The sequence below is a fragment of the Cygnus atratus genome, chromosome 1 (genome assembly GCF_013377495.2).
Source record: "Cygnus atratus isolate AKBS03 ecotype Queensland, Australia chromosome 1, CAtr_DNAZoo_HiC_assembly, whole genome shotgun sequence".
Lineage (NCBI taxonomy): Eukaryota > Metazoa > Chordata > Aves > Anseriformes > Anatidae > Cygnus > Cygnus atratus.
The window spans coordinates 201,137,001-201,278,512 of NC_066362.1; the positions used below are offsets into that span (position 1 = coordinate 201,137,001).

Consider the following 141,512-nt stretch of genomic DNA (forward strand, 5'->3'; position numbering starts at 1 on the left):
GACATCTTAGTCCTGCTCCCCTCCCGCACCGCCATCACCCCACGCCACCAACATGGCGCCCGCCACCGCCCCCCTCCTCCTCCTCCATGCGGCTGCGCGGCGCGGGGCCTGCCGGGAAAGCGAGTCCCGCTCTCCCCCTCTCCCTATAGGCGCGGACGGCGAGGGTGACTACAACTCCCAGAAGACTCCGCTGCGGGCTGGCGTCGGCCAATGGGGGAGATGGGTGATGTCATCGCCCGGGCATTGTGCTCCGCTGGCACCGCCTCCCTCTGCCGGGAGGGGAGGGGGGGGGGGCCTGAGGGGGGGGGGGTCCCGCTCCTGCAGCCCCGGCACCGGGGGCGGCCTCGCTCCGAGCCCCTCGGAGGGGTCCTCCCGCACCGAGCCCTTGAGGGGGGGATTGCCTCGCTGCGTGCATAACGGGGAGAAAAAAAAAAAAAAAAAAAAGAAAAAAGGGGGGGGGTCTGCCCCGGGGGTAGCTGCGTGCCCAGCCCAGGGAGCCGCGGGGCACCGGAGGGGGGGTCCCGGGGGGGGGCTCAGCGCCCTGTGGGGTGCTCGCAGCCCGGCCCCCAGCCCCGGGGGGGGAGCATAGCACCGGGGGGTGCCCGGCACCGACCCCCGGGGGGCTGCACCTCGTCCCCCCCCTCCCCAAAACCCACCGCCGGGGAGCAGCGCCCGGCTCCCGCCTGGTTTTGTGGTCGTGGAGGGGGAGGAAAAATCCCGAACCAGGTGAGTTTCTGCGCTTGTTTTATTCTGTTTTATTCTCTTCTATTCTGTTTTATTCCCTTCTCTTCTCTTCTATTTTATTCTCTTCTATTCTGTTTTATTCTCTTCTATTTTATTTTAATTATTCTCTTCCATTTTAATGACTCTATTTCAATTATTCTCTTCTATTTTATTTCATTTGCCCTTTTTTATTCCCACCCCAATACATTTACCCGCACGGCGCGTTTCCCAACGTGGGGCTGTGCTGTGAGGGCTCTCCCGGGTTACTGCTATTAGAAAAAATCCGATTTTTTTTTTGGGGGGGGGGGGGGGGAGGGAAATAAGCCTAATTAGAGCACTGATTAGCGGGCCTCTCCCCGGCCCTTTGGGGGCGATGCGGGATGGTGCGTGCCGGGTACCGGGGTGCTGGGGGGACCCTGCCCTGTTTGCATCCCATGCGGTGCAGCGGCGAAAAATAGATAGGGTGGGCTTTTCTTCGCTGTCCTTCCGTGCTGCTGAGACGGGGAAAAAATAAAAGCCCTTCAAAAAGTCGCATCAGGTTTATTATTAATTATTATTATTATTAAGGATGGGGTTTGTGGTCGCTGGTGTGCGGTGCCTTGGGGTTTCTCCTGTTTGTCCCCCTCATTCCCAAGTCCTTGCCCGTGAGGGGGGCTCTGGTTGAGCCGTGCACCCGTCTGCGAGCAGCTTTTTGGTTTTTTTTTTCTCCGAGCCGTGTCGGGAGTGCGGATTTTCAAAGCTGTCAGCTGGACAGCCTGATGTTTTATTTCAACTCCCAAACTGTCGAATGAGGGATTTTTTTCCCCCCCTCCGTTTAGAAACGCGATAAGGGCAGACGTTTTAAACTTCTGAAAAACTTTGTGCCCCAGCAGATCTCTGTCGTGGTGCGACTTTACTCGCTCCTTGCTCTCTGCGGGATCTTTGCGTGACCGCTGCTGCGATATTGGTGCAAGATCCGAGGCATTTTCCCTAGCATGACATCAGGGTGCTTTCCCCTCCCGTATTTCTGCAGCCCCTTGCGGAGCACAGACCTCTGCCTTCGTGCTGGTGGCTGGAAAAGGGGCGAGGGCAGAAGGGTGCTGCTCCTCGCAGATCCCTCAGCATCTTTGCATGCCCTTTAAACTTAATCCTCCCCAAAGCCCTCCTTGGAGCCCGTCCCGAGGGCAGGAAGAGAGTGTACAGCTGAGCGGGTATTTAATATTTTATTTTTTTCCTTCTTTCTCCTGCGCATTTGTTTCTGCCCTTCCCTCGTGTAGCTGGCACTGGGCGTCCTCTGGCAGACTGTCCCCGAATCGCAGCGCTGGGGACCGGTGTCAAGAGCGCAGCGGGGACAATGAGCCTCCCTGTTTGGGTCCAGCACCCGCTTGTAAACACTCTGGGCTTGGGGTGCCCATGTGCAGCGCTTCGTAGCCTCCCTTCTTGCAGTGAGCTCCTGAGGGACACACGCAGCATCCCTACCTCCTCCTGGCATCCCTTTCATCGCTTTATTTTCCTTCCTCTCTGGTACCGACTCAAAGGGGAAGAACACCAGTGCATGCAGGCGGTGCCTTTGTTTAGCCATTTAAAAAAAAAATGTATTTATTTCCTGGAATAGCATTTCCCCCTTTATTTTGTAAGGGAGGGAACCGGCAATCTAATCCAGGGTTTCCCTTCCTGGCTGTAAAAGGAGAAGTTTTATAGCAGCAATTTTTGGTAGCTGTGAAGTGAAGGCACTGGAAATGAAGTGATAATTTGCCTGGGAATTGTGCTGGGAAATAGTGATGCAGACGGTGTGGAGAAGGAACAGGATGTCTGTGGCCAGGGATTTTTGTAGTTTAAAAGCAATGACATTTTTGTGATGTCGCCATTTCATTCTGCTTTCATCTTTGTATACCTGTGTGTTATTACATGTGTGTATTGCTATTTATGCTTGTCTCATCACTACTCCAATTATTAGGTCTCTTGAATTTAGAACGACTTCTAGCAGCGTTGTTTTGTGTGCTAGCATTTTCAAGCTATATGATACTACAGCAATAAGTGGATTAAAGATGTACTCCAGAAATCTACACTATTAATAAGATGAAAATTTGCTTTGCAGCAACAGAAATTGAGGGGAAAAAAAAATGGACCAAAGCTGCAAATCGCTCAGGAGATGAGTGATTCCAGTGACAGCACAAAGACGAGCGAAGTGGCTCTTCCTCCTGAGTAATTTGTGTCCTGATCCTGCAAGGAGCTAACTGCAATGTTTGCATTCACTGTGATTCAAGAAGCCCCCAAGATGCCAATTGCTGGAAGCAGAGGGACTCTCCCAGCAAGGCAGCGCTAAAAATTTCCTCTGTTTTCTTCTTCCCCCCTTAATTTCTTATTTGTGTCCAGCATCTGAAAAGGGGTTCAGGGCTAGATGTTCTCTTGGCCATGCACTATGCAGCTTTTATTTGTTCGGTTTTAGTTTATTTCTGGATCAAACTGCATTTGGTGTCATTGGCTGGTGTGTTGGTAAAAGGCAGAATTGGCTTTATCATTAACATCATCCACAGCCCAGAGCTGCTACAAAGAGGTGCAAGCCTCCCTGGAAGCTGTGGTGTCTCCCAGCCTTATGTATGGAGGAGTCAAAGGCTGGGAAGAAGGGAGGAACTTGGGAAGACCCAGAGCTGCAGCAGATTTGCTGTCTTTTAAGTCTTTTTTTTTAAGTCTTTGCTACAGAACAATGGGAGGCTGTGGATTTTCTAGCCTGGAGTCAGGGCCTGGTGAGGAAGTTGGAGTTCCTGGAGAAGCAGCGGATGGGTGAGGAGGGCCCTGTGCAGGGGCTGAGCAGTTGCTTCACCAGCAATTTTTTTTTTCCTCCTTTTCTTATTTTTACACAAAATATAGCCGAGCAAGAAATTGTTATAGCTGGGAATTAGATAAATTCATTTTCTAATTAAAAAAAAAAAGTCTTTTTTTTTTTTTTTAGGGCAGGACCAACAGTGTGAGTGCAAGCCTTGCTGTCAGCAAGTACAAAGACAGGAGTGAGAAAATGTGTGGTAGGGGCTAGTTTGTGCATTTTGCCAAACAACCGCCCAGGCAATAGGAAAGTTTGAGATTCATCATAATAGTGGGACCAGCATGGCAGAAGCACACCGGGTGGGCGTACCTAGCAGTGACGAGGCTGTTTAAACCAGAAGGCTTGCATGGATGCTTGCAGAACTTCAGGGCAGGAGACTTAGTAGGCAATAAAATCATCTTTTGTATTACAGGTGGGTTTCCAATGCTGAAAACATCCACCCGTTTGGACAGAGCTTGGGGCAGAGATGCTCAGCACCAGCCCAGCTCTGGCTGGAGGACGGATTACATGACCTCAGGCAGTGCTTTGATTTACTCTTCAGTTCCTGTGATTTCATTTTGCAGCAAGTCATTTAGCTTCCTGCCCCCCCATTGATTCTGTCAATAACTGACTAAATCCTCATTTTATTTTTAATGGCTCTCTTACAGCGTGAGACAACTGTCCTGTCCTGTTTGCGATGCAATCCTGATACCTTTTGGTCAGCTTCTGCTTAAATCACGAATTTCAATTGAGGGAGTTGGGTCAAACATTTCTTAGGTGCTAATATGTTGAATTAATTAGGGCAGAACAGGGATGAACACGTCCCTTGTCAATATTTAAACAGAACGAAGACCCCGTGAAAGTATGTCACTGTTATAGTAGTTTCATAACTCATCTGTGCTATTTAATGTTGGTCCTGAATATAGGGCAAAAGCAAGGTATTAGTGAGATGTGTGTTGTAGTGTTATCTGACTTCGCCCTGCATAGACAAAAATCATTGGAGAGCTTTGTTGCATTGAGCTCTAGATAGATACAAAGGCTGCAAACAGCTTGAGAGTTAATTGCTGTTTGTCATCCTGCCTCGCCCGGAGTTACTGCTCTCCCACTTCTCTCTGTGCAGAGGTGCACCGTTCCCTGATGTACTTCAGGCAAAATTTAAACCACCTGTTTAAACTAACCTAGCTATTACTTTCCAGAGATAATTAGGGAATAGGTGTACAAACAGAGGAAGAAACCTTCAGTAAGATTTTTGTATTGCTCAAGCTGTATGGAATTTCACTGAAATTTGCTACTGTCCAATTCAAGATCTGTGAATATCCTACTTACTTTCTTTCCCTTTAGAAGAAATACTTCCTTTTTAAGGCACTGCTGAAGTAAAAGTTAACTGTAACCTTTAAGTATCTGAATGGTGTTTTCTTTTAGACCTTGAAAAGAGAGAAGAGGAAGGAGAGGGAAAGCTGTGCTGGCATGAAAAAAGATGAGCTTGCACATGGTTTCCCAAAAGATTGTATCCTGCAGGGTGAGTTTAGCAAAGGAAGGAAAAAAAAAAGATGTTAGAGATGCCAAAGTGTACAGAAGCCAAACAGTGCCTGGGTAACTCAGGCCTGCTAGAGATGCTTTCCACGAAGAGAAGAACACGATGCAGGGCCCCAGCAGCCTGACCCACGGCTGCCCTGGGCTGCTCCTCATCTGCAACGAAGTCACAGAAACCGAAATTGTGCTTTTTGATTGTGCATTCAGCGAAAAGTCAGTTACTCGAAGGGCAGCGTGTGTGCATTTAAAGTGGGAATATTTCCTGATACAAATCCATCCTGTTATTCTCACAAGAGAATCATCATCAACCCCAGTCCTGCAGGATGGTGCTGAGCTTTGGCACTGGTTTGTTGGGATGTGAGAGCCTGTACGTGATCGGTCCATGTGCTTTTGGGTATTTTTGGCTGATCCCCGTGCACCCATGGAAGGAGTAGGTGGGATTGCCCCCCTATCTGGCTGTGGAAGGACGCAGCCCCTTCCCGGAGCAGCCAGCTGGTTGTAAGCGCTGCCTCCAATGGGCAGGCCCTACTGAGATAGCACTGGCTCAAAGGGGACTGTTGACATGCTTGTGCCCATCTGCTTTGCGGTGGAGGATTTTCCTTTGCCTGAGCCTCCCCTTGCCACCCGCTCCAGTGCAGCCACCCTCCTGCTGCATTTCTACGTAGTGATGCTCAGCAATAGCCCTGAGGAGCTTGGATACCCCCCGACTACAAATGAACCTGGGGAATGCCGTGAATGGGCAGAAACAGAGACTCTCAGCTGCAGAAGATGTGACGCCAATAGGGAACGGGTTGCTAAAGATGTTGGGTGGAAAGAAGGATGTGTGTCTGATTAGCAAACCGGTCCCCCTACGCTCTGCCCTGTGGTGAGTGAATTGCAAGGCACAGGAACTTTTCGAGCCCTCCTGTCTTTCTAGCAATCGCTCTTCTGCTCCAAATAACTATTCACCCGTAGATACAAAAGTGATGGGAACTGCGGTAGAAGCTGAGATCCATCCGTGTTAAGGATTTAGGCCAATGCCTTCATTTTGGAGGTGAATGCTGGCGTTCAGATTTACACTCAAAGAGCAAGTGAAAGGGTTTGCTGAGATCAGAAAAGAAGTCATGTTTCTAGACACCCAGATCTTGGTTTTGCTGTGTTGCAGAGAATGCTTTCAGTAATAAAAAGCTGACATGAAAAATAATCATTAGCACTTCTCTGTGATTTAAATTTCATTGCCTGAACTCAGAGTAATGGAAAATAGATCAGTCAAAGCTTTTTATCTAACAAGTTTATAAAGGGAGCCAGCTTCATTTCTAATTAGTGAGAAGTTCTCTGTGGGGCCATCTTCTGTGCTTCCAGGGTCTAATGCGTGGTGTACTCGTGACACTTGTGGATGCAGCACTGAGGATATTTATTTCAAATAACATCCTTTCTTAAAAACACAGTAAGACAAACTTGTATATAAACTTATTTCTTGGACAACCTGATTTCCTGTTAGTAGCCTCAAGATATCCAGTAAGGGGTCTCCACGCTGCAGAGCTCTTTGCTTATTTTCCTGTTGCTTTCCGATGACAAAGGGAGTCTTTACCTTCTCTAACTCAGGAGCTTCAGGATTTATTACAATGGCTGCTAAACCTGATTGACAGAGAGAAGAAGAGACTACCACTTGAAGAAAATAATCCTTTTGTTTGTTCTTGCTCTATAGCTATTAATTCAAATACCTGAAAAATAAATGGAGGGTTGAAAAAGCTTTCCTGGCTTATTTAGAATCTCGAGAGAAATCAGATTATTCCATTCGGAGATGAATAAAATATTTGGATGTGAGAATCAGGTAGCCTCTGTCCTTCATCCTGAAATTGCTGTGGGGATATTGGGTAATTTTTGTGCATCGAGAAGGAGATTAAGAGAAACAACAGGCATTTTATTCTTGCATCTTCCCTGACGTCCGTGGTGCATCATGTCCTGTGGAGAAAAGGTATTAGCTTCGATAAACCTGAGGTAATGAGTTTAATTAAAACCCCAGCAAAGACTGAAGTGATCTGTAGCTTTCGCAAGGGAGCAGGGGCAGGCCTGCGATTTACAAACATCTCTGGGCTCCCAAGGACGCTGGGGGAAGGCTGTTCCCAGCGTTTGGTTTCACGTAGGACTGGTCAGCCCATGGTACTGCTGAGTTTTGTAGGCTGAAAGTTCAACCTGTGTGATGATGGCTTTGGGCTCCATTCCTCTTCCCTGAAATCCCTCTGGTTCTGTGGCATGACTACAGAAAAGAGATTTCACTAGAAAGGGGTCATTTTAACACAGCTTGTAGCTAATTCCATGTCCTCTATCTAAAATCTGCTCGAGTGAAGCCAGTGTCTGTGCCATCCTCAGTTCCACCAGCCCTGCGGCAGCAGCAGCCTCCAGATTCTCCCCGTACTGTAGCCAACAAGATCATGGCATCCTCTAATTTCTTACATATGCATCTGATAATACACAAACCCCACTGGAAATACTCGCTCTTGAGAACATTATGTAGTTATGGGGCAATTCTTGCACAACATTGGGTATATATGGGATAAATCCTGCAGAGGCTGTATCCGTGTTACATGTACCAGAAGCCTGAAACATCAGAAGTGAAGCTGATGCCTGATTTCTCTATTGCATTTGTCCTTGTTCTGAACAATTTGTTCCTTCTAAAAAGGGAACTGTGCCCGTTTTCTTCCAGCCAGCAGTACTCGCGTTTCAAAAATACGGTAGTAGCATTTTACTCAGAGAGATGGACATGTGTGTGCGCACACGTTGAAACCCCCAAATAAAGCCAGATTTCTGTTAACTCTTTAATTTCAGCAGCCGAATGGGAACTCTGGAATTGAGGTCTTAATATTCAGGCTAACGGATTTGTGCTCGACCTACTTACAAGGGAGAACCGTGAGTGCGTGGCTTGGTTGGAAACTGCTCCGTGGTATCTGTAGGAATGAGGTTTCTTCTTGTGCTCTTGGGTGCTGCCATGTGCTGACCATCCTTTGTATGGATATAGCATGTATCTGGTGCAGGATCAAGCTGTGCCTTTTTACAGTCAGTAACCCCACGTCTGGTCTCTTCTATTTCCCCCCAAAACTGGAAAACAAATGCAGGTATATCAATACGGTGATCTTTAGGTAATTCTTGATGTTTCCATTAGGTTTGTAAACCTCAAAGACTAATTTTGTTAATGTATAGAGTTGTCCTATATTAGGAAATCTTTTTCTTCTCATTTAATGTTTCTTATTTCTTCTCTTTATGTGTGTATATATATATATATACACATATATATATATTTTAAGTAGCAATTCTGTTATCACAGTCCTGCAGAAAAATGGTGTCTTGGTGCATTGGCACTTGGCTGCACAGGTAGTCAGTCCCCACGTGGCACCAGAAAGCAGTGACAAAAGTGTCTTTGAATGCACAGCCTCTGACAAGTGTCTGCTGGGATGTTCTTCCCCCTGCCCTATTGCATCGTAGCCATGCCTGAACTTTCTGCTGCAGCCATGAATAAAGCCTGGGGAGTTTTTAAAGCTCCTCACTGAGTTGCTGCACTGCCAGAGACATCTGTGCTTCCACCATTAATCATTTTGCCATATGCATCATAAACCTACAGTCTTTTGTCAGTGGCCATCCCATTTATATCAGCGTTGTCTCTAACCTGTTGTGCCTCTAGATCAAGAAACTACCTGCTTAAAGCTAATCTTAATGTTAATATTATGATTTGGGTTTGGACTCGATGATCTCTCGAGATCCCTTCCAACCCCTATGATTCTGTGATTTTCTTTTTCCAGGTTAATTTTCTTGGGACAGTGCCCCCAAACTGATTCACTTTGCAGCCATACAGATGCTTAGCTGGTATTTAATTTCAAAAAGAAAAGAAAAAAGAAAATTTCAAAAAAAAAAAGTTTTTAAAACAAATCCCCTCTAGTTAGAAACTCAGAACTGAAGAAATTCAAAATTAATTGAGTATTGACTTGTTCAAGTAAACAACCAAGGAATACATTCACTGTGGGCTGAGGCTAATTCTGTTAGGGTAAAGGAGGCTGATTGTGAAATAAATATTAAATAACGTGTCTCATTAAGTTGTGCAGCTTTACAAAAGCTGTCGCCACGGGGAGGAAAAACCTGGCGTGAATTATTGTTTGTTTACTTCAGCTGTCAGTCATCGCGGCGGTGAGCGTGCTGCATCAGTTCGTAGAGTAGCCGTCAGTAACCAGGGCATCCCGCTTCAATGTCAAACGCCTTGCAGAAAAATGTGTGAAACTGCATACAAAATTCTTTCCATCGCGTTAACACATCTTTCACAATATTCCTTATTTTTGCTTGATGACATCAGTTCTGGGAGATGCCAGAATGCCGTAAATACCTCCTGTGCGATGCTGGGTGATGCTTCGTTAATGAGTGTACTTAAGTCTGTGTCTGGTAGTCTGGAGGGATTGTCCATGCCTGGTTCTGCCTCTGATGCAGGGTTTGAGTCATTCATTTCTTTTTGGCGGTTCCTGTGTTTTATTTATTGCTCAGATTTTATTACCAGTGGTAAAGTCTTTGAAATAGGGCTTTTTTTTTTTCCTGTTAGTCCCCATTTCATACTGTGAGAATATAGAATTACCTGCATCTTGTGGGTGCTACAGTAGTAAAGGTAACCAGTGCTGCACCTGGGTGTGCATGGGGAATAGCATTAGTGATTTAGGGAACGCAGTCTCTTTAGTTTCACTGCGAGGAAATCTGTATATAATTTGCATCTTTCTCTAGAAGGAGTTTGAAAGCAAGATGGTTGAATTCTGCATCTAACTGCTTTACGGTTAGAGGCAAGGCACTCCCAAACTTTGTCTCTTGGTTGCCTCCATCTGTAAAATGGAGATAACCTCAGAGGGATGCCTTGAATATTCATCAGTGATTTATTGTTTGCTGCCGATGAAAAGTGTTACAGGCAACGTTAATGAAGTTTATAGCTCAGCCTCTCTGCTGCGCATTGATCAGTATTTCAGACATCCGCAGTCTCCACACTGAGCACTAGCAAATTCTTAACTGGACTCAGTCTGTAGATGACAATAATAACTCCGATTTATGCCAGGCTTTTCCTTTGGAAGAACTCCAAAGAATTTTATAAGCTGTCATGCAAGCCATGGTGTAACTATTGCCTTTGCAGCCACCAGCTCTCGGCGAGGTGCTGCGTGATGGGTATTGTAATGCAGTTGGAAGCCATGTGTGAGAGGAGAGCAAAAGAGGAATAATGCTGCATGCAGGGGGGGTGGCACAGGCAGGCAAATAAGGAGACAAACTAGTACTACCCGAATTGTGAATTGTAGCTTTGAAGTGATCCGTGATTCCTAGAGCTCAAGTGACTGTCGTGCAAAACGAGGCATTTTTGTTGCAGTCCCACTGTGCTGTGGTTTGGGTTCAATCCCATTCAAGCAGAAGGAGCACTGTTTGCTCTCAGGGGGCTCCTTCTTGCAGAGCACGTGCTTTTCTGGGGATCTTCATTCAAATACTGCGGTACAACAGTGTGATTTCAGGGATTCCTCAGCCTGGATGACTGCACATATCATGTCCTCTTATGGAGGCAGAAGGCATAGTCGCTATTGCTGTTTGTTCATCTAAAAGAGTTGAAAGCCAAACCCAAGCAATTTACACTCCAACTGAAGTTCCCATTAACCCTAAATCCTTTTACGAGGTGTGAGTCCCTTTGCAAAGATGTTGGCTAAGGGCGTGTTAAGTTCAGTTGGGTCTGTTCCCTGGAGCTTTGCCTTCTCCCCTGAGTTGGAGACACCTAGGATGGGTTGTCTGAAGTTAAATGTTGTTGTTGTAGGTGCCAAACACTGTCACTGGAAAGAGATTTGGAAGTGCTCTGAGATGCTTGTCTTATTCACAGATTAGATAAAGAGTCCAGACCTTTTGTAAGACTAATGTGGATATTTCAGTAAGCTCCTCAAAGGTAGGTAAGAAGAAACAGTGCCACAGTGTAATCTTCCAGGCTGGTATCACATGTTACTGCTTTTAAAGACTTGACACAAGGTTCAAGCTGTCAAATGATTTATTAACAAGAGATTCATCAGCTTTTGTGGATGCTGTGTGAGAACACTTTTCAGAGAGGTTTTGAGCACTTCACAAAGTGCTGAAGCTTCAAGGGCTCAGAACCACTGAAAACCAAGCCAGAGAGGTTCAGAAAGTAGCTGATGCAAATCAGTAGTGATGTCTGGAAGAAGCTACGACGGGAATACGTGGGGAAGAAATGTGTGGCTGCTGTGTGTGCTCTTGTTGGACAGGGATGAGTGTCCTGAGCAACCAGGCAGCTGCAGCCAAACAGAAATGGCAAGGGTAAGGGACTGTGCACCTTTGCTACAGTGCAGACGCTAGTTTGGCCTCATCCTAGCTGCCTGTTGGTCAAAAAACGTAAGGAAATTGGATTCTTTTTATAATTTTTGCTGAAACAGTCTTTCCTTCAGAGAATTCTGAGCCTGCTGGCCAGCCAGGCTAGGTGATTGCTAAAGCCTGCTTTCCTTACAACATGGAGTTAAATGTGCATAACACTTCTAAGGAAAGGGGAACTTGTTGAATTCAGGTGCTTGTTTGGCAATGTTCATCCAAAACTCACCTTGTTATGGAGAAGAGCTTGCATTGTATCTTTAGGCTTGGTCCGGGCAAAACAGTATTTCTGTTTGGAGTACCATTACCCCTGGGCTAATGGAGACCACATTAGTCGATAGAGCAGAGCTTGAGGCTTGGCTTCCTGCCTGTGCCTGCCAGTTATATGCTTACACTGATCTTTACAATAAAAACAAAACACAATAATTATAGCCTGTTGGCTGAGTTTATATTTTTGGTATATTGTGTTGCTGGGACTCTGAAAGCCTCTGAGTCATGGATTCTGGTCTTTCTAGATATTTAAAACCCGATAAATTCTATATTTTGCTAAACCCCACACCCCATTGAATATATGTAGTGATGGCAGTCAATGACTGCATTAATGTTTAATCCAGTACATTTTTCAGCTTTAGGATCTCATTCATCCATATTGCTGCAATTGATCCCTCCTAGAAATACTGTGGTAATTAGAGGAGAGGCTGATTTGCAAGCATTACTGTGACATGTATAACCAACCTGTCTTATTTTGATCCTTTCATTACCTCTGCTTATGAGTTTAATTGTGTATCATCTTGAGTAGGACCTGCTGTTTGTGCTAGGAATGAAGGAGGAGCGTGAACTTTTCATTTGCATGTTAATGGCACTTTGTCTGGAAAGGTGTTATGGGGATTCAAGCAGTGCTGTGCAGAAAAAGATAACGTGTCCAGTATGGAATCAACTTTGATGGCTAGTAGTTCAGATATTGCTAATAATTAGGGCCTTTTTCTTTTGATATTTCAAATGCACCTTTATAATAGACAAGGCAATTGGCATGATTTAGGAAGAGAATTATTACGGAGAACACCTTCCCATAATCAGCATCTATCTCCTCCTAGGAAGGAAGAGCTTGTAATTTGCATGCCCTTTGAAAAGTGAGGATGTATTAATTGGGTCTTAATATGTGATGTGCCACAGAGGGACATATTGGAAAATGTTATACACTATACAAATGTTATACACTAGCTGGATTTCTCATGTGTAAGATATGCATGTTGCTGGAAATGTTGGTTATTCTCAGTAACAGCAGTGAAGTGCCGATGTACAGGCTATCTTGTGAAGTTAGTTTGGCTTTGAGGGCTTTGTCTAAGACGTTTTACCCTCAAACTTATGATTTTAAAAAGGAACATCTTGTATTTTATCCTAAGCTTGAAATGGTTCCCAGTGTTGCATACCTCAGTGTGTGGCTGGGGTCATTTTTCTTTTTAAAAGGGACAAACTCCTAATGGTCGTTTTGACCATAGCTGGCAAAGCCACGGTACTACCCACCACTCTCCTGCTTTCACGTGGGAAGGACTCGCTCCGAACAGTTACAGAAATCCCTGTAAATATCAAAAATGCATGTTATGATGCTTCTTCAAATCCCTCCTAACTCCCTGCTTTCCTGACGTCACTTCATCTGTTACTTTTTTCTCATCTTGCCTGTGTGTAGTGATAGCCCTGAGGTGGAAAATAATGCTTACCGAGGGATTTTTGCCTAGTATGGAGTACAGTGAGGTCATCAGCCTGGCTTGAGTGTTATCCGCACACAGTTTAGAAGTTACTCTTAAGGATGAAGAAATGGGAAAAATGCACATACTGTTTGTGCACAACTTGTTCTTTCTTTGAAGTCTAAAGGATGTACGCGTGGGCACATATGCGTGGTGGAAAGCGTGCTTGTACGCTCCTCACAGGAGTTAAATGTTGAGTGAATTTTTTGAGTCGTAACTCAGACTTTCCAGACTTTCCTCTTTCAACATGGTAGCCCCCACCAAATTATAATATATTATTTCAAAGCAGAACTCATTTTTATGTTGTTGGAATCTGTACAACCTTCTGTAGAGCCTGGTATATATAAAGCTCGTATCATGCACACCAAAATAGAGCCAAGCAGCAAACACCAGGAGCAAGAAGGAGAAGCTGAGTGCGTGAGGTAGGGAAGCCACACATGTGGGATCTGTAGCACTGCTCTCGTTTTCTTAAACAGCGAAGCTGATGTTTGAGTGACTTTCATGTTTGACTTGCTGGTTGTTGAAATACACGATGAATGAATAATTTAACCTCAGTGCAATATTATATTTTTAATCGTGGCTTCATACACATTCATTACAGCATACAACACTCATTTAGGGCAGATCTGGATTGTCCTAAAAATGCATTTATGGTAAGAGTGAAGAAGATGTTCATAGCTGTGCTTGGGCTTTATTTTGCTGCCTTTGGGGCAAACACAAGACGACACAGACCTACTCCAAAGAGCATGAGCTGTCTTCACTGACTGTTTAATAAATATACAAACAGTGCTTTCTGTGATCTTCATTATCTGCAACTCCTGCAGTCCTACCTGGGAAGCCTCCCTCTGTGCTTACCCAATTTCATGGAGGGGGAAGAGAAGCTGTTAGTTGCCAAGAGAAGAAACTTGAACCAATTTAAGTGAGAACCTGGAGCTGCCAGCCTTCACCCCATGCAGGGTGTGAGACCACTGCAGAGCAGCAGAAACAGAGCCAGCAACCAAGGCAGTGGATTAGTGAGCACGCAGTGAAAACCCGGATTTCTTCACTGGAGATGAAGTTCTTCACTCCAAAGGCTACAAAAAGACTTTTTTTTTCTTTTTTTTCTTTTTGATGCGGAGCATTTGTTTTTGCCACAAGCCAGCCTACATCTTGATGACAAAATGGTGCTTAAACCTGTCTGCTTGTGTTGCGCCACAAACGGGATACTTGACACTTAATGCCTAAATTTCCACGATTGCCTTGGGCTGTTTTGTGCTTTTGACAGCAAACCGAAAGCCTATTTGGAATTTACAAGAGCGTGGTTTATTACAGATGCACGGCTCAGTTGTGGGAAGTGGCGACTCCTGTTCGGATTGGCATTGAGATTTCTACTCTAACCCGTTTTATGCTCAGTTGAATTCAGATTCCTGGATCTGATGCGCAGTTTCACCAGAATACACATGGCCTTTGTAATTTTAAAAATGGAGTGTTTTCTGACTTTTGGCAGAGGTGACCCTAAGGCTCTTGACCTTGTCTCTGCAGGTATCTGGTTGTGTCTGTTGGGGATTAGGGACACGTTTTACTACTTTGTCCTTGCCACTGTCCCCTCCTGGCTGCATTTCTCCTGCTTTGGCCATGCTGCACCAGGTGCTGATGCACCTCTCCATAGAGGTGCCAGCCAAGCTTGCGGTGCTCCAGCAGCCTCTGTGAGGCATCTTTATCCAAGATCCTGTCTTTACACCCTGAAACTTTTTTTTTTTTATAACTATAACCAAAACTGCCTTACAGTTTCTTTCCACCACTTTTTTTTTTCCCCTTGTAAACTTAGAGTTAAAACATGTTTCTTTTAACCATAATTTCTAGCAATTCTGGGTACTGCCAGCTAAGCAAATACCCCAGACTTGATGAACACAATTTTCAATCTCTGTTACTGCTTACTTTTGCTTTTTATCATGCCTGTATCCAGTTCTTCAAGCTGACTACATTTCAGTTGTTCTGCAGGTGACTGTTGCAGAGACTCCGAAGTGTTTGTGCGAAAAGGGAGCTACAGTGCACATTAGTGGTAAAGACGTCAGTCATTAAAATAGTTGGCATTTAGGGTCATCCCTTGGAGAGAAGCTAGAAAAAGGAAAAGCAGAGGAGTTTGAAAAGGTGTTTCAAAGCTGGAATTTGCTTGTTTTTCTAGAATTGTCTCACCACAATAAATTTGTGCAATCTTTGCAAACTGTCTGATAATCGAGAGAGAGAAGTTGGGGAAAATAACACTGACTTTGTAAATCTGCTTTCAAAGTTAAGTTTTAAGGTGATACTTCTGGAAAAGTCCCTTAAACAGAGCTTTGTGGAGCAGGTGAATTTGGTCTTACAGTGCCACTTCAGGGCAATGCTTCCAGAGCAGTTCTTTCTCTTGCTTCAGGGATGCTGTATCAGACGTGAAAGCTGTCCACAGCTCATGGCAGCTTGTTCTGCAGCACGAGCTGGCACTTGTGCATGGCCTGACACTGCGTGGGAGCGGGCTGGGGACAGCAAGGCTGCCCTTCTGTTTCGCGGAATTAAATGGCAAATTGAAACGTTAAGAGGGAAAACTGTGTTTTGTTAAATGAAAATGCCTTATGTTCAGCTTTGAGTTACAAATATTGTTATTGAGTAGACAGCCCGTTCTGTTAAGGAACAAATGGTGGCAGTCCAAATAATTCCGTATCAAGTTAGGGAACTGCAAAGAAGGAATCAATGTGAGATGTTACATACCCATACAAAGGCACAAGCACAGTCTGTCTGTCTCATGCCATTTCCTCTGACAAGCCATATCCTAAAGAAAAATGTCAAAGTATATATGTATTTAAGTAGCTGATAATGGCAGCCTTTTTTCTGTGACTTACTTAAACACGCTTTTCTTTCAGGATTGCGTGTCAAGACCTTGAGCTCCTAAGTGTAAATAGTTGGCATTAGCCTCAGGACAAAGTCTCCTAGCCAGGATTAAAAACATTTGCTCTGCAACATCCTTAAAGGACTAAAATTGTGTGATGTCCCAGTGTCAGCCCCCGCCAACGCAGCAACTTACAGACAACTCTTTTCACTTGCTTTTGGTTTTCTTTGTTTTCCTTTTTTCTTCTCAGCCTACCTTTAATTCCCCTTTGGCCTGTGTTTTGTTCTTTGCCAGTCCCTCCCAGCATCCACCCCCTCACACAGCAGTTCAGGAAAGCTCTGCACCCCAAATGGCCGGAGGGCAGCAGCCCTCTGTGGTGGTTTCACACCACAGGGCAGCTGAGCACCAGCACACCGCTCTCCCACTCCACATCCCCAAAGGAAGAGGGGGAGAAAACACAATAGAAAAGGGCTCCATGGCTGAGATGAGGACAGGGAGATTGCTCACCAGTTACTGTCACAGGCAAAACAAACTCAGCATAAGGTAGATTAATAAAATTTAGTGCCTATTACTAACAGACTAGGGCAGTGAGAACTAAAAGCAAACTACGAACACCTTCCTCCCATCCACCCTCTTCCACCTCCTCCCCCTGAGTGGTGCAGGGGAACAGGGAATGGGGGCTGCGGTCAGTCCCTGACGCTTCATCTCCGCCGCTCCTTCACGGTCACTCTCTGCCCCTGCTCCACGTGGGGTCCCTCCCACGGGATGCCGTCCTTCCCGAACTGAGCCTGCGGGGGCTGCGCACAGGCCGCAGCTCTTCAAGAACTGCTCCCACATGGCTCCGTACCACGGGGTCCATCCCCCAGGAGCAAACGGCTCCAGCACGGGTCCCCCACGGGCGGCAGCTCCCCCCAGACCCCCTGCTCCTGCGTGGGCTCCTCTCCACGGGCTGCAGCTCCCTGGCCTAGAAAGCCCTGTTGTCTGTGCTTTTGGCTTATTTTCTGGCTGAAAGAGCTGAGTCTCCTTGTTGTGTGTTGTGGCTGTAATTCCAATAACTCCAGCAACCTCAAAATTGCAGCACTGTGGTGTGGGTAAGGGTTAATGTGTGAGTCTTTTGTGACACAATTCAGTGTTTCTGAGCTGAAAAGTTATTGTGGAAATCTGTTTATCCCATCCTGGATGCAAAGTGAGCTTTTTTTTTGTACGTTCATGCTGCAGGGTTTGATCTGCAGCCCTGCAAGCACAGCCTGTCTTTGGTCAGGGAGAAGGAAAATGAGGAAACTCCTTCCTTTTGCCACATATATAAAAGACGAAGGATCCAAACTAGTTACCCTTCTAGACCCCATTGCCTTGAGCTAATTTGCTAGGGCACCCCTGATCACAGCTCAGCACAACCCGGTGTGGTTTGTTGTAGCGGTGAAGGATCCACAGGGCAAACAACCCCCCGATGCCCATCGCTTCGCTTGAATGTGGCCCTCAGTGTATGTACGCAGTGAGTTTGAGTGCGATGCTGCAGTTTTGTACCCCAGCTGCTTTTCGGAGAGTTTAAGCGCAGGCGATTGAGGTTTTCATTAGAGAATGGACTGCTTTCCAGTGTGCAGTTGTGCAACTTTTGCAATCCTGGCGGATGGGGGTGGGAAATGTGGCAGAAAAAAGCCTAACCCACAGAGGAGCATCGCTTCCAGCAGCTTATAACAAACATGATTCCTTAGGGTCCTGTTATTCCTTCCAGACAAAAGAGCCAGAGCCTGGGAGTGCAGAGGAAGGCTTGCAGGAGGGGAAGGGCTGCAAATAAAACCAGCAGAAGAAGCCGTGGTGGTGAAATCGGTGACGTAAAGCTCCTGTGTGGGCATCCTGCGCTTCCCAGGCTTGTAGCGTGCAGCCCAAGAACAAAAGGCAGCGAGCACGGCTGGTAGGAGCCGGCTCTCTGGGGGCCTGCTCCTGAAGTTACAGCCAAATTAGCTCCTGCCTCTATTCAGCAAATCTGCTCTGATGAAATGTGTGCATTGCTGGTGGTGGAGGGTTCACTGAATGTCTCGAGTTCGCGAGCAATTATTAGGAAAACATTCCCTTCAAGCCATGAAAAAAGGCATTTCTGTTGTCTCCTCTCCTCCAAAACACACAAGTTGGAGAGTCGGGGATTTTCTTTTGCCATGACAACCAATGAAACTGCAGAGCCATGTGATTTCTCTATCCTTCCTATGATTAAATCTTTTTTTTTTTTTTTTAAGGGCCATGTTGCCAGCAGAGTTGGGAAATATCAGGTGTTATTTGTTTTTCTCATGTAGATTAGGCAGGATTTAATTTGCACGTTTGCTTGGGAGCCTGAGTGAGCCAGGGGTTATTGATATTTCCATGATTCATGTTAAGAACAGTGTCTTAGTTCAGAACTACCATTTTGTACTGAAGCATCATTTTTTTTGCTCTTTCCTGACACTCTGGTATTCTTAACAGTGTCCTGGCTGCTGCAGGACAAAAACCACCATGGGACCTAAGAATGCTGATGAACAATGGTGAGGTTCAGAGACCTAAGCCTCGGGGATGCTGGTTTATGTGTGTTACAAACAGATCGGAGAGAGAATTCATGACCCAATAAATCTCTTCCCATTCTTATGCCAGGGAAAGGTTTTTGAAAATATAAAAAGTGAATGGACACGCACAGCATTCGGTGCCTAGTCCTGCTGCCACTGAAATCCATGCAAGGTTTGGACCTTGGATCCACTGGCTCCAGTTCTGAGCACTTCACGTGAACCTAAAGCCTAGGGCTGCTGTTACTGCCAGCAGGCTCGAGTGCCAGCATTTATCCTCTCTTTTAAAAATTGCTATCTTCTGCTCAGAACTTTCCCCAGGGTGCCAAATATAGATTCAACACTAAAAAAAAAAAAAAAAGAGAAAAGAAAACTGAGAGCAGCTCTGTTGCTAAGGAATAAAAATAAGTGGTCACAAATACAGAGCTGACATGCCATCCAGCTTCTCCACGACCACGAACCTGTGTGCGTGCGACTTCTGTAGCTGGGTGACAGCAAGCACTTCCCAGGCTGCATGCGTTGTGTGGGCATCGGTGCCTAAGGAGGGCTGGCTACTGTTTGCTCTAGGTAAACAAAAGGAAATAATTTCCTACTTCCTAATAGTAGCCCTGAAGAGGTCAAAAGTCAGCCGCTGCCAGATCAGGATTAGTAAAGGACAAGTTCTGAATTTTTATGTGTAGCCCAGCAATGTCTATATTGGAAAAGCCCTGAGAGATTATGTGTGTGATAGGAATATATTTCTGAGCAAAGGGTGTGCGTGTGCCGTTCTTTGGAAGATCTTGGGCTGTGTCATAGGGCTGTTGTATGTGGACAGCATCAGAAGGGTGAATATCGGTGCTGCAGAAGCTGCAGTTGCTCCTTCTTGTTCTCTACAAATGCAAATCTCTATCAGCAAATCTCTGCAATAATTTATTAACCTGGGTGGCTGGAGACATGGAGAAGCTGAGCTGGGAGCAGAGGTGAGCAGAGGTGAAGACGTGATTTATGCAGGCTAGAGACCGCTGTGACCAGCGCTGTAATCTAATGTGTGCATGCACATCATGCATATGCGAAGCTTTTTTTTTGTGGGCCTCAAGGTACCACTTGCTGCACCAGCTCTAAATAATAAATCTAAAGGACCGTGCCTCTGGAACACTCCCCCCCCCGTCATCCGCCCACAGATTTCAGGCCTTTAGGTAAGCTATTTGAGTAATGTCTCTGCAGAGGTAGGAGACCTTGAGCAGAAACCTTCCACCAAGAGCTGTTTTTTTGCTTTTGAGGATTTCTTTTAGTGTCAATTTTAACCCACACGGACTCCTGAATTGTAGCCAACCACCCTAGATGGAAAACTGTACTTTGGCAGTGGTTTAGGACATGTGAAAAGTACTTTAACCAACCTTAAGGGGAATTGAAAGTTGGCCACGTGTTAGCACGTGAGCTAAAATTTTGCCAGAACATGAGTACAGAATTGTAGTCTAGGCTGGAAAAGACCTTCAACATGATAAAGTCCATGCCTTACTCTGTGGAGAAACCTATGGTATCCTAATAAAGGCCTTACCCAGGAGCCATCATGGTGAGAAATTGCCATTACAGACATATTAGTGATGATAAAAATACTTTTCTATAGAAATGAAATTCTGGGAGGTGCCTGTATGGCCAGCACGTGCAGAGTTGGGATGGTTTTGTGGCATCAGTCCTGTTTTGTTCCCCCTGTTTCAGCAGGGAGCTGCTCCACTAAAAACGAAACTGTATTCCTGCAAGTAAATTTGGGGCAGGCTTTGTTGTTAATCTGCAACAAACCATGAAATGATGAATAGATGCAATAGTTCATAACCTGCCATTACTTCAGGCATTGGAACAGGCTGCCCAGAGAAGTGGTGGAGTCCCCATCTCTGGAGGTATTTAAGAAGACGTGTGGACATGGTGCTAAGGGACATAGTTTAGTGATGGGACTCAATATGGCAGGTTGATGGTTGGACTTGATGATCCTGAAGGTTTTTTCCAACCTAAATGACTCTGATTCTATGACTTCCCATGTGGGAAGCATGTTTTACCTGCATTGCTATGCATACACATGCAGGATTGCACTTCTTCTAGCCGAGCTTTTTGGGTTTTCACAAAAGGTGCAGTTTTGCACTTTGCTTCAGGCTATGTGGGCTAGCAGGAACTGCTGCCTGTCCTTTGTCCCAGGCTCCTGCTGCCTCCCCTGCATCTGGGGCCCTGCAGTCATCTACATCCGAGGTCTGAGCCAACTAAAATCTAATTCTGCTCTCCCATCCCCAAATTCTTTCCCATCTGGAGTGGGTCCCAGCTGGCAGGGCTGGGAATAGCTGGGGACCTTCCCTTGGAGGCAGCAGGGCTTAGATCAACTTAAACCAGTCATGAAGCTACACCCAAGTCTCTCTGTTATTTCCCCTTTCTTCCCCCTCTGAACAATTTGTTTTCATGAAACATCTGCTGCTCTGGCAGATTCCTGCAGTTAAAAATGTTCTGGAGCCTTTTCTTGCAGAAGTGCAGCTGCCTGCATATTCCCTGTCAGCTCAGCTGAAGGTTTGCTGTCAAATGACAACATTTTTTAGAGGGGAAAACACTTGTACTGGTGGCGTGGTTTTGTTATGAGGCAGAAATGTATGTGTGTGCCCTTCTGCGTCTTCCAACGCATAAGCATATATGATGCTACAGGTAAAAGGTACTTTCTGTATGGAAATAATAGGATTTGATGAATTGTCTCTGTTAGCTGATGCTATGGCATTTCCTCTGCCATCTTCACAGGGGTCTGTAGCTCTTAACTCTGTTTTATGGTACTCCTTCATCACTTCATTTTCAAAAAGTATTAATTTCTGGAAGAGAATTCTTCCTTTAAAATGCATAACAAAGGCAGAATTCCTTAAAGACAAACTCACTGCTGCAAGTTGCCACCTTTCCCATTATGGTTACACAGATGCGTAATGCACAGAGTGGCTGGCTTGTGACGAGTGTGTGGCTGAGAAAGAAGCCTCTGCTTGAAACAACATCACTGCTTCGTATCCTCATGCAAGTGTTTGTTAAACACAAAACAAAATAAAACTTCTTTAACAACCCTGCTCTGCAGTAATAGGCTGTACTCTCGAATTGCTCTTTGCTGGGCAATGGCACTCAGGAGGTTTCTCTTAGCACTGTACAGATGCTGAGGGCTGGGACAAACGAGACAGAAACGAACACAGCCGGTTTATTTTTAAGTGCCTTTTGACTTGTCTGCTCTTACACCTCATCTGAGACTCTTGCATCTTCAAGGTAAAGCACTGCAAAGTGGCAAATGCTACTGCTTTCTGAAATCCCTTTTGTAATTGCCTTGTTCTCTCCTACCTCTGGGTACATGGAAGTGCTGGGCAGATAAATGGCCTGCCTGAGGCCATGTGCCAAGGCAGCAGCAGAGCAGCACATAGCCCTGGGGATGCTAGCCTCTCCCTTTGTTCTCAAGGAGATGCTGCCTCATAAAATCCATATGCAGATGACCCACTTAAAGCAACTTACCTGCACGCTGCTAATAATTGCCCTAATAATTTTGTGTTTCTTCCTGGAAAAAAACTTCTTCAATTGTCTTGGGAAGACTTCGTTACTGTGTTTCAGACTGTGATTTAAAACATATGAGAGGTGCTATTTAGGGGTTGAGATCCTCATTGAAACATTGTCTGTCCAAATAAGAAGGATGTGATTCCTTCCTTAAGAAGGATGTGATTCCTTCCTTCCTTCCTTCCTTAAGAAGGATGTGATTCCTTCCTTCCTTCCTTCCTTCCTTCCTTCCTTCCTTAAGAAGGATGTGATTCCTTCCTTCCTTCCTTCCTTCCTTTCATCCATCCATCAGTTTCTACAGTACATGCACCTTACAGCTGCAGTGTCTTGTTTTTTGCAGTCTTGGCTTTGATTCTTACTGTTTTAAGAGAACTAGCACAAGTGCATGTACCTGTAGTGGAAGGGCATGCATCTTCTCTTTGGAAATTTGGTGAAACAGGAGGCAGACTGAACCTGGCAGAGATGATTAACAGGTACTGTGTCTGTTCCTCAGGAGGTGTATCTGATTGAATATTAATAAGATCAACTTAATGGAGGAAGTATGATGTCAAGAATGATTTTCATCTTGCTTATCAATTTTTCCCTTTACTGCTGGTATTGCTGATTTATTGTTATATTTTGGAAATGTTGCTTGTAAGTCTGATATATCTGCCCCAAGCCACCAATCCAGAAGCCTATATATATATATATTTGTGGATACTGTTGTCCATTTTGAACAAGCAGCAAACTTTCATCTTAATATATCAGTTAGCTTTTTGGTTGCTTCAAATAGGCAAAGATCCTTTACCATTCACCCACATTAATTATTGCCTCATCATAAGTCTGAATTTCTCTTTTTGTTACCAAAGCCTTTTAGTGATGCCACATCACCAAAATGGGTGGTGAGGCACCCAGAGAAGCTGTGGATGCTCCATCCCTGGAGGTGTTCAAGGCCAGGCTGGATGGGGCTTTGAGCAGCCTGGTTTAGTGGGAGGTGTCCCTGCCCATAGCAGGAGGTTAGAACTGGATGGGCTTTAAGGTCCCTTCCAACCCAAACCATTCTGTGATTCTGTGATCTTGCTGTGAGTGTTGCTGAACTGTTGCTTCATTCCCATTAGCAGAGGTTTGGTGGAGCTCACTCTCAGTAGAGATAAAGGTCCTGTTGCCACCCTGAGGTGGACATCTCTGTGGCACGTAGTTGTCAGTCTGGTCCACAGACACATCGCCTTGGGGGCCTAGTCACTGTGTAAGCAGTGTAAATACTTTATTTCTACCCATTTTTGGTTGTGGTGACATGCCTGAAAGTTTTGCAGCACCTTGTGTTCCTCATTGCTCAGCGATTATTTTGTGTGAGCAGTGACTTGGTGTTGAAGCAGGTGAGGAGTGTTCTCACAACATCATCCTGGGCCTGCAGCCCCTATGTCCGACCACCCTGTCATCTCCATTTCTCACCATAGGTGCTTGTACTGTTGGAAGACCCTTGTTTGCCATAAGTACGTGATTTGCTGTCTGTGCCGTTACTTGGGCTCAAGTTGTGAAGCCCTCAAACATGGGTGGAGAGTCCTTGCAGACAGATCTTGACAGTCTAGAGGGCTGGGCAATCACTAGCTGCATGAAGTTTGACAAGAGCAAGTGCTGGATTCTGCACCTGGGAAGGGGCAATGCTGACTGTACGTACAGAGTAGGGTATGAGAGGCTGGAGAGCAGCCCCATAGAAAGGGAGCTGGGGGTTCTGGTTGCCAGCAAGTTGAACGTGAGCCAGCAGTGTGCCCTGACAGCCAAAAGGGCCAGCTGTACCGTGGGGTGCCTCAGGCACAGCATTGCTAGGTGGTCAAGGGAGGGATTGTCCTCCTTGAGGCTGTGCTGTTGTGTCTTCACCTTAAGTACTGTGTGCAGTTTTCAGTGCCACAGTATAAAAAGGACATAAAACTGTTAGAGAGTGTCCAAAGTAGGGCTACAAAGATGGGGAAGGGTCTAGAGGGGAAGACTTATGAGGAGCGGCTGAGGTCCCTTGGTTTGCTCAGCCCAGAGCAGGGCAGACTGAGGGGAGGCCTCATGGCGGCCTGCGGCTCCCTCACGAGGGGGGCGGAGGGACAGGCGCTGAGCTCTGCTCTCTGGAGACAGCGACAGGACCCGAGGGAACGACATGGAGCTGGGACAGGGGGGGGTCAGGATGGGTGTTAGGGAAAGGTTCTGCACCGAGAGGGTGGTTGGGCACTGGGACAGGCTCCCCAAGGCAGTGGTCATGGCACCGAGCCTGCTGGAGTTCAAGAAGTGTTTGGACAATGCTCTGAGACATATGGCTTTATTTTTGATTGATCCAGTGGAGCCAGGGGTGGGACTCGATGATCCTTGTGGGTCCCTTCCAACTCAGGATATTCTATGATTCTGTGATTCTATGTTCAGTACTTATTTCCAAAGTAGTTTCACCTCCTCTGTATACAAAGCCTTTTTTTTTTTTTCTACTAATGACAAAACCAAATGTGAGTTGAGCTTCTGAATGCCTTTTTTCTGTTTTTGCCTCAGTCTTTACTAGTGGGACCACCTTCCGGCAGACCAGGAGAAAGTCTAGAGTAAGGACTATGTACCCTTAGTGGAAGAGGATCAAGGCAGGGAATATAGTAAGCAAAGTGGACATACAGAAGTCCATGGATCCTGATGGGATGCACCCAAGAGTGCTCAGGGAGCTGGCAGATGTCATTGCAAGGCTACTCAATAATCTTTGGTTGATTGTGGTGACTTGGAGAAGTGCCTGAGGACAGGAGAAATAGAAACATCATTTCTACCTTCAGGAAAGGCAAGAATGAGGAGCCAAGAAACTACAGGCTGGTCAGCCTCACCTTGATCCTTGGGAAAGTGATGGAGCACTAATGCTAGAAACCATTTCCAAGCACATGTGGCACATGTAGGACAAGAAAATTATCAGTATTAGTCAACATGGATTCACCAGGTGGAAGTCATGCTTGATCAACTTGATAAGTTTCTGTGATGAAATAACTGGCCTGGTAGGTGATGGGGGAGCAGTGGATATTGTCTGCATAGACTTCAGTAGGGTCTTTGAAATTGTGCCCCATTAGATCCTCATAGACAAGCTGTTGATGTATGGGCTGGATGGGCAGACAGCTTGGGGGATTGAAAACTGGCTGGATGGCCAAGCCTAGAGGGTAGCATCAGTGGGGCAAAGTCTAGTTTGAGGCCTGTGACAAGTGGAGTATCTAAGGGGTCGGTACTGGATCTAGTTCTGTTCAACATCCTCATTAATGATCTGGATGATGGGGCAAAGTGTGCCCTGAAAAAGTTTGCAAATGACACAAAACTGGGATGAGTGGCTGACAGAGGGTTGTGCTACCTCCCAGAGGAACCTTGACAGGCTGGGGAAATGGGCTGCATTAGGCAAAGCATTGCCAGTAGGTCTATGGAAGACCTGAAACTGTGGGATGCCATTGTGCTGGCCCAGCGTGTCCTCACCAGTAACATGGCATGAAATAGCACAGCATGGAACAGCACTGCACAGGAGCTCAGTGCCACGTGGACCCCACAGCCCAGGCCACAGGGTGCCTGGGTGCCACAGGGTGCACAGCCCTGCGGACACTGATCTCAGCCACATGAAAGCAAGATTAGATGACTTTTAATTCCTTGTTACTTCTGCTAAGTTTGATGAAGTGATGTAAATGCCAGTAAATCACAAGTTGACTTGAGCAGAAAGCAAGAGGTGGAAATAACTCCCCTTTTTTTAACTAAAAAACATTCTTACAAAACAAAACCTTATTAGCATTTTTTTGGAAAAATAAAAATCATACCATGGTCTTTGACACAAACAAAACCCAGTGATCAACAGCAGTAAGATACATCATTATAGCTAAAACTCAAGAAAGTTTTCTTGGACAAGCCTTTATAACACAAAACATCTATTGTACACATTCATATTTCACGGTACATTTATGAGACTTATGTCATTGGTTAATGACATACGGTTATGCTACTTCCGCATTTGTAACCTCATTTGAGTCGTGATGTTCTGGTAAATATCCAAATCCTATATTTATGATAGCTTTTCCCTTATCTTATCAAAAATGGTGGTGTCAAGCAGTCTAATCTAGCAAATGTTTATCAGAACCCTGTCACCCAGTGCCAAGATATCTCCACGTACAACCGCGACACCACTGAAACCATGCCAACCCCACAAACTAACACATCATTAGACTTCTTTGCATTTTACCCAGTTGACACACACAAACTTTTCTTCTGCATCAAAGATGAATCATTCCTCCTTTGGCATTGCCACATGTAGCTGGTGTTGCTGCGTCTCCCTTTGGTTCACCTGTGGTGAGGGGCATCTGCTTAAAATACAGCTCCCAGTTGCAGCAAGCTGGACATACAAAACTTTTCTGGCTTTTCCATGCGAGGCACATTCCAGTTAATGCTTGGCTGTAGTTTAAAAAAAAAAATCATTTTGTATTTTTTTTGCCTTTGGGAAAAGGCTGTTGTTTTTGAGTGGATAAAGCAGCATTTTTGGCTGTATTTCTGGCAGTACAGTTTTCCACACTTGGAAGTCAGCTTGTCTGCTGTGCTGGTTGATTCTTTAACCTCTTCCATGCAAAAATGTGTTGCTGTGCAGTATACAGCTTGGTATCTGGAATGGTGGATGTGCACGTCAGCATTTTTTTTTTCAGTCCTAAAGAAATGGATTTTCTGTTTGTTATTTTTCAGGTAATGTGCTTGTGAGATTTTTCCTAAGTAATGCAGAAATTAGATAGTTCATCTATCTATGTGAGTAACATCATCATTGGTTAACAGTTCAGTCCTCAAATATATTTGATGGAATGTAACTTAGTGTGTGGTATCTTGCACCTCCGTGGCCATTCCCAGTGCTGAAGAGCGTTAGAAATGGGTTTGTGGGAATGAATGATATTGGTGCTGGATTTACCTGCTGGTAAATGGAGAAGCTTATGGAGAAGGAACATGACCTGACTGAAGTAGTTCAGTGAGCTGCAAGTTTTACCTGGTGGCAAAAGAGGTAAGGGGAAAGCCTGTGTGCTCTGTGCAGTCATTGATGCAAGCCCCTCAGCTTTAGCTTTTCTATTATGTATAGAAACATCTCTGTGAGACACAAGAACTAGCCACTTATCTCACTTTGTTTCTGCAAAAGAAATATCCTGAGCAAAGGCTTAAGGGCAGGAATCTCTCCAAATAATTTTTTTGGGTAGGGCTGAGGTTTTCACAATGCACTGCTTTTTCCAGCTGGAAACCTTGGATGCAATTTGCCGATTTTTTTTTCCCAATATTTGTCTAGACTTCTGGATGACTAGCAGATGTCAGCCAATGCTGATGAGGGTGCAGCATGTGGGGCAGCCCCACCATGTCCCTGCACTGCTTTTATGGTAGCTCAGTGCCTCCTGTAAGGGCGAGATGGACTTATTGACCCTGAATTTGTCAGTGGTGGTGTGAGCGCACTGTAAGCCCCACGCACCCTGGAGGTGTTGGGTGTAGTAGGTGGCTCATGGACTAAATTCATCTGTGTTTCTGCATGGGAAATCGCACTTAAAAGTACAGCATTTCTGCATTTGAAACCTCCTCCCTTCCTGCGAGGGACTAGCCTCGATGAGGAGACACCTTTAGGGTTGCCAGCGTGCAGGCAGCTGCATGCTGCTCCCCTGCTCCCCTGGAACAGAAAGTGTGATGGGAGGAGATTAGAAATGCCAGACCGTGCAGCCCTATGTGTAAGCGATAAATCTTTTTCTGTTTTGGAAAAACAGCCCTGGAGTTTTAATATCCTACCTAAATGAGAGCATGGATCCCACCTGCCCCGGCTTTGCCTCTACAGAGAGAGCACAGAGTAGGGCTGTGCTGATCCAGGTTTTAATGGGGATGAAGTCTCTCTTAATTCTTCCTGTTTGGGTGGAAAAAAATTAAACCTTGTGGAAAGAAGGAGTGAGGAAGTTGGGCAGGGGGGTGGGAGGAAATCCAGGCTGCTGCTTCTCAGAGGGGCATGAGCTGGGCTCATGCTTGGCAGGCACATGCTGCTTGGGTTGGCAGGTGCTCTGGAAATGAAAATACTTTATCCTGCCTTATGTAATACAGTAGCATGTCCAGAGCTGAGTCCCCTGCAATTTTCTGGCCTGCAAGGAATAATTTTCTGCTTGAAATCTTAGCCTTAGTGATGAATTTTCTGGGTCATACGGCATGTGCCTTCAACGTAATATCTGTATACAAAACAGCTACTGTTTGAACTTCAGTTGTTTAGGTAAATTTATTTTTGTTTATAGCTGTTGGATGATGAAGAGCAGAAAATCTTTCTTCTTTGAGTTGTGTAAATACATCAAAACCCACCCTGACCTACCAGATAGATACAGCAGGTGGAAGAGGCTGCAGATTCTCCTCTGCGTCTAATCGAAGTAGCTGGTAAATGTGTGTTGTGAGGATGTGAGGTGGGGTAAGGCTGGGGTGCATATTAGTGCGGTGCCTGGCTTAATTTAGTGCCTCAGTTTCACTCTTTATCCCTAAACGGGGAGAAGCCCTTGCAGTGTGGATTGAACCCTAGGCTGTGGATAGCCGTGCATGACCAAACACCCAAACACCGTGCGTGGATCTGCATCAGCTGGCTGCACTAAGCCTGCTCGGATTTGGAGACAGGGGTCCCCTGACCACTGCTGAACATACCCATGTCTCTGACACTCCTTGAGGCTGCAGGAACTGAAAATCCATGAGTGGAACTGGTAGGGAGAGATGACGATGCCATGCTCTGCAATGTGCTCCCTGCTCTGGTTGTCACCTGGCCCCACAGAGCTGGAACCGCGGCTCCGCGGACTCACCAGCCTCTGCAACTCAGAAGGGACTGAAATGTTGTGGGGATAAAGAAACAAGAAGTTATTTCTGTTTTGCTTTTCTAAAACAAAGGTGTTGAAACATTCTCTAAGACATAAAAGATTTTTGACTTCAGATGAAGGCTGTTCGTGTTTCCTGAGGGTGCATTATCTGGTGATCTTCAGGGAGAGGTTGCAGGCAGGGGTTGGCACACCTTGTGGCTGACCAAGACAGGCTTGCTCTTTTGAAGTCTCCCACTTCACTTTTGGCTCCACGAGCCAAAACAGCTGAGGCAAAACCATCGTCCTAGAGCCTGCTCTTGTCAAGCCTAGAGGTGGAAATTCTTCCTCAAGCAAAGGAGTTGAGAGAAAAGTGCCAGGGATTTCTTCACTAACTGAAAACCTCATTCATACTTGTGTTTTGTGCAGGGACTACAAAGACTCGCCAGTAAAAAGCTGGTGAGGGACAGGCAGGGTAGGAGTTTCATCCATTTGAAGGAGAACTTGATCACTCTAAAGCCATTAGCGTCTCCCAGATGGTTTTTAAACCTCAGCCTCATATTTTTGCCGCTTATTTGTTCCTCAGAGAGATTGAGCATGGCACGGTCAAAGCCAGTCAGAGATGAGGAACCCCCTGTGCCCGTCCAAGGTAATGGGTGAAAAATCACTGCGAAAAGAAGATAAATAGTTCAGATGGTAGAGAGGGCAATGGTGAACACTGTGAAGCAAACTGAAGTGGATCAGGGAGAACTAATAGGTGAATAGAACAAATGCAGGGAGAGGACGTCATGTTGGGGAATAAACTAAACCATGCCTGAAAATCGTATTCTGTAAAGCATGTCTTCACTGCAGATAAGCTCCTTGCCTTGTGGCACGTGGTGATCAGAAGCAGACGGGGGTGTATCACCCTCCTCCATCATCTGTGCTTTCACATTTAGAGGCAGTGAAGAGCCCATAGCAAGGTAAAGCAGAGGGCCAGGTCCTGCTGACCACACTTACAGGAGAGTTTCTATAACTGAGGCTCTGGGTGAAGGGGGAAGGACTGCTGGATCCCACCGGTGCTCACTGCACAGGGTAGGCAGCCCATGGCTTCTGCACGTCCTTTTCTGTGTGTCTCCCTGTGAGCTTGCTTGTGGGAGCTTGCAGAGGGGGAAGAAGGGGTGAAAGCACCCATCCCTTCTGTGTGCTTTCGTTACGGATAGATCTCAACAGCCTTCTGGTTGAATTAGGATTAAATATTGAAAAATATTTACCAGGAGCATCGTCTTGCCCAGTACAATCAGCTGAGCCTGGAAAGTGTCCTGCCATTCCTAGGCTGCAGAGCCGTGGGCGGACCACCTCGCCTGGTGGTCACCCAGCTTCGAGTCACCCATCTTGGCCACTTGTTCCTGCCCCACAAAATCCACGTGAGGGGCCGAGTGCTGAAACGGAGCAGAGCAGTGACCCTGGTTAAACAAAACCCTGCAAAACTCTTTCATTTTGAGATCTGTGCCTGACCTGCGAGTGGTGGGAGCAGCACATGGCAGGCACAAGCAGCTGGGGCTTGGCTGGGGTGCGAAATGTACAAACTGCCCCCGGGAAAAGCAGCTGTGAAACTTGGTTTTCTGTCCTGCCGCAAGCTAGGGCATGTCTCTGTGCCATAGCTGGCCCAGTTTCTGATGAGAGTGGTGGTTTAAACAAATGTTTTGGTGGTGAAGGGTTGCTGAGGCATGGGTGGGCATCCTGTTCCCTGCCCTTGCTGCAGGGTTTTGTCTGTGCCAAAGGGTGGGACAGGCAGCTGTGGCCCCAGCGCCCTAAAGCAATGTCCTGATGCAAGGCAGAGCCCTGTGCCTAGAAGCACAAAAAAACAGAGAAGAAAAAAGGGAGAAAAAAGAAAAGAAAAGGAAGAAAAGAATATCCTTTTAAAAAAAAAAAAGAAGTGATGTATGATGTATTGCCGAGACCTGCGTTCCCGGCAGGAGAGCGGAGAGCGGGCAGAGGTTGAGACACATCTTCCCCGGGGAGCGGGAGGGCTGCGGGAGGCTGAGTCAGCAGGAGAGGTCACTTGGCCGAAAGGCTGAGTTGCGAAGGAGGCGATTTCGTAACGGTAACTGATGCAATGCCTTTCTGTTCGGCGCTGCCTGCCTGGTGGCTGCGGGTGTGGGCACACACGAGGGAGGAACAGGAGTTTTTGTGGATGGGGGTGATAGGGCAGCGATGGTCAGCTTCAGCTGCCCGCTCGCCCTCCAAATTACCCCTCCTTTACTTTCCCCCATCCCCTCCCGTGCCCCCACTTCCACTGAACCCTTTTTATGTCGCTTTAGCTCTGGCATTTAATCTCATCATTGCACCGTTTGCTTTATGTCCCTGGCTTCTCTTTCAGTGCCAGTTTGGGGTCATTATCACATATGATTAGTCTTGGAGCCTAATGAAGGGGATCAGACATAACTCTAGGGTATGTCTGAGCCATTTAGTGTTTCTGAGCTCAAAGATCTGCAGAGGAAGTTTATTTTTAAGCTTCCCGAGAAGATAAATTTGAATGTTGGATTGTTTAGGGTACAAGTAATATAAATGAAATTGCTCCAGGGAAGCAATGCCCTCCGGGATTTGAAGAATCCCAGGGATAATTATCTAGTGCTGAGCAAGTCTCGTTAGTCTTGAAATAGCTTTTAGTAGATGATCACATTTTTCTTCATGTTAGCTTGTCTGAAAGCTTGAAGCCGTGCATTAACATTTATCCTTGATTATGAGTATCATCAGCATGTTCTTAAGACTGTCTTTATCGTCCAGGGAAAGCCAGGCACGGAAGTCCAAAGCTATTACACAGCATAACAGTCCCAGAAAACAGACCAGAGCATTTTTAAAGCCTGCTCTTTTAAGGTCCTGCGAGGTTGGAGCATCCTCAGGGCTGCTCCAGCTGCTGCTGTGTGGTGGCAGCGTGCAGGTGACCGTAGCTCCAGCTCAGCGGTGAGGCATCCCTGTAGTGACTCAGCTGCATCCCTCCTGACCTCCTGCTAACGTGGTGCAGGTCATTAGTCACTGATTGGTGAGGTTAGCCTTTTTTAAGGCTCCTGGAGAGGTCAGGGGTCACATAGACACCAAGCAGCTGCATCAGTGTTACGCTTCTGTTGCCTTCAGGTCTATCAGGCGGTGCTTGGAGAGCTGTTTCGGTGTGCTCTGTTGGGTTGAGCCAACTCTGTGAGCAATCTGGGGCTTGGCTGAGGATGGCAGTTCCCTAATACTTTTTTTCCCCCTGTTTTTGCTTTTTCCTTACCACCCTCCATCTTCTGTGCTTCCCAGCTTTGGCTCTGTCTCCTCATCCATAATCTGTATGTGCAGGTAGGTTAGGTACCGTACTCAGACATCCCAACTGATGGCTTGTGGATCTGTCTCTTTACTCTCCTATGCCATTACTCCAGACCAGTCCTGAGGACAGGTCTTTGACACCAGCTATAATATCTGTATTTATTTTGACACAGCTGGGACACTGCCCTTCTGCTCCCCTGTCATAGAATCAGAATCATGGAATCATCTCAGTTGCAAACGACCTTCAAGATCATCAAGTCCAACCGTCCACCTGACCTACCGAGTCCCATCACAAAACCGCATACATCCCGTAGTACCATGGGCTTTTCTGGCTGCCCCAAATCTCTGACTGAATCTCTTCCGCCTGTCTCGATGGTTACAACCCCCTCCTCTGGCCACAGTGCCTGGAGCACCCTTGGGTGCTCTGGAGACGGAGGTGCATCCCTCGCTCCTTGCCCAGCTGCAGCAAGTTGCATGGGTCTGCTTGGTCCTTCCTGTGCTTTATGGACTGAAGGAAGCCTGGCGGGTCTTCCTCCATATAGGCAATGCTGCCTGTGTCCTGACACATTGCCAAAAAGCCAGTCCGTGCATCCTGGCAAGGGGGTTGCACAGGGATGTGTGTGTGCTGGGTTCCCCTGAGCCTCCTCTGTTTTCTCTTCCCGTTTGATATTTTTGCACCAAGCTATCCTCACAAAATATATAAAAAAAATTATCATCATAATTGCAATATTATTGGTAGTATGTATTATTTCTTCTTCTTTTTTAAGTCCTGTGTTAATATACTTCAGCCAAACTGTTACCCCCCGCTCCCTACTAATATTGTAGCAAATGAACTTTTCTTTACAGCCAACACCGCTGCTTTTATTTTTAACCAATTGCCCTGTTTGTTCTGCCCCTGTGCCCTCCCCAGTCCCTGCTCTGCTGAAAAGCAGCATCGATGACTCGCGGGACGGCATGAAAGCCAAAAACTGGCCGCAGCCGTGCAGCGGCTGACGTTGCTGGCCCAGGTGGACTCTGCCTGCGTGTTGCCACTGGGGCGGGGTGGGAAGGGCTCTTGTCCCTTATCTGGGGAGCCACACGCATGCTAGGGAGACCTTTGTGCTGATAGTTGGAGGAATAAAGTTCAATGGGAATGAAAGGGCATTTCCCTAGTGGGAGGGAGTCAAAAATCAGAGCCGACCTGCGGCAGAGTTGGACGTTCAGCGTGGGGGACGCAGCTTTGGCCACCGCCTTGGTTCACACTGTCTCATGTCCTCTCTCTCTTGCAGCTGCGTAAATGAGTATGGAAGATTATGATTTCCTCTTCAAAATTGTTTTAATCGGCAACGCCGGTGTGGGGAAGACCTGCTTGGTCCGACGCTTCACGCAGGTAAGGTCGGGCACCTGCCAGATGTGGGGCATCGCGTGGGAGCATGGAGCTCTCCACCAGCACCCCCACTCCACAGGCTTTTATTATCCATGCTTGCAGCGTCCATATCACCCGTGGTGATGTACCAGCGTGAGCACTGCATCAGTAACTAGTGCTGTGTGTGCCTTTGCTGGGGTTCTGGTTTATAAGGACCTCCTGTTGCATTTCCTATGGACCGTCTCATCCCACCCCTCCAGGGTGGACCAGCCTGCTGCTGTACTAAGCTCTCTCTCATGTTGTCCATTAGTAGATGATTAAATAATCTGGGTCCTGGGCTGTCAGCCCAGGGTCTTCTGTTAAACATCAGACCAGGGATTGCACCTGAAGAGTTACCAGGGGCATTTAATAATGGTTTGAAGCACTGGAGTGTGATTCTGGCAGCAAAATGAGATGTTGCATTGCCTGGGAAAAATCAGTGCTCCCTGCATTTGTGGCTTTACGTACACCGGCTCCTGAAAAGCTTGCAGTAACAGTGGGGGCCAGCTGAGCCCCTGTCTGCCTGATTAGGGAAAATGAATCAAATGCAAAGGTTTGAGGACTGTTTTCCCTTCTTCTGTGTAACAGAACAGCAGGAAGAAGACTAGGCGTCTGTGATTTGGACTCAGAGAAGAGTTTGCATGGTGTACTCTAAAGTGCAAGTTATGTTTCTTTTGTTGCTGTTGTTGCAGTCCCTACTGGGAATCATCAGTTCAAGTTTTAAAACTGTAGCGATGTTAAACATGCTCTCTGCCTGTACCAGCTGCTGGCAATGAAGCTGGTTAGTCCCAAAGGGTTAACCACGATGTCTGCAGCCGCCACTGCTGCCTGCACTTTGGCAGCGCTGCTGCTGCTATAGGGGATGGATGTGCCCCAAAAACAACACGGCCTTGCAGGCTGGGACACCAGAAATCAGAAAGCTCTGCTTGTTTTCGTTCAGTTGGCTGTTGCTCCTTTCTCGAAATCGAGCACTGCCAGTCACGGGCTGTGCTCTGGGAGCAGGATCTGGCCACTCAGGAGCTGCTGGGGATGCCCTGGGAATCCCTTTCCTCACTGTGGCAGGACCTTTCCTCATCTCTTTCAAGGTGATGGAGAATTGGGTCAGAGGGACCCAGCCTGCCCTTCCCCTGCCTTTTCTGAGTGCACAGAAGCAGGAGAGTTTTTCCCCTCTCCTTTTTCCCTTTATACATCCTCCTTTTCTCCTCCTGTTTGTTTTCCCACCTTTCAAGTCAGCTGCTTGCAACAGCATTAGCGGTTGAATTACAGTTACCTTTGCACTGGAGAAATGCGGTGTTTTGGTTAGCTCCCCATAACAAGGAGGTGGCAGTGGATTTTGTGCCTTCTTCTGATGGATGCTGTGGAGATGGGTCAGTGTGCAGAGCCTGCCCTGGAGTCTGTCCCCCCTGCTTTGAGTGGTGGAGGAAGCAGGCACATCTTTCAGTGTAATTCCTTTCAGTGTTCTTCTAAGTGTCCAGAGAATTGAGCAAGGGCGGAGTAGGGATGGGAAAGAGTAAGGATGGGCACTCAGAAGGAAGTTTGCCTTGCTACACAACTTGTTCAACAAAACTGTGTTTTCTTTCAGGGGCTTTTCCCACCAGGCCAAGGTGCCACAATTGGAGTTGACTTTATGATTAAAACCGTGGAGATAAACGGTGAAAAAGTAAAGGTAGGAACCTGATGGTTTTCAATATAAACTCGTATGGTGGCACCGTAGTTTGGGTTTCTTGCTGCAGCATGCCTGCTGCTGGAAGGTCCAGGGCTGCCTGTCATGTCTTCGAAAATGCACCATCAGCAGCATGGAAAGGGGAGATGCCCCATGCCTGGAGGTGTTCAAGGCCAGGTTGGATGTGGCTTTGAGCAACCTGCTGTGGTGGGAGGTGTCCCTGCCCATGGCAGGGGGTTGGAATTAGGTGATCTTTAAAGTCCCTTCCAACCCAAACCATTCTATGATTCTGAGATCTTGCAAAGCTCTGTTCTTCCTTAGAAGGCACTGAGATGGTGCCTGGCAGGGGCTGAGGAAGCACAAAGAAGCATTTCAATGCAGCTTCCATTTACTGCTCTGCTGGTAAGATGAAATCTGTTGAGTTCCCCCTCGGATGTGCCTGATAAAGGTTTTCTCCTGTGAGCTCCTGAGATGGCTGGCTCCTGGGCTGGTGCGGTTCTGAAGAACGAAGGCTTGTTTCCCACTTCTGTTGAGTTACAGACCTGAGAGAAGTGGAGATGTTTACGATACTGGTGCTTTGGTCAAAAGGTTGAACTAAGAAGGGCAGTGTCTCGCTATTGACTCTTCCAGCTTCCAAGATAGGGTGATTGCAACCAAATCATCACCGGGAAACTCCTTGTCCCTTGCTACCTCCTGAACCTGGCTTGGGTATTGCTTGGCAGGGAGCTAGTTTGTCTGGGCCAAAACACACCAGGGCCCAGGTTAATGCCTTAATGGGATCCATGGTTCAGTTCCAGTGCTCAGAGACGTTGGCTGGCACCACTTAAGTCATTAGCAGAGCTTTCACCAGAGCTATTGTGGCATTTGAAAGTTGGGAGAAGAGAATGAACCTCCAATGTCAAGGTGTCCAGGGTCCCTGACACCTGGAATTACTTTTCCTGCATTAAGCCTGTGGGTATTGAAGTGAAAAACAACATTTTTTTCCTTGATGCCTTTATCTTATCTAGTGATGAGCAGGTGGGAGAGTGGCAGCAGTGTGACGGTGGCTGGGTGGATTGAGACTCATTTTTAAGCACGTGCAAGTGACGGGATGGAAACAGTGGACTTGTGCAGATTTTCAGCCCTGTATTTTTTTCCACCCATGTTTCAGTGCAGAGGCTTTTTGAGTAGAAAATTGGATGGAAATCAGACTTTAAAAGCGTATCAAGAGGCTGTCACCCTGCTGCACGAGGAGCTGTACATTTGCTATGGCAAGTGATGGTCCTTGACCAAAAGGCCTTGCAGCCTGAGCAGGTGGAGGACAGGAGATGTAGATACCTTCATCAGATACGGACTGAGTTAACCTTTGACATGCTGCTGTGGGACAGAGCAGCAGGCAGGAAAGTGCTGAGCATCACACATAGCTCCCGTGCTGTCAGTGCATAGTTTGGTGGAACTCCACTGAAGGTGGAGATCATTTTTCGGTTACATACCTGGTGTAATCCCACTGTATTGAGACTCTCTTAGAGGGAAAAAGGCGATCTTGGAGGAAGGTTTTCCCATCCTCTTCAGACACCTGTCCTTTCCTTGCTCCCATGACTCGATCCTGTTTATCACCAGCTTGGACTGAGGATGCAGACTCCTTAAGAGAAGGTTGTGAGCACCATTTGGGGTGTTCAAAGCCCACTCCCACCACCCACCAGAGGAGTAAGTTGGAGTCACCAGAGCTCAGCCACAATGACAGCAGTGTGGGAAGAAGCTTAGTAGGACACATTTTGGTGTTTGAACACGTCGTACAGAGTCTGAAAGGCAAAATGATTCCTTTCTGCCTCTTGCATCAGTGCAGGCGGGGACTGAGCTTGTAGCTGAAACTTTCTGAGCAAGCAGCGCCAGTGAGAGTAAACATTTAATAAGCGGGAAAAGCAGGGATGACTCAGAGCTGAGAGGGGAAAAAATGACATCTCAGTCAAACGAGGCACCAGCTCATGGAGCAGAGCCAAGCTGTGACTGCTTCAGTGCCGGGCAGCATCTCCTGCATGGCATTGGGATCCAGGGTCGGAGCAGAGCCATTCACCAAGAAGGTTTTAAGACTTAAAAATATATATATATATATGTGCGTGTGTGTGTGTGTGAATTTCTGGGAAAAATACTTTCCAGCTTTAGAATTGCATTTGAAAGTCAGAGGAGAGAGCCTTGCTAGCATGAGAGTTGTGTGCAAGCCATTTCAGATGTGAGTGGCTACTAAGGCTCGCTGACAGATAAACTGAGACAGCCTTTTGCATTTTTTAAATATGTCTGATCATTTCTAGCAAAACCAAAAATACGTGCAATGTGTGTACTGAGAGGCTACACAAATTTGATAGTAATTATAGTGCCAGTCAAAGATAAGCATCTTCAGTGCTACAAACACAAGGCTCTGCTGCATGCACCTGTGATCTTACTGCACTCGGTGGAAGTGTCCATATGCTCAGAGCTAAACGTGCGTGCAGGTGTCGGGGGAGAGGAAAGCATGGCTCCCAGAAAATTAACATCCAGGTGACTGTTTTTTGCAGGGAGAGTCACAGGCCTGGCCAGCTACAAACCCTCTCCCCCTTTTGATTTTAAAGTCCGTTACATTAAAGCGGTGGAAAAGCATGGTCACACCAAGTCTTAATCTGTCAGAGATCTTTTCAATAAATGCAATGCGTTTATTAACTAGAGTTAACCACCAGACCAACCGGTAGATATTTTTCCTGGGAAATAGCTGCACAACAACAGCAACAAAATTATCTGTGTTTTTTCTGTCTGCTGGAGCTTGTAGGCTGGTTTGTTTTAAACAGAACTCGTTTGTTATCTGAATTTTGAGTGCAAGTAATGTCACCCCTGGTTTTGTGTGGCCCCTAACTGCAGGTGCCGTATTCAGCTATTTAAACACAGCTATGCTGAGAAATTAAACTCAAAGGTGCCAGGAGCTGTGAGCCAGCAGCAAATTCCCTTCTCTGCAAAAATGTACCTTTTCAGAATCATATCCCACATCCGAAGGCTGCTAACGGGGGCTCTTGTTTCAAGCTCACATATTTACGATGAGTAGGTGACATAGTTTGACATTGGAACTGGGCAAGTACAAGGCTTGCTCTATTATGGGCTGCTGTATGTACGGAAAAAATCTCAAATACTTTTAACTTTTTCTTCCCAAAGTACACAGGATTCTGGCTAGAAATCAGCCTTTCGCATACTAAGTTCCAGGGAGGGGTGCTTAAAAAATAAAATCTGAAGCAGAGAAATGCTCTTTTATGCTGAAATGTTTTCATTTTGGATGCTTTTCTTTGCCTGCGTTTTGAAAAGTTGTGGTTTTGATGAGCCACCAAAAGCTGTCAGATGGTTGTTACAAAAACGGTACGGGTTTGTTTCATATTGGGAAATGAATGTTGTTTTTTCTGGACCCAGGGAGTTTGCCAAACAGCAGTTAAGCTCATGACCTCTTAGCTATAGTTAGGGACATGCCAGTCACTTCTACACATCAGGAAGGAAGGCGGCGAGCAGCTGGGCGGGATGTCTGAAGTTTTGTAGAGGAAACGTGTCGGAGTCCTTGGATGAGCCTTCAGCTGCAAACCCAAGCTTTGTCCACTCCCGTGGTTTCCACCCTTCAGTGCACCATCTCGGGATAAATAACTAACTTTGGGAGCTACAGGAGTGGCTTCCTTATTCCTTCTGGGACAAACCTTGCTGTGGGTTGGACTGCAGGGCAAGGAGGAGAGAGGAGACCTTCTGCCTCCGGTGCCTGCGCTGTAATTCCAGGCCAGCAGCTCCGGCCGAGGGAGATGCTGCAAGGCCCATGAACACTGACGGACCTGCAGCTTGCCGGGGAAGTCAGCAGCAATGCCAGCTGACTTTGTGCCTTGCATTTCAATCTGCAAAGGCAGAAATGGAAACAAACAAGCAAAAAAGCTTGGGGGATGGAAAGCCAAAGGGGAGAAGAGCTAAGTGCTTTCACAGCAGTGGTTGTACCCTGGAGGTATTTAGGTCAAAACAGTGCTTCTACCAAGTAAAAAAAACTAAAAATGATTATTTTTTTCTCCTCTCCCTGCTCCCCTTGTTGTGCCAAAAGCTGCAGATCTGGGACACGGCAGGACAGGAGCGGTTCCGGTCCATAACGCAGAGTTACTACCGCAGTGCCAACGCCTTGATACTCACCTACGACATCACCTGCGAAGAGTCCTTCCGATGCCTCCCCGAGTGGCTGCGAGAAATCGAGCAGTACGCCAGCAATAAGGTCATCACCGTGTTAGTGGGTAAGTCAGGGGCCTCCCTAGCAGGGTGGTGCTGCAATGGTGGGCACTTGGTGGCAGATGGAGGTGTTGGAGGGAGGAAGAAGCGCTATCTGCGTGACGTGGAGGTGCTGGAGGCTCAAATTGGTGCAAATAAAACAGCTGTAACCATGTGTGGGTGCAGGGTGCAGCTGGTGCCTTAAACCCACCTACTTGGACCATTCCTCCTGCAGACTTCCCCAACATGCTGGTGGAGATGTTCAGGACACCCTAGCTGCTTCTCAAAGTCTGGTCCCGTCTCAAGCCTTAAGGCTGTTGCGTGTGGAGGTGGATACTTCCCTCGGGTCGGTCCCATAGGGGTCTGAAGCACTGATTGTGGCAGAGCTAAGAATGCAGGCTTATCCCTTGTGACTCCCAGCTCAGATCTCCACAAATATATGAGGATCTGCTCAAGCTGGTGATGCTTGTGTGTTGATGCACCCCATAGCTGAGGACAGATGGAGTCTTGGCTTAAGTGGGACAAGATGTGGGAACCAGACCAGGATGCAATGGCTCTGTGGATCTTAGCATTCATGGGTAAGACAGAGCTGGAAAACTGGTTATTTTTGCCTGGATTTTAGGAAACCTAAAAATAAATACTGAATGCCATGTTAATCTAGCAGCTTCAACTCAAGCTAAAACAGACCCCAGGCCATCTGTCTGCTATTTGCAAGGTGAAGGTTATTTCGCTTACCCATGCTTCTGCGTACTCTGCTTTCAGTATCTGATAGTCAGGACTTGGCTTTTAAAGGCCCAAGAATATACAAAGAATAACAGAAGAATAACTTGGGGAAAGCTGGAAAGTTTCATATTGCAGTGTCATCATTTCCTTTAATAGTTTGCTGTTTAAAAGAAAAATCTAGAGGATGATAAAATATGTTTAAGGTGTCTTTAAAGGTCTTTTGAGCTTTACATGCCCCAATGGTATTGCAAGTGAGTCTTGGGATTTAAGGAGCTGCCATACAGGAAACTCACTACACTCCAGAAGAAGAGTATGGCACATGTACAAATGGCTCAGAAATAATAAATGACTAACAAATGTACATATGATTTTTTAGGGAACATTAAGTTAATTATCAGCATCTACAGCATAAAATGTAAATAACTTCCACAGCACACGCTTTAAACATGGTAACACCCATAAAGTGCTTACGTTGAGTGAGAATTTGTTTAGAAAGAGTAACCACAGTGTATACAGTCTGTCCAAGAAATTGCTTCCTCAAGAAAGAAGGGGAATATTGGATGAAAGAAGGGCAATGGGAGATGGCTTGCTAGCGCAGTCTTCTCCTGCTGGTTCTCACACCAGCTCCAGACACAAGGCCAGGGGAGGTTTCCTCCCGAACCTGGCGAGTCCCTGGACACAGCCCCTTGTTATCACAGGCCCTGCTCTGTTACCTTCTTTGTAAGATTAATTTATGGCAAAGACATCATGTTTGAAGTGAAGTGGTCTGTAATAGGCTGTAATCATATCAGATGGTTGCTGGAGGCATTAATCAACTCCCTGCTAAAATGAGCTCTCTGAAGGAGGGGGCTGGTTCCTTGCCCCACCTCGCTCTGTGAGTGCCCCCGAGCCTGTCTGTGCTCCAGCCTCAGCAGCCAAATCAGTCACAGGGATATTTAATTAAGATAGGAAAGCAGCCTTCTGCACCAGACTGCCTTTAAAGCTTGTAACGACATGAGAAATATCACACTTAGTGTCTCACGTGCTATAATTGACGTTTTAAGTGCTCCTCAGAGCCAGAGCAGGAGAATTTTCAATAGATATTAAAATGGAAATTCTTTAATGTCAGTTGATAGCAGCAAACAGATGCACTAGTACTAAATTAAAGCTGATGGACTTGGATGTTCACAGGGCGTGTTCCATTAAGTGAGCTGATATTAAATGAACCCGGCCTGTGTATCAGGGAATCCATTATTTGGAGGGGAGAGCAAGCACTAAGAGTTTCATGTCGAAAGCCCTATCTATGCATACGTACAGCACCAAACTCTTCTTCATCCCGTATCAACTTCTGTTTCTTTTGTTTTGGAAGTCAAATTAATTCCCTCTCTACAATCTTCCCTCAATGCAGGTAATAAGATTGATTTAGCCGATAAGAGGGAAGTCTCCCAGCAAAGAGCCGCAGAGTTCTCCGAAGCACAGGACATGTACTATCTGGAAACCTCAGCGAAAGAATCGGATAATGTGGAAAAACTCTTCCTGGACTTAGCCTGCCGGCTGATCAGTGAAGCACGGCAGAACACCCTTGTGAACAATGTCTCATCCCCCTTACCAGGAGAGGGGAAAAGTATCAGCTATTTGACTTGCTGTAATTTTAATTAAAGAGCTGGCGTGTGATTCTCCATCCGCCATGGGCCCACAGGATTTTTTGCCGGGATTTATCTCCTCGGAGGGAATTCCTGCCACTTTGACCCATCTGACTTCCCCTGAGTCAGGTTGCAGACCTAGAAGAAGCATGGCAGGCTGACAGCTCCAGATGCATGGCAACGTAGCAGAATATAACATGGTTTAAATTTAATTTTTTCTTGCAGTTTCTGGAGCGGGAAAGGAAAAAGGAGAGTTGGACAAGTGGTTCGTGTAATGCAGAACATGAGCATTTCCTTCTGCAGGTGATGAGATCAACCTCTCTTGGAGAAGACACTGAAGAGTTCAAGATCTCTCTTACAGAACAATGTGTTTGGTCCTTTGTAAAAGAAAAAAACCAACACAGCACAAAAGTACTGAACTTGGACTACACTGGCAATCATCTAGACTGCCAGCCAAGTGAATTCTTAGGATGTGTACATAGTGTCTGCCCACGTGTCTTCATGGAGGACTGGTGTTTAAAATAATGTTACGTCTCTCATCTATAGGCACTTTCATGAACATGAAATTAAAAAAAAAAAAAAAAAGAGAAGTTATATCTCAACATTTTCAGACAAGGATTTGAGAAGACATGGCTACAGCTCCGTTGCTTCCTTTGGTGCTAGCAGTTCAGCAAATATTCCGTAGACCAAGCGTAGTCTTACTACATTGCTGTCCTCTGAATGTGTAACTTAGACTGATTAGGAAAAGAACGCTAATGAGCACTGTTCATTAAAATCCCATTACCTCTTTTTCTAGGCTTGAACATAGTGAGAAAGGACTGTGCTTCTTTGATATCCAGCACAGGATGAAAGGACTTCCCAGAAATAAAATAAATAAATAAATAAGAAAATGAACTGTCCCTCCTCTAATTAGTATTGTCCTAAAGTGAAAAATTAGCCTTGGGAAATGTTATTGGTGGAATTGAAAAAATGCACCAGGCACGACCAAAATCTTTTGTGTGCACTGATTGTGCATAAGGGTTCAAAGAGAGCACAGTTTTAAGTGGGAGCCTGCAATATGTCTGGGATAAAAATAAAGCTTGTAGATACAGTTCCTGTTGAAAGGCAGGCATACAATTTTGTAGAGGTTTTTCTTTTTCTTTTTTTTTTTTTTTCTTTTTTCTAACGTGAAGTGGAAATAGCAGCAGGTTGCAGGTGGCATCATTTTGTGTCTGACCCATCCAGCGATCACCTTATGGAACTGTTCTCTGAGGAGCTCTTGAAGGTATCTTCTTGGCCTCTCTCCTCTCTGCTCGAGTAGCTTTCACATGCAGCGCTGTAGAGTCATTTAATTTACTTGATGCTTTGTACTCTTAATCTCAGACTCCAGTGTATGTGTAACTGATAGGCAATGTCTTTCTACAAAACCCCTGAAGTGGAAGCATTATGGAATTTATTATTACACCTCTAGTGCCATATGCGAACAATGCATTGTAAATTTACACACTGACATTAAAGCAAAATTGAAAGATAGTGAATGCATTCATGGAAAATGATTTTTAGAAGTTTGAGTTCAGTTTAGCTGATCTGGATAAATCTCTCCTGGCAGTTACGTGGCTGTGATATGATGTAATTTAAAGTTAATCACCTTAATATCATTTGGTATTTACTGAAGATTATAACAGAACTTTTGTATTGACATAAAAGTTGCCAGTAAGTTCATCCTGAAAACAATAATAATAATAAAAAAGTAGCATTTTAAAATGCTTTTTCACATTTTCCTGAAAAGACTTCCTTGGGCTGTATCATGGTGTGCCTTTGATCTGTAATGGTGAGCTGACTCTACATGTCTTTGAGAGAGGAGGGACTGGTGTATCATATGTCATTTTTTAATATTTTCTTGCTATTTTTAGGTCACTTCTTTTGTGACTAGTGCTAAAAATGAAGATGTAGAAATTGTGGTACAAATCTTGCTTATCATTTAGGTAACACTTTGCAAAGTGCTGCTGTAAGCATTAGATGTTGGGGAAATGTCGTCTGATGCACTGGCCTGTCCTGGTCCTTTTTGGTCTCTGCTCATGATGTAACCTAGAGGATTTAGAAAGGTGTGGGATTTGGTGGCTTCTGCTGTTCTGGATTGTGTGGTACAGCCTGTGCTGGAGAGCGTTGTTGTCTTCCTTGAGCATTCCCCAAATTGCCAAATGCAGCCTGATGTGAGCTTGTGAAGACCACGAGACCCTGACACAGCTGGTTCTGCACAGCTTTGAGGTTGGTTAGAGCAAGATTTGGGGCGTTGCACATAGGGTAACACTTGAGTTAAAAATCAATATTACTCATATTTAATTTGTCAAAGCTCCTACTCTCCAGATTAAGATGATCTTGGGTAAAACACTAAATGTTCTGTGCTTCTGCTCACTATTTGTGAGGTACTTTCACGAGTATTTTGTGTTAGATGTTTGCAACGCAAGTCTGCTGGCACAAGCTGTGACTCCCTTCTGTTCTTATTTTGAGTTCCCCATTAGAGAGCAAGCGCTGGGAAAAAAAAAAAAAAAAAGTCCAAACTTTTCTTCAAGAGAGAGAGTTATGATGGAAAATGTGAAATTATGAACTCTATAGAAGAAGGGGACACTGGATGCCTCTTCCTACCTCTAATACTGAAATCTCAATTCGATCGACAGGTAAGTCGTTGGAGTATGCAGTTGGATACGTGTTTGAGCTGAATGCTAAGTGGCTTTGTGATCATTATTTAATGAAAACCACATGTCATGAATTGTCAGACAAGACACTTTGTTCTTTGCTGTAGAATGTGTGAAACAGCCGTTAACAGTCTGTGAGCCTGCTGGTGCTGTTTGTCTTTTTGGAAATAGCTGTATCGGTAACAGTGGGCTCCTGCTAGTCTACATTTAACGGTTAATGGCTATTGAATTCCTTCAGCATCAGTGATAATAGCAGCAGACTGAGATTGACGCAGCAGACAGTGATTTGAAAAGAGGGAAAGTTGGAATTCGTGATGCAGAAGCATTGTGGGTGCACACACGTGGGACAACAGGCTTGCCCGAGCTTTTGCTGACAAGAGATGCAATTACTTATGGTCAAACCCACAGGGTTTTGTATCAGCTGCTTTTCTGCTTGTCCTCCCTTTCCAGCGTGAAGAACTGTCCGTAAATCATGCTGAGATGTCGAGCTTACATAATTTCTGTAATCAGAGACTGAATTCACTTGGAAAACAGGTGAAATTCTCCACCAATTAAAATATGCCAAGCAAACCTGTGGGATGTGCTGCCCTTTGGGGGGCTATGGTGCCATCGTGGTCAGATGGGACTGGAGACGCAGTCCCAGAAAGCCTCTCCCAGCAGTGTGTACCGTGTGCAGCGCTTTGTGCCAAGGGAAAGATGGCTGTGTGGAGCTGAAGATGCAACATAAAGAGATGGTTATGTTCTCTCGGGATTTCCTCAATCCTATCCTCTTACAAAATGCATCTATGACAGCTTTTGATTGCTCTGGATTTTAATAATTGTGAATTTGGGTCTTACCTGAGACTCTCCTGTATTGTCACTGGCAGTATCAAAGTACCCCATTCCCTTACACGTGCTGCTCCTACCAACATCAACCAAGAAGACCTTTTTGAGTTTATTCAGTTAGAAAATGTGTTTCTAGAGGACACTTTGTATTCCCGGTGAGCAAGCATGGGAACTCTCCCAAATACTGATGTATGTTAGGGCTCACAGGAAAACCCATTGGAGCTAAAGGAAATGCTCTGGTCACTTCTAGTAGTGACAGCCCAATGAAAGCTGTTATATCAAAATGTTTTCTTCCTCAGATCTTTTATCAGCTTTATTTGTTTGAATGAACGTGGCTCTTGAAGCCACCTTCTCTTTGCTCATATCAACTGAGTCTGTCCTCTTGCTGCTGTGGGTAGTAATTGCTCTAGTTACTGTTCACAAAGGATCATCATTTTGAAGGACAGTCCTGTTTTCTGATGATAGTGAGTGGTGGGGAGCCACTTACTTGATTTCCCACAAGTGGCGAGTGCATCCTAAGGAAAGCAGCCCAAACTGGAACCCGTTGTGTCTTTGAAATGCGATCACCCCCTTGAATTGTACCTAAATGTCCCATAAAGGTTACAGATCTCCCATCTGCCTCTGTTTAGGATTTATCTTGGCTAGAAAAACAGACGACAGGGTAATCGCGCTGACTGAGATGCCAGACTCCCACATCAGCCTGCTGCCTTGCTCTGACTCGCCTCGCTCACCGCCGAGCTCAACTGACCCAAAGCCGCCTTTGCGCTATATCTAGCCCAGATAGGTGGCCGGCTGTCATCACCCGTGGATGCAATCGCACCCTTTCCCCTCATGTGAATGAGCTGTATCTTAAGGCAGAAGTGAAAACTATGCTATGGGAGTTAAGGGTGCAGTTGTGTTTTTTTTTTTTCTTTTTTCCCCCTACGAGTTGGGAGCCACAGATTCAGAGGGAATGTCATCTCCGTTACATGCTCCTCCGAGCACAGTCAACTGGGTAACTGGGGAAAGAAAACACACATATAGCTGAAACCGAGACAACAATGAGTAAATGCTGTCAGGGAAAGGTTGTTCTGGTTTTAAGAGTATAGCCAGGGTTAAGAGCTCAGTTCTCCCGGCTGTGGATAAACAGGAGCTGGCCGTGCTGTTCTCTGATGCTGTTTTCACATTAATATCTAGCTATTAGCACTTCCTGGATGTGATCACATTCTTTGAAGCCGTTCTCCTTTTCCAGCAAGTTCAGAAGATAATTTTAGCTCTGGTTAGTGCTATAATTAAATAATTGAGTCTCAAGCTGAAGCAGCAGATGCCACCTTTGCCAATGCTTTTTCCACTGCTTATCTTGGGACACCGCTCCCAAGGACATGCATGCTTGTGAGGGCACCACGGAGTTGTCCCTGCTGAGCATCTTCTGGAGTCCAGCCTTGGTGCCTAGGGACATGACATGGCCTGTGTGAGTCACACTTTTAGCTGTGCTAAATGGTTCTCCAGGGAAGATGGGTTGTTAGAAGTAGGGTTAGGGTGGTTGGGCACTGGGACAGGCTCCCCAGTCACGGCACCAAGCCTGCCCGAGTTCAAGAAGCATTTGGACGATGCTCTCAGACATAGGGCCTGATTTTTCGGTGGCGCTGTGTGGAGCCAGGGGTCGGACTCGATGATCCTTGAGGGTCCCTTCCAGCTTGGGATATTCTGTGATCCTATGATTCTAAGAAGATGCAGTTCACGTCAGCATCCATGGCTTGTCTTCTGGGCCACCCTGACTTTCTTACTGGGAAAGCATAAACCTAACTAATTCAACAAGCCTATTCTCAGCCAGGGCAGCCTGTTAGGAGTTTCCCTTTTTGTGGGACCAACAGGAGCGAAGAAACAGTGGCGGATGGTGCAGGCGAGTACATCGCGAACACACAGGCGGACGCTGCTCTCCGCCTGGGGAGGTGCTCTGGGATTGGGATGCTCCGCTTGGGGAGCACTCTGCTGTCACTCAGGCACTGGGTTACACTGCGGGCATGAGCTGTAGTAAATGCAGTGGCCACAGCATCCCCAGCAGCCGAGCCTTTATGGAGAGGGGAGTGAAGGAGCGGGGAACATTGTTTTGATGTTTTAATGGAGTGAGGATGAAATGTTTGGTTTGTGACGGGGAGGGCGGCGGTGATTTCAGGCACTGCTGTTGCCTCTGCTCTTGCAAGCTGTTTGGAAGAAAGCCTTAGCATGGGCCTCCACATAGCACTGAAGGAAAAAAAAAAAACAAACAACAACAACTTAAGCCAATGTTTTGGGGGAGAAAAGGCCATCTAATGAGGGGAGCGGGGAAACCCACTGCTTGGTGCTATGCTGGCTTTGAGCGACAAGTCTCTCACTGGATTTTAGAGGAATAGTTTAAAACGTGCCATGTTTTTTAGCAAGACAAGATGCACTGCAGATATGTCACAGCCATTTCACTCCCCACAGCTGTTTACAAAAGAAAAATAAATAAATAAACCCCCTGGGACTGGAGCAGCTGCAGTCACTCAGCTGTCAATATGGGACAAGCCTCTTTCTACTCCTCTTTTATTTCCACTTCACTCTGTTCTGCTGCACATATTTGGCTCTTCTGTGAATTTTCAGATTGAGTTTTTTTTGCCCAACTGCCTTTGATCTATACAGAAAGACTCACCCAGATCCCATCTGAATTCATTAATACATTGAGTAGGCATTTTAATTTTATGTTTACTGGCTTGTTACCCTTTGTAATGTTATCTAACTGACAAGTTCTCCGTACTCTGCCTTACGTTTAGTTTTTTTTCGTCTAAAATGTTTCCTCTTTCCTGAAAAGCTATGACAATTTTTAGAGAAGTTATAAAGGTGTTTTCATCTCCACAGAAGAGAAACTGAATTACTCTCAGCTTTGATAACTAACAAATCAATACTGAAGCACGTAATTCTTTTTACACCACGAACAAAGTACATTTCATACCATGATCTGTAGCTTTAATTGTAGTTTAGAAGCCTGCTTATGCACTAAAAGCGGCATTTTGTTTGCAACTTCCATGCCAGTGAAGTCACAGCATTAAAGGAATTTCCTGGACTGGAGCTTTTCCCACACATTCAGCTGTTTTGCAAAGACCTGCTGTATTTTCCCCAACAACTGTGAATTTAGCACAATGTACAGAATTCTAGCAAGAACCCCGGTTGCTTAAATGTCCTAAACACATGGCCAAAAGGATGAGGAGTGGACACGTTTCATGATGATCAAGCACAACCGTTTCAGTGGAGAAAATGCCCTGCATTTGGTCAGACCATTTATCTCGAGTTGCTGGGATAGTGCTGTCTTTGGAAAGGGTTTAGGTGTTAGCAAATCGCCAAACTGTGAACCATAGACTGTCAGAACCATTGGACCTGTCTGCTTGTGTTTGTTTTTTTTTTTTTGCTAAGTTCCTGTTTTCAAGTGTGGTACAGTGGGGTTGAGAAAGGAATGTATTTTGGATGACCAGGATGATGAATGTATGATGCTTCATGTTTATTTGAATGTCCTTTTTATACTTAGAAATTGCTTACATATGTATCTGTATGTAAATAAATGTTTAATCCTTTCCAGCTGGCGTTTAAAGTGTCTGATTTGCCTGATTGTGATGTTTGAGTTTTGTTTCCATTTGATCTGCAAAGCAAAGTTGCCTTTAACATGAGACAAACTGATTCCTTTAGGAGGATGTGATTTAATTCGGACCTACAGCTGAATGGCTGCTGAGGACTTTCTGCTTGGGTTCAGCGTAGCAAGAGCAGAGGCAGAGCTGTTGTCCATGGGAGCACTGTCCCTTTGCACTAGAGCAAAAGAAAAAAAAATAATATTGGCAACCAGAGACTTCATAGCCATGTTGGAAATGCCAAAGAAATGCGAATTGCAGTCACCAGAGGGTGGTATTTGACAGAGGGAGCATCCTCACTCCAGGGTATTGAAACCTGTAGCTGGTTAAACTCTTGTCCTAGCAGGATGCTGGGGTTGTGTGGATGAAGGTGATGTTTGGATGCTTGAGTTGGTTCATATTCTTTGTCCCACTGCCTTTTTTTTTTTTTTTTTTAATTCTAGTTCTCTTCAGCCTTCAACATGCTCTTCATGCCCACAGAAGACAGCTTCTTCTGCTGGACTTCCCCAGTGATCTGCCTTTCTGTGGGGTTGAGATCCAAAAAGGAGATTTTTTCTCCTGATTTAAGCCTTTTGGTCCATATATAAAGTTTGCACTCTGACATCCTGGAGATCAGATTTCCTCCCTTCTGCTTACACTTACAGTGAGAAATGAGCTGTGAAGCTTGAAGACACCATGTGTCTTTTATTGCCTCTTCCACCGACCTTGAAAGTCTTTCCTCGGTAAATGTCTGCCATGAGGGCTGGACCATCTGTTCTGCGTTTCCCCAGGAAGCAGGCAATCTGAGTCAGCACTAAAACAGGAAAAGGTATTTGCGGAGGGAAAGGTCCCTGCGTGCTTCTAAGCAGGAACTGGGCAAAGGGAGGGGAAGAAAACATCCTTGAAGCTCAGTTTGGGAACTGAGCATTTGCTGAACGAGGTGAGGGCTGGAGTGTGCTCCCTGTGGGGGTGATGGCTGGAGAAGCCCAGCCAGCTTCCGCCTGGGGAGAGTAAGAGACTAGCTGGGGTGTGGAGCAAGGCTGCCTGTGCAGGATGTGCAGCTGGCCCAGCCTGGCACTGCAGGGACGTAGGCGCTGCTCCCTGGGCTGGAGGGGCTGCTCTTCCTTGCAAGAACCATGTAACCTCTGGGATGTGCAACCTTCTTCTTGTTCAGTAGAACAGAAGAGAAAAGAATAGAAAAGATTAGATTGAAAGGTGCAGAAGCAAGGTCATTTTACAGAAGGAAGCTTGTGCCAGGCTTTGCTACGTGTAGATGGGGCTGGAAACACTGTAGGAGCACAAAGGCTTCCGACAAAAAGGGAACAACCTGCACAGGGGGAGAAATGCAAGCCCCACAGGCTGCAAGAGTGAGAACACCACAGCTGCCTGCCTCCATCCTCTCTCCTATACAAATCCTTCCTCTAGAGCACCTGGGGCACTCTGCCCAGATGCCAGTTCACTGACTGGCATCTGTCACACAACAGTACTTTTCGGTATTATTGGTGCAGTCCTCTTGCATAAAACAGAGGGCTCTGGCTGCCCTGCATGAATGTCAATGCTATCGTACAGACGGTCCCATCTAATTTAAAATCTAATCTCAGTTTATGTCTTTCTAAGGTTAAGGAATCAACCACAAACTTGGTGTTTTTTCAGGTGTTCTATTAATTACCTTCAGTGTTAAACATGCTGTGTTTTAGTTTTTTTTTTTTATTCCCCCCCCCCCATAATTGCATCATATCAGCTTGTATGAAACTACTTCTAAGTGTAGTACAGGGATAAATTTGCCACTGAATAAAAGCACTTACTTTGGATGAAACGTTTCAAGTCAAGGCACGGTCAGGTACACAATGTAGGAGTTCTGGCAGTGTTTTAGTGCTAGATGCATCAGGTCTGGCCTATCACTCAGATCAGATCAAACCCCCATGATAGGGTTTTTGTCCGGCTGGGTGTTTGTCCAGCTCATCACAAGGGAGTGCTTTAAGAGCCAGTGGCACCAGTCTCATCTTATGTGGGAGACTGGTTTCGAGCATGTGCTTTATTGGATAGGGCACCAATCCCTTAACAACCCTTCAACAGCTCCTTCCCTGTGCTCAGTGATGTCGATGTGGGTAATGCTGTCTTTCCCTTTATTTCTTCTACATAAGATATAAATTCAGACTCACCATTTCCAGATAGGCTACATTTCTTACTCCCTTTCTGCTTCCCCTTAACAGACTCATCGAGTAGGATTTTATTTGAACAGGTGTAACACCAGTAAATGCAGGCGCACACACAAATCCAGACTGGCTCGCATAGGCTCACCCTACAGCCTTGCTGCACGCCTGCAGCTCAGCCGGGCAACTCACGAACAGCACGTAACAACTACACAGCCTCTTCTGGTACTGGCGTGCCCCTTCAGCTGTGTCAGGCAGTCCTGCGCAGGGGTCTGTGTGTCAGAGCACATCACTGCTGCACTCTGCCCTCGGGGTTTAGGCTGGCGTCACTGGCACAGCACTTAACAAGTGACCCCACTCACAGGTACGATGTTCGTCATGCCTTTAGTCATCTCATCTAATTACCTTTAATTCTGCCCCCTTTTTTTTTTCCATCAATAACTGGATGTTTATTTTCTTCCATTTATGTTTAGGACCCACGGACTACAGAGATCTGGGCTTTGGCATTTAAGACCCTACCCAGCCCAGCCTCTTGCACTGCCACCTACTGTTGCAGCAGCCTCAAACAGCAGGAAGAAATTCTGGGCTGTGCTCGAGTATCTTGGACAGCAAGGAGAAAAAATGGTTTGCTGCCTAGGGTCTTTCAGTTATATCCAGAACTAGGCTTCAGGCTCTCTTACTACTGGACAAATCTGAACCTGTGCTTCAATTTCCTGAACTGTAAGGAGGGGGGAAAGGACACGGAGGGACAGGGACAACAACAACAGAAAGAAAACCACCACCACCAGCTATGGAAGAACTTTTTTGTAGTCTATTTACCTATAGACTCGCTGCGTAGTCATGAGAAACTGTTCTCTTCTCACAGCTTGCAGAAATGCTGCAGTCTCAGCACACCTGTGCTCTTGGGGCATAGCTCACCGATATCCTGCTCGACTGCAGAAGCAGCGTGTTCGATCTCAGATCGATCCCCAGAGTCATCCAGTAAGAACCTGGAAGGGACACAGACTCCAGGGGCTCTTCTTGTGAGGAAGAGACAATAGTGAAACATAAAATACTTCACCTATTTGTACTTGAAAAAGTGAGATTATTAAACGCTCACACACTTACATAAGTGTTTATTGCATGTTTTAATTTACAGTAAGATAAAGTAACAGCAGAATTCTCTCTTCCCCATCTCTATTGTACAAAGCTCTGCAAACAAGCAGATAATCTTAGGAAGACATACGCCAAAAAGTATATAAAAATTGTTTTTAAACAGCTCTTTTCTTCACGAGTCATTCTAAAAAAAAAAGTCTTAAAAATAATTTAAAATAACACAGCATAAAATAATCATTTTTTACTGTTTTGGCTTATGGAAAAAGGGGCTCTGTGCTTGGAAGAACAACTCAGGAGACCAGCCTGTTGCCCCTTCCAATATAACCCCTGAATAATTTGCATGTGAGAGGTGATTCTTTCCTTCTGAAGAGGAACAAGTTTCCAGGACTGAATCATTTAAAAACAAGGCCTTGGTGGTACCTGCAGACACAGGAGTTGCTAGAATCCCAGCTGTGTTCCCAGAGTTTAACCCCTCACTTCTGAAGCATGCATCTTTTTCACTGTTCTCTTTGCTTCCAGAAATCGGGTTCCTGCCCACGTGCTCACAGGTCACTTGCGAGTCAGTAGCCCAGCTAGCCGTTTTTAAGCCTAAAGATGCAGTAAGTTTCTGTCTTTTGTTTGCAGATGGAGGGATCCACTCCTCAAAGTCAGCAGGCAACTGGCTGTTCTGGAACAGCTGTGAAACAGAGCTATCACTTTCTTTCTCTTCCCTGTTACTCAGCTTTTCACGTTTCACTAACCTGCCAGTAAGCTGCTGTAACTGAGCGTTTTGAAAGGAAGCCCTAGATCGCTTGCATTTGGAACGGATTTTAGCAGGATTTTTAGGGGTGAATATAGTGACAAAAGAGCTTTGTTCCCCCAAAGGCCACAGTTTTTGGATAGGTTTTGCCACAGGAGTTGACTCTGAATAAGGAACAAAGCCTTGAGCACTAACTGAATTGCATTCTGAATCATAGAAGGGGTAAGCTACTGGTGTACTGTGTTTACGAAAAGCAAGAGGGGACCTATGTAGGGAAGGGGTCTGTTTTAAACTGTTACAGGGAACATCCACAGGAAAAAGCCCCAGTTCAGGAGTTGTGACCTTTCCTGTCAAAGTATCTTCCTGTATCAGAGAGTTACATGACTTATTTAAGAACTCTACAGTTTTTGCTACCTCACTTGTATCAAAGAGATCAGCAGAAGCATTGTAGCTGCCTTCAGGGCAGCTACTGTTCCATATCATCTCTCTCTTATTTATGCTTTTGAAAGTATTTCCTTGCAGTTCTGTCAATGTTTTTAATTCTCTTTCATACATCCTCCTTGTGTTGTTGGGAATTGCTGGATCAGAGTCCCACGTCCCTGTGAATATAAAATCTTTTCTTTGGTTTGCTACATAAGAAGAATTTTCTTTATTTCCACTACCAGCTAAACAGCTATCACGCGCAGACTGCACGCAGGTAGCTCTCTTGCTCCTTTGTAAACAGAAGGTTTCATGTTCAGCAGCACGCTGCAGATTGATAAAAGGACAAGCTGACTTTGAAACTTCAGTATTTGCTTCTTTGGGCTGTCTGTTTCTTTTGGAAGCAGAATACTCTGATGTAACTGGTAAGGACTGTGATGGAGTAAGTAGATGAGGGTTCGGTATAACGCAAGATGCTCCACATTCCTTGTCAGCTGAAGATAAAATGCTACAGAAAGACTCATGTTGTGACACCTCATCACTCACAGGATTTGAATTTGATTGATGCCAAGCAAATGATATGCTCTCCCAACTATCTTTCCCTGCTGGTTGCAAGAACGTCCCCGATATGCTCTCTTCAGGTAAACCACCACCTCCTGGGGCTTGCCTGGGATACGATTTGTTAAGATCTACACGCAACTTGCTGCTTTCAAGGGCGGTATGTTGGCCTGCATCAAGACGGGGTGACGTTACAAAACTCTCACTTTCTATTCTGGCTAAAAATTCCTTTAGGCTTTCTGAGAACGGGAGCTCCTCCCAAAGCATGGAGTCCGTCTGAGACACTCCAGTTACATGATTAGAAGTTGAGGTACGTCTGTCGTAAAAAAGGGAGCTTGGGGATTTTTCTTTGTAAGAATCGTTTCCAATATTAGTCTTTGGGTAAACGCTTTTTACTCCAAACTCTGAGGGATTTTTTAACAACCTGGAACTGTCTGGAAGTGAACACTTAGTCTCTGAAGAGCAAATTCTCTCTAATTTATCAGTTGCACAGATTCTGTCAGTCTGACTAGGCTGTGAATTTAATTCATCCTCCTCCTCTTTATTCTCTTCCCTCACTGAAGAGCTGCAAAACTGTGACTCCCAAAGAGTTTGATTGTTAAGGCTTACACTGCACGATTCTGCAGAGACAGGCCTCCCCTCTTCTTCATGCTGTTCACTCACCAGCTTTCCCACTTCCAGAGTGGGAAAGTCTTCCGCTGTTACCCAAGCAACAGATGAAGTCAGGCTGAAGGACTGCTGCCAGCACCCTAAAAAACTTTCTCCGCCACTAGACTGAACAAAACAGGAGCTTCTGTTCCAGCTAGACAAGCTGCTGAGCTCGCTGACAGGTTCACCTATTGGAGGTGACAATGAATCAGGTAAGTGTGAGCTGTTATTATGGTTCCCGAATTTCCTGGACTGCAGGAGCCGATGAAAGTAGCTGATAACAGTAAAGCCAGTAACAGCAGCATTTGGCAGGAAGATCTGGCAAGCTGTAAGGGTTTTTGTACCTCTGTTAATTCTGGAACAGTTTTGCAAGATGCTGCTGGCAAAAGAACACCCTCCATCCTCACTTGCACAACCCTGAGGGGGGAAAGGAAAAATTAGTATAATGCTTTGGTTTAAGACAGAAAAAAAACAATTAAGGCACGCCTTTTAAGTCAGGCTTAAATTTAGGTATCTCTTTTAGGTCAGAACCTGCAGCAAAGAGAAGACAAAGCAGTCTGTCACACAAAGCAGCACTCCCTGGGAAATAAGAACTGGCAAGGGCTATAAAGGGCATCACAGCAAGAGGCACTTTGCTTGCTGCAATTACGCAGAGTTTTGGAGCTGGAAAAACAACCAAGAATTCTAAGAAAGAACTTCACACAAATTTTCTTCCTCCCATTAGGGCACTGGGTGCTCCACAGCTTCCTCCAGTACAGTTCCGTGCAACTGGCGAGCTGCCTAATGGCAGTGCTTTTCTTTTGTCTAGGAGGCACTGGGCAGTACTTGAAGCGAAGCACTCTGGTACCAGATACCTGAGTCGGCAGCTGAGCTACCAAAGCCAGCATGTTATTTTCTATGCGATACCTCCATGAAATGGAAATAATTTACAACCTTTATCTTCTCAGATATATTTAGAGAGTAGTATTTCAAAGGAGTTTCAGCTGCAATTCCTTGTAACACCTGCTCCACTCTCCAAAGAAACAGCAGGTATAAAGTGATATTAAAAGCAGAGGGAGGATTTAATGTTTTGAGAAGCGGATAAACCTTCTTTTATCTCCCCCTGAAGGTCTGACAATGCCAGAGAAGACAAAAGCATATATAGCTGTCTTCAAATTCATCCACCCTTCTATTCCCTGAGTCCATGCAGGGTGCAAAGATTGAAATTGAAGACTGTTAGCCAAGGAAAATGCCTTTCTAGGTAAATTTTAAAATATATATGTATGTTTATACATCTCTCTCTGTATTTTTTTTAAAAAAGTATGTTGTGTTGATTCTAAATTTTATCTGGGAGAGTGCAACCGTATGCATAGCTGAACAAAATGATATAGAAACGTCTGTAGCCACAGGCTGAGCAAACGGTCTTTGCATACGTGTTCAGGCAGTGTGTGTGCATAAGCAGCAACAAGGCTGTTGATATACAGAAGGATTACTCATATTTGTAAAGGTATTAAACCTAGAGAGCTGGTGAATGGTTCTAGCTAAATAAAGTTAATCCACAAGGTTCTCCAATTTCCATTGCTTACGACACAACACAAGGAAAATCTCAGCTCAGATACAAGTTTTGTGGTACCTGTGGGTGAGGAAAAACACCTCAGCCAGGTAAGATTTAGTCCACAGACTTTAAAATATGAAAGACCCTCAAAAGCACCATTTTAAGAGAACTTTAAAGACAGTTCCCGTGGAAATATTACAAACAGCTAATATTTCAGAGCCTGTTAAGCACACAGGCAAACCACAGACGCATATGTTGAACAGCTGTACTTTATCACCATTTTTAAACACTCTTAAATCCAGAAATGTCAAAATGCTGCAAGGGGATGTGTGCATCTCCCTACATTTCAGAAACCAGAAGACTATGCAGCATGGGAAAGGTAAGGCAAGGCTTGCAAAGGCAGTCTGTTTCATGCTTGAACTGTATATGCTTTTTTTTTTGTTAATACAGATTCCAAGCTGTTACTGACATCCACAGGAGCTGGCATTGCTCAGCCTCTCTGAAAAGCAGCCCTGACAAGCTGTCAAGCTGACTAGTGCCATTCAAGATGGCTTTTGAATGTGACTCATTTAAAATAACACAGACGTCTGAGGAAGAGGAGCAGAATCATTCCCATATTCTAGCCCTAAATTTTATCCTCAGGATACTGACATTCTGAAAAAATGTCTTGATAAGTCTATGCCCCCAGCTGGCTACAAGCTAATGAAAAAACTCATTATAAGAGTGTAATATGGATTAAAAATTACCTTCACTCCAAATATAAATCTTTTTCCAATGAAACAGGTTTCAACTGCTTCAACTAACACTCCCGGAGATGCATCTCTGTTTGTTTCTCCTGACAGCTGATTAAAGTCTTCAATACACCTTGAGTAAAAACATACAGAAATAATGCATCGACGCAGGAAGATTTACATAGCAGTTCAGCTGTAGTGGAGGTAGATGATACTGTGGCAGCTTAAATTAAACAGAATGAAGAATTAAGAGAAGATACCGTGGTAGCTTAAACTAAACAATGAACACAGGAAACTGTGAACCTCTAAACTGAATTGTTTCGTTCACTCAATTTGTTACAGTGAAATAAGAGCAAACAATACTTTGTATAGGTTTAATATACATACAACATTTGGGTGTTCCTTGCGCGGCTCCAATTTTTGGATCAGCACAATGATTTACATGTTATAATGCTGCCATATACGCTGCTGTTAGTTACACATCCTTTCTGCCTGCATCTTTACAGCGATGGCAGCATCCATATTAAGCCATGCAAATAGTTTTGCTTTTCACAGTTCACAGTAGTACAGTGGTCTAGTGTAGAATGACTCCCATAAGAGCATTTTTAATGCTGTTAATATGGGATTTAAAAAGAGTTATCTTTGACCCGATGATAACACGAATCAGTGGAAAATAAAAACAGAGAGAAAGAAAAAGGGAACATATCTGATTATCTTATCATAGCAGTTTGACATATCAGAAAGTCTGAAGCTTTTTATGTGGGTGGTCAGACTCTAAGGACTAACAGCCTTTCTTAGAAATCCCTCAATGCTAAAGGAAAACCTGGTCCCATTAAAAAAAAGCTGTAAGACGCACACTTTTTTCTTAATCCTAACTGTAAGAACAGCCAAATGACAACAACAGAAAAACAACTAAAAATCCACACCCCCCCAAACCAAACAACCCAGGCAAATTAAAAATATGACAAAAAAACCTAACCCAACCAACCAAAAAAAAAACCAACCAAAAAAACCCAACCCAAACACCAAAACCAACCAACCAAACAAAAAAACCACCACAAACAGACACAGACACAGATTTCTAGGTTGGAAGAGACCTCAAGATCATCGAGTCCAACCTCCGACCTAACACTAAGTACTCCACTAAACCATATCACTAAGCTCTACATCTAAACGTCTTTTAAAGACCTCCAGGGATGGTGACTGAGCCACTTCCCTGGGCAGCCCATTCCAATGCCTAACAACCCTTTCGGTAAAGAAGCTCTTCCTAATAGCCAACCTAAACCTCCCCTGGCGCAACTTTCGCCCATTCCCCCTCGTCCTGTCACCAGGCACGTGGGAGAATAGACCAACCCCCACCTCGCTACAGCCTCCTTTAAGGTACCTATAGAGAGCGATAAGGTCGCCCCTGAGCCTCCTCTTCTCCAGGCTGAACAAGCCCAGCTCCCTCAGCCGCTCCTCATAAGACTTGTTCTCCAGACCCCTCACCAGCTTCGTTGCCCTTCTCTGGACTCTCTTGAGCACCTCCATGTCCTTCTTGCAGTGAGAGGCCTAAACTGAACACAGTACTCGAGGTGCGGCCTCACCAGAGCCGAGTACAGGGGCACAATCACTTCCCTAGACCTGCTGGCCACACTGCTTCTTATACAGGCCAGGATGCTGTTGGCCTTCTTGGCCACCTGAGCACACTGCTGGCTCATACTCAGCTGACTATCAACCAATACTCCCAGGTCCTTCTCTGCCAGGCAGCTTTCCAATCACTCATCTCGCAGCCTGTAGCGCTGCTTGGGGTTGTTGTGCCCCAGATGCAGGACCCGGCACTTGGCCTTGTTGAACTTCATACAGTTGACCTCAGCCCATCGGTCCAGCCTATCCAGATCCTCCTGCAGAGCCTTCCTACCCTCGAGCAGATCGACACACGCACCTAACTTGGTGTCATCTGCAAACTTACTGAGGGTGCACTCGATCCCCTCATCCAGATCATCGATAAAGATATTAAAGAGGACCGGCCCCAGTACCGAGCCCTGGGGGACTCCACTAGTAACCGGCCTCCAACTGGATTTGACTCCATTCACCACAACTCTCTGGGACCGGCCATCCAGCCAGTTTCTAACCCAGCGAAGCGTACGCCAGTCCAAGCCCCGAGCAGCCAGTTTCTTGAGGAGAATGTTGTGGGAAACGGTATCAAAAGCCTTACTGAGGTCAAGGTAGACCACATCCACAGCCTTTCCCTCATCCACTAAGCGTGTCACTTTGTCATAGAAGGAGATCAGGTTCGTCAAGCAGGACCTGCCTTTCATAAACCCATGCTGACTGGGCCTGATCGCCTGGTTGCCCTGTAGGTGCCGCGTGATGACCCTCAAGATAATCTGCTCCATGAGCTTCCCTGGCACTGAGGTCAAACTAACAGGCCTATAGTTCCCCGGGTCTGCCCTCCGGCCCTTCTTGTAGATGGGCGTCACGTTTGCTAGCCGCCAGTCAACTGGGACCTCCCCCGATAGCCAGGACTGCCGATAAATGATGGAAAGCGGCTTGGCCAGCTCCTCCGCCAGTTCTTTCAGTACCCTCGGGTGCATCCCATCCGGCCCCATCGACTTGCGCACATCCAAGCTTCTTAGCAGGTCGCCAACCATTTCCTCATGAATAGCAAAGGCCACATCCTGCTCCCCATCCCCTTCCGCCAGCTCAGGGCACTGGGTATCCAGAGAACAACCGGTATTGCCGCTAAAGACTGAGGCAAAGGCGGCATTAAGCACCTCAGCCTTTTCTTCATCCTTAGTAACTAGGTTTCCCCCCGCATCCAGTAAAGGATGGAGATTCTCCTTAGTCCTCCGTTTCGCGTTGATATATTTGTAAAAGGATTTTTTGTTGTCTTTAATGGCAGTACCCAGATTGAGCTCCAGATGAGCTTCGGCCTTTCTAATTTTGTCCCTGCACAGCCTCGCTACATCCTTGTAGTCCTCCTCAGCGGCCCGCCCTTTTTTCCAAAGATTATAAACCCTCTTTTTTCTGCTAAGCACAAGCCGCAACTCTCTGTTGAGCCAGGCCGGTCTTCTTCCACGCCGGCTTGTCTTCGGGCACGTGGGGACGGACCGCTCCTGTGCCGTTAAGATTTCCTTCTTGAGGAGCGCCCAGCCTTCCTGGCCTGACAGGCTCTTTTAACCTTAAGACTTATTTTCAAATCTTGAGGGAAAATTATGTTTACATCTTTGGAAAAGTCAACTTACTTCATAATTTGCCATTAGATGAAGAAAATCACATCATCTCAAATTCAGGTGGAAGGATCCACCCAAGAGCCCAACTAAACGGTGAAACTCACTTAGCAGCTGGTACTCGTCTTAGAATGGAAATCACAGAAATCACAGAATGGCTTGGGCTGGAAGGGACCTTGAAGATCACCCAGTTCCACCCCCCTGCCATGGGCAGGGACACCTCCCACCAGCCCAGGTTGCCCAAAGCCCCATCCAGCCTGGCCTTGAACACCTCCAGGGATGGGGCATCCACAGCTTCTCTGGGCAGCCTCTGACAGTGCCTCACCACCCTCTGAGGGAAGAATTTCTTCCTTGTATCTAATCTAAACCTACCCTCTTGTAATTTAAAGCCACTCCCCCTTGTCCTATCACCACACCCCCCGACAAAGAGTCCCTCCCCAGCTTTCCTGTAGCCCCCTTTAGGTACTGGCAGGCTGCTGTGAGGTCTCCCTGGGGCCTTCTCCTCTCCAGGCTGAACAACCCCAACTCCCTCAGCCTGTCTTCACAGGAGAGGTGCTGCAGCCCTCTGATCATCCTTGTGGCTTCCTCTGGACTCGCTCTAATACATCTTCAACAGAAAAGCGGAGGATCTCTTACATAAGAGTAATACATATCAAAATTTCAAGATTTCAGGAAGAAAACAAACTTAACCGTTTTCTCAAGGTGACGGGTACTAGGGAAATGCTGGAAGGGAACATTTTAACAGCTTTTTTCCCATTTGTCTCCCCACCATCCAAGCCCATCTCATTTTTTCTTTCTTTTGAGGTTGAAGAAAAAGCAGCAGTTATACAGGCAGACGCAATCCATTCCTTACCTTTGCAGATTTCCTGCAGTGACACCGAAGAATGGATCTAAGCAACTTCCAAACACACTAATGTCAAACAAATCATTTGTGTCGGCAATCTTCAGGGACAATCTGTATCTGTACCCTACGTCTTTAGCTTCACCTGTGCAGCCACACTTTAGACAGTTAAATCTGATAAGGGACAGTAAAAGAATAAAAAACAAATTGAACACATGAACTTCACTGCCGAGCTAAGATCTGGTCTGCAGTTTAAATGCCACTAGAATAATGCATCAAATATTCCATTGCAAATTATAAGATTGTTTCTTAGTCTTTACCCCTTGAGGCATTAATATTAACGTAAGCTCAGCAAGGGGCCAGTATCACTACTGAATCCCTCTGGCTTCTTTGGTAGATCGATTAAATGCTAGTCTGTTGTCAAGCTGCAGAGATACAGTGGGCTTTGAATGACCTTTGGGGGATTCTGAATTCCTTGGCACCTCTGTCTGTTTGTGTTTTGCTGTCTACTGGGATTTTTCTTTCTGGAACTTTAGTATAAAACCTAGATTTAAAAAAACCATCGGGAAGTAGCGCTGTTACATCTTTGACTTCAGCATGCGAAACAACAGGTATCCTTCCTTTGCAAAGCCAGCTCCTTCCATTTTGTGCTGATAGTCATTGATTTGTTGTTCTTTTATGTGTCATAAGTTGGATGTTAACAGTGGGAAGAAAAAAAGGAAAGCTCATCTCTACTTGGACACACAGCAAGTGGAAGAATCATAATGGATTACATCATGCATTGAACACACAGAATAAGAAGAAATAAAGAAAATAAATGGTTTGATTTGCAGGGGCTTTTAACTAATGCTTTCTAACTTCAGAACAGCACCAAAGAATTGAAGTGCAAGGGATGCAGTTGGAAGATATTAACACACATCTGCATTCTCCTGAACTATCCTTTGACTTCACGTGGCACAATGTAACTCTTGATTCTTAGTGATCTTCAAACTGCTACAGAACTTTAAAGAAATCCAAATGGCCCCAATTTCAGATATTTATGTAAGTTATCATTTATTTCTCTGATTAGTTAGTGGTAACTTCGTGCTCAGCTCTCAGATACCTGCAAGGCCTCTGACAGCGAACAGCCAGCGGGATGGAACAGCTTACAGCACGTACCTCTTGGGGTTCAGCACCAGCCTAGAAAAGCAGCTCTGACAAGCAGGATAAACGAAGCAGGAGTTCTGGACAGAAACTACAGAGGCAGCCAAGAGTCCTCTCGTTTTGTTCATGTACTCACAGAATCACCTGAATCAGGCAAGTCAAAATGTTTAATGAATTTTGGTTTTATGAAATGTTAATCAGAGAGTTCCAACTTTAGCTACCAAAACGTTCTCTACAGCTGACGTAAACAAGGCTTTATAAATCCTTCTTTGAAAAAGCACATTTATTACAGTAATAGTTAATTATAAATCTCCTTTCAACGTATACTGCAGAACAAACCCAGAATAGGAACTGAATTCCACTTCTTCACCCCATAACTCCCTCAGGGAAGTAGAGGGCTAAGGAGATAAAGGAGACTTGAATATGGCTTTTATATGTTAAAAGCTGTTTTATAATCAACGCTGACATTTTGTTCATACTTTGCTACAAAACAGTTCAAGTCTCGGCCAATCCCTTGGCCCTTAGGGGCACTGTTATCAGCATTCTGGTAAAAACAAGAACTGTAACACGCGTACTAGAAAAACGTGAGTGACTGAAGTCATTACTCTGAGTAGTTCAGAGGAAGAACAAAATCAGATAAACAAATATTCCCTACGGCAAAAAGGCCTGGAAAAAAAAAAAAGAGAGAGAGACAATAAAAGGCAAAAGCTTTACTGGACGGCCAATCAAAGTGAAAAATTTCTCTTCAGAACATACATGAGCAGGGATTCATTTGACATTAAGTGGGGCCCACCTTCAATTTGTGCTAAACTAGAACTCTTTTGTTTTACTTGCAGTACAAGACACCACCACGCAGTATGAATAAAACACAGCAATGTATAAAAAAGAAGTCATAAAAGTGCCCCCAAAGATGGGCTTAGAGCAATCAGCAGGTGCTCCACGTTCCAATTGCTTTTCAACTCAGAACTATCTAAACAAAGCATACTGTCACCTATCTGAACTTTTTAATGAAGACATTCCTGAAAACATGGCAAATATTTTAAGTATTCTATTGAAAACTGGGAGTTAAAGCATAGAAGAATTTGCATTTTTCCACAGGTTATGTTAAGAGACCCTTTTAGAGCAAGGGGCTCAATCCCAGTAACGCCTTCTATGGCAGAAATAACATCTGCCAGCTGGTCAGAAGCAAACACAGCCCAAACGCAGAAGATCTGCTGGCTTTCAAACTGTGAGAAAAATCTCAATAATTTTCTCCAGACAGGACCTTCTGTGAAGCTATTATATTCACAATTGCAATGGCAGGCGTCCTGTCAATTAGGAGTGCATTTTAGTAAACAAATCGTAACCTTTTACTCCCTATTACCCAACACCTGATCACCTCCCCTGCTTCCTCATTGGCTGAGTACTACAGGTTCACAAGCTACTCGACACTCCGCTATACCATATATGCACAATTTTTTGATCAACCCTTTAATTTCTCCTTTTTCCTTTTTTTTTTTTTCCCTATGTTTTGAGAACTTGTGATCTTTGTTTTACCGTTCTCACACTGCCCATCCTGTTTTTCTCAAGCTTCTACCTTATTTTGGAACAGCGAGGCCTTCTACTGTCCACTTATCTACTTAGCATTTCTCCTTATTACGACTACACAGCTACCTTGGAATACGGAAGGTGAGTTCTCTACCGCAAAAACACAACTTAGTTTCTCACGAAACCGAACCCAGCGACCCCAACGAAGGCGCTGAGCCCCGAGGCACCGCCCGGACCCCCAGCCCCTTCCCCTGCCGCTCCTCACCGACGCTTTCCACGGGCGCCCGCCGCCCTCTGGCGGCTCCCGGGGCTCGCGCCGCGGCTTTTACCCCAGCGCAGCCGCCGCCTCCCGCTCCCCGAGGACGCCGAGGGCCAGAGGGAGCCGCGGGGCTCCCCACACCCCGCCGGGCCCCCTACGCCCCGCCGCGGGGGCCCCGTCCCCGTCCCGGCCTCCTCAGGGCCTGGCGCGGCGCCATGACGGCGCGGCCCCTGAGGAGAAGGCGGAAGTGCGGGTGGTTGCCAAGGGCCGTTGCTAAGGGCGGGGACGAGGAGGCGCTCAGCCAATGGCGACGCAGCGCGGCGGTAGGGCCTCCCCCAGCTCCACCCAATGAGATGCGAGGGTGCCTGCCCCCTTTGCCCGCGAGCCCCTCCCACTTCACGCCCGCCGCCTCGGCCGGCCAACCGCGAGAGGGCGCGCGCGTCGTCCCCTCTCGGCGCAACCAATCGCAATCCTCTAAACCCTCAGCGCCCGCCCACCCAAGCGAAAACCCCTCCCCTTCCGATACCGTCCCTCAGAGCGCCCCGCGGGGGGCGTAGGTGCGGCCACGCCCCTTCGCCGGCTCCTGCCGGCACCGGCCGGGGAGGGGGCGGTGGGGCCGCCATAAAGCGGCCGGGCGGCGGGCAGCGCCCTAAGGCCTTGCCATGCCGCGGCTCCTCCTCCTCCTCCTGCTGCTGCTGCTTCTCCTTCTCGGCGAGGTCGGTGCCTTACTGGCGCCCCGCCGCCGCCGGGGAGCCCCGCCGCCGCCGCCTGCCGCCCCTTACCTGACGCGTTACCTCTCGCAGCAGGTAGGAGCTGTGGGTTTTGCAATAAAACATCCCTTCCCTCCGTGCCTGGATGCTGGGCTGGCTGAGGGGAAGCTTGGCAGGGCTCAGTGGAGAGCTGGGTCCTCAGGCGGGTCGCTTCTGTGGGGATTGAGGAGTGTTTGCTGCTCTTCGGTGCCTAACTTAGCTAATTAGCGTGTTTTTGTAGCTTCCTGGGTGCTGCGGTGCTGAATTCCTCAGGTAAAGTTTTTGTTGCGTGTTCCTGCTGTAGGTGAAGCAGCTGGCTGCAGCCACAAGGCGCCTGCTCTGCTATGGCTTGGTCAGCTGCACCCCCAACGATATCTGCGTGCACCCCCTGGATGATTCCAATTTCTCTTAAATGGGAATCAGATTCTTGTTACTAACCCCAGCTTTATTTTCCTGGTGGTTCTAACAGTTCTCAATGTGTTGGTGAAATCCATAGCATGTGCGCAGACGATGATTGTGACTACAAGCGCTGGTGCAGTCCCCTTGCAGAAGCCTCAAAATCCTGCCCTTTTTTTTTTTCTTCTAAGTTTTCCAAAAGCAGTCACCACTTTCTCCTGATGTGTCAGGGAAGGTTTGCATATTGACCTTTGATATCCCTGACTTTGGAGGGGAGGTAACGGTTCCTCTTGCTTGGAGGTGTAGTGAGAGGAGAGGACACTTCTGGCACTGTCTGGCTCTGGTTGGAGGCAGCGTGTAGCCTGGCTCTGAACCTCATGCCCCGCTCTAAGCAGAAGAGCTGTGGGAGGGAGCTGTTTAATGTACAGGCATCTTGGGTGGTGGCGTGTGGATTGAACACCTCAGTGTTGAAGAAGGTGAACTCAGGATGGGAAGATAAAAAAGGGAGGGGTATGCTTTCAGAGAGAACAGAGGTGAAAAAAACAGGCAAGCTGTGTAAGATTATCCTAAATTAGCTACAAGATAATTTTAGAGTCAAAGTCCTCTTTGTTAGAGTTGAGGGGCGGGTGCAGAGCCGTTAAGGGAAATCCATGCACCGAGATTATACTGCTGTGGTCTTTCTGCTTGTGAGTGGTCTTCTTCTAGGGGTCCGCCTGCAAAACCTGTGGAATTCCGGAGGGTTGAGAGCATCTCCACCCAATGAATGCTTTCAAGTCGCTCAGGAAGCGATTGGAGGCTTGGGTCCCTCCATTAGCTCTTCGTTAGCCCTTAAGCTCATACTGCAGATGCCTTCGGCAGTGCGTGGTCGGTGTTGGCCAGGATATCAGCCCTGTGGCGTATCTCGCTGTGTGACACCCAGTTGTAGCACGCTGGCTGTTACACGTTGCTGCCATCGTATCAGTGGTAGTCATCCCGTGGTCTGAACCGCCCTCTGTCACCACGCTCACACCTCCGTCCTCATCCCCTTTTGGAGTTGTCTCCTTTTGGAGCTGCTATGTGCCTGAGATCTGTGGATTTTGGGAGGTAGGTAGATCTTGAGAGGAGGGAAGGGAAAATCCTAGTGACACTGTTGTGAAGGTGATGCCAGATCTCGCTCCCTTCAACCTCACCCTTCTTTTCTTCCTCCCTTGCCTCAGGTAAATTCATGTTGGCTGTGAGTACCTGCTGTGGCAACTGGATCCTGCTGACAGGCTCAGAAATCCTCACCTTTGCTGCCCAAAGGCTTACAAATATCACAGCACGTGGTGGGAGATGTGTGCCTATTCACGTTTTGGGTTTTTGGGTGTATTCCTATCATCAGATTTGGATGTTGTTGCCTGTCACCTGAAAGATGTAGGGCTAGCATAAAAGGTCTAATCACATGGAGGCGTAAAACTTTTTTTTATCAGTAGCATGGCATGCAGAACTAACAGGCAGCTCTCCAGCCTGTATGAAATGTGTGCTGAGTGCAGCTGTCTGGGAATTTGTAATTACATTATAATTCTGTAGTGGAACTTAAATACTGTGATTACCATATTAAATAGGGGTGGTGATACTTTGCCACCTCTGAGGGTTGATGGTGTTTGTTTACGTAAAAGTTGCTTGGGGCTTGAATCATCAGCTGCTCTTCTTCCATAGCTAAAGTTGCTGTTTTGACTGTAGTTTTTCTGTTATCGGTTTATATAAAATCACAATATAAAAATGTTTTTACAATATGGCGAACTATTATGCTGTCACAAAGGAAACATTTACACTTCTGTTAAAAAAGCAAAGCTATTTAAATAGTCTTCAAATATTCAATACTTCCATGAAAGACAATTTTGAGAAGTCTAAATAGCTTGCGTGAATCCCATTGCCTAGGAAGTTACCTCTTGAGCACTGTGAGCAGTGCATTAACGTTGGACACTAAAGAACAGAATTGCAGAAGCTGAAAATTCCCTTGTGGAGTTACAATCTCTAAGCAGAGCTGCTTGGCATGGAGGCCTGGAGACCTAGAACGTTGCTCGAGGGTTCAGCGTCAGCATTTACTGACATCTGACTGTGGTGAGCCAGGTACGTGTCTGCTTTCAGAAAAACGGGGGAGAAACAGGGTCGAGAGTAACAGGGTTGAGAGTAGTTACGTTGAACTTCCTCCTGTTTACCATTTTAAGTGTCTGACACCCCTGCCAGCAGGGCTAAAGTTGAGAACTGGAGAAATAAGTCACACGATGCCTGTGTCAGTGCGACTGGGACCTCAGCTCGCACGTCAGATGCACTGAACTGTTTGTCCTTAGCGTTCTGTATTGTTTTGGCTTGGGGGTGTGACTTTTTTTCCCCTCAGTAAGTAAATATTGCCTTTAAGCTTTCTCCGTCTCCAATGCATGACTGACATTACCCTGATCTAAAGGTACCTGATGCTGCCATGGGATGGTACGCAGCCCTTGTAGGAGAAACTGCCATCACCCACATCTTTACACCAGCAAACCATACCTGTCGCGGGGGAGTTAGTCTCCTTTTTAGCTCTCGTGATAGACTGGTGTGACTTCTGTAGGCAAGACTGTGCTTGCTTCTGCTTTCGTGTCTGGCTCAGACTTGGGGCTTGTGTGCCAAGTCAACCCATGTAAAACTGACCTTTACAGGGAGATGTGTAGGATGTACGGAGCTGCAAGCACGAGACTGCTCTGAATGGCCTCTTTGCAAGCAGCTGTGTCAGTGACCACAATGAAAATTGACAGAAAGGGCTTTGAGGCACCTGAGGGCTGTCTCCTCTTTACCCAAGTAGAAATAATCCCACAGTGGGGAGCGTCTGGAGTCAGGCAGCTTTTTCTGACCTTCAGGGAGCCTTGTCTTGCATCTGCATCATTCCTGTCTTCAGTCACTAGTGTTGGGGGAAAAAACAAAACAGCAACAACAAAACTGAGAGTTTGTGTTGCTCTAAATGCAGAACTGCAGGGGATGGTGCTCTAAATGTCCTGATATTTAAAGGCTTCTTGGTGATAGCCTGCCTTCTCAGAAAACAGAGTGATGTCTCTTCACTCCATGTGGTAATTGGTGGTTGTGCAAGACTTAACGTGGCAGGGGGCTCTTCTGCACAATCCCACTTTGTGCGCACATCACTCACTCTTGTAAGCAGTTGTGAATTGGTCTAAGAACCAGCGTACCACGTACAAATAAACTTCTGTTGAGCGAGTTCCTGAGACTGGTCCTTCAGCCATCTTTGGAACTAGCACATGTCAGTGATGTGGCCATTTCCAGGTGGGTTCTGGTTGCTTTTAATCACTTTCTAGATGTCATACACATGTCACTATTTCTTAGCTTAGCAAACTCGTATGCAAGTCTCTGTGCTCTAAAACTTATCTATGCTTCACGTTGTGTGTATGTAAAAGGAAGCTCCTAAAGCTTCCGAAGTAATGCAATTTGAGCTCTTCTGTCTCTATCATGTTTCTTTAATGCCCTATTTTGTGTTACAGACTGAAGTTTTGAGGCATAGAAAATGAAAGCTCTGGTTGAAGGTGCAAAAATCAGAAAGCAAATTTAGAAAGTGTGTGAAAACTTGAATGCAAATTTCAAGCAAGAAAATAAAAGCTGAGAAGGACTGCAACAGACTAAAGAACACCTGTCAGAGAAGGAAGAAGACCAGACGCGGTTCTTTCTGTTATATGGGAAGGGCCAATTTAGAGGAAACCTGTGAATCCTAGAATTTTCCTGCTCTAACTGAATATCAATGCTACAGCAAAAAAAAAAGACTTCAGGTAACTGTATGAATGAGCAGTGTAAGGGAAGTGAAGTCAAGAGATTGGATCACCTCTCTGACAGTGCTGCTTTAATTTAATCCAAGCCAAAGGTACAGTTTTGCATTGAATGTTGCATCTGCTGTACCCGCAGGAAGGAAGCTTACAGTTAAGGAACAAGGTATCTTTTAATCCGGTTTAATGCAGTCTTTAAAGTTTTTTCCACTATTGTGTGCAAATGAGTGGCACAAAGTGCATGCATGCATACAACAACTTGTACAGCACCGGTGTATGTAATGCTGATGGAGTAATTCTGAACTCTAGGCCTCAAATTTCCTTATAAAGCTATTAAAGCGGATTGAAATCAGCAGCTTTAATTGTGGTTAGTAAATTTTTCGGCAGCTTATGGTGACTCAGGGTGGTGTCTCAGAATAGTAACACATGGCAGGAATGGTTAAGAAGGGTTTGTTTTTCCAGTCTGGCAACACAATGCAAGAGCACCTTCAACTTCTGGTGAAGGAAAAAACAAAGTGCTTTTTACATAGCCCCTTGGTACCCATTAGAAGCTATGTCAGTGGTCAGAGAAGTGATGCTGATGTTTGTCTTTGAGGTGAATTACTTGGCGTATATGTTTTACTCATCAAGGAGTACAAGGGCACTTGGCAGCTCTTACTCTGTGATATCACAGTGTGATTTAAAAGAGGAGCTGTAAGCTATAAACCAGCTCTATACGCAAAACAATAGCTCTTATTCAGTGGACAGGAAAGCAGGGAAGTACTTGTTAAAGCTCGTCAGTGCATTTTTATTTTTATGCACTACTTATCTGTGGGTCACAATGCAGGCATCAGCTTCTCAAATTAAGCAGGAAACACTTAATTTCCTCACAACTTGCAGTCTCTTCCTTTGAGTGAGCAGTTAATACTGAAGGCTACAAAAAGCATCAATAATCACTGCTCTCTCTGAAAATAAGCACTTTTATCTCTAGCTTTAACCATTAAAAAGCTGCAATAAGAAAGGCTGAAATGCTTCTGTAAAGCTTTTTATTAAAGAAAATCTAAAGAACTAAAGCCTAAACAAAACTGCACGTGGCTGAAGTAGTAAGCAGCTGAGAGAAATCCTGTTGAAGTTATTTGACTTGCACCCATTGCCTGAGCTGCCAGCTGTGTTTCTTGCTTTTGGGAGAGAGGGAGATGGAAATGAAGTTCAAATCAAAATTTACTGCTCATGTGTTCTGCATGGGTGCTTTGAAGAGATCAGGGCCATCAAACAGCCAAAGGCATAGTCAGAGACAGTACAGATAATTTGTAACATGCCAAACTGGTGAGAGACTGGAGGCTGCGCTAGATTAGATTATTTCTTTAAGTCTTCAAAAACTGAAGAAATACCTTAATTTTCTTTACTTCATATGTTCCGGAATACATAGGTTTTTATAGCTAAGGCAGTGAAAGTTGGTGAAAAATTAATGGGAAAACCAGGCTGCAGTCAGTGATCTTCCAATACACTTGCAAAATGATTTTTTTGTTTTGTAGGCCCTTGAAGTCAGAATTAAGCACGGATGGAAGAATGGGAATGGTATTTCTTTTCAGAACAGTTTGTAGACAATCTTCCTTGCCTGTGGAGTAAGGAGTTAATTTTCTTTCGCGAATTTAAATTTTTCAGCACTGACCCCTAGGCTTGGTTCGGCCCTAAAATACGTGGCAAAGCTGGTACTCAGTGCTGTTACAGTGCTACTGCCACGTGGCGTTGGTACTGTAAGTGGTGCTGCACTGTGGTGGTAGCTCTCTAACTGCATACAGTGAGCAAAAAACCTTGCACACTTTCGGGCTGTTGTTTGTATTGTCAGAGTGACTTAACAGATGTTTCCTTTATTCAGTTACTTGGTCACAGTATAAACCTCATATACAAGCTCGCCCTTGCGTCAGCCTTGCTGACAGTGGTTAGGTGAAGATCACCTCATCTGGAGAAGATGATGGTGGAGCAAGATCCAAGAGATCTCTTCAGAGGAGAGGAGGGTGGCCAGCGAAGGGCCAGCCTGTGTGGGATGCAAGTTCGCAGGGAGCTGTGATACCCTGCCATGGCTTCTACCTCTGGCTGCTGATATGGACTCACTTGGTGCATCTCCTTTCATTTCTGGTTAATTTATTCCCCTTCTAAAGGGAGTAAATTTGTCTTGCATTTTGAAGCAAAAAAAACACAAACAACAAAAACTTTCTAAAAGCATGGACAAAGGAACTGAGAATGTAGGAGGTAGGCTGAGATGGTAGTTTCCATGCAGGAACTTCCCGTCAAGACAACAGGAACAGAAAGTGGTGGGTATTGAACTCTTTGACTTCAGCTGGACTTGGACTGAGGCCAGGCTGAATTAAAGGAAGTGGGTGAAAGCAAAACTAGCATTAACAAAACGTTTGATTTATGCCTCAAACCAGCAGCTTGCTTTTCCTTACTGCCTGACTCCCTGAAAGTGGAGTCTTCCACAAAAGCTGTTCAAAACCACGTGCTGCTCTGGAGATGCTGGCTTTTCTCCACTCTTCCCTGCACGGTGATAAGTGGCTGACCACCTGGAATCACAGAATCATCTAGGTTGGAAGAGAGCTCCAAGATCACCCAGTCCAACCTCTGACCTAACACTAACAAGTCCTTCACTAAACCATATCACTAAGCTCTACATCTAAACGTCTCTTAAAGACCTCCAGGGATGGTGACTGAGCCACTTCCCTGGGCAGCCCATTCCAATGCCTAACAACCCTTTCGGTAAAGAAGTTCTTCCTAATAGCCAACCTAAACCTCCCCTGGCGCAACTTTAGCCCATTCCCCTACAAGTGTGTGGCTTTGAATCCCTCAAGTCACAGTTACTGGGGTAAAATGCAGAGTTTCTTCAACTCATAAGCAGAGGCTTCCGTCCTACAAGCTGACGGCAAATTGCTTTTTGCAAGTGTCTCTGTTTCAGGGCCTGTTCTGAATGGGGTAGTTTGTAAAAAGATGTTCTTGCCTCTTTTTGAGAAATAAAAATTGAAATAGAAAAATATTTTTCAGCTAAAATCTGAGGGCCTCTGTTTAGAAGGGAAAAACATGGCCTTGCCACGAGAAAAGCATTATCAGTCCAGGTCAGTTGTGGGAGTTAATTGTACTGGTGTGGAGACTTGGTGAGTGTCCGTCTGTTCGGTAGAGCTGCTCAGCCACTGGAGCACTTCTGTAACAGCTGGAACAAGAGACCCACGTGTTTGTGCTTGGAAGTAGAGCAATTTGGAGGAAACCTGTTGACCTGCAGGGAGCCAAGGGTGTGAATTCCCTGACTGCAGCTGATCTCCCCATTGGCCCCTCTACCAGTGTGTCGGAGCCCAGCAGGTAGGCAGTTCTTCTGTCCAGATGTGTTGCAAGCTTGCCGGAGGAGCAGTTGCTTGTGGCATTTTTGCTATTGCACAAGGGCTGTATGACTAACTGTGGCTTTCGTGCTTTGTTCTCCAAAATGCTTCTTCCTCCCCTGTTCAAGATACAGACAGCGGTGACTGAGCGGCACTTTGCTGCCCTGGAAGTCTGGGAGGTAAAACAGTTGCAACTTGAGTTGAACTTTAAAAAAATATTCGGCAATTTAGAAAATTCTAGCCCTCTTGGGGGAGGTGTAGAGGTGTTTTAGTTTGACCACATCAAAATAGTCTTGAATTTATTTTTGGAAGGTTTTGTTTAAATGATTAGCAGTATTCAAAGCTGTCGGGTGCTCTCAGCAAAACTGGATATCCAGTGTCTTGTACTGCTTAATCAGGGCCATATTGAGAGGTTGCATGCAACTTTTTATTTCCCTCTGAAGTCAGTCCTCCAGCTGTGATGGATTTGTAATCGTCTGGCAGGCAGATGGAAAAAAGACAGACCTTTGCCTGTTACGGGTCTGAGAGACCTTTCACCAGAGTAACTTCATTTGTGCTGGTGTTGTGCATCTTAGTGCTGTATGAAATCACGTGCTTTGGGTAATACAGCCCTGACCCGGTTGCTCCCTACTTCTTGCCCCATCCCTTGTCCCGTGGAAGAGTTTCTCCAGGATATTGGTGCCTTAACTGGAAGCATCAATGTGTCACTGCCAGTTTGTTTAAATTCACGTAGCTGACTGATTCTCAGCAGCACAAGTCCCCACTGCTTTGAGAAGAATGGGGTGTGGGTGCTATTGAGAGCACGGTTAAGACTTCAGCAGGAAAGCTGATCCAAGCTGTTCTCATCACATCTTCTCCCTTCTGCTGGAGCTTTGCCACCCTGGAGTCTGGGGCAGAAAATTGTGGGGGGCCTGGGACCTCTCGGAAAAGGGAACAAAGTATGTCCTGACTGACTGCTGGAGGATTTCTCACCCGAGCAGTCCAAGCCTAAGCATGACTGTGGAGTTCTTCTTTACGTGGTTAAGGGGGATCTGGAGTTTGGGTTGTGGTATGATGCTACGAATGGTTTGTGGAAGTCAAAACCAACTTGTTTGTGTTCTCTTCGGTTGCTCTGGTTTCTAACATAAAAATAACCCTTCATCATGTAGCGTTTGGGAACTGTTTATTTCTAACAAGGGCTGACCTGAGTAGCCTGGTGCTTCCCTACAGCATATCCTGTAGCTGTTTAAATGTTCTTTGGTCTGTTTCGTCTAAGTGCTTCGTCCAAGCTGTGTGACACAGGGCAGGGGGTACAGTTCCTGTCTGAGACTCTGCTTGTCACTTCTTTTTAATCACCGAAGTGATAAATGAGTGCCAAAAGCAGACTTCCTTAAACAGTTGTAGCCTCCCTAGAGCAGATGACACAGTTCCTGCGGTGTAAAAGAAGCTTCAGCAAAATACACAAATCATGATTACAGTCAAAGGGTAATTTGTTCACAAGGACATAATCACAATGGAGACCCTTCCATTACAAGGATCTTAACTCCTCAAAAGCAAATCCAGACTTTCTTGGACTGAGAGCTACCTCTAGCAATGGAAAAATTACAAAGTGGTTTTCTAGGCCTTCACTAGTAAAATGGAAGTAGGAACTAGTAGGCAGGAAGCTTGCATATTGTTATGTCTGTCATGTTAAATGTGATAAATGATTGAAATAAAATTAAAGCCATTGACCAAAACCTCTGAATTGCTATGAAACTTCTGAATTATGGGGAATATGAAAGATTACAATGGCATCAAGATTCTGTCTCTGAATTCCAATTTTGTTAGTTTATTTGTAGGACTTTCAAGTTAGAGGGTCAGTGTAGCCTGATGCAAGAAGATGCAGTTCACATCTGCGTGCTCTTCCACCAAGCATCAAACAACTAAGTATTTTGATGGACTGGTGTTCGTCTTTGGTCTCAGCTGTCCATTGCACAAGTATCAGTCTGCTGAGCAAGGAATGCAAAAACTCAGTTGTTGAATACTTTGCAGAACACCTCATTCCATGCATTTAAGGTGAAAAAGATAAGAAAATAAAGCTAGTAGTGTTTCTTAAGTCAATAAGCATGTTGGGAGTTAAGAAGAGAATCTCCCCAGCAGTGAATGAGATGAAGCCTCAAAGGGCGTAATACAGAAAATACGCAACAGGAGGAAGCAAAGCAATAGGAATAATGTTGGGGAGACGTACTTCTTAACTCATGTTTTATTTAGATTCTAGTTCTGCTCCCATGTCTCCGCTGCTACGGAGAGGTAAGTAGTGTGTGAGTACGTATTTCTGGTGGTACTCACGTGCTGCCATGGTTTTTGAGCTTGACTATGTATATGTAACAGCACTTGTAAGAAAATTTGGGGCCTCTTTCAATCTGATGCTCTACAAAGATGGCAAGGCAGTCTGCCCTTGTGAACATCCAACTTAGATGGAGGAAGCAAGGATTAGGAGAGGAAACAAAGCTAATAGGGCCAGCGAACTGGAGAGGAGCCCCACAGCCTGCCAGGAGTAAAGCCGTGAATAGAAACACACCAGTGAAATCCCAGGGAGCCTGGTGCCCATACTGCCGTTCACGCAGGAGGATATCCTCAGACCATCCTGCATCTTCCTGTCCTCAGGAAACAATTCAGACAGGATGAGCACTCAAAACAACTCCATGAACTCTTGGAGGGTGGAGCATGCCTCTTAATCCTCTGGCTTTTCACCAGTAAAACAACTGACTCAATCTCAAATGGGATAACCAAGTTTGGGAAAAGAAAGCTATGACGCAATGTTAAAATGAGGTGTGACACCAAGCTGAGTGGTGCAGTTGTTTCCCCAGAAGGAAGGGATGCCATCCAGAGAGACCTGGACAGGGCCCATGTGAATCTAATGAGGTTCAACAAGGCTAAGCGCAGGGTGCTGCACCTGGGTTCGGCAGTCCCAGACACAACAAGCACAGACTGGGAGAAGAACTCATTGAGAGCAGCCCTGCAGAGAAGGACTTGGGGGTTCTGGTGGACAAAAAGCTCGACACGAGCCAGCAGTGCGTGCCTGCAGCCCAGGAGGCCGGCTGCGTCAACAGAGGGGTGGCCAGCACGTGGAGGGAGGTGATTGTCCCCTTCTGCTCTGCCCTTGTGAGGCCCCACTTGGAGTGCTGTGTCCAGGTCTGGGGCCCCCAGCACAAGAAGGATGTGGGGCTGTTAGAGCAGGTCCAGAGGAGGGCCACAAGGATGATCAGAGGGCTGGAGCACCTCTCCTGTGAAGACAGGCTGAGAGAGCTGGGGCTGTTCAGCCTGGAGAAGAGAAGGCTCCAGGGAGACCTCATTGCAGCCTTTCAGTACTTAAAGGGGTCTTATAAAAAAGATGGAGAGTGACTCTTTGCTCAGGCAGATAATGACAGGACAAAGGGTCACAGCTTTAAACTAAAAGAGGGGAGATTTAGTTTAGATGTAAGAAAGAAATTCTTTACTCAGAGGGTGGTGAGGGACTAGCACAGACTGCCCAGAGAAGCTGTGGATGCCCCATCCCTGGAGGTGCTCAAGGCCAGGCTGGATGGGGCTTTGGGCAACCTGGTGTGGTGGGAGGTGTCCCTGCCCATGGCAGGGGATTCGAACTAGATGGGCTTTAAGGTCCCTTCCACCCCAAAACATTCTGTGACTCTATGAAGGCTTTGATGCTTTCAGTCTTTCCAGAATCTCAAAAACATAAAGCCATCAGTGAGATTTACCACCCTAGATGACATTAAATGCGTTTTGTTAGATGCTACCCTATGAATTAGTCCCTTTCGGAAAAGGCTTTGTGTTGCTGTCCTGTCCCTGTAGTTCTTAATGACCTTAAGGTGCTGCTGAGAAGGAAGTGGGTTTTATTCCACGTGTCCTGTTTTGTTTTTGTCTTTGTACTTCACTTGGTACCATGCGTTCAGAATATTTCCAGGAGAGCATTAAGCAGACAAACAGCTGTACAATAACTGACAAACATCTGCTGTGCCTTTTTTGTCTCCTCCCTGAGGGAGATGTGTATAGCAGGGCAGCTTGTTTTGGGAAGTACATTTAAAATAAAACGACAAAAAAAAATCACATAAAGGAGATAAGTCATCTCTGAGAGGTCAACATGAGCACGTGACACGTGCGTGTACAAGGTAAGGTCAAAACTGCCACGTACTTGGAGCGGAAGGCAGAGAGGCAGACGCCAGTGCGGAGAGAGCTCTTCATCCTGAGCTGCGCTGTAGAAAGTCTGTGTGCTGAAGGTTGAAAGCTGCTGGCTCAAGGCTTCAGTCTGAAGCTCTCACCAGCCTCTAGGACAAAGTGGGGGGGAAATACAGGGAGATTCCACTTCTTACTGAAACAAGGTTGACAAGGGTTTTTGTATGTGGAACTGAAACGTTGCTGTTGCTTTCTTTGCCTCTGAGATGTAGCTCTCCAAAGTTTTTGCATCCTGCCTACCTCAGGTGACAAAACCTTGCCTTAAACTTATAACTTCTTGCTTCCACTCCTCCTCCTTTTTCTATTTTAGTCTTTTATCAGAACATCTGATTCTGTGCCAGAGATGGTGTTGCATGTACATCGTAGCTTCATTTGTAAGAGGCAGCTGTTGTGTTGTTGCTGAAGGCCATTTTCTTAATTCTAACCAAATCTGCCAGGTAGCATTTACAGAAGCTTAAAATTTTAGGCTGTGTAACTGCTTTGGATAAATCCTGGAGTAGCTTGGAAGGGAGCTCTGAACGCGGCCTGGCCCGGCCCTGCCTCCTGCTCAAATCAGGGCCAATTTGGCTGCTCTGGGCCTTGTAGTTACTGCTGACCTGCTGGCAGTAATCGTAATGATGAAAGCTAATTATAAAGAAACTCATATATGATAATGTACCCTAACTAATGTTACTGTTAACCAGCAATTAAGGTATTGTACTCATGTATTAAACTCTTCTTTTGTTGGTATGGTCTGTTGTATCGAATTGAGTGTGATTGTGAAAGTCAAATTGCTTTTGTCGTTCCTTTTGGGCTCAGGAGTAGAAAAGAATTTTTCTGGTTCAACATTTTAATAAAATCTGAAAGGGCAATCAGAGTTACTGTGTGTTGAGGTGCACTTTACATGGAGTTTTCTTTTTTTATATGCTTGCCTTTAAATAAGGCAGGGGGAAGAAGCCACCTGCTGAATGAGACCAGGCAGCTCCCATGTGCGATCCTGCAGCACGCTTTGGCTACACAACAGCTCCATCTGCTGTTTCTGGGCTGCAACTTTCCCTTTGTGCCTGAACTTCCCATTTCACAATTTCATAGTGGTTCTTGTGCTTCTTCTCTCCAACTTCATACATCTTCAGACAGCCCTTACTCTTGGGAGGAGGCGCTGCTTGGGATGTTCTGGAGTTGCATTTGCAGTTCTGGATTCTTCTGAGTTCTTTAAATTTCTTGGCAATAACTGGTAGCTGTGACTTCTGTTTGCTTCACAAACATGAGGTTTTCTTTGCTATTCATGTTGTGTCTTACTCTTGCAAAGACAAGTTCTTACAAGGTAAGAAGCCCCATCATCTAGCAGTAGGAGTTTGCTGTTCAGTTGAGTAATAGGTACTTGTGATTTTTGCGAAGAAGTCTGGACTTGTCCGTGCTGTCTGGGATTTGGCATATTTCTGTGGTTTGATTTCTCATGAACGTAAGACAGTTTAGCTGCTGAGGTTATCCGAATTTGACAGGTGGAGGGAAGAAAGAGAAAAGTGACTGGCAATGAGTTAGTCTGCAGCATAGTTCAGAATCATGGTGGAGGATCGTGGTACTACTGTCACCGGGGTCACTAAAACTGGCAAAGGGAAGCTTTAGTTCCTGTACTTCTCTCTCATTACTGAGAGGCAGACTTACTAGAGCACTGGGATTTTTTTTTCAGTTTTGTGGGAGCAGACCAACGGATTGCATCAGAAGTAAACTGTTGTAAATCCTGTATGTACAGAGAATATTATCCATCATTCAGGAAAACATTCATATCTGAGTATTACTATCCAGATCTTCCAGTTTCTGTGGAATGGGAGTGATGAGAAGGGCTTTTGAATTAGTTCTGCACAATATCCCACTGGATAGTCTCAACCTGCCTCACCAAAGGTTACTGATGCATTTCACCTATTGTGATTTTTTTCCCCCCACTGTTTTTCTGTCTGTGGTGCACTAAGCTGTCCGCACCGAGAAGATTTTGGTACGTAACTTCGTAGGTCAGGAAAACTGAATGCTTTGTGCAGTCTTGTAGTTGGCACTCTGGTTTCATGCAGGAATGGAATCAAATTTTAAGGTTAGATGTTTATTTTTTTCCATAAAAGACAGATGGGGCGCGTAAGCCTGTCTGTTGTTGTTTTTCTTAAATGTTTCTGACCAGCAGAGTAACCAGAAATTTTAAATAAGAAAAGATGCTTTCCCCTCTTGCAGACAGACCTGGAACAAAAGATGCTTGAATTGTACTTTCTAATAGTATTGGAGTTTAATAACTGCAGTAATTTTTTTAGCTCAGCCTTATCTAATCTCTCTTTAATTGTACCAAGGTCTTATGACCAAGGACTTTCATTTGTTCTGCCTTGCTACAAATCACTCTTGATATAGAAAGTGAACTTAAAATAAACAGTCATGTGCAAACGTAGAAGCAGCAGGTGAGTTATTTGTGTGAAATAAGCCTGGCATGTGTTGTCATTACTTGAATTCAGGGAAATAACCACTAAATACATGGATGGTGCTATCACCACGTGCTTAAGTAGTGAGTTGTCCCACAAAGCAAAACTGTAGAACCTAAGTTAGCTTTATTTAGGTCTGGCACCAGACACTGGAGTGTGCTTATTCAGCATGAAGACCCCGTCTCATGTCAGGATTACAATGCACAGACCTTCAGCTGTTCAGTGAGCTACAGCACAACTGCCCTCTCACTTCAGCATCAAGTCTGATCCTTAGGTCCAAGAATGAGTGACCTTTGAGAGAGTTTGGTAAGACTTTGCAGCAGTGTGTATCCTAAGTTTCTGCACTCTCTGTTGCAAAGGACGCATACATACGTGGTATGGAGTATCTCGATCCTGCAGGTCAGGAGTTGGGCTGCCTTTCCTGAGTTGCCAGGAGAAATCTGCCCAGCAGTTAGTTCACTGTGTTAGCAGCAAGTGCTTGGATTTGCTCGTAGTCTGCTCCTTAATGTTAACTTGAAGGTATTTTCAAAACAGAATGTGACAGGCTGGTTCATCGATCATCTGAAAGGTTTGGCAGAGTTGTCGGTGTAAAAGCAGTTGGGTGAGCAGAGATGCTCAAGCCAGCAGATGTCAGGCTGTTGCCATCTGCAGGAAGCAGCACGAAAGGAAAAGATGCTGCTTTGTGCTGATGGAAGTCAAAGTTGGGGAAGTACAGGTCATCTTTAGCTGACGGGTAAAAATAGCAGTGACTTGTGAATACATGGAAATTAGGCAGCATAGCTCTTGGGGGCTAGTCTGTTTATTAAAAGCTTGTGTGGATATTTTGGTTGCAGAATAAGATCCTGCTAGTGCAGGGAGCTAACTTGTAGAAGCAATTTCGATAACCTTTCCAGTACAGATGAACGTCTGGGGATGGGTCAAGGGGGACAGTGCATATGAAGCAATGCGAATAAAACTGAAAAACTGACTTTATGAGTTGAGAATAAATTTCTCAGTCAAAACACAGTGTTAGTTTTATTGTCTCAAGTTGTGTATATATATTCTTACAATATTTCTAGGGCAGTAGAAAGAAGGAGAGTTGTGGAAGCTGTGATTTACTAAAAATTGCAAGGAGAGGAGGAGAAGAACTTGATAAAACTATCTGAAAAATCTGTCAATTACACAAGATCTGCAGAGGATTAGTTATTTTAAGAATAAAAAGGACATTCTAACAGGAATATTTTTAAAATTCAATCTTGTGCCGAAAGGGGGAGTTTTTTTAAATAAATGGTAAGGTTAGTAACGAATTTTCCTAAGACATTCAACGCTGCAGGACAATGACTGTTTTTGCTTGTTAACTTTTATTAAATCAGACTTTGATCTGTTATGATTTGTTTGTTCTCCTGAATGTATTTAGATGTCATGTTAAGAATGATACTATAAAAATGTTCTTATCTCTTTTAGCTTTCTGAGTGTGATGTTATTGCTTGTTTTTGACAGATCGATCACTTTGGCTTTGATGAAAACCTTACATTCCAGCAGCGGTATCTGATAGCAGATCAGCACTGGAAGAAAGACAATGGACCGATACTGTTCTATACAGGCAATGAAGGAGACATCACATGGTTCTGCAACAACACAGTACGTATGAAACAGATCCTTGATTTTTCAATTATAGGCCTTTCCAGCAGTGGCCTAGTGGAAAAATAAGGAAGAAGGAGGAAGACAATATCAGAACGTTATTTAAAGAGAAGTTTGCAATGGCTTTATGACAGCTACAGGAGAGAGTAAGCTGAAAAAAGTATAGGAGAAGTTTTAGGGGATTTGGGGGTCCTATTTGAAGTCCACAGAAATCAAAGGGGAGCACTTCCTTGAGCTGTGAAGAAGACTTCTAGGGGAAACGCTCTGTGGTGCCTCAAGCTAAGGATATAAAAGTTTGGACCCATTGCATCAAACCCATTACTTGAGAATGCTTCTGAGTGAAATGAGAGGTTTTGATGATTGTTTTGTTTTTATCTGAGAAAAATGTGAAGTGAGATTCAGCTGGCCAGACATCAAGAATAGATGATGCCTGTTCCCTCACAAGACCCATAGAAATTTTTTGCTTTCCTGACAAATGCAGGATGCATTTTTTTAGCCACTTCAATGCAAAGTCCACTGCCACAACAAAGGTGGTGTCCTGGGCCTGAAGGAAGTGAGGGCTGCTTACACACTGCTCTGTCAGCAGGTGATAGCTGGTGGGTGGTAACATGCTGCTGTCAACAAGTTATAACAAGTTGTCCTAATTATTTATTAGTTGAAAATAAGCGTTTCAGTGCTCTAGATTGTTTATTGTCAAACACTTCTTTCTGTAATACAGTCCTAACTCAAATGCATGCTTTTTTCCTGTTGTGTTTTTTGATGTCCTGTGGATTAAGCTTGTTAATCCTGCAGTAGGAGTTCTGGCAGGATTGCCCAAGTATACTCACAAAACAATTTTGCTTAATACTTTGCAGCATTTTTTGGTGCACTTGCCTTATCTCTGGGTCTGCCTTCTATATTTTCTTTCGGCAAAGATGCTTTAAAACCAAATTGCAGTCTGCCTTTCTGGTTGTATTTTGATAGTGATATTTTGCTAACCAAAGAATAAGATCTGAGGTACAATAGATTGAAAGTAAAGACTTTGCAAGTGATTAACTCAATGTGTTTAAATGTGTGTTTTTCCCCAACCAGGGTTTTATGTGGGATGTGGCTGAAGAACTTAATGCCATGTTAGTATTTGCTGAACATAGATATTATGGAGAGTCATTGCCATTTGGAAATGAATCTTTCAGTGTAAGTGTCTTCTTTACATGTGTTCTATACAAAAATAACTGTTATACTTGTCAGTGCAAATACTGCTTGCCTGAGTAAGATGTGCTAGAAGCATACAACTATCCTATTTTTATAACTACTAATTCTAAATTAACAAACAACAAGCTAGAATTTTCTAGCACTTCAAAGGACACCTGTAACAAATGTTTAGTTTATCAGGCAGCTTTACAACTCAACATCTACTCAGGGGGAGAAAGACTGCTGCTGGATATCACTCCAATGCTGTATATAACCTGTGTTCTTTGTCTCAGGATTCCAAGCATCTGAACTACCTGACATCGGAACAAGCTCTGGCAGACTTTGCAGTACTAATTGAATACTTAAAGGAGACCATTGCAGGAGCCCGTTACAGTCCTGTCATAGCTATTGGAGGATCTTATGGAGGGATGCTCGCAGCCTGGTTTCGGATGAAATACCCCCATGTGGTGGTTGGGTGAGTGTACTTGTTCTGTTCAAACACAGAGCAGGCATTTGTTACTTCAGTGCTATAAATGTTACGGTAGTGGGATAAGTACTGTAATTCAAGCCAGCTTGAATTTTTCACTATTGGGAGAACAAGGTAAGTCATTCTGAATTTGGGAAGAGGTATTGTCTACCAAAAAAAGACAGCTGTAGGCCAGCAGGTACTGGATGGTGTGTACTTTCAGAGATGTGTATTAAGATTTTAGAGTGATAATTCTGAACACTAACTCTTCCCCTAATTTCTCTAGGGTCACCAGAATTCCTGGTGACTTGAGGCAGGTGTGTAATCTCTTGAGTGCCTTAGTTATTCTCTAGCAAACACAAATAGTAATTTTCTCACCTTTGCCTGCTAGAGAGCAGTTTCTTGTGGGCAAGGGCTCTGTTTTCAGTTGAGTTAGTACAGTGCCTAGTGAGAAAGCTTACTTTATTATTTGTCCTTCTCACGTAGCAATTATGTCTGTCTGAACTTATACTTCATGTATTTACTGACCTCTTTGTGCTACTGTCCAAAACTTGTAACCTTCAGCAGGCTTTGCATACAGGCCTACAGAAGAATTTTGCAACATTGTGATTAGTTCAGGAAGGGGGTGAGTGCCTTATGGAATTATAAATGCTACTTAAATAGTGGCAAGTGTTGCCCAGAGGATAGAAATTCACTTTGCAGGGGTTCAGGATGCATGTGTTTCTCAAAAAAAAAATGTTTTATATCCATTTGTAGAGCTCTGGCAGCCTCTGCCCCAATCTGGCAGTTTGGTGATTTGGTTCCCTGTGGTGCTTACTTCACTATAGTAACTAATGATTTCAAAAAGAGTGGGACTGGCTGCTCAGAAAGTATCCGGAATTCCTGGAGTGCCATTAACCACCTTTCCTCAACAGGTAAGACCTCACCAATATGCATTTAAAGGGTCAAAATGTTCAGGATTATGTTACGACTTCATAAAATCAGTAAACTTGCATCATAACTTTAGTGTGTAGATGTATTTGTGGTGGTGATAGGTTTTACTACTGAGAATACGGTTTAAAAAACTCGTCAATTATGTTCAGTGTTATTTAATGAATGTCTGTCTTGCTGGATCATGTATTCACACGTGGCAGGATTTGGAATCTAGGGCCAAACATTCCTGAAATCAGACGAGCTGACTCCCAGACTAGAACCTCAGTGTTTGTATTCCCTTATGACAAAGTAGGACAGATGTTTTGTTTCTCAAAAAAACCAACCAAACAAACAAAAAAACCAAAACAAACAAGAACAAACAAACCAAAAAACACCTTAACTACCAACTGAGGCAATCAAGTATAGGAAATTGCTACAGTCTTTATAGCACTAGCTTTAGTGCTAAGGTGAATATATCAGATGAGGTCTCTGCATGGCTTGTGAATTAAAAAGTTTAAAAAAAAAAATCTAAATAAAAATCTTGCCACTTAAGCATCCTAAAGAGATTCTGCTATGATGAGTTAACCAATTCAAGGCAGAGAAGCTGAGTGGGAGGAGTTCTAGACCAGATAATATAATGAAAGCAAAGGCAAGGAGAGTCCTGAGAGATCTGAGATTGCATTTTTTTTGAGCTAGCTTGTTTGAAGCTTTTCTTTTCTTGGAAGAAGAGAGCCTTGACGTTTCCTGTCAAAAAGATGCCAAATGACTTGTACATCCCTTCTTTTAGATAATGTTATCCTAACATATCCATTCAGGTGTTTCCCTTTGCTTAAAGATGCTGATTAAATTTTGATCTGCTCTGCTTGTATGCATGTGGGGTAACTTCACCAGATCAGTTATGCTGAGTGAAAATACTTAATAGTAGCACAACTGACCTATGTTAATACATTAACTGTAAATTTTTTTATATTTTTATATTAAAGATGCAGGTTTACAATGGCTTTCCAGCACATTTCATTTGTGCAGCCCATTAAAAAATCTTCAGGATGCTGCTATGTTGAAAAGTTGGCTGAGTGAAACATGGGTAGACTTGGCTATGGTGGACTATCCCTATAAAGCTGACTTTTTACAGCCTCTGCCAGCTTGGCCTGTACAGGTAATTGAGGACTGTCTTGGAGGATTGATTAAAGCTTGGGCTGCTGAAGTCTCTTCCACTTAGTTTAATTCTCTCCTTGCCTGTATCGTTTCCTGTGTTTTTGGATCTGTATAGCCAACGTGGCTGAAAAAAGGGGAACAGGGCGAAGTCCCTTCTTGTGCATCAGCTGGTTTGTTGACTGCCACAGGTTGTATCAAGAGCCAAGAATTTTAATCAGGAAATGTAAAATTTCTGGTAGCTTGCATTACATGTACCGCACAAATGGAGTATGGCTTAATGATAATGCTCAGGGTATGTCATCACATAGATGCTTTCTGGTGGTGGTTTGGATATACTTTGAAGATGAAATGGATGTCCTGTCAGGTGTTGTGTATTTACCTGTATTTCTTGCAGACTGAGACCCCATCTCTCCTCTTCATTGTAGGAAGTTTGCAAGTTCTTGAAGGATCCCAGTCTTTCTGACAAACTGTTGCTGCAGAATGTTTACCAGGCAGTGAACGTCTACTACAATTATTCAGGAGAAGCCTCATGCTTTGACATGTCTGAGACTGCAACAAAGAATCTTGGTCAGTTGGGTTGGTACTATCAGGTATGCACTCTATCCTTTCATTTGTAACTCAGTGAGTATTTTTGGACTAGAGGTGATGGGAATTGCCATGTCAATACGTTGGACCAGATACAAATTGATGGGGCTGCACAAGCATCAGTAAGGACTCTGCCTGTTTATACACTGCTTTAAACAGAACTCAGGTCTTCGAAAATAAAAAAAAGTTGGATTTAGAACTGAAAATTAATGGGATTACAATAACACTTCATAGACAGTATCAAGGACAAGTCATGTTTTCAGATGTTCTCTAAACAAAATCACAGGCTGTATTTCTTTTTCTGTCTGTCTTAGAACTTGAACTCTTTCTTATGCATGACTTTTAGCATTAGTCTTATAAACAAGCAATCACTGGGGAAAATAGGATAACCGGTTGAAATATTGCTACTAATGTTTGCTCTGTAGAAAACATGGGGGCGGGAGGAGGGAAATAAGTACTCCTATAGTAAAGCAACTTATTTCCTGATGACAGAGAGCTTGAGGCAAGTATGATTGTAGTGAGGAGGGCAAGGCATGAAAGAGAAGCTACTTTCCCAGGAGGTTTAGGTTGTCTTTGATTGCTGAGTTTCAGCTCTTCATGTTGACTATAAAGGGAGGTACAGAAGCAGCATCTTGGTCTTCTATTCCCCTCGAACTGCACCCCTCAAGCCCACAGTCTGTACAAATATGTCAGGATATGTTGATACTGATTTCTTTCAACTAAGGCTATTCATCCTGTAGCTCACTGAGACGTGACCTTCCCCTTCACATACCACAGGGATCTATAATTTTGTAAAGGTGTCCAGGGCATTCTGCTCTTTCTGTCTCATTTACTAAGCGAGCACACGTAGCACTTAGCGTTCAGCCTCTCCGCTGAAGAGAAGAGCCAGTGATGCCAGAAGCAAGGTATAAAAATCAGTGTTCAGACTGTCACCATCTGCTCTTGGCCACTCTCCTATTTCTGCTGTGCTCCTGACAGCACCAGGAGATGTGCAGGCTTTTAAGTTACTCTCTGAGACAGGCAGGGGGGACACCATGTGGGTAACAAAGAATATGGCAGCTGGACTCATAAAAATGCATCCCATCTGCAGCTTGTTGCAGATTGCCTGCTTCTGAAGGCTTGGGGGGAAGGACACAAGTAGGAATAGACTGAGTTAGCCCCCACCATGGCAATTAATCTATGTGGCTTCCAGGCTATAACTTTTTGTTCTTCCTCTCTAGTATCACTAAGGTCAGGAAATGGTTCTTGCATGGAAGATGAAGCTTTTGCTTGATACCCGTGTTGTGATAGTTTGATGGTAATTACCAATCGTGTTTTGTTTGTGCTTTTTAAGTGCTACACACATAGTTATGGGACAGTCTCATGAACGCATCTTGTTGCCCTGCTCTCTTCCAGGTTTGCACTGAGATGGTGATGCCCATGTGTACAGATGGTGTCAATGATATGTTTGAACCTCAGAAATGGGACTTTGATGCACTTTCAGAAGAATGCTTCAGGTTATGGGGAGTGAGACCTCGCCCCTCTTGGGTTCTTTCTATGTACGGAGGGAAGAACATCAGCTCACACAGCAACATCATTTTCAGGTGAGCCTTGTTTCAGAGTTGTCTTCCACCAGTTTGGGCTGTCATTACTACTGTGTGGGTTGGCACAGGCAGGCAGCAGGAACATCCACAGGAAAAAAAAAATGTGAGGAGTAAATTTATTTTTGTTACCTTTCCGAACGTGGAAGGTGCACTGAGAAACTCCTCTGCTTAGTGACAGCTCTGGGAGGAGGTAAGATGAGGAGTATCAGGGAGCATGAGAGGGAGAGACTACTAGAATCACTTCGTTCACTCCCTGAGGCAGGCCCAAAAGACAGACAGTGTAGTCCCAAAGCTGGGAAAAAAAAAGGAAACCTTGAAGAAAATAGATGGCTGACCACAGTGACCTAAAGGGTAAGGGGCAATGGTGACAAGTTCCTGCCCAGGGCAGCATGCACGTTTCCTCAGTGACTTATCCTGCCTTCCCAGGTGCCTTTGTGCAATAGGTATGAGACTCTGCGAGTGGAACTAAACAATATTGATGATGACGGTTCATCGGGGCTTGGAGGCCTCATTGAGGTTAAACAGCTTCAGCAAATTAGAAAAGACAGGTCGTTGTCATAGGAGAGTCCCTTCTGAAGGGAACAGAAGGCCCAATATGCAGGTTGAACCCACTTCATAGGGAATTATGCTGCCTCCCTGGGGTTAGAGGTGTGAAGAAGGAGCTTCCTACCCTCGTGCAGCCCCACCTGTTATTGACTTTCAGGTAGGCAGCAATGAAGTTCCAACAGGAAGTCCCAAGGCCCTCTTGCCCTCAGACAACTTGTTTAAGGGATCAGGAGCACAAGTAGTGTTCTCCTCCATTCCTCCAGTTGTAGGGAGTGATGAGGAGAAACAGGAAGAGCCAGCAGACCAATACCTGGTTCCAGGCCTGGTCAGGACTTGGGTTTTTTGATCATGGGTCATTCTACACGACACCAGGCCTGCTGACAGCAGACGGGATAGACCTATCTCAAAAAGGGGAAAAGGATTTTTGCACAAAAGTTAGCAGAGCTCATTGGAAGAGTTTCAAACAAGATTTGAAGGGGGAAAATGGGATAAAACCAGACTTGCTAGAAACAAACCTGCGGGTGACACACCGGTGTTTGTGGGACAGTGTGCTAGCAAAGTCCTTTGGTCCCCTTTCCCAGTGGAGGTAGGAGATGGAGAGCTATGTCACAGCAAAGACAAGGAATATTGATGGGTTAGAAATCACTGAAGTGCCTGAGAATGATTCTGTAGGAATTCGGGCTTCCACACACACCCCCTCCAAGAGGTGATGGGGGTTGTAAGACCAGCTGAAGTGCATCTACACCAATGCATGCAGCATGGGCAACAAACAGAAGGAACTGTACGCTGTTGTTCTACCTGGTGCAGTAGCACTGGATGTTAGGGAGTGTTTGGATTGTCTTGAGAGTAATATGAATGTTGAATGTTTATGGGTAAGAATCAGGGGGAAGGCCAGTAAGGCAGGCAGATATCCTGGTGGGTGTCTGTTATAGACCACCTAACCAGGCCGAAGAGGCAGACAAAGCATTCTACAAGCAGCTGGGAGAAGTCTCACAATAGCTAGCCCTTGTTCTCATGGAGGACGTCAACTTACCAGATGTCTGACTACGGAGAATCTGCATCCTTTATCGGATGTGAGGGGAAAATATAGTGACAAGAGGTGAGGAGAAAGCTGAGGTACTTAATGCCTTCTTTGCCTCAGTCTTTAGCAGCAAGACCAGTTGTTCTCTGGGTACTCAGCCCTCTGAGCTGATAGATACTGACAGGGAGCAGAAGAAGTGCAAGTGTTGATCTACTTGAGGGTAGGAGGGCTCTGCAGAGGGATCTGGATAGGCTGGATCGATGGGCTGAGGCCAACTGTATGAGGTTCAAGAAGGCCAAGTGCCGGGTCCTGCACCTGGGGCACAACAACCCCATGCAGCACCACAGGCTGGGGGAAGAGTGGCTGGAAAGCTGCCTGTCAGGAAAGGGCCTGGGGGTAGTGCCTGATGGCTGGCTGAACAGGAGCCAGCAGTGTGCTCAGGTGCAACAGCATCCTGGTTTGTACCAGAAAGTGTGGCCAGCAGGACTTCAATTCCTTGTAGTTACATTGCAATAGTCAATAGATCGTGAACAAAATGGTAAGTAAAATGGTACCTTACCGTAGCTCTACTTCAGCTGCTGTCATTTGGTGGCAAATAGAGGGACTGTGTTTATATCCCTGAGGCAATATTTGAAAAGTATATTGCTTTTGTTACCAGGTAAGGGGTTACCAGGTAAGGGTAAACTGGTCTTGACTTTGTGAAGCAATGGCTATTGAAAAGTAAGCATTAGCAAGGTCTATCACCACCTTCCAGGGCTGTAAATTTTCACTAATTTTGTCTATGACAGTAACCATGTCTAGGGACTGTAACTGCAAGTGGTGGGGGTGACTTTATTCAGTTCTCTGTAGTCTACTTTCATCCCCCAAGTGCTGATCTTTGAACAGGCCAAATAGGATTATTAGAAGCAATCATGGTTTCTTTAACAATTCCCGCTTGTTGTGCCTGAATAATTTGAGTAATTTCCTTCCCCCCCCCACCCCCAATGTGATACTGTTTTACAGTCACCACCTTGGCAGGCACGGGCAGCACAACAAGATCCCATTTTGGGAATCCCTGCAAAGCCATTATAGATGAAATAATAAATCCCACTTGCAATGTCCCAAAGCAGAAATGACCATTTAGTGTTTGAACTGTTTGTCCTGCCAACACATTAATACCCCAAATATATCTGTTAACACTGTTGTGGCAAATAGGGTGGTATTTCCTATTGTTAAACTAATCTTAGCTGTGATGATGGGGGCGGGATTTCTTCCAATCCACAGATCTGTGACGTGGTTTCTTTACAACTCATATTACTGTGTGCTACAGGAACTTCAGCTCCACTATCCACCAGAGCTAATGCACACAAAATCCCTCCAGACTGCTGCTTTATAGTTAAAGGAATGTAGGGGTGTCAGTCCCCCTCACCTTAGGAGGGTACAGTGGTGGCAATTCCGGGGGACCTGCCAAAGCTTCATTTCTGCTATTCTGGCATTTGCCAAGTTTGGGTACTTTTAACCCATTCCTCCCCCCACTTACTGAGTAGCAAAAGGATCTGTCTCCAGCCTCCCAGCTGAATAAATGATGGGAGTGCTTTGTGTTGCTCTTGAGAGTAAAATGGTCAATCTACAGTGGCCAAAGAAGCCAACTGTTCTGTCACTGCCTGGGGAACTCTAAAAGAAGAGTCTGGGCTGGGATTCTGCCAAATGTACTTTTCTTCCCCTGTGGATTTCTTCTTATCTTGTGGCCAAAGTCCAGGTTTCCCATGCTGGTAAATCTGTCTAGCTTTTAAGAAGCCAAGCACTGTCTCTTCCACATAAAAGGAAAGTCTAAACAAGCTCTAGCTATAACACAGGATATTGGTCACTGAAATTGTTGCTGTGGGTGATAGCCTTGTGGAAGGTTGGCGTGATGTTCCCCTTTCCCTTTGATTTCAAGTTTGTCTGAAAGTCTGAAAATGTTTTTATATGGACAAAATGTAAAATAAATGTTTGTCTAATACAAAAACTAGTGGATGCTGTTTGCTGTCCACTCAAAACCGTTACTTTTCTTATTTTTAAGGTTAAACTCTGCTCAGCTTTCTATAAAGGAAGGTTTATACAGATATACTTCTGCTGTGAGGTGATGCTTATTTTGAACAGCTTAATACTGGCTGTTTGTGACACTGTTATGTGGTAGAGAGACTTTTAATAAATGCGGTGAAAGCCTGTGCCCTCAGGAGTTCTGACTCTGTACTGATTGCCCATGGCAGGCAGCTCCTGGATATATTCATCTGTGCTCTGCCTCACATTGTGCAAGGCCTTTTCAGAGAAAAACACATAAAACAAAAATCAGAATTAGTCTGTTGGGCTTGGTAAACAGCTGTGTATTTTAAAGTAAAAGCCCTCAGTGGAATTAGGCATTATTCTCTGGATCTGTTAACATTGGTCTGTTTGGCTCCAAAAGCCTGTTGCTTTCCTCTCATTTGTCTCTTGCTGTTTCTGTACCAGCAGGATATATGCTCTAGAGTGAGGGGAAAAAAATCCAAAAAGGGTAGAATTTCTCTTTAGTTAAAAATAAATAGATTAAAAAAAAAAACCTAAATTATTGCAGTGTTTATTTCCAAGGCTTCACAAATCTGTGCAGCAGAAATTGGCTTTGTAAGTGATAGACAAGCAAACAAATCTAGTGGTTAAGAATTTATGCTAGTCAAAGGCGGTTGAAATGAGAGAAGCTTGAAAGCAACCAACTGAATGAAAAAGTAGTGCTGTACACACAAAGTTTTGGCTCTCGAGCTGGGTTGTTTCTCTTCAAACAAACACATTGTCAACACTGTACATTTTACATAAGAGTCTTTTATCCCCAAACACCACAGAGTGCTTTACAAAAACTACCCCTATGTCTACCGGAGGACGCGCCTCCCTGTGGGGTAAAAAGCACTGCATTAATGTTGAGGAACTTGCACAGTGGTTTAACACGGGAGGGGAAGAATACTGCATCTCAACGGAACCACTCTAGGGTGGGTTTATCTGGGATTTGCCTAGGATACTCCAGCCCTTGTTGCTCTTCCTCCCTCCAGGAGCAGTGCATTTCTCACGCTGAGGTGTACGTATCGCACATCTTCAGTACCTTCTTGGAGACACCTGATTGAGCTTTTCTTAGCATGTGAGTGCTTACTTAAGCTGTAGACAGATACTGCTTGCCTATCATGGGCAGAGCATTTTTATTAAAACACTGCTTTGAGGAGATGGGGGTTTTCAGAACTGCCGTTTCTCCTCCAGCAGCTTCCACTCCTGATGCTCTTACGGGCACATGCTTCGTGCTTGGTGTGGAAATGCTGCAGAGCTGGGGAAGTGACGCTTTAAGGCCCTCTATGCTTGTAGTGGCAGAGAGCTTGGAGCAGTTGGTAGCGTCTCGTCAATATCCAGTGGTAGTCAAAATTGGCCCAGGTGTGAACGGGAATTTGATTGGAGATTACAAACTCTAGTAGAAACAGACTTTCATTTAGGGAGGTTTAGGAAAGTTTTCCTTGCTGTAGCCTTGGAGGGTGACAGGTTGAGTGTATTTAGATGAACGGGCTTGCGTTTCTTGTACCTCGCGTTCAGAAACACCCCAGCTTTTATCAGACAGCACAAACTGTGTTGTCTACAGTCTAAAAATTCATTTTTTCAATCTGTGAGGATCGTACTTAGGCTTGTAGGCTTTGAAATTGAGGTACCCACCTATCCAGTCCTGTACTGGAGAGGGAGAGGCAGCAAGTGGGGTCTCTGTTTTGAGAGATGCTAGAGCTATTTGCAGAAGAAGCACCTTTTTGAGGGGAAAAGAATCAGAAGAAGAAAAGGTAAAACAATGTTTGGCTGAAGACAAAGGTGAGAAAAGTTCAGAAAACAGAACCGTGGAGGATGTAAATATTAAAAAAAAAAAATGCACAAACAATGCTGGTAAGATTGTGCAAAACCTCTCTTGTGGTGGGTAGAGCTGGAGGGCTGAGGAAGGCTCTAAAGAGATGATCAGAAAGGAAACTTCTTGATGGGGGATAGCTGGGACCCTGTTTATGCTCTCTGGAAAGTATGATGAATGGAAAACAGGACCAGTGTGCTGATATTTTGCATTGAAATGTATCGTTCTGAAGCCATTCTTGCCTGACCACTGCTAGAAAGGAAATGCCGCATTCTTTTTCTATTTCTGAATACATCAGGAAGCTTCTGTCCTGCGAGATGGGCAACTGATTACTCGTTTGCATGCTTAGCTTTAACATATAAATAATCCATTTCAGTTGGTACTGAATTACCTTGTCCTGTAAGACTTTAAGCCTCAGGATGATTTTGGGGTGAGCCCTGTGTTCCCCTTCCCCTCAGCAAGTATTACTTCTCAAAGTGCGTCAGTGCCTCTGTTGCCATCGTTTGGCAGGAGCCACAGAGGATGCAGCCAGCAGCTCCTAAAAAAGCCAGAGATTGTTTTCTTGCAGCATGCTTAGTTTCCACATGACTGGGACCAAAAGATCCAAGTCCATGCACATCTTGGGTCTCTCAGCAACTCATCCCCCTGTTGCCAAGGTGCTCTGCTGATTCAGATGACCTTTTAAATCAAATGCTTTATAGTTATTGGGCAGCTGTGTATGCTTTTTGTTTTGCAGTTACAAGATGTTTCTCTTACTTGCAGCCATATTTAAAACAATTGAAAAATAAGAACTATGAAGATTCAAGCTCCTCGTTTTCTTCAGTGGAGAAACAAATGAAGTATTAGACTCAATCAGATTTTTACTTAGTATTTCTACAAGCACTATTTCACTTGTTTTGTCTGTGATTTGCAGTGCTGCCATTGTAGTGTTTTTCTAGCTGTGTATCTCTGTGTCCCAGGGTGTTTTGATTTCTTAGATCCTTCTAGAAACTGGCATATATTTAATGTTTCCTTTTGTGAGCAGGTCAGTGTGTTATGCGAGGAACTGATCTAGGTTTGTGTAGTTTTTCTGTAGTAAGTATACAGAAGTTGCTTTCTCTGTGCAGAAAGATGGACTGCACATGAGGAAGAAAATTAAATAAAGGAAAATAACCCAGTAATCCCTACCACCTCATAAGTCCAAAGGCAGGAAAAAAAGGTGCAGATCTATTCCCAGTTCAGCCATTGGCTTGCTCCGCGGACCAGGCACTATCTGGAACCAGATCTTCACTGCAAGAAATGCTTTCATGGACCTGGGGATGAGGAGTAAATTGCATCAGATTCTTCCTGTCACAGAGAAAGTTGCTGGAGACAGAATTCTGTGGGATAAATGTTTTATAGTAATTTGGTTATTAGCAATAAAGTGAGTAACGAAAGGTCCAAGCATTTCTCTACAAAAAGAGTTTGGTACCTAGCTGAGAACAAAAGGTAGAACTTCCTGAAAATTCTGCTCTTAAGGCTTGGTTATTAGCTTACAGCAGATTGTGAAGAAGGAAAGCAAAAAGCTTTGATTTAGGAACTGAGCATGTCTTGCTACAGGGGACCTGGACCTTTTTATGACAAAGATGGGTGGCTGTAGATCTATCTCCAGAGGCTGTGACGCTATTAGAGGTTATTACTGGAATCAGCAGCTGACTGGTGATGGCAGCATAGCCTTGTTCAAGCTACTCATAGCTGCGTAACTGGCAAGAGGGCCCCTCTGAAGAGAGGTGGGCACGGGGCTTGGAGGCAAGACTGAGGTCTGTTTCTGTTAGTATGTATGGCTGAAAGTCAGCCTAATGAAGCATTGTTTCCTTACAGCAATGGTGGCCTGGATCCGTGGTCTGCAGGTGGGGTGACCCAGAACATCAGCGATTCCCTCGTGGCCATCATGATCCCAGATGGAGCTCATCACCTGGACCTGCGCAGCCGCAACCCTCGTGACCCCAAATCTGTGCAGCAAGCTCGGGTCTTGGAAGTCCACTACATGAAGCAGTGGATTGAAAAGGCCAGGCGCGAGCACTGAAGTGGTACTGTGACAACTGTGGCCTTTATACCTCTGCTGGCTTTGCTGGGAGCAGGGCCAGGCCTTATCGCAGACGCTCTGAACATTTCACTCCCGCTTCCTCATCCGTGCTGCAGCGCTGGCCATTGCTTGTGCCCATGGGAGAAGCAGGCAGTAGACGGATGGGAGGGTGTTATCAGAGAACAACCTTTAGTGGATAAAGCGCATGGATTGAGCTGCCTGCTGTGCCTTGCTTTCCTCTTCCGCTTTTCCCAAATGCTGTACCTTAGGGTAGAGTGCCTTTTAGGCTTGATGCCTTCCTTGCTCGCTAGGTTACTGTCCTGACTGCTGGTATATACAATGGATTAAATGGCAGTGCTGTTTACGTTGATGATCAAAAACTCCCGCTGCATTCAGTGGTATTGAATTTTGGACATCCTCTGCTGGTGTAAATTGTCATGGCAGGGGCACAGAGAAAACGGGGGAACAGAAGTCACATCTTGCTGTGATGTTTGCTGGAGAGGTAGGGAAGGCATGGGCGAAAACTGGCTGTGCAGTTTGTAAGGAAACTGAACAGCCCCTACCCTTTGGAATCAGTGTTGGAAAAGAAATATTTTAATTTTCTGGCAGCTTACTAATCAAAGCTGCCTTTGGCGGTTTTTCCATTCTGTGCTGTGCTTAATGGTCAGGGCTGGGCCCGGACTCCCTCTGCTGCTAACTGGCTGAGCCTGCACAGTCTGTATCAGGGTTTTATTTCTTCCTTTGCTGTTCGTCCTAGTCCTGGAATATCTGCCACTGCGACGACGGTTGCCAAAGAATAAACTCTGTGTATTTTGTGTGTGTGTGTGTATGTGTGTGTCCCCCACAAACATTTAGCTTTTTTCAAATCAGGAAGCTTTTGAAGCTATTCTCTTGAAGAGCAAATGTGACACTTGTGCTGGCCAGATCTTATGAAGTGACAAATAATTGGGGCTGTGCCTTGTGTGGGTTCCCCCCTCCCCCCCATTCTATGTATTGTTCAAATTCTGCATGATCTGTTTGCTGATGGCTCTTCAATAAAAGCCTTGTTTTAAAAAAAAAAAAAAAAGTTTGCAGGACAAACTATTCAAAACACAGAATGCAGCTATCCTCTTGGAGCAGCCTAAAGCATGATGCTGAGCTCAACAAGCCAGGTGCACTGGGCTTTCTGTAAGGCTTCCAAAACAGACAAACTGCCCTGATTCATGAGACAGCATATTTGACATTAATAAATGGCTGGGGCAGTCCCCTCGTTTTCCAGCTTTGGCTTCATTCACACTGGAGCCCTTCTTCAGAAAGGCTTCTTTGCAGTTTAAAGGACAACTCCATTTCAGAAAGACTCAGGCAAGGCTTGTTGTCCCCAGGCTCTTAAAATTCCAACTCTGTTGAAAAGTTTTCTCAGCTTTGATGATATGCCTGATGGTTGAGTATTTTCCTAAGACACCAGGTGGCCTTTTCTGTTTCCAGTCTCCTCCCACCCTCTGGGAACAAACCAAACTCAACACCAAAATTTTATATTTGCATACGCTCCTGTGCATCTTCTCTTCCCAACAGAGTTCCTGGCATTCCCTCATCTTGCTCTAATGTGTTAAAAGCAGTGTTTATGTTCAGATTTGCTGAATCTGAACTTTTCACACTGTCTTGAGCAAGGTAATTACTTTAGAGAATGTAGAGAGCAAGATGAGAGAAGGACAACAGGGGGAAGAGGAAGAGCTGTGTAAGAACTTGCCTGCAACCCGTTGGCTTGAAAGCATTTGGTAATCTCTGTTCTAATAAGTCCATTTTTTTGGTACTGTGATGTAAATGTATGCCAGTCTCTTGTGTACTTTGTAATGACATGGTGGCCTTGAATTTTTTGTCAATTTAATTTTGACAAATGTTTTTTCATAAACTGAGTTACAGTTGAGTTTTTAGAAACACAATTGTACCTGAATGTGATAATTAATGCATAGTAATAGTTAACTGAAAGGCAAGGAATGGAATTTACAAGAGGAGACATAAATTTGGGAATTACAAATGGTTTGAAACTGGGCAAGCAAGAGCCTGGTCCAACTGCTCCCACTGACTGCTCCGAGTGCCAGTTCTGGGATAAACTCTTCTATGTTGAGTGGAGAAGGACGTGGGGATATTCATGCAGTGGGCTGTGAACAGCCAAATTAACAGCCCCTGTCTGTCTTAATCAGCTTGTGTCTCCTCCTCCTCTCTTTCCCTTGCTAGCAACTTATTGTCTCAGGAAACAATTTATTGTTTGTTGTTTGGAAAACACTTCATAGTTTCAATCAGAATAAGTAATTTAAGCTTTCATTCCTCCTTTCATAAGCAGAAAAATGTGCCTTCAGGGAAACTTCTCTTAAAAAAAAATCAAAAAAAGCACTGCCATTTTGAATTGTGAGAAGTTACATTTGAAACCAAAAATTGTTTAGTTTTGTCCATTTTTTGTCCCCTAGATCTTACTATCCACTCAGCTGTGGTCTGAGACTGTCTGATTCCAGTGCACTTTGGATCAGGTTTTTACTGCTTGGACCAGCTTATGAATTAGGTGACTGGCTTTCTGCTTTTATTAATCATTCTTCATTTTTACTTTTTTTTTTTTCCTTGAGTAGTTGAAACCTTAAAGGTGTTATTTATCACAAGCATTCAGACCTCATCTGAAGAACGACGCATACCTCTATGGATGCTAGCGAGGGACTGTATATGTTTAACTACCTCATCTAAATGTTAGCTTTCCTGCTTGTGAAATGCAGGTGAGAACAAAATGGGCCTTGGGAAATTGCTGATTTCTTTTTCAAGGCATGTGGTGATGGGCCATACTTCATCTCAGGCTTATTGGTATACTTCATTTCAGGCCCTTGGCTTTGAACATTTTGAATTTAAAATTTATGTTTCCTACTGATTAAGGAAAATAAAAAAGGCAAAAGAATGAATGATTTATCCAAAGCGTGAATCTTGCTGGTAAAGCTGTAGTTTGTATTAATAAAAATACATTAAAATAAATGTGAGTTTCTGGAACTGGCTTTTATTTTGCAAGGACATAAACTTTTGTCCTGTGGCAGATTTGGAGTTCTGCAATTACATGTTCGTGTTTGTGCTCGACTGGGATGGGGCAGGAGGAAAGCAGTAGTTAAGGAAATCACCAAGCTACACACACAGCAGTCATGATGTTGGTTGTGAAAGAGAAGAAACCGTTTCGGTTTTGGAAGCTTATTTCAGTCCCAACCAAGCAAGTGCTTCCCACGTGCCAGCAATGATGAGTGTCGTGCAGACCGGCAGCGGGGCTGAAGCACTTGTCGGGCTGGACGGGGCTGCACAGTCCACGGAGTTCATCGGGGAGGCTGAGGCTGCAGTGTCTTGGGAGGAGCTAAGTGCCTTTCGGCTACTACATGTTGTGTTTGTAGGTAATTTCAGCTTTGAAGACAAATATTGTGTTGTCAAAGGAAGCTATAGAAAGGAAAGCCCCTTCGGGAATCTGGATCGCGATTTCTGTATCGGAGGAGAAGTGTACACAAAGTGGGAATGCGGGGCAAGTTTTGTTTCCCAGGCTAGCTGTGCATCAGCTACGTTACAGACGAATGTCCATGTGCTTCACTTAAATGGATTTTTTTCTACTTCTGCTTTTAAAAAGACTATTCAGTGGTTTGAACCTAACCTCTAAATGAATCAAAAGGAATCGTCGATGACCTAGAGAGCTTTCTGTACATCACAGACTTGCATGCTGACAGATACGTTAGCACCTTCCAGGACTAGTGGTGGGATCCTTGTCTGTCTGACAGTGAGGAGGGTGGCATCAATCCCATGAACATGGGGTTGGGAGAGAGCATGAGGAACCACGTACTCCGAGCCTACCTCAAGGAAGGACCCACTAAGGTGCCTTAGCTGTTCTTGATAGGCAATGGGTGCCAGTTTTTTCTCTTCACTGTTAAGCCAGGAGAGCATCACTGCAGTGCTGTCCTCAGCCACTGTAACAGGTGGCACATGTTTGTGACACCATGCATGTAGGAGAAAACTCCAACTACCATGAAAAATACGTAAAAAATATTTAAAAAAAATACCGTCTGAAACTGCTCAGACTGATGGTATTTGCACTCAGTCTTGACCAGCCGAAGGAATTAACCGTACTAAAAGACCACAGTGGGGGCAGATCTTTGCTGCTGGAACAATAAAATAGGTGCTTGCAGAGCTGAGCGAGCAATGCATTTGTCATATTCCTTAAAATGCACTGCTGAACGGCTGCTCCTTAAAATATAAATCTTTCTGGAGCTGAAACTGTGTATGTCATTTTTACTGCCTACGAACAATTTATAAATGGTCATTGGAGGAATTTGTTTGAATCCCATTGCACTTCCATCTCTGTCATTTGCTGCAACTGTCATCTGTTTAGTGTGTTACTATTTGTGTTAACATTTCTTAAAATCTAGCCTCTTTCCTTGTGTGTTTTTAAATCACAACCTTGGTTTTACAAAAATAACTGCTCACAAATCCAGCTTCTTTGAGATTGTCAATGTTAAAGAAATAAAATAACCTGTTTTGGCAATGCAGGTTCACAGAAATTGTGTTACCTTGTGTTACCTGAGCAGTGACACAACAGCAAAAGGACAGAACTGAGGATGATATCTGGGATAAATGTATAGTACTTAAGTGTTTTTCAAAATTTCCATTCTATTGTTTAAAAAATGACAACTATTTTATCATTTTAAAGATGCTGAGGATCTGCTTGCAGCTTCCACCGAAACGAGTGACCTGTGCTCCTGCGTCATTCTGGTTCCTTGATTTCACTGCCTCTAGGTGCTGAGACAGGAGCCTAGACGCCCCGAGTCAGCCTTTCCTTTTTCCCCAGCCCAACTCATTTTCAATGTCAAATCTGAAATCGTTTGCTCATTGTGCTTTAGAGCCGTTCCTTTCAGTAGGATGAGCTTAGTGAAGAATATGCTGGTTTTAACATGAGTTCTGTTGCCATCAGCTGACTGTAGGGCTCGTCTGAGGGAGCCCAAATTCCCCAAATTTGCCTGGCCAAGTGGGGACCTCCTCTGTCCCCTCTGCAGCCTTGTGCTGGGTACCCCTACTTGTCCCAGGGTGTGATGCAGGGACTACAAATGCCCGCAGCAGTGAACAGCAGGAACCTGGTCCTTATTTGTGCTCCCCAAGGCAGTCACATCTTTTTTTGGGCGCCCAGGAAAATCAGCAGGCTGTTGGGGTGCTCAGGTCATGAGGTGTGGGCATCCCCGCAGTGGGAAACGTGCTTGCCGTGGCTCTCCGTGTGGTACCGGGGTGTTCCCTCGGCGGGGAGAAAGTGCTCCTCGGGGAGCACGGGGCTGGCCCTCCGCTGACGATCTGCACAATCTTTTAGCTCAATCCTTCGGTTTAGAAAGCAGGGGCAGCAAAACACTAAGAGGGGGGATAGCAAATCCCTTCCGTTTGTCTTGTTGTTTTCTAATGTATGCGACCTCTCTGGGTGGTTTAAGCGGTTTAGGTACTTTCTATAAAAGGGATCTTTTAATGACAAAACTAATGTGATTATCTTACCGAGTGTGAGAGGCGTATTCAAGGTTTAAAGAAAATCTGTTAGAATAGCTGAATGTATCTGCTTAATCCTTTCTCTAATGTGGGTGGACAATGCTCTGGGAAGCAATTGGTCTTTCTTTCTTGAGTAAATGCCTGGTCTCCAGAGGTAGGAACTGTTTGCAGCTTTTTATACCCTTACGCTTCACCTTCTAGAGAACACAAAGGCACAGGAGAGAGGCAGGGAGCTTTGAGAGGCCAAGATTTTCCTCAAATAGCTGGGGGTGTAACCGGCCCTGGGCCCATCCTGCAGGCTGCTGAGCACCCTCCACTCTCTTTGACTGCGATGTGAATGGGGGGGGGGTGTCTCCTTTTTCTGTCCTGCAAAACCATGTCCCTGCAATGCGACACGCAGAAGCACCGTCCCTTTTCTGTACAGAGCACTTGGGGAAGCTGAGGGCGGCTGCTAAGACTGCAGCAATCTGCCTGGGTCTGTGTGCCAGTGACGCAGCATTTCCCATGCAGACCCGTTGGCTTTTGGGGAATTCTCCAAGGGGCACATTCTCTACATCAACCCTTTGGAAAGTTAGTACCCGCACAAGGAGAGATGCTGTGGGATGCAGGAGGCTCTCAGCTGGCACCAGCCTGGCATCACTCAGCTGCTCTGCCGTTCGTAGGGCTGTGCGGGTGGATCTGTGATCTCCCTGCATCCATCTGTGTGCACAGATCTGTGAAACGTTAGGAAATCCAATTGTCTGCAATGGTTAGCAAGATACACAGAACCCCCCTCACCTTGCTGAAGTATTTACCAAAGCAAGTGGTGGTTCTGGGGCTCTACAGTACATGGATTTGGCCATACAGCAGGGGCAAACAGGTTGTGTTTTGTAACTAGTTACCCAAACACCCTCAAAACAGCACATAAGGAGGAAAAGCATGTTGAGCTGCTGCCCTTTTCTGCTGGAGTGAAACAAGCTGCCTCCTTTGGCCACCCACTGCAGAAACAGTTCTTTAAACTACAAGAGGGTAGGTTTAGGTTAGATATTTGGAAGAAATTCTTCACACAGAGAGTGGTGAGGCCCTGGCACAGGCTGCCCAGAGAAGCTGTGGATGCCCCATCCCTGGAGGTGTTCAAAGCCAGGCTGGATGAGGCTTTGGGCAACCTGGGCTGGTGGGAGGTGTCCCTGCCCATGGCAGGGGGCTGGAACTGGGTTGGCTTTAAGGTCCCTTCCAACCCAAACCACTTTGTGATTCTATGATTAAGTGAAATACAGAGAGAAGAGGCACCTCAAAATTAGTGTAGCCTCTTTGTGGAGATGGGCACCAAGCTAACCCTACATGCTTGTCTGGCTACTCTGGGCTGTGGAGTGGTGCTGGGTTCTCTGCTGTGGAGAGAGACGGCATGCAAGAGCTCAGTGCAGGCTCTACAAACCAGTCCCAGCTTGTATCATACTGGGAATTTTCTCAAGGAGGGAAGAGCAGAGGCCTTGGCATCTCCCCAGCAGGCTGCTGCGCGGTCAGCAGTTGCAGGAAGGTTCAGGTTGGAGGGACCTTGGGAGGTCTCTGGCCCAATGTCCTGCTCGCAGCAAGGTCAGCTGTGGGGTCAGACCAGGCTGCTCAGGGATGTCTCCAGCTGGCTTCTGGAAGCCTCCAAGGAAGGAGCTTGTGCAGCCTCTACGGGCAACCTCCTGCACTGCCCACGTGGTGGAAAAGTTTTTCATCTAGTCTGAATTTCTTGTTTCAGTTTATGTGTCTTGTGTTCTATCCCCCTGCCATGCAGCAGAGCCTGGCTCTGTCTCCTTGATGACCCCTGTAGGCACTGGGGGCTGCTGTTATGTGCCCCCAGAGCTGTCTCTTCTGCAGGCTGAGCAAGCCCAGCTCCCCCATCCTCTCACAGGACAAGTGCTCCAGCCCTGACCATCCTGGTGGCCTCACCTGAACTCACTCCAATTCATCAACGCCTTTCTTCTAGTGGGAGATCCCAAAGCAGATGCAGTACTTGATTTGTGGTCACCAAGAGCCTACTAGAGGGGGGTGATACCTCCCTGGATCTCCTGGCTCTGCTCCTGTTTGTTCAGCCCAGGAGGTGTATTTCCTGCCAGGACACACAGCTGGCCCATGCACAGCTGGTTCTCCACCAGAAGGCCTAAGGCCTCTTCTGCAGAGCTGCGCCTTAGCCCACCTGCACCTCTGCAAGGAGCTCTTCCTTCCCAGGGGCAGGACTTTGTGCTTATTCTGCTTGAACATCATGAGCTTCTTCTTGTCTCCTTTCTTCAGACTGTCTGAGTGGCAGCCCTTCTTTGAGCATTTTGACTGTTCCCTCCAACTTGGTGTCATCTGCAAGACTAAGAAATGCTGAAGAACTTTAAACCCGAAAACAATTTTTTTTTTCTTCCTTCTCTCTCTGTTATAGAGGGTATGCTTGGACAATTCCTAAAAGCTCTTGTTCTCTGCAGTATTTGCAACATTGAAAGGATGCAGAGTGACATCTTTTCTGACCAGCTTCTTGCTGCCTGCATCCCTACATCAGTCCTGCTGTAGGCTCCGCAGCAGAGCTCTGACCAGCTGGCAGGACAAGGGGAAGCCCCGCACCACTCTGCTCTCAGAGCCCTGAGTGCAGCAGGGCTTTCAGAGGTCATGGTGATGGATTTTAGAAGCGTCATTCAGTCAGCACAGTCTCAGTGCTGTGATGAAAACAAACTCAGTCATTTCTGCAAGGGTCTGTGGACCCTTTGACAGTGAAGCACCATCCCAGAAAAAAATGGGATGGGGAAGAAGAGCTGGAGAATGGTGGTCCCCAGCTCCATGGAATGTGTATGTATGTGCAAGCATGCATGCGAGAAAATAGGATACCTCCTACAAAAAGAGAGGAGGTATCTCCTTTTTCCTAGCAGCCTGCTGATGTGTCCAGCCTTGCAGACCGGGCTCTTTGGCTGCCCCTCAGCGTTTCACCGTGCGCCCTGGGGGGGGCAGGAGGGGGGGAGGGAGGGGGGAAGGAAGTGAAGGATGCTATTTCTTTGCAAAGACCAGTGCCCTGTTCTCATTTACCATGAACAGGGCCACTAACAGAAGCCAGGCCCTCCTGGGTCAGGCGAGAGGATAGCAGAGGTTCCCACCTTTCCTCCCAGCAGATGAAGTCAGTACTTGCTACGCAAACTAGACTAATAAATGTCGGGGCAGCGGGAGGTGAGTGCAATCAAGTGCAAGAGCCTGAGTTATAGCAGTAACCTGCTGAATTCCTAGGTCACAAAGTAATTTACAGAACAACTCGAGTGTCATTCACTAATTATTCAGGCAGCCTGGAGCCCAGGGGGCACAGCCTCCCGCTGGCTGTATTATTAATACCATCAACAAGCAGCAGGATGTTGGTGCGAAGAAAAGAAACACAACACAAGCGCGTGAACCGAAGGAACAAATGGAAACTGGTATCAATAGGATATTGTACCGCTCCCTAACGAGTGAAAAATCTATCCGTCTATCTATCTGTCTTGTCCTAGCAAGTCGTTCAACTAAATCCAAGCGTTTCCCCTTCTGACAGTGAAAATTGCTCCCAGCAGTTTGCAGCAGAAGGGAGGAAGATCAGTGTGTCAGTCGCCTCCATTTCTACCTCCCAGCCTCTGCGATAGTCCCCATGGAGACTGACGGAGGGGGGAGGTGGTTTCCAAGCGCCCCAGAATAATTTAAATTAATATCTAGTGAACAATGTCAACCTTCTCTTTGACGTGGCGTGGGAATAAGTGATCACAACGCTCAAACTGGGTCAGCTGAAAAGGAAGGTACTGCCCCAACCTGAGACCTGATTGGCGCAGTAAGTCAGGGGCTCAACCGCTGTATCTCCATCCCTCCCTTCTCGTCCTGCCCTTTTCTTCAAAACATCTCAAAACAGCAAGAAATTCCCTTTGGGAACTTGTCTTTGTGAATGGAAGCAAGAGTCCTGGGCGACTCTTCTTCATGAGGAGGAGCACGTAGTTTGTTTAAACATGGGGGCAAATAATGAGGTTTCCTGAGGGCATCTGAAGGATCGGAGATCAGCAAAAGTCTCCTGGCTGTTATCTCAGGGACAGAGGAGATTTTCACAGAATCACAGGATCGTCTAGGTTGGAAGAGACCTCCAAGATCACCGAGTCCAACCTCTGACCTAACACTAACAAGTCCTCCACTAAACCATATCACTAAGCTCTACATCTAAACATCTTTTAAAGACCTTCAGGGATGGTGACTGAGCCACTTCCCTGGGCAGCCCATTCCAATGCCTAACAACCCTTTCGGTAAAGAAGTTCTTCCTAATAGCCAACCTAAACCTCCCCTGGCGCAACTTTCGCCCATTCCCCCTCGTCCTGTCACCAGGCACGTGGGAGAATAGACCAAGCCCCACCTCGCTACAGCCTCCTTTAAGGTACCTATAGAGAGCGATAAGGTCGCCCCTGAGCCTCCTCTTCTCCAGGCTGAACAATCCCAGCTCCCTCAGCCGCTCCTCATAAGACTTGTTCTCCAGACCCCTCACCAGCTTCGTTGCCCTTCTCTGGACTCTCTTGAGCACCTCCATGTCCTTCTTGCAGTGAGAGGCCTAAACTGAACACAGTACTCGAGGTGCGGCCTCACCAGAGCCGAGTACAGGGGCGCAATCACTTCCCTAGACCTGCTGGCCACACTGCTTCTTATACAAGCCAGGATGCTGTTGGCCTTCTTGGCCACCTGAGCACACTGCTGGCTCATATTCAGCCGACTATCAACCAGTACTCCCAGGTCCTTCTCGGCCAGGCAGCTTTCCGACCACTCATCTCCCAGCCTGTAGCGCTGCTTGGGGTTGTTGCGCCCCAGGTGCAGGACCGGGCACTTGGCCTTGTTGAACTTCAAACAGTTGGCCTCAGCCCATCAATCCAGCCTATCCAGATCCTCCTGCAGAGCCTTCCTACCCTCGAGCAGATCGACACACGCACCTAACTTGGTGTCATCTGCAAACTTACTGAGGGTGCTCTCGATCCCCTCATCCAGATCATCGATAAAGATATTTAAGAAGGCTGGCCCCAGTACTGAGCCCTGGAGGACGCCACTAGTGACCGGCCTCCAACTGGATTTGACTCCATTCACCACAACTCTTTGGGCCCGGCCATCCAGCCAGTTTCTAACCCAGCGAAGCGTACGCCAGTCCAAGCCACGAGCAGCCAGTTTCTTGAGGAGAATGTTGTGGGAAACGGTATCAAAAGCCTTACTGAAGTCAAGGTAGACCACATCCACAGCCTTTCCCTTATCCACTAAGCGTGTCACTTTGTCATAGAAGGAGATCAGGTTCGTCAAGCAGGACCTGCCTTTCATAAACCCATGCTGACTGGGCCTGATCGCCTGGTTGCCCTGTAGGTGCCGCGTGATGACACTCAAGATAATCTGCTCCATGAGCTTTCCTGGCACTGAGGTCAAACTAACAGGCCTATAGTTCCCCGGGTCTACCCTCCGGCCCTTCTTGTAAATGGGCTAATTAGAAGGGCCATCTAAAATTGTAGATTTTGCTTCAACACTGTTCCATGGCACAGCGATAGAGCCAGCTGCATGGTCCTGGGCAGCCTGCTCTGGGTGGCCCTGCTTGAGCAGGGGCTGGACCCGATGGACCCAGAGGTGCCTTCCCACCTCATTCTTTCTGTGATTCTGTGAAATCTCAACATAGCAGCATAACAGAAAGAAGCCACCCATGTGGAGCTGCCCAGTAGGCAGTGCCCCAGACTGGCACACCGGTGGGCCCACTCATCCTCCAGGGTGAGAAGCCACAAAGGCACTAGACCAGAGAGCCCCAGAAGTCCAGAAGGAAGGCACTGGACGTATTTAGGGCATACAGGGATAGGCTGTCCCAAAACACATGTGGGTGGGATCTCCGTCTGGGAGTTGGGGTTATCAAGGATCAGACAGTGTCTTACACCCACGGAGAGCAGCCACAGCCTGAGAAGAGGCTTGGCCATACAAAATGTTTCAGTGGACACAAATGGCTCATCTTTTCGTGGCCTTTTTCAACATTTGGCCAGGGCTCTATTTCAAGGATGTTTTTTGGCTTTGCTTTTACCCTGCCAGTGCCTAGTAGGCAGTGAGGCAGTTCAGAGGACTCTGATGTTCCTCTCACACTCCAGGCCCTTCGTCTTATTCACAGTTTAGCAATACATTGCTGGTGACATCCATCCCCCGTGTATCCTCACATCCCAGGCACGCACCACCTCCAGAAGTTGCTGTGGTTCTGTGCCTGGGCTGCTTTTCTTGCTGGTGGCACCCAGGAAGAAGGGGCAAGCCACGTGTTTTCCTGCTGATTGCACCATCACAGCCTAAGAACAAGATCACCAAAATACCTTGATTTTGCCTTCTGTGCTTATGCACAGATGTTGCTGCTGATATTCCCTGGATCCCACTGAAAAATAAAGCATGTTTTATCCTTATTCCCCAAGTGCCCAATACAAATGCAAATCAGCTCCGGGTGTAAACGTTGGTTTGTTTTTTTCCTTGCTGCCCATCGGCTGGCGGGGCTTTGCTCACTTGTTTTCCTCCCGGTCCCTTCACCCTCGTGTCTGCAGGAGGGTCAGAGACCTGCTCCATTCCCACACCTCTGCCTCCTCCTCCTCCTGCTGCTGCAGCTTGGTTAAAGCCCCTTTGCTTATTAACCCTTTACAAGGTTTTCTCCTTCAGCAGAGAGTGCTGACGGGCTAAAAGTAAACCAGCACTCACTCGAATTTCCTAAAATAATGGTCAAGTGGGCCACACCAATCCCAGCTGAGAATATTTGGGCATTTATGTTGTTGCTTTGCTGCCTCTCTGCTCTGCAGTGTTCGTCTCCTGGACAAAATCAAATAGGAGGTGATGACAGCGGGCTGCAAGCCAAGTCTGGATGGAGGAAGGTGGCTCTGAATTTGTCTGTGGCTTTAAGTATGGCAGTGCTACTCAGGTAATAAAATAGCTAAAGGAGGGACTCCTAAATGCCCCCTGAGTGGGGTTTTAAACGCTGACCAGAGAGAGTAGCGGGCGCTCCAAGCCCTGCAGCCAAATCTGATGTCTGGTCACCTTGAAAATTTGTGCACTATTCCTTGAAAAGTGCAAGCAGTGTGTAAATTAGGCTGCCGGGTTAAAACCCTGCCTGCCGTTTCTTCTGGAGTTGGCACATTTTCTTACCTGCCCAAATTTCAGACAGATTCTTAATGCTGCTTGGCTTCTCTTTTTTTTTTTTTTATTAATAGATGATTTTGAATTGTATCTAAAGCTGTAGCTGAGGGGACCTACAGGTGATACCAACCACAAGACTGGATGCTGCAGCATCCAAACTCCACTCCAGCAGCCCAGCAGATCCTGCCTGCCCGTGCCGAGCATCACCATCATGCGCGGCCACCAGCTCGGTGTCATCGCGTCCTCCCACAGCTTTCACACCAACAGAGCTCTTATAAAGGCACATAACTGCAAGCACGTGGCCAGCTCCTGTTTACCAAAATGTTCCCCAAATGGGATCGGGCCAATTGCGGGGTGAAACCCTGGCGAAGGGCTGGGAAGTGCCTGCCTCATCCCACTGCACGGGGAAGCTGCTTCCTTCCCTGCTCGGCTCTGCCAAGTGTGTTGGGGACATTCTGTGCTTGGGGCTTGGGGGTGGCCCGAGCTGGCCGTGGTGAAGGATGGACCTTAGGAGCCACCCGGACCTGATGTGTCACCCTTCGTCCCCTTCTCCAGCAGCCCGGTGCTGATGCCGAGCAGCCTGCTCTGCGCTGAATGCCGCAGCTGAGCCGTGTCCTAAAAAAAGACCTCAGAGTTAAAAAATTCATTTGTGTGGGTTTCCTTTTTTCTTTTTTTTCTTTTCCCTTTTCTTTTCATCTTCTTTCCTGCTGCTATTCAGTTAGCATGAAATAACCCTCCAAATCAATCCGGAAGAGATCGTTTGAAACTGTTGCTGTTTTCCCATTGCTAATTGCTGGTCTGAAATCCCATTGGAATCGCTCTGAATGCACAGCCTGATGTTCCTAAGCTAAGTGCCTACCAGGTATTTTCCCTCGCAGGCTTTTATTTCCCTGCAAAACACAATCCTGGCTCCCGGTTAGCTTTTAGAGAGACAATAGCATCTCCACAGTACGTCTCGTTTCCGAAGCAGAGCTGCGTTTTGGCAGGAACCGACCACTGCAGCTTTTCACAGGGCCAGTGGCGAGGTTTGGTGTTCATGGACCCAGAGATGAAGCAGTTAATTGCCCTACTGGGGAAGAGGAAATTTCTTGTAAAAATCCAGAATCTGGTTGAACAATGTGGCCTTTTATTTTTCAGCCTTGGAATCAAGCCTGGCTGCCCTTGTAAACAAAGAAAGGAAAGAGGAAAGAATCAGTGAACCAACCCGACACATAAAAACTGGCCATGTCTGTCTTTGAAGTTCCCTTTATGCTGTTTGGAAAACTTAGGATTATAGAGGTTTCTTTTTTTTTTTTTTTCTTTTTTTTTTTTTTTAAGAAAAAGAGGGATGGGAGTTGAGGGAAACTTTTTTTTCCTTAAGCAGAGCAGAAGTCATTAATTAAGTATCCCATTCATCCCCAAGGCACCGGCTCATCAATCAGATTTCTTATTAGCATTCTGATGACCTGCGCGACCCCCGTCTCTGTACTGTCTGCAGGAGGACATGGAAAACCAGACCACACACCAAATGCAGGGGGATTATTCGGTGCTTTTCCCTGCTCTGGGGGGACCGAGCTGGGAAGAGGGATGCTGCCTGATGTTGTTGTTTTGGGTCGAGGCGATAATAAAGATAACAATAAGTGGTGGCTGGAGGAGCAGCCCCGTGAGCTTGGCGGGGGAACATTGGCAGTGTCCTGGGGGGGCTGCTGCTACATGCATTGTGCATGGTGCATGGTGCAGGTAGCATGGTGCATGTAGCATGTAGCCATGAGCTCCCAAAAATGTGCCAGCAGCTTTGGGCCAATGAAATAGGCAGAATTGTAATGTCCTCAAGGGGAATAAGGATGCCACCTTACCCAACCCTCTAGCCTTTCTCCTCACAGGTTATTCCAGTGACAAGTAATTACCTTTTTAAAGCTAATTACACCTTTACACCATGGCTGTTGGGCAAGTTATTGCATTGAAGAATGGAGGACAGTGACGGCTGCAGGTGTCGAGGTCCACCACGCTGATGAGAAAGCCAAGATGCAGCTGCCCTGTCGGCACGTGGATTCGTGCACAGCCAGGGGTGACACTGGATGGCCACAGGGGAAGCCAGGGCAGGGAGGTGGCAGTGGAAAAAGTGAGCTGCCCCTGTTAAGCTCGCAGAGATGTTTTGTGGAGCTGTGTGGTGGGGGTGAAGGAGATTTCAGAATGGAACTGGGGGGTATTTTCTTGACAAGATAGGAAATTGTTTCACCATTTCCCACTTGTTCGTTTTACTTACTCTCACTTTCTCTCTCTGTCTTTTTTAAAAGCAAAAGTATAGTAATGTGTGTGGTGGATGGAAAACTGGAAAATGTGGATAAAATTGTAAAAAGTTCCTTAAGTATTTGGGGATTTTGATGTGTCATTAAATGTATATATATATATTTATATTTTTTCATTTTGATTTGCTTTAGTTGGAAGGGATTGTACCCGAATAAGTGTGCCATGTTCTCCTTTGAGTATCACAGCCCTGAATACCATTACCATCATGGCTCGCACCTGAATTTAGGCAATATTCCCTTAGTTACATCAGAAACTGGTAGGCTAATCAGCACCTTCATGGGGGTGAGCCTCAAGGTTTGGCCCAGCATGAAACAACAAATGGATAAAATATCCTTCTCTTTGGGGCTCATCCTCAAGGTAGAATGCTGCTGTCACTGTGTCAGCCAGAGCTGAAGAGGACATCAGGGACATCCATCAGTCATTGTTGATGGAGGAGGACAAGGGGAGGACAGAAGGGAGAGGTGGCAGCAGTGTGGCCCTTTGTGTAAAATACCAAACCAGTGCAGGAGCAGATACCTGAACCATTCCCACATGGGTGCCGTTGGCATGAGGCTGCAGGAACACCACTGTCCCAGTGGATCCTGAATTATCAGACATCAGTGTGGGGATGCAAGTCAACTTCTTCTGCACCACGTTCTTAAATTAGTATTTTATTTACCTTCTGCTGGACAGTGGAGGTGGTGCACTTCATAGCATCAGCTGAGATTTTACCTCATGAATTCCCTGCGATTGCAGAAGCCCAGACACCGGCACTGCAGGTCTCCCCTCCTCTCTTTCTGAGGCATGTGGCTGTTGTTGATTCAGTCTGTTGCTGGAGTTTATTGCCTATGGTGCATAATGACATGTTGAAACTGGTGCTCTAGAGACCCTTCTGAACTACATCTCTGCTATAGCACCTTCATGTTCTCTCCTTGGCAGAGGCCAGAGGACACACTAGAAGAATGGGACAAGCACAGGGCAACATTCGCCCCCAAAATGTCCACATCCTCCTCCAATCCATGCCTTGGGGACCTCTGACTGTGAAGCTGTCTGGGCTCCATGTCCCCGATAGTGTCTGCTGGTCCTGTATGAATGGTAGGACTGTAACACAAGAATGATCTAAGACAATATTTGTCAAAACAATTTTGACAGTGACCACAGATTCTGCTGTTATATTATTTTTTGGTGGTATCCTGATTTGCATAGTAGCCTCCACATCCTCAGTATCTGTGCAGCCCATGCACTTTAAAAAAGTCATATTTTAATTGTGTGATGGAAAGAGTTGGGTGCTTCAACAGACAGCCCTGACATGCTGATGGTGCCTGGCCCAGGGTGTCCTCACAAATTCACCTCTTGTCTCAGCTCCCTCCTCCCCATCATGTAGTGGCCTCAGGAAGCGTTACCCTCAGGGTTATTGCTGACCCTTTGGACATGGCCCTTCATGTCATGGTGCAAATCATGGACTGTGGACATCAGAATGCAAGGCTCGTATCCATGCCTCCATCACAGCAGTTCGTTAGCACATCTTCTACAGCTGGGAAGTGCAGAAAGGAATTAAACATATATTACATATTGAAATAAGGGTGTGTTTTAGATATCTACAGTTAAATTTTATTTTCATGGTCATTGCTAACCAAAGTAGTGCTCAGTCTAGTTCCTCCCCAAGGTATCCACTATGGCCTGTGCCTGTCAGTTGTCTTTGTGCTCTGTGCCATGTTATTCAATACTCAGTGTATTTTGTATTTAGATCAGTTAAAATGCCAGATATTTCTCTGATGACATCATTTACCTCAACAGAGTAGCCTGGGAAGCAGCAAATATGAAAGACAGGAAGGGAAGAATGTTGTACATAGGGTAGATAATGTCACAAAAGAGATCAGATGGGAAGAAACTTTCTACGTGGAAGACCTAAAAAATGCACAGTTGTGAGAAAGAAGGCTCAGATCCCTTCTGTCTCTCTCCAGTGCAGCAAAGGAGGAGGTCAGTCTGTCTGGGTTCAAGTTTGGCAGCTACTGATCTGGTGCTGGACCATCTGACACAGCGATCAGATGTTGTTTGCAAAGCCTGCATAAATTAAATTCCATGTACACCAAAAAAAAATTTAAATGGGATCCCTTGGTGCCAGCAGCTCCTCTTATCGCTTTGTAGCCTGTTTGCATTCCCTGGCAGATAATCACCATGACTAACAGTTATCTGACACAGCCAATTTTGCTACCAAAATCTTTTTTCTGACCTTAACTGACTAGTCACAGAAATGACAGTGCCCCTCCCAACACACGATATAATGCTAACAAAGTCCTCAAACCTTCCTAGGAAAAAGATGGGTTTGGGGGACACTTTATAAATTCAAACTAAAATGCGGAGAGTGCTCCAGAGAGCTGGATGGAGGGGCTGAGTACCTTTTATTTCTCCATCGTATTGTGGTGGTTTCCTTTATCTGACTTGTCTCTTTTTGCCATTGTGTGTTATGTCTTCACATACAGAAGAGTTTGTGCAATTGGATGGCCAAGCTGGAGAAAGAGTGTCCTGCCATGCTCTTTGTGCTGATTTGACTCCTGCTCTTTCTTTCTCTGCTGTTTTCTAACATGATTTGAGAAGTCTGTAAGCTAGGAAAAGATGGTGCAAGAGTTTGTTTGGCAATACGGTGAAGGTACCAGGGAACTGATCTGCATTCAAATGAACCTGGCAAGATCAAAAAAGGAGAGTTTTATCTTTGAGCACCTCCTGGGGCTGTTCGCCATGGGGCCACACATGATCCTGGCCCCAGGCAAGGTGATGAGATCTGGGACTGAGACCAGGGAAGGAAGAAAGACTGGGACAGTTGCACATGGGTTTGCCCTGGGCTCCTAGACCCTTCATTACCAAATATCTAATCTAAAAGGACTATGCTGCCCAGATCAATACCATTTACTGACCTGTGCTTCCACAGAAGTCCATTCAAGTCATGCTCTTGTGGGATAGACGGGGCAGGAGGACAAGGAGCACTCACTGGCTCGATACAGGAACCTTTAATCCAGTGATTTATTTAAGCACTCAAGAGTTAGCATGTCTTTCTCAAGAACTGAATTAATCTGGTGGATATGTCCATTCCTTCCAAAAGCCTGTTTTTTTGTTTTTCTTTGGATCCTTCTGCCCTCGTTCTCCTTCTGATGTTTCCTACATGAAGCCCATACCATCCCATGATCTCACACCACGCTTCTAAGGAAAATCCACTAAGGAAATCCTCTTCTAAGGAAAATAGTGAGTCTGAGCTCTGTGTTCACTCTGCAGTGGTCCAGATCTAGTGGTTCTCATGTGAAGAGCAGAGCTGAAGGCCCAGAACTTCAGAGTGTTGGCTTAAAGATGGTCCCTTGTGGGAATAACCACCGCCCTCCAAGCAGGACTAAACAAACTGCCTCAGGGCAAACCTGAGTGCACAACGCTGGTATTTCCATACTTTGTTTGTAAAGGGTGCCAGGCTCAGAACTGGTTCAAGTCATTGGCAAAAGTGACCATCCTGCTCCTATCTGAGGGCACTTTTGTAGCCCGTCTCTTCATCCCTCAGGATTTCTCAGTTGTTTCTCTTTTTCCCCCATGTGCTGCCACCTCAAGACCGAATTTTGCCCATATCGATGAACCTTCTCACCCAAGCTGAATGAGTTCTCAGTGTTCCCATTCAAATCCCTATGAAAATTCCCTTTCACGGGCCCAGAGGAAATAACTAAATTTCTTCCCAAGAGAATAATATATTGCCCTTAATTTTTCTAGAGCGTCCAGCCATACACAGGGGGCTTACCAGATCTGCAGCTTTCCAAGGCAAATAGTTGCTGTAGTGCCTGCATGTTCTTGGCATGAGGCTAATCATGGGTATTTTGAGATCTTATTAAGCTTATTTAAGCTTGTTAAGCTTAAAAATGGGAGTGGGAGAGATTAGACAAGATGGAGAATCTATAGTGTGATGCCCTGCATTTTCTCTTTCAAGTTTGGTCCCAGCCCAGCCTAAACATGCAATGAACAGAGACAGTTACCAGCTGGGAGTTTGCCCCCTCAGAAAGGAGAGTGGTGATCTCCAAGTAGCAAAGAAGCATTTTCAGGACATTTTGGGCAACTGTCTTGCACTATTTTGATGTCTGTAGCTCCAAAGGAAGGTGAGCAGGGTTGGCAGATGCCCTGACTTTATGTATCTGGGTGGGTTTAGTTGAATTAGGTTGACCATGGGGATTCTCCTTCTGATCAGTGGGAAAACAAGCAATCACAAGGCAGGATTCAGCTCTAAAGCAGATCACTAAATTGGGACAGAAAAGACGGACTGGAACTGCCAGTTCCTCTCCAGCAACAAGATGAGGAGCCCGTCCTCCAGCCGGGACCGCCTCGGGAGCACCAAGAAGAAGAGCAAAAAGGGAAAAGCTTTGTAAATCTTTATGGAAACCCAAGCCCCAGGAAGGGCACTGCCAAAATCTACCCGGTGCCTTGTGGGCACCCCATGAGGCTGGCAGTGCCGGCAGCCCCGACATGCGTGGCAGTTTGGACATGCTAAGCAGGAGCGGCCGCGTTCCCACTGCCGGGTGCTCGGGGATGTGACAGCATGCCAGAGGGTCTGCAGGGGCTGGGGGGGAAAAAACCCCTGGCGCAGAATTTAAAATGTGCTCTAACCTTTTCTGCAAACTGAAAGCAAGAAAAATGCTCATAAAACTACTCTTTGTGCACAGAAAGAAGTCCGTTTTTATACTGTTGCTAAGTTCCTTATTGTTTTCTGGCTGTTTTTTGTGTTTCTGTGGCAGCCTTTTCTGTGGGCCTCTTTCAGTGACTTAGCTATATTGGCCTGCAGATAATTAGATCAGTGCTATCATTTTCACTGTCCTTTTTCCTTTGGGGCTATTTGCATGATAATGGCAGTTTGTGCTACTCTCTCTCCGTCCCCCTTTCCCTTTTAACAAGGCACCATTTCTAAACATGAAATAATTCAGGGGGCAATCTGTGAGTGGCTCTGCTAAGAAAAGACTGAAAACATCTGGTTAAGAAAGTATTTCTGGTAACCAAAATGGAACATTACCAGCTATGGCTTTCCAAACAAATTCTTTTTTTACAGTATTTTCAGCCTGTGTGTATTTGCTATATGCAAACATAGCAGAATGCTCCCACTCTGGGTATATATGTGTATATAATGATTTATTGTGTATATAATGATTTATTATGTATTTATCTAGATAAATTAAAGGTGAGTTATTAGAATTTCTGTCTTAAACTCCTAATGAACATTTAAAAGGCTTCTCTGTGCCACCAAATGACTTTGAACCCTTCCTGCTGTGTACGAAGACTTCCGTCCAGCAAGAAAGATGTGCCCAAATCTCGCCCTGTGAGTAATCCCATTGAGGTTAAGCTGGGTGGATGACGTTATATGCTGGCTTGCATTCTGCTGATTTAGGGTGTAGGACTTTCTGGGCAAGATCATATTTGGGTGCAGGGTCAGTCAAATAAACCCTGTTTGGGAGCAGGGACTGCTGTTGTCCGTAAGTGCTGCAGACTGGTACCAATCTCAGCTCGTACTTGCTGGAGATGCAATGTGCCCCATGTCTGCAGACTGCGCTGTGTCAATGGGAAGGTTATTTTTGCTGAAAAAAAGGGAATCTTGGGCCCAGTTCCTGCTCCTGAAATGATTAAACTAACTGCAGACATACCTCAGCGGGGTAGAAAATAAATGGTGAAAAAAATAAAGGGAGTTAACAAAATTGGTGTTCATATCAGGAAATCAGGCAATTCATTTGAGATAAGACCTGGGTTTGTCTCTCAGAGAAGATACTGGGGGAGAGGGTGCAGGAGGGGATTAATGAGACCTGGATTTACGCGCAGCAGTCTTGTGTTGTCTGTCCTGTTCCCAAGGGACACATCCGCTGACAGATCTTCATATCATCCTGGGCCAGCTCCAGGCCTCTTTGGAGTAGACCAGTCCTGCAGTGGATGGCAGGTGAGACTGTGAATAGAAAATCGTATTAGTCTATTTAGTTAAGCAAGTAAAAAAAGTCTTAAATGAAGGCATTTGCTAAGGGAAATGACCTTTCTAAGGGGCAGTTTTCAATAGGCATAACTGGAAACAGTTTTGATAGTGTGTTCAATTAAAAATAAGGCAATCAAAAATTCCACAATGTCTTTTTCTTAAAAAATAAAAAATAAAAAAAATCTTGGAAAGAAACAGAATTTAACCATTTAAACACTGGGACACAGTGCTGACCAACATCTAAAGATGATCCTGCAATGCAAATATCTCATAACGAGTATAACACACCAGAAAATAAAGGTTTTCTTTAGCGAATACTAATATATAGTGAATAATTGGGCTCTGTTTTTTTATGCCATTGGGTCATATGGCTCCCACCATTTCAGTACCTGAGCCCTGAGCCCCAGTATACATGGCAGTGACAGAGCAGCTCCAGAGGCAGAGGTCATATTTTGGCAGGTGCATTGGATGAGCTGATACTGCACCAGGTGTGCATCAGAGACACAAAGAAGGCTTACAGTAGCATTACCGTGGTCTCAGGTACCTGAAGTCACCTCCAAGTCAGGGGCTCTCCGGCATGGTTGAAGCATCATCTTAAAGACAGCTGGACCTGCAGAAAGGGCTGAGCACAGGCCATAGGAGAGCTGGGAGAAGAAGCTGTGCTTAGCTCGTAGCTACACAGGGGGAAGATGCCATACATCATACGAAGATTTTGGCATGGGGTTTCCAGGCTCAAGAAAAGTGGTTATTCCCAAATGGCAGGCAGAGAGACTGGGACTCTCAGTGACTCACTCAGCGAAATTCAATGGGAATGGCTTCACTGGGAGTTGAACCAGGCCCTTATTTCAGGGTGTAAATAATGAATGAGAAGACACTGGTGCTAGGCTGTGTACAGGCAACCAAGCAGCACCCAAACAACGACTATTTTTGCAATATTTCCTAAATACACACTGTTTGCATTAGTAAGATTCAAGGAGCAACTCTCCTCCCCAAAACCATGTAGCATCTCCTAGATAAAACTGTCGGGGAGCCATGAAGTCACCTCAGCTGGTTACTCTCAAGCAAACAGAGCTTAGTGGAAGGACAGTGTGCAGCAAATAAGATGGTGCTGGACCTTAGTTGTTGTTTGTTTGCATTTGACACCTTATTTCCACACAACAAAGGATTTCCAAGCAGCAACATGCATGAACAATAAAAAATGAAGGAATGAATTTGATCACAAAACCCACACATTTACTTGCAGAAATGTTTCTGAGTGGAGATAAAACACTGCAACATAGGAGCCAGGGAAGAAAAATAATATGAAAAAAAATATTTCTCAATAATATGAAAGTTATTTCCTTATTTTTTTTAATACCTGTGTTTTCTTAATGCATATTTCTACCTGTAGCTAAAAGCAGAACTGTGAGTAGGAGATAATGAAATGAAATTACAATTTTAACCCTTAAAATGTTTTTCTAAAAAGGCAAAGTTTTTTTGCATAGCTCTTGTAGAGGTGGCATAAAGCTGCTGGCAATGCATTCAAGTTCTGCATTCAAGAAATAAGCCCACAAAAGTTACCAAATGTAATATTTTGCAGCAGATAATAAAGTTCATGGCTTTACAACTTTTATGGGATTTTAACCTATACCAGGGCATTTGTAATCAACCCATGAATAATTATGCAAAATGTAGGTGGAAGACATGACAGCAAATACTCTTCCTGAATGCTCATGTTTTCAGAAAATATGAAGAAAAATATTCAACCCACTAAAGGCAACTGCAGAGGTGAACTGAAAGCCTGCTGCCATCACCTCTAAAATTATGCAGATTTGGAGAAAAGTCGCCACACTATGAAGAATATAACCATAACTTTTCTCTAAAAGGAAACCTTAAAGAATGGAAAAACAGCTATAACCTGAACCAGTCAAAGCAAGACAAAACTGACAAAACTTTTGAATCTGGTGCTGAGTTTTTTTTGTTTTTGTTTTGTTTTGTTTTGTTTTGTTTTCAGAGGAGGTGCCCCAAAAAGTGGATTTGGACATGCTCTCTTCCCCATCGTGTGCTTCGTCTCATCTTCTTGTCCTTAAGCTTCCAGACTATGTTCTCATAGACACATTTCTTTCAAGTGAAATTGTATATAAAGTGTGTAACACAGCTGCGGAAACATATTTAGAACTGTTCAGGTGAAGAAGGACAAGATGGCTCCCATGGAAGAGCTGATGGACCACTAAGCCACCCCAGTTTTACGCGAGAGTTATCTCACTGAAATAAACACTTCCATTCATAAAACCAGGAGGTGAGTCAGGTTGAGCTGAGTGATGGGCTTTTCTAATCATCTAGGAGATTAAATGCAGTCCCCCAGTGCATGGCCCATGTTTCAGCTGAGTCCTTCACTCCTCACGTGGGCAAACTACCAATCTGTTTGGCACACAACTTGATCCCAGAACTGGTTGCTGCAGGACTGAACCCAAACATTTCAGAAATCCCAAAGATTTCAGAAAATATTGGCAAACAGGAAATAAATCTCTCACTGATGAATTTATACACTTGGTTCCAGTGGAAACCTTGGATATACAAAGTCAATTGGGTGAGGGCCTAAGTGATCAACTATTTCTTTACCAGCTCTCATCCTTACATGTGGGTGTTCTTTTTTTTCCTTTTTCTTTTTTTTTCTCCTCTGTTTGCTTAAGATAAGCATATAAATACTCTCATCCCAACTCAGACACCCTTATCTATCTCAGCAAGCACTTTGCTGAGATCCTGAAGTCTCCAGTGGCATCTCAGAAGTTAGCATGGCCTGGGTGAGAGCCCATGGAGGGCCTCCATGGGTGAGGGCCCATGGAGGGCCAATCCCCTCAACAAGGACAGCACTGTTTTGGCCTTTGTCCTCGTACAGCTCTTCCCAGTGTGACAGAAACTCATGGTACCTGCTCACCAGTGCCAGAAGAGCCACCAGAAACTTCCTTGTCCTTTCTTTGTGGAGGCATGTATTCCAGGAGAGCATGAAATGCACAACGAAGTAAAGAGAGAGAAGGTGAAACTGAGAGAGGGGCGTCCAGAGGCCTCAAGAGGTAAAAAGGGCTTCATTTGCAGGGTGCCAAGTCTGTGTTCCTGTGTCTGCTAATAAACTAATTTGAATAAAATAGCATCTTACGAAGCTGAGACTTTCTACAGTCTGTAGTTATTTAAGGCATGTAAGGACTGGGTGAGCCACACCACTTAATATCTATGCACACATACTAAATTTAGGAACATATATTCATTCTTCCTAATGTATGTGGAATGTGCCCCTTCATTCCCACTTCTGATTTTACTGCATATTTTATTGTTAGTTTTTCTTTATTTATTAGCAGGGAAGCAAACTGGTATGTTTTAAAATTTCTCTAAGTGTTGTCAGTATTAACTTCCTGAGGATTTTAGCCTGTTTGCAGAGATTCAGTAAAATGAAGATTTTTTTAGGTCAACATTTTCTTCTGGCAGACTGAGCCTGAAGTGCACTTTATTTCCCTTTAATTTAACAGCTCCAGCAGCTTTTCCAGTTAAATCGACTGTTCATTATTGAGCCCATTTATGAAGGGCTGTGCAGTGCAGTTTAATGAATCCCTGGCACAAAGCTCCCTTTCAGTGTAGGGAAAGAATAGCAGCCTATTTAGGTCCTGTAGGGCTGTATGTCAAAGGCTGCCTATAATACTTGTCAGGGAAGGGCAGAAATTCCCACTGATATAAGAATGTGCAAGAAATCAACTTGCACAACCAACTCACAGATTAAGACACAATCAGGAAATGAGACTGTAGGTTTCGGACAGTGACACCTGTTTGGGAAGTGAGACTTTCCCATAACTTCATAACCATACGGGCCTGTACAAACAATCAGGAAAAAAAAGTCCTCCTTCCCCTGCCGCAGAGGTGCTCCTGCTTTCGTGCTGCCTTACCAATGTTGCAGTGAAGGGAAAAGGAGCACGGGCGATCAGGGGCTTGGTTTGCCTTCCCCCAGGGAGGGTTTGGCTGGTGACGGGGTGAAGCAGGGGATGTTCCTTGCCCATGTTCTTGGCATGAGATGTTTCCTTCAGGCTGGATCTCACACCCATCCCTGTGTTGTGGTGGATTTACTCTGGGTTTGGACCCCGAGGTGATGTCATGAGCATCGGGAGGGCAGATTCTGCTTCTGCAGTGCGGAGCTGACACTGTAACGCTGGGCAAGGCTTGCTTGCTTGCTAACGCCTCTGCTGCCTAAGACAACCTCTCTTTTCTGGCCCACTCAGCCCGTAGGGATAACAAATTGTTCTCCTCACTAAGGGCTTGATTTTGTGGCTAAGAGTTGGATTTGTGGGCTGTGCAAAGCCTGAGCCAGTGAGCATTGTGTGACCCTACTCCCTTCAGTTCAGGCTGCAAATGTGCCACTATGGGAGCCAGGTCTGCTGCCTGCAAAGCCTTGGTTTAATTCTCAGAGCCTCTCAAGATGCTGCTGCTACCTATGTGAGGATGAGAAAGAAATCAGAGCAAGACAGATACATCTCCTAAGTGAAAGGGGGCAAGAAAATAGCAGTAGAGCCCCTGGAGCCCCTTACTGAGCACTGAATGCTTCCCAGTAGGATGGAGGTGTGGGCTGGGGGACTGCTGCCAGTTCACTCCCCCAGGAGTGAGTGGAGGGACCTGGATATGTGGTCCAAGCACTTCCATGTCTGATCCCAGCCCACAGAGGAAGGTTCAGTGCTTGCCACCATGCTCAGGCTGAGCAGCACAATCCTGAGCAAGCGCAGGCAGAAGACAAGCATTGGCTCATACGGCTGAAGGGCAAGAGAGACGTTTTGCAGGAATAACCAAACCGCTATTTCCTTGGAAAAAACGAGGCTTCTTTGCAAGTTGTTGACATCATGTGGCTTAGCAAATTTCCCTCCAGGCATTGCCCAACTTGGGGTAATCAGCTCTGCTTGAGAGAACACAGAGAATAAGCATGTTTAATGCAATTATGAAAGCTTTCTAAATCTCCAGATCTGGTCTAGAATATGTAAATTTGTCTGCTTAGCACGGATGAATGCAGTTTGCTTTGCATGCCTGACAATTGTTTTAATACTCTCCAATTTTTAGGAGGTAATAAAGTCTCCCACTAAACCGTATCTGAGCTCTCAAAGCTGTTTAATTGAATGAATTCAGCCTTACAGAAGACAAGCCAGGGCTTTCAGCTTCTTTCTCTAAGCCACCGGATATTTAGCCACTCTGCATATAATACCACCCAGCCTCATTAGCAAACCCCTTTAGAGCTGCTATGAAATATCGCTGCTGTAATGCCGAAGCAGCTAAAAACTTGAGGACAACCCCACTGCCACTGTTATTGTGTTGGCTCACGTTGGCCAGAAATGGCCCCAAACTGGGCAGATAGCGATGCCTGTTTTCCATGCCCTTGTGCAATTTGAAGCAGCCTCAAAGTGGATGTAAAACTATGCAGTGGAGAACGCAGGGGATGTATATGTTGTTCTTTACATTTCCCCATCAATAAGGGAGCTCAGAGCAGGCTGCAAAGCTTGACAGGGCTTGACAGGACCCGAGGGCAGCTAATCTGTGTCGGCTGTACTCCAGCTAGGCAGTTTAAATCCACCCCTTATATAGACATTCTTATATGGCGAGATATATAGATTTCCCATAGCTCTCTATCTGTTTTTTTTTTTGCTTCAATTACACAGTTGCACTCAGGGCAACTCCCCTCAAAAAGAGGAGGCTCCCACAGAACATGGAGCCGGCTTTCTGAGACCTGGCCCAGATGTGCTGCTGCTGAGACCTGGCCAATGCCCAACACAGAGCTCCCAGGTGTGTTTGCATGGACAGAAACTCAGTATGAGCCCATGCTTTGGGAAAGAGCTGCTGCTGATGCTGGGCTGCTCCTCCCCTGAAGCAGAGATGGATCCTTCCCATTAGAAGATTTCGGTTGCAGCCAAACATTACCACCAAGCTAGGAACGGACCCTTGGAAATAATCTGAGTGTTTTCAGTCAGCTCTGAAACTCGCTGTGAGCAAGGTCTGCTGCTGCGAGGCGCTGCGTGAGGGACTGAGAAAATCGGCATTTTTGTTTTGTAGAGGATATTGAGCCTTTTTTCTCACATGAAATATGTGCTTTCCCCTCTTTTCTCAATCCAATGCTTGTTTGTTTTGCGTTCAATCAGTGTTTGAAATCACAGTGGGGTGAATTTGGCTGATTTTTCCTTCTCACCACTAAGTACATTCTGAGGAAGCAGCCTGCTTCCCTTTTCTTCCACAGAGTTTTGCTTTCTGGTTTGTCCTTCCTGCTGTGTTTCTAATGAATTGGTGCATCCCAAGAAAACTCACTTCACTTCAGTCAAAATCAGATATGTGTCTTTGTTCATATTTGGACATACAAAATCACTAAAGATAAATCTGTACCTCACAGGGTTGAGAAAAGTGCTATTCTGCATCATTAAAAATGCACGTACAATTTTCTAAAGGTAAAAGTGTCTTCATACCCCCCTGAAAAGGCAGTATAGTTCCCTCAGGAGCTGTTTTTTTTTTTTTTTTCACATACCTGGAATATGAAAGATTTATAGGGCTGCCTCACTAAGCACATAGAATGACAGAATTTCCTGAGTTGTCAGGGACCCACAAGGGTCATTGACTCCACCTCCTGGCTCCACACAGGACTACCTAAGAATCAAAGCATACGTCTGAGAGCATTGCCCAAACGCTTCTTGAAGCATACATAAGTAAGTAGTTGTTAAAATCTCTCCTGAATCACAGCGCCGGACTTTCCCAAGCCATGTACATAACTACGCTTGGAAGAAAACTCACTGCAAACTAATTTAGGCTGGTGCCATGCCCTTGTCCTGCCTGGTGCCACAGCAGGAGTGCATCTCCAGTCCCTGACAGGCAGTGCCAGGCTCGATCCCACATTTTGTGCCAGCGGGGCCGTGGCTGCAGGAGTGGGGACGGTGCTTGGGGTGGTGACACGCTAGTGATGGGCATCCCACAGAGTTGGCCCGGAGGGGGTGGCCTGGGGGCTGCTGTGTGACCTGAGGGTGCTGTGTACTTGCCTTGGGGGGGTGTATGTGATCTGGGGGTGCTTTGTACCTACCTCGGGGGGGTGTTTGTGATTTGTGTACCCGGGGGGGGGGTCAGCGATGCACCTGTCCAAGAACTGACGCCCGTGCCCCGACCCCGCCGCCGCTGTCCCCGGCCGGGGGCGCGCAGCCCGGCCCGGCCCCCGTGCTCACGGTGGGGAGGCGGGGAGGGTCCGGGGCCAGCCCCGCGCCTGAGCCCTCCTCCTCCTCCTCCTCCTCCTCCTCCTCCTCCTCCTCCTCCTCCTCCCCCGGCCGCCGCCTTTTCCCCGCCGCCGCCGCCTGCAGCCCGGCGCTGCCCTGCGGAGCTCGGCGCGGCGGCGCCCCGCCGCCGGCCATGGCCGTGCCAGCCGCCCTGCTCAGCCCCCACCACCACCTCCTCTCCTTCTGCTTCCCCGCCGGCGGCCTGCTGGGCTATGCCGACCTGGAGAAGGGCTACGAGGGCGGAGGAGGAGGAGGAGGCGGCGGAGGCGAGGCGGGGGACTTTAAGGAAGCCACCAGGGACCTGCTGAGCTTCATCGACTCGGCCTCCAGCAACATCAAGCTGGCGCTGGACAAGCCGGTGAAGTCGAAGAGGAAGGTGAACCACAGGAAATACCTGCAGAAGCAGATCAAGCGTTGCACCGGCATCATCGCCGCCGCCGCCCCGCCGCCCTCCTCCTCCTCCCCGGCCGCCGCCGCCTGCCCGGCCAAGCAGCCCCCGCCACCTCGCCGGGAAGCCTCTACGGCGGCCAGCAGCCTGCAGAGCAAGAGCCTGGCGGCCCTTTTCGGCTCCCTGCAGCCGGGAAGGGGCTCGGCGAGCGGCTGCGGGGCGGCGGGAGGAGGCGGTGGAGGAAGCAGCGGAGGGTCAGCGGCTGCGGGTGGCCCTCGGAAGGTGCCTCTGCGGGCCCGCAACCTGCCGCCCTCCTTCTTCACCGAGCCGGCTCTGCCGCCCCGCGGGCCTCCGCCGGCCTCCAAGGAGACGGAGAAAGGCGGTGGGGCGGAGGCAGCCGAGTTTTTCGAGCTGCTGGGCTCCGACTACGGAGCGCTGCTGCCTGAGCACGCTGCCCCGCAGGACGCCTTCCCCGCCGCCCGCCTGCCCGCCGACCTGGGGCTCGAGCACGGCCTCTACGAGGCTCCGCTGCCTCCGCTGCCCGCCGCCCACCACCCGCTGTTGGGTGGGCTGCTGTACCCCGAGCCGCCCTGGAGCCCGGCCGGGCCCTGCAGCCCCCCAAAAAAGTCACCTCCCGAGGCACTACGCCCGCTCTACTCTGGCGGAGCGGAGTCCGGCAGCGAGGCCTTCGGCTCCTTCTTCCCTGAGTGCCCCTTGGCCCCGCCACAGGTGCCCTACGACTACAGCACCGGCTACCACCGGGCCACCTACTCCGGCCTGTAGGGCAAGGCTGGTGGGCTCGGCCCCCTGGGCCTCGAACACAGACCATAACGCGGGGGGAAGGAGGGAGCGAGCAAGCCCACCTCCTGTGGGGTGGCCAAGTCCTGGATGAGGGCTCAGGATGGGACCCAGTGGATGCTCACGGTGGTGAGGGAAGAGCTGGGTTCGGCCACCTTGGAGGGGCTGGGGGCTGCGCTCGCCCTGCCAGCCCCCCGAAAGCCAGCTACAGCTCCCGTTGGAAGAGCACTGGGATCTGGGATGTCCCAGTGCCCGGCAAGTCGCCTCCTCCTCTTGCAGCCTGGGAGATGCTGCGGTGTGCCAATAAAAACGTGAAATACTCGATTCCTTCAGGTGTTTTTATAGTGCACAGTGACTACGGTGCGTTAGCGTTCATTAGGGGTCAGGTTTTGTGTTACTGTAGGCAGACGCGACTTGATTTATGTGTCCGGTGTGACATTGCAACGGGGGCTGCTCTCCTTGAAGGCATCCGTGACCACTTGTAAATGATTTCAGTTTGGAAGTAAAACTCAGTCAACTCTTGCGGTGTGTTTAACGTCTTTCGCAGCCGTGCGTGCATCCCAAGTGCTGGCGGATTTTCAGCTGAGGACACAAAAGGCGAGTAAAAACAATTCAGTGAAGCAAAATTTGAAAACAAATGCTGCTACCAAATCTTAGGTGTCCTGAAATTTAACAATGTCTTGCAGGATCTTGCAAACAGCAATTTAAGTTAACTGACAGCGTAAGTTCTGGACAAAAATGTACTGTAGCTGCTCCAGCTATGTGATTCCTACAGACCATTGGATTTCTTTCAGGAATGTGTCAAAGCTCGGAAAGCAATGTGGCTCAGTCTCATTGTGTACAGGAGATTATTTGATAATCATTTAAGTTATGTAAAAGAGTCTATGATAGGTCCTATAAAAATAAAGCTACGCAGTAGATCTAAGACCTGTGGTTCTTACTGCTGTTGAAATGCAGTGTTCCAGTGTTTTTCACCGCGTCTCCATCCTCTCTAAGTGTTTCTTGGCAGCAGTTAAGACAGGCAGTGGTTATTGTCTTTCCTAAATCTTTTGAAATGCTGTATTTTATCCACAGCGACCCGTGCTTGTTTTGCCTTCATTTGTAGTGACTGTTTCTTTAGTTTACTAGAAAGAAGGGACTGATAATACCTTACTAAAGCCAGGGGATGAAAATTGTTACAGTTATAAAAACAGATCAAAATACTTGGAGGTTTCCTATTGAGATGCGAGTCTTAAAAGGCAATCCTGCAGTTTGGCTCCCTGCCAGTCCCAAGCTGACTGTTTGTTTTTGAAACGGGATTCACATACAGATAAGCCTGAGTTTTACCCTTGGTGGTGATAAATCCATGTGCCTTCTATCTTTACAAGATGTGAAAGGTAAAGCTTTTTTTTTTTAATTATTATTTTTTTTAATTATTTTTTATTCTTTCATCAAGCCAGATTTAACTTTTAAGAGACTTAGGGTCAAGAAGTTGAGATATACAGAGAAGTGAAACAAGATCTGGAAGTAAACCTTGAGATAATTTGTATCTGAAATTGCCTTAATTTTACTTTTAAATAGCAAGAACTGTAATGTATGTATAACTTACACCATTTCTTTCCTCCCCAAAAGTTGCCCAAGATCTGTACAAGCTTTATGGAAAGGAACCATGATGGATGAACAGCCACAATACTCCAGCATCCATTAGCTGGACTGAGCCCAGCTGTGTGCTGTTAAGGAAACACACTTTTCAAGTATAATTCTGCATTAGTTTATTTAACTAAGCTTCATGAGAGCATGTATGAGGAACAATGGGCAGCCAGTCCAGCCAAGGTAGCTACAAATTAGGTTAATCCTGCCCCGCTGCTGGTTTGGTTGACTGGACAATGTCCTACCCCATGGATTCCATCCCGCTGTCTTCCATCCTTGGCAGATCTCCCAGGGAAGAGAGTGTGAGTTTGCATTTGTGATCAGCATGCTGCCAGGTCCAAACATAGCTTATGTATAACTACATCTTAGATTGTCTAGAAAGACTTACTAGGGGGGTATTTTGGTTGGAGAGGGTTTTTTTTTTTTTTTTTTTTTTTTCACTGCTGCGAGTGAGAATTTGTAGCACATATTAGCAGCAGCTGTTGGGAGTATTGCAGCTTGATGGTGTTTGCTAACAGACCTTACTACCCAGCTTTCTCACCTGAGCTGTGCACCTCAAATCTGTGCTTGCAGCAGGCCAAGCAGATGAAGGGGAAGTTTATAATGCAATGTTCTGTCAAAGGAAAAAGAATATCTTTTTTCATTTAGGGTTTCACCAAGCAATGTATTCATTTCACAAGCTCAGCGTGCAAGTAGGTATCAATCAGGGACCTAATCCTGAAGACCTTACAGTCATCCAAGTCTGTCAGCTGTTTCACAGACTTCAGTGGGACCTTGCTTGAAAAAAAGTCTCAAATAGGTCTTCAGGAATAGACTCCGGGATGTACTATGTAGACACTGCAAACCTGAATAGTGTGTTTCCCCACAAGTCCCACCCTTTTATTTTAGGTAGCTGTAAAGTGCCACAAATCTGACCTGCCAGTGTTTCTCACTTGTTGGGTGCTCTGCTCCCTTGTAGATAGTGTCCTGGGATGCTCAGAAGCACAGCATCAGTCTTCTTGGGTTCGGTTTTGTCTCAGACGAGAGGGAGAAGCAGCTCTGTGGGTGTCAGTGGAGCTGAGCTGGTGTAAAACCAGTATGGCAGCCTGCTCCATCCGCTGCCCAGATCAGAGCGGTTCTTCTCGATGGACTTGCCAGAAGTTGGGGCAGCTCCAGGAGCCAGCCTGACTGAGCAGCAGCTGCAGATATTGCTTCAGCTTAGCCTGTATCCTGTAATAGTTCATTAAACGGGGTTTTCAGTTTATAGGTGTTTACACTGGAAAAATATAAAATAAATAAATAATAATAATAAAAAAAATAGGATCGGTATACCTTGCAGTACTGCTGCATTTCTGATAGAGGATGTATTTGAGGAGTACCTGGTGTGGGAAGCTCTGGGAAGGAGCTCACAATGGCTGGGTTGCTCCCACAGCTTTTCCCACAGCACAGGCCAAACAAAGAACTTCTGTGCAACTCCTGAGAAGTGCTGGAGCTCCTCTCCGTGCTGCTGAGGAGGCGAGGGAACCCTTACCAGACCCAGGGTTGCCATCTAGCGGAACTGCAGCTTTTTGTGCATGTGGGAGCTTTTTTTTTGTTGTGTTTTTCCCCAGTTTGAGTAGTCCGGGCACAGAAAATGTCACATGGGAGTCTCACTTGTAAATGCCCTTGGGAAATAGCTTTCTGTCTCTTTTAAGCACCTGTAAGAATAAAACCTTTTGTAATTGAGCAGGATAATTTGGTTTATCTGGTGCACTTTTCCAAGGAGTCTGTCCCTAAAAACTAAATCTTGTCATATTTATTTTTGTCTTAAAAGAAGCGTGTTCTTTGAATGGAAGTGGGTTCTGGTTTGTCAGATCAAGTTCAGACTATTAAAATATTTAATTCTACAAAGTTTTCACTGAGTTTCTCAGATATTCTAAATACAATTTTGTTGCCGGTGAATTTTACACATATTACCTGCTTTTACTGGACTTTTTTTTTTTTTGGTGGGAAAATGTACGCATCTTAATAACTTCCTATGCAGCCAAGATGATAAAAGTGGAATAAAAAGAGCACTTTGCTCTCTTTTAAAATGAGGGAATCTCACCTTTCTTTAATGGTGTTTTAGTGACAAATAGCAAAGGGTTCACAATGAATAGCTATTGCTGCATCTCACTATTTTGTGACTTAAACAGTTTGGACCCCTTCAAGAAAACTGAAAGATTCTCTCATTTTCTTGGATGGACTTTTAAAACTGGCTTACTAACTTGCTAAGGACCTGAGCTTGGGATTGCTCTAATACAGTCTGACCCCGATGATAAGAAGTCATCTTCGATGAGCTTATGCAGTTGTTCAAACAATGTTAGTAAAAAAGATACAGAAGTTTATTGTAAAGTTTATTTGCGTTATGACTTTGTGAATAAACTGCTTTTGTCAACAGTGCAAAAACTGAAGGTAATTCTGCAGACATGCAAGCAACAAAGGTGGCAACATGAGTTGTTCAAGCCTACAAGCCTGACTATCTGAAACAGGAGTTTGGAATGTCTTCAGGGTTACTCAAGAGACTGCGACCTACCTTCTCTACAAATAACTCATCTCTATTTTTTTTTAAAGATTGGTAAATGGTTATTTAAAATCCAATGTTATTTGTAATGCATTTATGTAAGAGAAAAAAAAAGAAAAAAAAATGTGTGTTATAAGCAGTGATCCCTTCCAAAATCTGTGTGGGTAAACACTGGCAGATGATTACTAAAAGGTCAGGGGAGAACTTTTATTTCCAATTTTATTATGTTTTTTAATACCTCACTGTAACTTTGATTATCCTTGGTGACTCCCCTCCCTCATTGTCAGAGAAGTATTCCACTAGACTGTAGGCTTTTAGCCTTTTATGCTTTTTAGATTCCGCCATATAAAAGGAAATGTATTGTAAAAGCCTTATCTTTCTTGGTTGTTTTGGCTGTAGCCCACAGACTTATGGCTGTCTGTATGTCATGGACTCATCACTAAGAACATTTTCAATTGCTTTTTAAATTGCATTTTTAATTGCTTGAATTGGCAAATGCAGGACTTAAGGAATATGCAGCATTTCTCCTAAATGACCTTTTGCTTGTCCTTCTCTGAGACGGGGGAAATCATGTCTGATTATGAAATCTCTGTTATCCCCCCCCAAAGGTAGCTACAACTACACAATTTACCCTGTGCTCTCTTCAAAGGCAGCTACAACTAAATATTTTACCCTGTGCGCTCCTCCTGTCCTGCTATCCCTGGGACATAAGAAAATGTGGATTGAACTGTAATAAGAGAGGGAAGAAGGACAGGATTCCATCTTTGTTCTGAAGTGCTCTGATGTTCCTGTTAGTGCATGTTTTGTGTGTCAGGATGTCTCCTGTTGGCCATTTCAGCCTTTGCAACTAATTGTTGATCAGTCTGTGGGCTCTGAACAAATTCTGACAAATGCTGCTGTGGCAGATGACTGAGAGCATTTGCTACACCACCTCTTTGCCATAGAATCATAGAAACACAAGGTTGGAAAGGACCTACAAGATCATCTAGTCCAACCATCCTCCTATCACCAATAATACCCACTAAGTTACTAAATCATATCTCATAGCACCTCATCTAGGCGTTCTTGAACACCACGAGGGACGGTGATTCCACCACCTCCCTGGGCTGTTCCAGTGCCTGACCAATCTTTGAGAGAAAAAGTTTTTCCTGATATCTAATCTAAATCTCCCCAGGTGCAACTTGTGGCCATTTCCTTGAGTCCTATCTTTAGTTATCTGGGAGAAGAGGCTGACCCCCTCCCCATCACAACCTCCCTTCAGGACAATGATGTCTCCCCTGAACCTCCTCTTCTCCAGACTAAACAATCCCAGCTCCCTCAGCTGCTCTTCATAAGACTTGTGCTCCAGACCCCTCACCAGTTTTGTTGTCCTTCTCTGGACACGCTCCAGGGCCTCGATGTCTCTCTTGAAGTGAGGGGCCCAAAAATGAACACAGTACTCAAGGTGTGGCCTCATCAAAGCTGAGTACCGGGGGATGATCACCTCCCTGGTCCTGCTGGCTACGCTATTTCTAATACAGGCCAGGATGCCATTGGCCTTCTTGGCCACCTGGGCACATTGCTGGCTCATGTTCAGCCGAGCATCGATCAACACTCTCAGGTCCTTTTCCTCTTCATAGTCATCTAGACAATCTGCCCCAAGCCCATAGCGTTGCATGGGGTTATTGTGGCCAAAGTGCAGGACCCGGCACTTGGCCTTGTTGAACGTCATCCCATTCACCTCAGCCCAGCAGTCCAGCCTATCCAGATTCCTCTGAAGGGCCAACCCTAACCTCAGGCAGATCGACACTACCTCCCAACTTCATGTCATCTGCAAACTTACTGAGGGTACACTCAATCCCCTCATCTAGGTCATCAATAAAGATATTAAACAAGATAGGCCCCAGTACTGACCCCTGGGGGACACCACTTGTAACAGGATGCCAGCTGGAATTAACTCCATTAATCACTACGTGCTGGGCACGACCCTACAGCCAGTTCTTTACCAGAGAAGAGTGTACCTGCCAAGGACGTGGGCAGACAGTTTCCCCAGGAGAACACTGTGGGAGACTGTGTCAAAGGCTTTGCTGAAGTCTAAATAGACTACATCAACAGCCTTTCCCTCATCTACCAGTCTGGTCACTTGGTCATAGTAGGAGATGAGGTTGGACAAGCACAACCTGCCTTTCGTGAACCCATGCTGGCTGGGCCTAATCCCCTGGACGCAACGCACCCAAGATGATTTGCTCCTTAATTTTCCCTGGAACCAAGGTCAGGCTGACAGGCCTGTAGTTACCTGGGTCCTCCTTACGGCCCTTCTTGTAGATGGGAGTCACACTGGCAAGCCTCCAATCCTCTGGGACCTCTCCAGATAACCAGGAACGCTGGTAGATGATGGAAAGCATCTTGGCAATCACCTCTGCCAGCTCCCTCAGCACCCTAGGGTGGAGCCTGTCTGGTCCCATGGACTTGTGACATTCCAGATGGAGGAGCAGGACTCTAACTGTCTCTTCCTGGATCACAGGGGGTGATTCTCTACTTGAATCACAGGGGACTTCCAGGTCAGGGCGTAAAGTACCCTGAGGATAACTGATCCAACTATTAAAGACAGATGTAAAGAAGGCGTTGAGAACCTCAGCCTTTTCCTTATCCTCGGTGATCTCATTCCCTGCTGCATCAAGTAAAGGATGGAATTTTTCATTGGTTCTTCTCTTGCTGTTAATATATTTGTAAAAGGATTTCTTGTTCTCTTTTACTGCAGTGGCCGATCTGAGTTCGAGATGGGGTTTTGCCTTTCTAACTTCCTCCCTGCATATCTTAGCAACTTCTTTGTAGTCACCCCAAGTAGTCTGTCCTTTCTTCCAGAGGACATAGACTCTCTTTTTCTCCCAGAGTCTCAACAAAATTTCCTGGTTCATCCATGCCAGTCTTCTTCCCCTCCAGCTCGCCTTACGGGACACAGGAACAGCCTGCTCCTGTGCCTGTAAGATTTCTGTCTTGAGGAGTGTCTAGGCTTCCTGGACCCCTTTGTCCTTCAGGAGTGACTCCCAAGGGACCCCTGCGACAAGTGTCATGAACAGATCAAAGTCTGCCCTGGGGAAGTTCAAGATAGCAGTTTTGCTAGTTACCCTTCTGACATCACCAAGAATAGAAAACTCTACAATTTCACGATCACTCTGCCCAAGATAGTCCCCAGCTTTCACATCTCCCACCGGTCCTTCTCTGTTAGTGAAGAGCAGGTCTAGTGGGGCACCTCCCCTGGTAGGCTCTTGAACCAGCTGTGTCAGAAAGCTATCTTCCACACACTAGAAACCTCCTGGACTGGTTCTTCTGCACAGTATTATATTTCCAGCATATATCAGGGAAGTTGAAGTCTCCCATGAGAACGAGTGTTGGTGATCGTGTAACTTTTGTGAGCTGCTCATAGAATGCCTCATCCATCTCTTCATCCTGATTAGGCAGTTTATAACAGACCCCCACCAAGATGTCACCCCTACAGGCCTTCCCCCTGATCCTTATCCATAGACACTCAAATTTATCATTCCCAACCTCAAGCTCTTCAACATCAAAACACTCTTTAATATATAGAGCCACACCACCACCCTTCCTTCCTTGTCTATCCCTTCTGAAGAGCTTGTATCCGTCCATCACAGTACTCTAGTCATGGGAGTGATCCTACCATGTTTCAGTTATAGCAACTAGGTCGTAGTTAGCCTGTCACATAATCGCTTCCAGCTCCTCCTGTTTGTTGCCCATGCTGCGTGCATTGGTGTAGATGCACTTCAGATGAGACATCTGTCTCACCCCCAGCTTCAGCATAGTTCCCCTAGGCACTTCTCTGGTGAGCCCTGTTTTATGCCCCTCCCCTGTCATAGCTAGTTAAAAGCTCTCTCGATGAGTCCTGTTAGCTTCTGAGCTAGGATTCGTTTCCCCTTTGAGACAAGTGAGTTTCATCCATTGGCAATAGGCCAAGGGTCAAGTAAACTGCCCCATGGTCAAAGAACCCAAAGTTCCTGTCTTGACACCAGCCTCTCACCCAGTTATTCATTACCTGTGTTTTCCTAGCCCGCTCTGTGTCCTTCACCTCCCCAGAAGGTATAGAACAAAACACCACTTGTGCTCCCGCTCCTTTAACTATTCGCCCTAAACCCCTGAAATTCCTTTTCATAGTTCGCAGGCTTCTCTGAGTGATTTCATCACTGCCCACCTGAACTATGAGTAATGGGTAGTAATCAGTGGGGTGAACCAGCTCCGGGAGTTTTCTAGTTATGTCCCTGATCCGGGCCCCAGGTAGGCAGCACACTTCCCTACGGCTCTGGTCTGGTCTGCAAATGGAGTCCTCCATTCCTCTGAGAAGGGAGTCGCCTAACACAACCACCCTTCTTTCTTTCCTGGCAGAGGCAGTCTGAATGCGTGGAGTCGACTGCCTCATCCTTGGTAACCTCTTTGGGGAACTTTTCTGCACCTCCCCTCTTACCGCCCCTTCGATGTCCAATGCTACAAACCTATTGCTTAGAGGGACCTGGGGACGCAAGGGTAGCAGAGTGGGGATTGCCCACTGTGCCGAGCAGGGACCCTTTCCCAACCCTCCCCATCCCTCAGGTCCCCCTCCTCTGCCTGACAGGGACAGGCTAGGGGGTCCACCACCAGTTGTGGGGTATGTTCCTGGAGCCTTTCCCTCTGGCATGCCAGGGAGCTACTCCACCAGTCGATCTCCTGCTCACAGTCCCTGATGGCCCTCAGTCTCTCAACCTGCTCTTTCAGCTCTGCCACCACGCTGACCACATCTTCCACCTGTTCGCACCTCACACTGGTGGAATACTTGCTGCCTTCCCCTGGCAGCAGCAGGCTCTGGCACTCCCTGCAACCAGAGACCTGTACAGCCACGGTTCTGGACAGGCCCTCTGTTTGTGTCGCCACAGTCTTTTTGGGGCAAGCTCTCTGCCAGGTGGAGACCATTGCAAAAACTGTGGTCACAGAGACTGCCAGTAGATAGGACGGACTCAAAAGGGAGGAGGAACAGACTCCCTGTGCCCTGCCGCACGAGCTCCCACACCCACCACTACAGCACACTGAGGGTGGTTCTAATGTGCTGGTCTGCTGGTCACCCTTCCCGGTGCCTGGTGGGCAGCGATGCATCACCGCCCTGCCGGAGGCTTTTTCTAGGCAGAGGGCCTGGGTGCAGTCACTGCTGCCCTGGCAATGCCCACTCCCTGTCAGCCTCTTTCGTGAGAGCTGGCGGGTGCTGCCTGGTCGTGCTGCTGTCCCAGGCCACCCCTGGAGAAGCAAGGGCCCGAGATCCCCCTGAACTTGTGGTCGGGTGCTACGGCTGCGGCTGCACCAGCTCCGAGGCAGCCAACCTCGACTGTAGGTGCTATCCCTTGGCAGTTTGCACTGAAGGGAACTGCACCTCTGCCTCTGTTATTCCAGCCTGTGATTTGCCTGAGTGCATCTTTATGGAGGGTGTGAAGTGAACTGGGGGGTTGTTCAGCTCAGCTGTTTCGGCCAAAGCTCAGCTAAGCAAATCAGCTTGTGGGCTGGTATTGAGTTAAACCTAAGATATGGGGCAACAAGAACAATACTTTACCAGAAACTGTAGATAGGGAATACTGCTGTTTCTTGAGTAGCAGATGAGCATAATTTTGCTTAGTTTTATAAAATGTACAGGCCCATTTCTTAAACCTCTGTGTGCCTGCACAGTAGTGAAAACTCCACGAATAATTTTTAATTTGTTGTTCAAAGGTAAAGAATCCTGTCCGAAGTTGTCTGGACCAGGGATGGCAGCACAGAAGAGGCAGTGACCCAGATATTGTTGTCTTCCTCATTTTCTAAATTGCAACCGGTGATATGGGTTGTTACTAAAACATAAAGAATGAATTTGTATGAACTGATCTCCATGATCCCTGCATTACTGTCATTTAGCAGAAATGGCCCTTTCTGCAAGCAGTCATCCAGACTTGATGGTGAAGAGCTTGAGCCTGTGCTGAGTGTTCAGGTCTCCAGCGTGGCCAAAACAACGCTTCAAGATGGCCTTGAGAGTTGTTCTGGAACCTCCCTTGGTATGACATCCATAATAATATTTCCTTCTTCTCCCAGGTCTCTGATGTGTTCAACTATCTGAAATGTGTTCAGCTATCTGGAATGCTTCTTTGGTGCTTGATAGATGCTCTTTTCTTCAAAAAATTAAAAATGTGATTAATGATGAGTTAGTGTGGTCTCTGGAAATCTCAGCTTTTTCAAAATAATCTGAAGGAATTACATATGAAAATACAGTTTATTGTCATGACTGCGGCTATACAAATTCAGCCTGGGTGACTGTGAGTAAAGCTGGACTCAGACAAATTTCATTTGATTATTGCCAGTCTATATTACAATTCTGTGAACAAATCCCCTCCTTCTTCCAGTTCTAGCACTCGTCCCTGTCATTGGTTTGTCAGCTAAATTCATTAGGTCTGGAGTAAACAACCCCAAGCAGCGCTACAGGCTGGGAGATAAGTGGTTGGAAAGCTGCCTGGCAGAGAAGGACCTGGGAGTATTGGTTGATAGTCGGCTGAATATGAGCCAGCAGTGTGCTCAGGTGGCCAAGAAGGCCAACAGCATCCTGGCTTGTATAACAAACACTGTGGCCAGCAGGTCTAGGGAAGTGATTGCGCCCCTGTACTCAGCTCTGGTGAGGCCGCACCTTGAGTACTGTGTTCAGTTTTGGGCCCCTCACTACAAGAAGGACGTGGAGGTGCTCAAGAGAGTCCAGAGAAGGGCAACGAAGCTGGTGAGGAGTCTGGAGAACAAGTCTTACGAGGAGCGGCTGAGGGAGCTGGGATTGTTTAGCCTGGAGAAGAGGAGGCTCAGGGGCGACCTTATCGCTCTCTATAGGTACCTTAAAGGAGGCTGTAGCGAGGTGGGGGTTGGTCTATTCTCCCACATGCCTGGTGACAGGACGAGGGGGAATGGGCTAAAGTTGCGCCAGGGGAGGTTTAGGTTGGCTATTAGGAAGAACTTCTTTACCGAAAGGGTTGTTAGGCATTGGAATGGGCTGCCCAGGGAAGTGGCTCAGTCACCATCCCTGGAGGTCTTTAAGAGATGTTTAGATGTTGAGCTTAGTGATATGGTTTAGTGGAGGACTTGTTAGTGTTAGGTCAGAGGTTGGACTGGGTGGTCTTAGAGGTCTCTTCCAACCTAGACGATTCTGTGATTCTGTGATTGTTCTCAATATATAAAAAGCAAAGATCAGATAGACAAAATTGAGTGTGAATTATAAATAAAACTGAAATTCCATCCTCCTGCAATCATTTTTCATCAGCGGGTAACAAATACAGAATCTTCTTTAGTGTAGTTAAGCTTCACAGTAGAACTAGGCTTTAAGGATTAGCTATAATTGCTTCTGTGCACTCAAATAATTGAATATAAATCAATTACCACAATTTTAGGTATTTTAACAGCCAAGCTTGCTCTACAAAGAAAAACCTTTATTTCCTGTTTAATAGCCAGACCTTCAGCTTCTTTGTTTGTCCACATATCTGGGACGAGTTATTCAAAGTCAGTCATTAATTAGTGATTTTATCAAGATTTTCCTTTCAGGACTGAAAGGTCAGCACACCCTTGAAATTCTGGCAAAACAAATTTATCTGATTTGCACATGAAGCCAAGGCTTGTGACGAAGAAGCCTCAGAAAACAACTTGAAGGGTAGAGGTTTAATTTGGGATGTCTGCTTAAGAACACGCCTGTTATGCTAAGCACTAATGTGATGGCAAGATAGCCTGAATTTCATTCTGACAGAAACACTAGGCACAATGGCTGAATTAAAAGGAACACCAAAGAAACATGGTTCTGACCTTCATACAATTTATTTTTACTGTATTGTACAGAGACCTTTTGGCTGTCTAAGTCACGGGCTGGCTCTTGGATGCTGAGGACCAGCTGCAGCCTGCTTCAAGCAATGTGCTGGCTTTGCCAATAGATGGGCCCTGCCATGGAAAGAAGAGTATGTTAATTTATGGGACAAGCTGGATTACTCTAATTGACTAATCCAGACCAGTAGGATTTACCAATAAGATGCAATTTTGTTAAACAGGAGGAGAGACATGAGTGAAGGAACAAAGGGAAGTGAAGGGCTTTTCCTGGCAGAGGTAGTTCAGACATCAATCAATTGCTAGGTTTAGCATTGTGTTAGGATGCCATAATGATCATTTCTGGGCTTGAAATAGATATCAACACTGCCATATTATTAGGGGAAGTTTAGGCTGGACATCAAGAAGAGGTTCTTCACCAAGAGGGTGGTTGCACACTGGAACAGGCTCCCCAGTGAAGTAGTCACTGCACCAAGCCTGTCTGAATTTAAGAAGCGATTGGACTGTGCACTTAGTCACATGGTCTAAACTTTTGGGTAGACCTGTGCGGTGCCAGGACTTGGACTTGATGATCCTTATGGGTCCCTTCCAACTCAGGATATTCTATGATTCTATGATTCTATGATTACATGTATTGGTATCTTTTTCCTGTATTTATGCTGGTTTTACTACTGGTTTCAAGACACTTCATTAATTTTTCAAAGGAAGGAAAAAGGAAGAACTTAGGAATAGAGGACTTAATCTGTTGAAAAAGTGGGAGTAAACAAAGAAATCCAAGATGATCTACTATTAATATCCTTATTTTAAATTAGAACACAGAACACACAGCCAGAAGCTCAAATTCCTACAATATTCTACTTGTGTTTTTCCCAGACTGATCTAATCTGTTCTACTAGTTAAGATGTCCTGTAGGGCAGTTACACAGCAATTTCAGGTTTCAGTGAAGTGTCACTAAACAGAAGGTTTTTGTTTTACTAGATTAGTCAAAAAAATACGCAATGCCACTGCTTAAAACCCTGGCAAAATGTGATCTACCACTGACAGCAAGTCAAACGTTATTGATAAACGTCCTCTACTGCCCTCAAGTGGCTTACTTTGAATCCTGCACCCCCAATGATTTACTGCAAACGATCAAAACTGCACTGGGGCTCTGGTTTCTGTTGGGGAAATAGAGTGATTCAGATGAATTAAGTGACTTGCTTTAGGTACGTGCTAGTGAAAAATCATTTCCACTAACAACCTGACCATCGTATGCTGAGAACACAATTGACTTTTTTCTAGTACATAAAAGCCTCAATGGTCATATTTGTAGTTCTGACAATTCTCAGGTACAGGGCTCCCTTGTTAAACATGAAAAAGTACATGTGAACAGTGTACTATAAAATGTGACAATCAGTGGATTCTCCTAATGTAGGTGCACATGAAATAATTTAATGGTGAAATAGATAAGAAGGTACCTTTCAAGAATCACTGTACCTGTAAATATCCGGGTATGCAGACAACAGTGGGTATCCATACAATCTTACTAGGGATGTCCACACCTCTGTTCTAGCTCCTGTCTTCCTGCAGGGCCTCCTTTCTCTTCTCCAGCTGTTTCCTCACCCGCACACTCCACACTGAAGGGCAGCTGCAGCATCAAAGAGCAAGAATCTCATGTAGGCTCTGAACGTCCCCACCTCTGCCTGCCCAAAAGCAGGAAGCACAGCCTCCTTCCATTGTGGGTGCATGGCTGTCAGCTGCAGGGGAGCTTTAGGACTCTGGGTCTGCAGGGGGACGGCTGGAGGCAGGGCCTCTCCATGGTCATTCCCTCTCCAAAGCAGCCAGGGGATGGAGAGCCAAAGCCCACGGCTGAGCAACCCGCATGCTGGATCCCTCGGCTGGCCTGCTGCAGCTCATCTTTTTCAGGACTTTGTGGGAGCGGGCCCACACTTATTTGGCACTTGACTCGTCCAGAGGAGCTGCCTCAGCCTTCTTTGGGAGGTGAGGAATGAGGACATGCTTCGTATTCACTGGTACCATCTGCAGAGACTTCATATTCATTTTCACAGGTGCCATGGAGGAAGAAACACTGTCTGTATGCGGCCTCTGCTTTTCCACCTGTGCCTTCAGCTTGACTCATCTGGAGGAGCTGCCTCAGCCTCTTCACTGAAGGGCAAGGGATGAGGACAAGAGCCCAGGTTGCCTCCTCCAGCTCCACCGCAGCCTCACTTGGGAGAAGGCTCCTTTCCCCTGGCAGTCTGGAACAGCTCTGCCTCAACCATCGGCCTGGAGTATGGCCGGAGAGAGACTCTGGTGTGTGAGCAGCCGGCACGTGTCAGCAGGGGGCATGTCTTGTCCAGAGAAGCGGCCACAGCCTTCTCTGCGGGCTGAGGGATGAGGACATGCTGCTGCTTCACCTCCACTGGTGCTTCTTGCAGACCTGTACTTTTTAGATCCACAAGCCCCAGAGAGGAAGGACTGTCTGTCTGTGGCCTCTGCTTTTCCATCTCCGTCTTCTGCTCCGGGGGAAAGCACAAACAAGGATCGTATTTAGATAGAAGAGCAAAAGCGGGAGCAGTCACTTGGCAGCATGGCAGGCCTCCCAGCAGGGTTTTCCCACACTCAGGGCAGTTTCCCTGCAGCCTTCTCTCTCTTACAAAGGCAGCATGAAAGGCTCCAGCCCTCGCCTTTGAATCTAAGGGCAAGAATTCACATCAGAAAGAAACAGGAAAAGTTTCTTTCTTATGTGGGACTCCGTGAAGACAGGCAAAGTTCTCCGAGAGCTGAAAGGTGGGCTTCTTTCCATGGAGAAGCTCAAAGTCCCCCATGGACAGCCCCAGTTTAATAAGGAAGGAGGCACCCAGCCCAGCTACTAAGACACGCTGAAAAGCAAGAAAGGAGGAACAGTATTGAAGCATTTCTGGGACTGGAAATCCCGTGTGGGACTTCTCCAATAAAGAAGATGGGCCCTTGTGCTTTGGCCACTGCTCATGGGAAGGTGCCAGATGGCATCACTCTGGAGAGCCCTGGAGATGGCCTCAGTGTCTGGGAGTTTCCCAGCTCCCTTCTTTTTGCCATCTAACGAAGATGTGGGCTAGTAAGAGCAGAGCCAACACCCTCAGCTCAGGAAAATCCCTCCACGGGGTTCCCAACTAATAGGGAAAGCCTTGAGAACCGGCTCCGACTACATGCTGGCTTGCCCAATCAGGCCATAGGCAACGCACAAGCACCAGGCGGTACGGATCCCGTCCTTCTGCTGGAGCTGGGCTTTTTTGTGCATAGTGCCAGAGCAGCAACGGGCCCCTGGCACATCTGCAGTTTGCAGGCTACCGCTGGGGTGTTACTTCTGCTTGAGGAGGCGTTCTGTGGGGTGGCAGCTCCTGGAAGGAGCAGAGTATGAGGGGAGGACGAGGCTGCAAAGCCCACCTTGTTCAGTGCGAACTGCCTGTGCATGCAGTGGGATATTGCATCCCCAACTTTCCCAGTCCCTGGAAAGCAAACCCCCCAAATCCCCCTTCAGCCGTGCCCTGGGGACGGCAACAAGGCCGCCAATGCCATGCTGCAGGCTGGCACGGCCCGCAGATCCCAGGCTGCCAAGCCTAATGCGCCGCCGCCAAGCAGGCGCCAGCTGCCAGAGGCTGCAGGAAGGTTCCAGAAGCAGCGGCAGCGCCCCGGGCAGGGGCAGCCGCGAGTGCAGGAGCCGCTCGTGGGATGTGGGCTCAGGGGCAGACGCCCGCCCCTGCAGGGGACAAGGCCCACCCAGAGCCTGCCCACCGGCATGGGCCTGCCCAGACATCCTGGGGGGAAGCCCTGGCCACAGCCAGTGATCGGGGGGGATGCAGAAGCCCCTCACAAATGATGACAAAAACAGGGCCCACAAAGTGAGAGGCCACGTCACTTACAATGGAACCCTGCGGTACTTGGAGAAAAGAGGCACTGTCTCTCCAGACAGCAGGTTTCCTTCAGCACAAAGAAAAAGAAAGGCCTCTTGGGTCTAGATGCCGCCCGCCATCACTGACAGCCGTGCTGGGGACAGCCCAAGGCCTCAGCCAGCTTGTGGCACAGGGGGAAACCAGAACTGCAAAATGGCCGCCAGGGCTGTCAGAGGATGGGTCGGGAGCTGCCCAAGGTTAGTGGAATTAGTTGGGATCTTATCAGTGTTTATAAATACCTGAAGTGTGGCAGACAGAGGGATTTGGCCAACCTCTTTTCAGTGGTTTGTGGGGACAGGACAAGGGGTAATGGCCACAAGATGGAGCCCAGGAAGTTCCGCACCAACATGCAAAAGGACTTCTTCACGGTGAGGGTGACGGAGCACTGAAACAGGCTGCCCAGGGAGGTTGTGCAGTGTCCTTCTCTGGAGATATTCAAGGCCCGTCTGGACACCTACCTGGGCAGCCTGCTCTAAGGAACCTGCTTTGGCAGGGGGCGTTGGACCCGATGATCTCTCGAGGTCCCTTCCAACCCCAACAATTCTGTGATTCTGTGAAATTTCCACTGCAAAAACACCTGCCGCTGCAAAAACACAACTTTGTTTCTCACAATGCCCCCCTCTTCTTTTCTTACTCCTCTTGCTGTTTCTGCACTTCTTCACATCCCCCGCTCTTCTCTTTTTCCAACATTACGGCCCAATATTTTTCTTCCGATGTCACGGGGGATGACAGATTCGCAGTGCCATTATCGTTATAATACCAACAAATAGCTGTTTGAGCCAACTCCATTCAGGTAGCCACAAACGTCACTTTCTCCCGAATGTTTCTAAATCCCCAGGAAGTGTCATCTTGAGCCGCTCGGTGTAGGATTTGTTTCTTTCCCAAATATTTTTGAGATCAGTCAAATTCGCCCCTTTTGATCTACATACGTACAGCAACTAGCATTAATTACAGTACACGCTCTCCTGTGAGGCTAATAATACATCGAATACCATTTGGTTCTGGAGTACTAGTTTTGGCAAGCTTGTTACCTCCTCTTGTAGTGCCCGGACTGCATGCAGAGTGTTATTTTCTAGTTCTACAATGAGTGAAATTCCCTGTTTCAGTTTACGAGAGGATTATCTGGAGTCCTCTTAATTCTGCGTGCGGTCTCAAGGGGGCTTTGGCGTTGTGGGTCTTCAATAATAGGTACATTTGGAATTATTGCCCCCAGGGTGCAAGCTCCCTTCCAGCCAAGGGGCAACACCTTCCTGGATTTATTGCCGCATAGCCAGTACCACCCCTTGCCATTCGGGACAGGCCATCCGGTTACAGGATTCTCATGTTGTATCTGCGGTACAAAAACTTCTAAACTGTTCCTTAGATAACGCTCCTGCCTTCCTCTTTGTCACACTCAAAACGTTTAAGAACAAAATAGGATTACAAGATACGCCACCGGGCCCATGTATTGGGCACCACCAATCGACACTTGGATAAAACAGCACTTCCTTTTCGATCTGTCATGCGCTTCGTTTGACTCCGGCCATTCCCCTCACGGAGAATACAGAACCACGGATCGGAACTCCGCGCTCGCTTCGCAGCGATGCTGCGTCTCACTCCCACAGCACAATCACGCAATCACGCAGAGAGGCCCCTTAAACTTCTCATTCATACTGCAAGGATATATCACTTAGAACAATAACCAGACTTTTTGTATCGTCTCTGGCCGAGTTCCTCGAGGAGTCACTCACTTCACAACAATACTTTGGCTCAGACACATACACATATACTTCGCTGCTGGTGCAGCTACTGCTGCCTCCGGTGCAATATTAGGATTAGAGGGAGCATAGCTTGATTCCTCCTCCGAAAAAGGAGTCTTACTGTTTACATATAAACTTAAAGCCGGAATTTTCATCAGACCAGCATTGTGGACAAAAGAGTGAAGTCCCTTTTAATGGCTTTTCAGGCCAGACAATTAGACAATATCTAACCATTGCTTTTTTTTTTTTTTTTTTCCTTTTTCCCTAGTTTTCGGGTTGTTTTTCCAATTCCTTTTCTTTCTCCCCAAAGGACTGCCTTTACGCACAATTCCGAGGATTCTGCTTCTGAAGATCTCCAAGGATGGAGACTCCACAACCTCTCTGGGCAACCTGTTCCAGCAAAGACACCGTTGTGTTACCAACACTGTTTCAGCCACAACTCTGGAGCACAGGACCTGCTTCAGCAGCCAGAGAAGCTGCGGGCTAAACACCAGCGTGGCACAGCTGTGGCTCTGCTGCTGAAAGCTTCTCCACAGCTTGTTCTTAAAGCAACGAGCAGGGAATCTTCCTGCGGCTGCCCAGGGCTTTCCTCTCGCAGCCCCGCCAGAGCCCGCCTCAAGCAACCTCTCCGCCAGCTCCACTGGCTCCGCTAGCTGGTGCCCGCTTCTCTGGGAGTCCTTCACAGTGCCTAGAGCCACAGGCCTCTGGCTGCCCGGACACGGGAGGAATCCCTGCTCCTGCTCCTGCTCCAGCTGCACTGCCAGGGCTGCCTGATGGGCGTCCAAGCTCGAGCGCGGTCTCTGCTGATGTGTGGGGAGTCAGCCAAAGAGCCAGGAAGCTTACCCAGATGACCGAGCAGAGCATCTCCTGGCAGAGCAGGTAACGCGCAGTTGATGGGAGCAGTTAGGGAGCTAAGCTGACTCCCCTGAGAAATACCGACCTGGGGCTGAGCCGGGGGCACTGGCTGGAAGGAGCCAGAGGTGCCTGCCAATCCAGACCTTGCTGTGGGTGTGTGAGACGGTGTCCCTGGGGTGTCCGACGTCAACCACTGGGGCTGCGTGAT

At 46.0% G+C, this 141,512-nt stretch overlaps 4 protein-coding genes and 1 long non-coding RNA gene across 9 annotated transcripts; 4 read left to right on the top strand and 1 right to left on the bottom strand.

Annotated features, from left to right (window-relative positions):
• The first annotated feature begins 503 nt into the window (after nucleotides 1-503).
• On the top strand, nucleotides 504-47,442 carry RAB30 (RAB30, member RAS oncogene family). 4 transcript variants are annotated; one of them, XM_035571206.2, is made up of 5 exons: nucleotides 505-726; nucleotides 33,371-33,471; nucleotides 35,069-35,152; nucleotides 39,216-39,399; nucleotides 41,484-47,442. In XM_035571206.2, the coding sequence occupies exons 2-5, from the start codon at nucleotides 33,379-33,381 to the stop codon at nucleotides 41,732-41,734; spliced, it is 612 nt and encodes a 203-aa protein (XP_035427099.1). In that variant the 5' UTR covers nucleotides 505-726; nucleotides 33,371-33,378; the 3' UTR covers nucleotides 41,735-47,442. The 4 variants fall into 4 exon arrangements, with proteins under 4 accessions (XP_035427101.1, XP_035427099.1, XP_035427100.1 ...); XM_035571207.2 differs by lacking the exon at nucleotides 505-726 and adding an exon at nucleotides 1,752-1,913; XM_035571208.2 differs by lacking the exon at nucleotides 35,069-35,152 and having other exon boundaries at nucleotides 504-726.
• Nucleotides 47,443-51,462: 4,020 nt separating this feature from the next.
• On the bottom strand, nucleotides 51,463-63,911 carry DDIAS (DNA damage induced apoptosis suppressor). Of its 2 annotated transcripts, XM_035571210.2 has the most exons (6): nucleotides 63,681-63,911; nucleotides 61,904-62,032; nucleotides 60,758-60,919; nucleotides 56,708-56,825; nucleotides 54,772-54,844; nucleotides 51,463-51,956 (listed from the first exon to the last, which is right to left on the bottom strand). In XM_035571210.2, exons 2-6 carry the CDS (start codon nucleotides 62,014-62,016, stop codon nucleotides 51,853-51,855), a joined length of 570 nt encoding a protein of 189 aa, XP_035427103.1. In that variant the 5' UTR covers nucleotides 62,017-62,032; nucleotides 63,681-63,911; the 3' UTR covers nucleotides 51,463-51,852. The 2 variants fall into 2 exon arrangements, with proteins under 2 accessions (XP_035427103.1, XP_035427102.1); XM_035571209.2 differs by lacking the exon at nucleotides 51,463-51,956 and having other exon boundaries at nucleotides 52,048-54,844; nucleotides 63,681-63,907.
• A 297-nt stretch (nucleotides 63,912-64,208) lies between these two features.
• On the top strand, nucleotides 64,209-94,335 carry PRCP (prolylcarboxypeptidase). The gene is made up of 9 exons (XM_035571211.2): nucleotides 64,209-64,480; nucleotides 80,039-80,179; nucleotides 81,251-81,352; nucleotides 81,643-81,824; nucleotides 82,572-82,729; nucleotides 83,711-83,883; nucleotides 84,308-84,472; nucleotides 85,863-86,050; nucleotides 93,316-94,335. The coding sequence occupies exons 1-9, from the start codon at nucleotides 64,337-64,339 to the stop codon at nucleotides 93,518-93,520; spliced, it is 1,458 nt and encodes a 485-aa protein (XP_035427104.1). The 5' UTR covers nucleotides 64,209-64,336; the 3' UTR covers nucleotides 93,521-94,335.
• Nucleotides 65,525-68,937, top strand: LOC118260749 (uncharacterized). The gene is made up of 3 exons (XR_004782293.2): nucleotides 65,525-65,902; nucleotides 66,016-66,910; nucleotides 68,308-68,937. It is a non-coding gene; the product is annotated as an uncharacterized LOC118260749 (long non-coding RNA).
• A 27,363-nt stretch (nucleotides 94,336-121,698) lies between the features above and the next one.
• On the top strand, nucleotides 121,699-123,739 carry FAM181B (family with sequence similarity 181 member B). Its single transcript, XM_035571199.2, has one exon. It carries the CDS (start codon nucleotides 121,770-121,772, stop codon nucleotides 122,805-122,807), a length of 1,038 nt encoding a protein of 345 aa, XP_035427092.1. The 5' UTR covers nucleotides 121,699-121,769; the 3' UTR covers nucleotides 122,808-123,739.
• Nucleotides 123,740-141,512: the final 17,773 nt, after the last annotated feature.

Bases quoted from the DNA above. Each gene is read 5' to 3' on its own strand.
- RAB30 (XM_035571205.2), top strand. From the start codon at position 38,943: ATGAACACTGACGGACCTGCAGCTTGCCGGGGAAGTCAGCAGCAATGC. The intron at 39,123-39,215 runs GTATTTAGGTCA...TTGTGCCAAAAG, and splicing joins GCAGTGGTTGTACCCTGGAG to CTGCAGATCTGGGACACGGC. The intron at 39,400-41,483 runs GTAAGTCAGGGG...CCCTCAATGCAG, and splicing joins GGTCATCACCGTGTTAGTGG to GTAATAAGATTGATTTAGCC.
- DDIAS (XM_035571209.2), bottom strand. From the start codon at position 62,016: ATGAACAAAACGAGAGGACTCTTGGCTGCCTCTGTAGTTTCTGTCCAG. The intron at 56,826-60,757 runs GTAAGGAATGGA...TTTTTACTCAAG, and splicing joins ACTGCAGGAAATCTGCAAAG to GTGTATTGAAGACTTTAATC. The intron at 54,845-56,707 runs GTAATTTTTAAT...TTCCCCCCTCAG, and splicing joins GATTTATATTTGGAGTGAAG to GGTTGTGCAAGTGAGGATGG.
- PRCP (XM_035571211.2), top strand. From the start codon at position 64,337: ATGCCGCGGCTCCTCCTCCTCCTCCTGCTGCTGCTGCTTCTCCTTCTC. The intron at 64,481-80,038 runs GTAGGAGCTGTG...TGTTTTTGACAG, and splicing joins CGCGTTACCTCTCGCAGCAG to ATCGATCACTTTGGCTTTGA. The intron at 80,180-81,250 runs GTACGTATGAAA...TTCCCCAACCAG, and splicing joins CATGGTTCTGCAACAACACA to GGTTTTATGTGGGATGTGGC.
- FAM181B (XM_035571199.2), top strand. From the start codon at position 121,770: ATGGCCGTGCCAGCCGCCCTGCTCAGCCCCCACCACCACCTCCTCTCC.